The sequence below is a fragment of the Rana temporaria genome, chromosome 7, assembly GCF_905171775.1.
Source record: "Rana temporaria chromosome 7, aRanTem1.1, whole genome shotgun sequence".
NCBI lineage: Eukaryota > Metazoa > Chordata > Amphibia > Anura > Ranidae > Rana > Rana temporaria.
In genome coordinates this window covers 203,444,358-203,585,651 of record NC_053495.1, presented here as the reverse complement: position 1 = coordinate 203,585,651, position 141,294 = coordinate 203,444,358, and the positions used below count along the sequence as shown (strand labels likewise).

The window sequence follows — 141,294 nt, the reverse complement described above, 5'->3', positions numbered from 1 at the left end:
GACTTGCTGCTCTTACTGATATATCAGTTTGAGAAATGGGGGGCTGACTTGCTGCTCTTGCTGACACATCATTGTGAAGGGGGTGACTGTCTTGCTGGTCATGTCATTATGAGGAATGGCGGCTGACTTGCTGCTCTTTCTGAGATATTGATTGGAGAATTGGGGGCTGACTTGCTGCTCTTGGGGAAAAGGGGGGGGGCTGTCTTGCTGGTCTTATCACTATGGGAGGTGACTGACCTGCTGCTACTACTGATACATCATTATGACTTGCTGCTCTTTTTGATATATGAATTTGAGATATGGGGGGGCTGACTTGCTGACTCATCTTTATGGGGGGGGGGTGGCTAACTTGTTAGTCTTAATAATATGGGGGGATGGGGTTGACACATCAATATGGGGGGATGGGGTTGACACATCAATATGGGGGGTGACTGTCCTGCTGGTATTATCAATGTGGGGGGGGGGGGTACTGGCCTGTTGCTCTTACTGATACATCATTACGAGGGATGGGGACTGACTTGCTGATGCACCTGTCTAGAAGGGGGTTTGTTTTTGCTGACATGTTGCACTTTCTGATACGTCAGTACCTGGGGGTGACTGTCTTGCTGGTCTTATCATTTTGGAGGTTGGCTGTCTTGCAGACCCTATCAATATAAGGGAGGTGTATGACTTGCTGCTCTTACTTATCCATTATTATGACTGATGGGGGCTGACTTGCTGCTCTTACTGATGCACTTGTCAAGGAAGGGGCTGTTGTTGCTGAGTTGCTGATAGGTCAATATAGGCACTGACTGATTTTCTGGTCTTACCAATATGGGGGATGACTGTCTTGGTGGTCTTATCAATGAGGGGGTGATGGTCTTGCTGGTCTTATCAACAAAGGGGTGACTTACCTGCTGTTCTTACAGATACGTCATTATGAGGGATGGGGGCTGAGTTGCTTGCTGCTCTTAGTGATATATCAATTTGACAGATCATGGGTCTGACTTGCTGCTCTAGCTGACACACTTGAAGTCGTACTAATACGAATGGTTGTCATTGGAAATCATGGGGAATAACTTGTTATGCTACTTTGCAGTCCCAAATCGTGGGACAAGTCGTACAAGTGTGAAAGGGGCCTGAGGCTACACAACAAGTACCAAAGGGCCACATATGGTCTTCAGGCTGCAGGTTGGGCACAAGGGCATCAAGACTGTTGGCTGTACAATATATATTCAATGTAGCAATGGTCACCTACAGGAAAAGGGCTACCTATGAAAAAATGGTCACTTACAGAAAAAGGGCCTCCTAAGTAAAAATGGTCGCCTACAGGAAACGGGCCAGCTAAGTAAGAATGGTCACCTACATGAAAAGGGCCACCTAAGTAAGAATGGTCACCTAAAGAAATAAGGGCCTCTTAAGTAAAAATGGTCACCTACATAAAAAAGGGTCGCCAACATGAAAAGGGCCACCTAAGTAAAAATGGTCACCTACTTGAAAAAGGGCCACCAACATGAAAAGGGCCACCTAAGTAAAAATGGTCACCTACATGAAAAGGGCTATGTAAGTAAAAATGGTCACCTACAGAAATAGGGCCTCATAAGTAAAAATGGTCGCCTACAGGAAAAGGGCCACCTACAGAAATAGGGCCTCCTAAGTAAAAATGGTTGCCTACAGGAAAAGGGCCACCTAAGTAAAAATGGTCACCTACGTGAAAAGGGCCACCTAAGTAAAAATGGCCACCTACAGAAATAGGGCCTCCAAAGTAAAAGTGGTCACCTACAGGAAAAGGGCCACCTAAGTAAAAATGGTCACCTACAGGAAAAGGGCCACCTAAGTAAAAATGGTCACCTACAGGAAAAGGGCCACCTAAGTAAAAACGGTCACCTATAGGAAAAGGGCCTCCTAAGTAAAAGGGGTCACCTACAGGAAAAGGGCCACCTACATGAAAAGGGCCGCCTAAGTAAATATGGTCGCCTACAGGAAAAGGGCCACCAACATGAAAAGGGCCACCTAAGTAAAATGGTCACCTACATGAAAAGAGTTATTTAAGTAAAAATGGTCACCTACAGAAAAAGGGCCTCCTAAGTAAAAATGGTCACCTACAGGAAAAGGGCCACCTACATAAAAAGGGCCACCCAAGTAATAATGGTCTCCTACATGAAAAGGGCTATCTAAGTAAAAATGGTCACCTACAGGAAAAGGGCCTCCTAAGTAAAAGTGGTCACCTACAGGAAAAGGGCCACCTACATGAAAAGGGCCGCCTAAGTAAAAATGGTCGCCTACAGGAAAAGGGCCACCAACATGAAAAGGGCCACCTAAGTAAAATGGTCCCCTACAGAAAAGGGGCCACCTAAGTAAAAATGGTCACCTACAGGAAAAGGGCCTCCAAAGTAAAAGTGGTCACCTACAGGAAAAATGGTCACCTACAGGAAAATGGTCACCTACAGGAAAAGGACCACCTACATAAAAAGGGCCACCCAAGTAAAAATGGCCTCCTACACGAAATCTAAGTCAAAATGACCACCTAAGTAAAAATGGTCATCTACAGGAAAAGGACCACCTACATATGTGCCGAGAGCTAATCAGACACGACAAATATTGGTTAATCACAGGCGGGTCGGTGCGCCGTGAAATCCTGTACTCAGCATATAGTTTATATACGGAACAAAAGCTCCATTATAGATTTATAGAGAGACTTGATCTTCCAGGAGATCCTACAAGAACTTTCTGGGTGTGTAGTGTCCCCAGCTCTGTGTTATCAGAGGCGGCTTTTATTAGCTGTGTTCTCTGTAATCACTGAACTGTAATGGAATTTTCGCAATGGAATGCAGAATTAAAAAAAAAAGAGGCATTAGTGTGTTTTGTGTGGCAGGAGAAGGTTTTCCGCCCGCGTTCTCCACCAGATGATGGAGGAGTTTTCAAGGCCAAATCTAACTTCTTTGCCAAAGCAGAGCTTCTCGTTTTATTTATTATAAGGCTTATCGCTACAATGTATTGTGTGTTATAGATCTGTGAGATATCACATTCCGGTCATTCCGGTTTCCCCAGTCCGGTTGTTGATGATGAGATGGGACTCGGTGGAACCCGTCTGTGTGCGGTTTGGACAACATGTAGAATCAGAAGGCCCTGTTTTTTTTTTCTTTGTACACTCCACATTTCTCTCTCGTTTATTGAAGGACACGGGTGGCCTTCAAAACTGGCCTTCCCTTGAATCCCTTCAGTCTTCTGTACTAAAATGGCTTGCCCTGATTTCACGGCACACTGTGAGCTCCTCACAGTGTGAATTAGAGGCTTCAGCGAGTCAGGTAGAGCTGCCCTCATTTCCTGGCTGGGGGACGTCCATCATCATCATCATCTTGCCCACGGGTGCCCAACCTTTTGAAGAGCGAGGGCCTCTTAAGCCAGGGCTCGACAAATCCCGGGCGCCAGGTCACCATGGCGACTAGAAATAGGGTCCTGGCGACTTGGCTTGGAAGGGTATTACAAGTTATTACCACCAGATGTGTAAGCTGGCGCCATCTGGTGGTGGCCGTTGGTATTACAAGTTAAGTATTACAAGTTAAACAGCAATTCTAATGTAATTCTTCACTATTTTCACTGCCACCTTCTTCCCTCTAATTAGAACCCCCAAACATTATATATATTTTTTATCCTAACACCCTAGAGAATAAAATGGCGATCGTTGCAATACTTTCTGTCACGCCGTATTTGCGCAGCGGTCTTGCAAGTGCACTTTTTTTGGGAAAAATATTACACTTTTTTTAATTAAAAAATAAGACAACAGTAAAGTTATCCCCATTTTTTTTAATATTATGAAAGATAATGTTACGCCGAGTAAATTGATACCCAACATGTCACGCTTCAAAATTACGTCCGCTTGGGGGGCGTGGCTTGCGCGCGCACGTGAATGGACGCCTGAGCTGTGAGCTCCGCAAACCGGACCGGACAACCATCGAATAACGGGTGCACACGCCGCTCTTATCGACACCACGGACACCACCCCAGCTCCCCCGGGACCCGCAGACACGATGACCCGCAAGAGGCCGCAGGATCGCGGCCCAAAGAAGCTGGAGACCTTCTCCTTCCAGCCCCGCCGGAAAAACCAAGATGGCGCGGACGGAGGTACAGCGAGGCAGATGCTGGACTACACAGCTCTCCCCACAGCACAGCCACAGGATCTGAAATTACCTCAGCACGCCTTTCCGCTTGACACATCGCCTGCCACCCCAGGGACGCAGAGCCCAGCGAAATCCAAGATGAGGATGGACCACCCCGGGCAGGCCGCGGTCGCAGTGAGTACAGGCCTGCATAATGACTCTGCCATATCATCCTTACAGTCCTCCATTGCCCAATTCCCAACCACAGGACAACCAGTCCTAGACACTACAATGAAGGACATGTTAATGACCTTGCAGTCCTCCCTCATGACTAATCTGTCATCTCTGATCAACACATTCTCTTTAGAGATGAAACACATGGACAATAGAATGCAGTTCATAGAAAACAAAATGGTGGATTGTACTGACACAGTAAACGAATTAGTAGATGCTTATGCTGAGCAAAAGGAGGACACATCATGGATCAAAGCGAAACTCGCGGACCTCGAGGACAGATCCAGGCGCAATAATCTTAAGATCCGTGGGGTCCCAGAGTCAGTCCAACCGAAAGAGCTGCATGCCTATGCCACTGCCCTGTTCTCTAACATGCTTCCCGAGCTCACCCCTATTGAACTCACTGTTGACCGGATCCATAGAATCCCTAAACCCCGCCATCTTGAGGCCGATGTCCCACGAGACGTTCTGCTAAGGGTTCATTTCTACCAGGCGAAAGAGCAGATTCTACTGAAAGCAAGGGAAATGTCCCCGCTCCCAGAGCCTTATGCAAACATTCAGCTGTACGCAGACCTATCGCAGTACACACTCCAGATGAGGAGACAGCTCAAAACCATCACAAAGGCCTTCCACAATCACAAGATCATATACAAATGGCGACATCCGGCGACCATCTTGGTCACATATAACGGCATACCCCATGCTATCTCTACCATGGAAGGGGGCTTGAAGCTCCTGCACTCCTGGGGCATCCTGCCAGAAACCTCCCGCAACGCACCAGATCATAACGGGCTACCTAACCCATTCACCTTTGGAGCTGATAAAGGGAAACTCAAAACGCATCACCCAAGACAACCACGCTGAGCAACAGTACCGTCCGGTTCGGTCATGCGACCCACCACCTGCTCACCAGACTCTCCCCCATACTTAGTCAGCCGCTCTCACAGAGCAGTTTGTAGCTGACACCTGCTGGTCCCCTTAATAAGGGAACACCTCTCAGCTTGTTCTACACTGTTTGTACCTTCATTGGTACTTGTTTTCACGTTTAAATCTCTCTTGTTTGCTCTTTTTTTTTTGTTTCTGTTTCGAGATTACCCACCTGTGCTTGACTCTTCCACCAGTGGAACTGTGCTTCCCTCATTTGCACCAACGGCACGGACTGCTCCCATCGAACCACTGAGGGAACCCACATCTACCACTCTTTTCCACACTCCAGCACATAGAAAAGATCCGGATACCTGCCCGAATTGACGACTCACCTCTCCGGCACCCCCGCCCATCTTCCTACCTACCGCAAAGAACTGTAAGTAAGTTTTGTATTACCACATCACCACACACAAGGCCATGGGTATTAAAATACTCTCCCTTAATGCCAAGGGTCTAAACCACCCAGCAAAAAGAACATCTTTGTGGTCATCAGCTCTTGCCCACAAATGTGACGTGTTATGCGTCCAGGAGACCCACTTTGCCCAGAATGCTGCTCCTAAATGCTCCCACAAATAGTTCCCACATGTGTTCCAAGCCCAATACACCAAGAAACAGCGTGGAGTGATGATAGCCATCAGAGACTCTGTCACCTTTCTTCTGCACCAGTGTGTAACTGACCCGGAAGGTCGATACATCTTTCTAGACTGTGAAATCAACAAAGTGCACTACACTTTAGTGTCTATCTACGTGCCGAACCAAGGCCAAATGTCGTTTCTTAGGAAAAGGATAAAAGCAATCCAAAAATTCCAAACAGGACACCTGCTTATCTGCGGGGATTTCAATAAGGTACCCAATAACACAATGGACTCCACCGCTGCTCCACCACGCTGTACTTCCTCTTTGGACTCATTTATCTCTTCTCATAACATGTATGATGTGTGGAGGTGTTGTCACGCGAGCGAGAGGGACTTTACGTTCTTGTCGCCCCGTCACAACACCTACTCAAGGATCGACCTGTTTTTAGCTGATAGTTGGATATTGCAGAGGGTTGTAGATGCTGAAATACACACCACCACCTGGTGAGATCATGCCCCCATAAGTCTCACTCTCTCTGACGATTCCTCCCACTCCACTCCCTACATATGGAGGGTCAACAACTACCTCCTTAACACCCCCAGCTACTCAGACACCATTAAACAAAAATTAGAAGAGTACTTTGAACTCAACCAGGCCTCTGTCTCTGACCCGGTGGTGGTGTGGACTGCCCACAAGGCAGTGATCCGGGGGGTCTTCATCCAAATGGGAGCTAGGGCAAAGAAAAATAGAACCAAACGGATAGACGACCTCACACAGACCCTGACTGCAACGGAAGCCCTTAACAAATCCAATCCCTCCCCTGACTTACAGGCAAAGATCTTTACCTTACGACACGACCTACGGGCAATACTTCTCGAAAAACACCAAAAGGCATATAAACTATTCAAAGCACAATCCTACTCCACAGGGAATAAAGCAAGCAAAGCAATGTCCCTCAGAATCAAAGGGCATAGGACCAAGACGAAAATCCCCTACTTACTCCATCCCCTCTCAGGAGAAAAACTTCTTAAACCCCAACTGATTGCGAATGCATTTAGTACATACTATGAGGGCTTATATAACCTTAAAAATGACCCTTCCACCGTCCAACCCTCCCCCACCATGATCCGACAGTTCCTGGACAGTGTAAATCTACCATCAGTTACCCCTACACAGCTGACCACGCTAAACAGCCCCTTCACAACCGAAGAAATCTTTAGGGTGATCAACGAACTCCCATCCTCCAAATCCCCGGGCCCAGACGGGTTCACAGGGGAATACTATCAAAAATTCCAACACATCCTAGCCCCCACAATGCAGCACATGTTCAATAGAGCCGCTGGAGCGGCCTCGTTCCCAGCAGAAATGCTTGCAGCCACAGTAGTGACCTTACCCAAACCGGGCAAAGACCCCGTCTCCCCGAAAAACTTCCGCCCCATTTCCCTACTAAATGTGGACCTAATAATATTTGCTAAACTGATTGCCAAAAGACTGGAAAACATTCTCCCCTTACTCATTTCCCCTGACCAATCAGGATTCACCAAAGGGCGTCAAGCATCTGACGCCACTCGGCGAATGGTAAACATAATACACCATGTTGAGACCACTAGAACGCCTTCTCTGCTCCTTTCCCTGGATGCAGAGAAGGCGTTCGACAGGGTCCATTGGGGATACGTATCAGCAACGCTGACCAAATTTGGCCTGGTGGGTGGCATCCACGACGCCATTATGGCTCTTTACTCCAACCCCTCAGCTCGTGTGCTCTCGGCGGATGCCCTCTCCACACCTTTTCAGATCACCAATGGAACGAGACAGGGATGCCCCCTGTCACCCCTAATATTTAACCTTGTAATGGAACCCCTAGCAGAAACTATACGATCAAATAAACACATTTCAGGAGTGAAAATTGCAGGATTAGAACACAAAATCAGTCTATTTGCGGACGATGTGATCCTTTCGGTCACAGACCCTGAACGCTCCCTGCCCGAGATCCAGAGGATGCTAGCCTGGTTTAGCGACGTTTCCTTCTACAAAGCGAACAAAACCAAATCTTACATGCTTGACCTAGGAATAGAAAAATCTACTAAGAACCACATAACAAGTAATTTCCCGTACGTCTGGGCAAACGATAGCATTACATATCTAGGGATTCAGCTCACTCCCTCTACTAAGGCCTTATTCGCCACCAATTATCTACCGATTCGATCCAAATGGCAGGCGGATCTCGCCAGGCTGGCATCCTTTGAGCTCTCATGGTCGGGCCGCTTGGCGGCATTTAAAATGTTCTACCTTCCGCAAATACTATATCTGTTCAGGACACTTCCCATCCCCATACCCCGTAAATACTTTACATCATTGCAATCGATACTGTCAAAATATGTATGGAAAAACAAGAAAGCTAGGTGTAGTCACGCCCGAATGGTGAAACACCGCTCGGCAGGAGGCATGGGTTATGTCGACTTCAGAGACTATTATATAGCCTCTGTCTTAACGCAAACTAAAGAATGGTTAGCACCCGGCCCTCCCCCCACACTATGGGGTAAAATAGAAGAAGCCTCGGTCCCGCATCATAGCCTACCAGCCTGGCTATTTGCCACCGCACTGGGGGCGAAACCCCCCCCCCTTATGTCCCCTACCGTCTACGCGACCCTATCGACCTGGTACCAACTCACACGCTCACTTACGGCCCACGATATACGATCCACACTACCTGTCCCAGTAGAGACACTACAAATATTTATGGTGTCCACATCCTACTCTCGCTGGAAGGCACTGGGGATAACCCACATCTCCGATCTGATAACAGGTAACGACCTGAAGCCCTTCCCAGTCCTTCAAACACAATTCCACATCCCAGACTCTGACCTGTTCCTCTATCTCCGTACCCGACACTGTCTCCTCTCATTAGCTACGTGGACTTGTTCTCTCCCTCAAAAAGCGTGGATCTATTACAGATCCCCTACGGCCCACAATAAGGGGATCTCAACCTTTTACACTCTGCTTGGCTCCAAAACTACATTCACCAGCTGCAATGCATTGATTAAATGGGAAAAAGACCTAGGACAAGAATTCTCCTTGGCACAATGGGAAAAAGCAGGCCAATCTACGTACAAAGCCACGTGCTGCTCCACCCTGTGGGAACTGGCATTCAAACTGACCTATCGCTGGTATATTACGCCTGACAGACTCTCCAAATTTGACCCCACACTTGACAATACATGTTGGAGGAACTGCGGCTTGAAGGGTGATCTATTACATACGCTATGGGGCTGCCCGAAACTAGACCACTATTGGACCTTAGTCTTCAAACTTCTCAAGGACGTCACAAAGGTGTCTGTGGACAGACAACCGGCCGTGGCGCTTCTTTCACTGACTATAGACCGCGTCCCTGCCCCATCGAGGATGATCACAATGCATATCCTCTTGGCTGCACGCCTTAACATCACCAGAAAATGGAAAGATCCAGAACCTCCCACGCTCAGAGACGTGGTACACACCACGCATACCCACTTTATATATGAAACCACTCTAGCACTCCGCCACGGTAATAAAACACAAAACCTCAAGAAATGGCAGCTATGGACTGACTGGGTAGGATCATCGGGCTTAAATGACACACTCTCTTCCCCTCTTTGAATAACCAGACGTAGTGACTTGCCACACAGTGATGGGTAATGCTCTTAGTTCCCCCGGGAGGGGGGGGGGGGGGTCCTCACCGGGACACAGTATAGTTCCCGAAAGGGGTGCCCCGGGAGGGGACCCGCCCTACCCTTCGTCAAAACTCCTGCAATAATCTTTAAATGCCTTGTATGTTTGTTTAAGATGTTGAAAGTTCGACATAATGCAGGGCGAAAAACTTTGCCCTATCTAGTACGTTACTACATGTATGTTATCTCATGTACTTCTTGACAATGACCACAACGGACAGAGGTAATACGTGTTCTACTATTGAAAGCTCTTACTGTTCCTCCTCCGAAAGGAAAATATGTAAAAATTGTATTGCACATGCACTGTTGAAATGTATGACAATTCTATTACCAATAAAAAACTATTGAGATAAAAAAAAAAAAAAAATTACGTCCGCTTGTGGAATGGCGTCAAACTTTTACCCTTTAAACGTCGCCTATGGAGATTTTAAAAAACTCTACAGGTTGCATGTTTTGAGTTACAGAGGCGGTCTAGGGCTAGAATTATTGCTCTCGCTCTACCAATCGCGGCGATACCTTACATGTGTGGTTTGAACACCATTTACATATGCGGTCGCTGCTCACGTTTGTGTTCGCTTCTGCGCGCAAGCTCGTCGGGACGGGGCGCGTTTTTTGGCTCCTAACTTTTTTAGCTGGCTCCTAGATTCCAAGCAAATTTGTCAACCCCTGTCTTAAGCAACTTGGTAACCAGTGGCGGGCCACAATGAGCGGAGCAGGCGGATGACAGGTCATGGCTATTCTATAGGCCCTCCGATCCGATCCGCCCAGATGGAAGGGGACAAATTCTGCGGATTGGAGGTAGGCGGGCGTAAGCGGACAAAAGTCTGTTTACATCTGCCGCTCTATAGAGGCGAATTGAGGATGCGATTGGGTCAGGCCAATCATGTGAAAAGGCCCTAAGACTGCTTTCACACTGATGTGCTGTGGTCTGCCCACACCGCACCTGTGTCTGTCCTGCGGGTTAGCTGAACTTTGCCTGTGGCAAAAGCCAGCGCTGTATACAGGAAGCATTGGCTTATTGGGCTCTGCAGACGATTTCTTCCTCTACCACCAGCTTTATTCACAACACTAATGCTGTGGTATGGATTGTTGACAACCTGCGATCTGGGTTTGCCAACCCCCCATTCCATTGATGTGGCCCGGGCCACTGGTTGGTCACCCCTGATCTAGCCCTTTCCTGTCCCTTTGACTGTCCCTTGCCCCACCCCTTTGATTCATTGGATTTCAGTTCTCTCAGTCATGGAGGCGCAGCCTCAAATGTGGGTGTTACCCATGCAAATGCAGCCTGCCTAGGAACGCCCACTCCTCCAGATTGACATCCACCCCCCATCAAGGCATTTTAATATTTGCATAACTCCTCCCAAAAGCCCGCCCACTGCTTCTATCAGGACTGAGGGCTCTTGAGAGGAGTACTGAGGCTGGGTGATAATTTCAGAGGTCACACAATGTGACCTCTCTATGTCACCGATGTGTCCTGTAGTGATAGACGGGTCAGAGGGAGGAGCCACCAAGGGGAGCGTTTATTTAGAGTCTCCAAACACCCAACCAGATCCTCAGAGACGAGTGACATCACAGACAGGCTCAGAATTTGGTTTTTGCTTCGGGAAATAATGACAGGTTCTCTTTTCCGCCCCTCAGACGGGGAGCCAGGTGTTGGGTGTTCATTAGAGGTGACCCTCGTATGAACGGCGTGTAAATGGTTTCAGTTTTCTTATTCGGATCTTTCAGGGTTCACAGTCCACCGGCGACACTCAGCCCAATCCACCTGTGTGTTTTACAGTCCCGGGAATTATAAAAGGTTCCTTCAGGGCTCCGCTAATGAGGTTTGGAATGTCTCGAGGAATTGGCAGCCGCTGGGAGACCGACACCTCGCCGATCGTGTTATTTCATATTTACAAAACATTAGTGACACCACATTCCTGAACCGCTGCTCCGAATGGCAGCGCCGCCATTCATGGTACACCTAATGTAACCCGTCATGAGATAGAGAGGGAGAGAGATAGAGAGAGAGAGAGAGATAGAGATAGAGGGAGATATAGAGAGAGGGAGAGATAGAGAGAGGGAGAAATAGAGAGAGAGAGCGAGAGATGGAGAGAGCGAGAGATGGAGAGAGCGAGAGATGGAGAGAGCGAGAGATGGAGAGAGCGAGAGATGGAGAGAGCGAGAGATGGAGAGAGCGAGAGATGGAGAGAGCGAGATAGAGAGAGCGAGAGATGGAGAGAGAGCGAGAGATGGAGAGATAGAGAGAGCGAGAGATGGAGAGAGCGAGAGATGGGGAGAGAGCGAGAGATGGAGAGAGCGAGCGATGGAGAGAGAGAGAGGGAGAGAGATATAGAGAGAGGGAGATATATATATATATAGAGAGAGAGAGAGATGGAGAGAGAGAGATGGATAGAGCGAGAGATGGAGAGAGAGAGATGGAGAGAGAGAGAGAGGGAGATATATATGGAGAGAGAGAGAGAGAGAGAGATGGAGAGAGAGAGAGATGGAGAGAGAGAGATGGAGAGAAGGAGAGAGAGAAATGGAGAGAGCGAGAGATGGAGAGAGTGAGAGGTGGAGAGAGCGAGAGATGGAGAGAGAGAGATGGAGAGGAGAGAGATGGAGAGGAGAGAGATGGAGAGAGTGAGAGGTGGAGAGAGAGAAAGATGGAGAGACAGAGATGGAGAGACAGAGATGGAGAGAAAGAGATGGAGAGAAAGAGATAGAGCGAGAGAGAGAGAGATGGAGAGAGCGAGAGATGGAGAGAATTTTTTATATATATATATATATATATATATATATATATATATATAGAGAGAGAGATAGGTCAGGGGTCTCCAAGGGAAGGGACAGTTTTTTCAAACTTTAGGGAAATAGACTGTGGTCAGTAGAAGGAATAGTGCCGCATCATTGGTGTCAGTGGGAGGAATAGTGCACCCTCATTGGTGTCAGAGGGAGAAATAATGCCCCATCATTTGTGTCAGAGGGAGAAATAGTGCCCCATCATTAATAACAGTGGGGGAAATAGTGCCACATTCTTGGTGTCAAAGAAAGGAATAGTGCCCCATCCTTGGTGTCAGTGCGAGAAATAGTACCCCACCATTGGTGTCAGTAGGGGGAATTATGCCCCATCATTGGTGTCAGTGGGGTAAATAGTGCTTCATCATTGGTGTCAGTGGGAGGAATAGTGCCCCAATGATTGGTGTCAGTGGGAGGAATAGTGCCCCAATGATTGGTGTCAGTGGGAGGAATAGTTCCCCATCATTGGTATCAGTGGGAGGAATAGTGTGCCATAATTAGTGTCAATGGAGGGTAAAGTGCCCAAGGGCCAGATAAGTTCCAGTGAAGGGTCGCAGTATATAGATAGATGATAATTCGGTGAATAATACAGACATTTGGCGGCTCTAACAGTCTCTTTTCTCTCCTTCCAGTGGGGGAACATCAGCTGACCGGACATAAGGTGGCTGTGAAAATCTTAAACAGACAGAAGATTCGGAACTTGGACGTGGTCGGTAAAATTAAGCGAGAAATCCAGAACCTCAAGTTATTCCGTCACCCTCACATCATCAAACTGTACGTATCCCCCCGCACTTTTTTTTATGCAGTTTTTACTAAATGCATTTTGACTTTTTTTAGATTTTGTTGGGGGATAAGTCAGAGTTCTCCCTCTGATATGAGCTTATTTTGGTTTCAGCGTATACTCGCAATGACAGGTTCTCTTTAACGCCACCATTGCCTGTGTATGTCCGGGGCTGGAGAGTTCCCATGTGTCCTTGTAGACAGGATACAATCTATTCGAGGATATCCTATATTACATTTCACATCTCTTCTTACACCACCGGCTGCAGGAATAGATGTTTGTTCCTTAAAGAGACCCTGTCATGTGTGTCGGTAAATATTAGATGTTGCAGAGTACATGAAATAAAGCTGAAATTCCTTGTGCTTTGTTGCTGAGTAATCAGCAGTGGGAATCTGCAGTTTCTGCCACTTTCCATTCAAAGAGAAATTATAAGTGGGTTAGGCAACTGTGATTTAATTCTCTAAAGTTTTGTCTCTAAAAATGTATTTGTGTTAAAAAAAAAAAAACATTATATATATTTATATATAAATATATATATTTATATATATATATATATATATATATATATATATAAATATATATATATATATATATATATATATATATATATATATATAAATAAATATATATATATATATATATATATATATATATATATATATATATATATATATATATATATATATATATATATATATATATATATTATACAATTATTTTTATTTTATTATCATTATTTATTATTTATTGTAATGTGATATGTTCCAGTCTGAGGAAGGGCGCTATATAGCAAAACTGAAACTTTTGATACATTTTTTGTATGTTTTTAATTTCAATTTTGTGCAGCAATCCTCTGAACTTTCTTTTATTTATATATATATATATTATATATATATATATATATATATGTATATATATATATGTGTATATATATATATATATATATATATATATATATATATATATATATAGATGGATATATATCTATATATAGATATAAATCTATATATAATAATTTTTATTATTTTTCATTTATTATCATTATTTATTTATTATTTATTTTTTATTATCATTTTTTTATTTTTATTTTATTTAGTCATCAACAAATTCTAATGTGTAGGGGAGAGTCTATACGGTATTTTAATTTTCTAAAATGTTGTAGTTTTTTTAACCACTTAAGACCCAGACCAAAATGCAGCTAAAGGACCAGGCCAGGTTTTGCGATTCGGCACTGCGTCGCTTTAACAGACAATTGCGCAGTCGTGAGCTCCCAAACAAAATTGGCGTCCTTTTTTTTCCACAAATAGTGCTTTCTTTTGGTGGTATTTGATCACTTCTGCGGTTTTTATTTTTTGCGCTATAAACAAAAATAGAGCGACAATTTTGAAAAAAAATCAATATTTTTTACTTTTTGCTGTAATAAATATCCCCCGAAAATATATAAAAAAACATTTTTTTTCCTCAGTTTAGGCCGATACGTATTCTTCTACCTATTTTTGGTAAAAAAAATCTCAATAAGCGTTTATCGGTTGGTTTGCGCAACATTTATAGCGTTTACAAAATAGTGGATAGTTTTATTGCTGTTTTTTAAAATTTTTTTTTTTTTTTTTTACTACTTATGGCGGCGATCATCGATTTTTTTTCGTGACTGCGACATTATGGCGGACACTTCGGACAATTTTGACACATTTTTGGGACCATTGTCATTTTCACAGCAAAAAATGCATTGTGAAAATGACAGTTGCAGTTTGGGAGTTAACCACAAGGGGGCGCTGAAGGGGTTATGTGTGACCTGAAATGTGTTTACAACTGTAAGGGGGTGTGGCTGTAGGTGTGACGTCATTGATTGTGTATCCATATATCAGGGAACACACGATCGATGACGGTGCCACAGTGAAGAACGGGGAAGGTGTGTTTACACAGGGCTCTCCTCGTTCTTCAGCTCCGGGGACCGATCGCGGGACTCCAGCGGCGACCCAGCGGCGATCTATATCTATATATAGATATATTTCTCTCTCTCTATCTCTCTCTCTCTCTCTCTCTCTCTCTCTCTCTCTCTCTATATATATATATATATATATACAGTGAGGAAAATAAGTATTTGAACACCCTGCTATTTTGCAAGTTCTCCCACTTGGAAATCATGGAAGGGTCTGAAATTGTCATCGTAGGTGCATGTCCACTGTGAGAGACATAATCAAAAAGAAAATTCCAGAAATCACAATTTATGATTTTTTTAACTATTTATTTGTATGATACAGCTGCAAATAAGTATTTGAACACCTGTCTATCAGCTAGAATTCTGACCCTCAAAGACCTGTTAGTCTGCCTTTAAAATGTCCACCTCCACTCCATTTATTATCCTGAATTAGATGCACCTGTTTGAGGTCATTAGCTGCATAAAGACACCTGTCCACCCCATACAATCAGTAAGAATCCAACTACTAACATGGCCAAGACCAAAGAGCTGTCCAAAGACACTAGAGACAAAATTGTACACCTCCACAAGGCTGGAAAGGGCTACGGGGAAATTGCCAAGCAGCTTGGTGAAAAAAGGTCCACTGTTGGAGCAATCATTAGAAAATGGAAGAAGCTAAACATGACTGTCAATCTCCCTCGGACTGGGGCTCCATGCAAAATCTCACCTCGTGGGGTCTCAATGATCCTAAGAAAGGTGAGAAATCAGCCCAGGACTACACGGGAGGAGCTGGTCAATGACCTGAAAAGAGCTGGGACCACCGTTTCCAAGGTTACTGTTGGTAATACACTAAGACGTCATGGTTTGAAATCATGCATGGCACGGAAGGTTCCCCTGCTTAAACCAGCACATGTCAAGGCCCGTCTTAAGTTTGCCAATGACCATTTGGATGATCCAGAGGAGTCATGGGAGAAAGTCATGTGGTCAGATGAGAACTTTTTGGTCATAATTCCACTAACCATGTTTGGAGGAAGAAGAATGATGAGTACCATCCCAAGAACACCATCCCTACTGTGAAGCATGGGGGTGGTAGCATCATGCTTTGGTGGTGTTTTTCTGCACATGGGACAGGGTGACTGCACTGTATTAAGGAGAGGATGACCGGGGCCATGTATTGCGAGATTTTGGGCAACAACCTCCTTCCCTGAGTTAGAGCTTTGAAGATGGGTCGAGGCTGGGTCTTCCAACATGACAATGACCCGAAGCACACAGCCAGGATAACCAAGGAGTGGCTCTGTAAGGAGCATATCAAGGTTCTGGCGTGGCCTAGCCAGTCTCCAGACCTAAACCCAATAGAGAATCTTTGGAGGGAGCTCAAACTCCGTGTTTCTCAGCGACAGCCCAGAAACCTGACTGATCTAGAGAAGATCTGTGTGGAGGAGTGGGCCAAAATCCCTCCTCCAGTGTGTGCAAACCTGGTGAAAAACTACAAGAAACGTTTGACCTCTGTAATTGCAAACAAAGGCTACTGTACCAAATATTAACATTGATTTTCTCAGGTGTTCAAATACTTATTTGCAGCTGTATCATACAAATAAATAGTTAAAAAAATCATAAATTGTGATTTCTGGATTTTTTTTTTTTTATTATGTCTCTCACAGTGGACATGCACCTACGATAACAATTTCAGACCCCTCCATGATTTCCAAGTGAGAGAACTTGCAAAATAGCAGGGTGTTCAAATACTTATTTTCATCACTGTATGTAAAGAGAGAGAGAGAGAGATAAAAAAAATATAAAACAAATATTTTTATTTCATTAGCATTATTTATTTATTATTATTAACATTATTTATTTATTTTTGTTAACATTTTTTGATTCTTTATTTTGTCATCAATAATGTCACATGCACAGGGGAGTGTCTATACTGTGTTTTTAATTTTCTAAAAATTGATGTGTTTGTATATATAATTTTTATTATTATGAATTTATTGTTATTATTATTATTATTATTATTTATTTATTTATTCTTTATTTAGTCATCAACAAGGTCACTCGCGTTGGAGAGACAATATATATATATATATATATATATATATATATATATATAAATATTTATATATATTCTTTCAAAACGTGCTATCCTTCAAAGGGGGCTGGCAGAAAAGCGGACCTTCCATTTGCCATAGAAGGTCACATAAAAGCCATAGGAAAAAAAAATCACAACTTTACTAACAGTGAAGGTGTCCTTTAAAGAGTAACCCCACCTTCACCCTCCCCTCTGGGTAATCTCTGTACATTGCAGGGATCTTAATCTTTGTTGAAGATTCTTATCTTTTGTTCTTCTGAAGAAATATCTGATTGTTTCCCTGTGTCCATGAGTGAATGTGAATGAGAGCGGTTTTATAATCATCAATCAGCTGCTGCACCCGCAGGGCTTTAATGAGGAAAGTGGCAGGGTCTGCATCCCTTTTAGATGTGCTTTCCCTTTAGGCGTATCGCATCAAAAAAGATTTTTTTTGTTGCAGGGGATGCCCAAAATCTTACTTGTATCTTAGTGCAGACTTCTGGGAAAATCAGTGAGCCAATCCCACAAGGAGGAAATTACATTTCTGGGGGGGGGGGGGGGGGGGGCGCTCCGTACCCCAATCTATGTACAGAACGCCTCCAGGTAGTTGTATTGCATTTTACAGAAAATTACAGTGGCTGCAGTTTGAAAGGAAAGGTTCATTTTAAAATAACATTTAATTACTTATTATTTTTCTATTCTATTTTTATTACTTGTATAGCAATTGTATATGTTAGTTTTTTTTTTTTAATTGCCATATTTTTTTTTATTTTTTCAAGAAAGTGTAGTTACCCTTGATTTGTTTTAAAAAGGAAAAAAAAAAACGGAAAAAAAATAATTAAATGATTATTGAAAAAAATATAAATAATTATATCATAAATAAAATAATTATAATAAATAATAATATTAAAACATTTTTTTTTCTCACAAAGGTACCAGGTGATCAGCACTCCAACGGACTTCTTCATGGTGATGGAGTATGTCGCCGGAGGAGAGTTATTCGACTATATATGCAAAAATGGGCGGGTGAGTTGAAGTTATTATTATTATTATTATTTTTATATATATATATATATATATATATATATATATATATATATATATATATATAAATATATATATAATTATTTTTAAGTGTGTGTATATATATATATATATATTATAATATATATATATATATATATATATATATATATATATATATATATATATATATATATATATATATATATATATATATATATATATATATATATATATATGTATGTATAAATAAAGCATGACAGGACCTCTTTAATGGTAGATCTGGGGGTCAAAAAGACCTCACATCTCATATTTACACTTAAATGCAATAAAATAAAATTTCTTTAAAAATAAATAAATAAATGCTTTTAATAAATAAATATCTTTAAAAATAAGTAAAAAATGTCTTTAAGTTAAAAAAAAAGTCTATAAAAAAAGAGGGCCAGATCCACGAAGCGCGGCGCTTCTTTACGGCCGGCGTAGTGTATCTCAGATACACTACGCCGCCGTAACTTACAGCGTATTTCCAGTATTCTCAAAGAATTTGTGTCGTAAGTTACGGCGGCGTAGTGTTAACTGTGTCGGCGTAAGGGCGCGCAATTCAAATGGATGAGATGGGGGTGTGTTTTATGGCAATACGTCTTGACCCGACGTAAATTAAGTTTTTTCTGAACGGCGCATGCGCCGTCCGTGGGGGTATCCCAGTGCGCATGCTCGAAATTAACCCGCAACAAGCCAATGCTTACGACGTGAACGTCATTCTACGTAAAGCCCTATTCGCGAACGACTTACGCAAAAACGAAGTAAAATTTTCAAAATTCGACGCGGGAACGACGTCCATACTTAACATAGGATACGCCTCATATAGCAGGAGTAACTATACGCCGAAAAAAGCCTTACAGAAACGACGTAAAAAAATGCGCCGGCCGGACGTACGTTCGTGGATCGCCGTATCTACCTGATTTGCATACTCGCAGCGGAAATCGACGGAAACGCCACCTAGCGGCCAGCAAAAATATGCACCTTAGATCCGACGGCGTACTAAGACGTACGCCAGTCGGATCTAGCCCAGCTTCAGGCGTATCTTTGTTTTGTGGATACAAAACAAAGATACGCCGGAGCAAACTAGAAGTTACGCGGCGTAACTTCTTTGTGGATCTGGCCCAGAGTCTTTAAAAAAAAAAAAGTCTTTAACAAATAAATGTCTCTCTAAGTCCGTTGGGCGGAAGTGATGTTTCACGTCGCTTCCGTCTTCCAACGTCATTGAGACGAGTGGGGGGGGGGTTGTGGATATAATTTCCTCACATTGGGGAGGGGAAAGGATTGGATTGTCTCTGCCGCTACCGATGGCTCCTGCCGCCGATAGAAGTGATAAAAAAGTGTAAAAGTGATCTGGCGGCGAATGTGTCACGGAGACCACTTTTATATCCGAAAGCAGACCGCCCGCCGTTTAACCACTTCCGGACCGCCGCATGTACATTTACGTCGGCAGAATGGCACGGACAGGCACATTGGCGTACCTGTACGTCCCTGCCTAGACGTGGGTCTGATCGGGACCCCGCCCCCCCCGATACATGCGGCGGTCGGAAATCCTCGGGGAGCGATCCGGGACGAGGGCGCGGCTATTCGTTTCTAGCCGCCCCCTCGCGATCGCTTCCCGGAGCTGAAGAACGGGGAGAGCCGTATGTAAACACAGAGAGACCCATGACTAAGTCACGTGCCTAGTGACGGAACGCGTGGGGGAGGAGCCTATGTTGACGGGACTACGATCCTAGTGAGGAGACCATCACACTGAGCGGCAATCTATCTCAGAGCCTGTGTTAATCGGCGGTTTTGTGAGTTCATTACCGTCGGTGTAGTCTCTTGTCCATTGTCCTTTACTATACAGTATTGTACTATGAGGCTTGTCCTCTTTCTTTTTCTTTTTTCCTTTATATTGGAGTTTTTCTGCTTGGATCTTTTAATGGGAAAGGTCGTTGTCTGTCTAATGAGAAGCATTGAGGAGGAAACGCCAGCTGATTACCATAGGGCTGCATATGGGTTTTAACCCATAAGGAACTCATTTCAACATCTCATTGGACTTAGTAGTAATTTTCATAAGTGTTGCTATTTATACTCACTGTGTATGATTTATATTACTAACATTTACACTGTACTCACTCAGCACTAGTTAATACTAGCGCTATCACTTATTCATTTATTTCGTATGTAAACACGGCTTCCTCGTGCTTCACTGTGGCGGCGTATCGATCGAGTGATCCCTTTTATAGGGAGACTCGATCGATGACGTCAGACCTACAGCCACACCCCCCTACAGTTGTAAACACACACTAGGTGAACCCTAACTCCTACAGCGCCCCCTGTGGTTAACTTCCAAACTGCAACTGTCATTTTCACAGTAAACAATGCAATTTAAATGCATTTTTTGCTGTGAAAATGACAATGGTCCCAAAAATGTGTCAAAATTGTCCGAAGTGTCCGCAATAATGTCGCAGTCACGAAAAAAATCGCTGATCGCCGCCATTAGTAGTAAAAAAATAAAAATAATAAAACTATCCCCTATTTTGTAAACGCTATCAATTTTGCACAAACCAATCGATAAACGCTTATTGCGATTTTTTTTACCAAAAATAGGTAGAAGAATACGTATCGGCCTAAACTGAGGAAACAAAAACATTTTATATATATTTTTGGGGGATATTTATTATAACAAAAAGTAAAAAATATTGCATTTTTTTCAAAATTGTCGCTCTATTTTTGTTTATAGCGCAAAAAATAAAAACCGCAGAGGTGTTTAAATACCACCAAAAGAAAGCTCTATTTGTGGGGAAAAAAGGACGCCAATTTTGTTTGGGAGCCACGTCGCACGACCGCGCAATTGTCTGTTAAAGCGACGCAGTGCTGAATTGTAAAAACGCCTTTGGGCATTTAGCAGCATATTGGTCCGGGGCTTAACCGGTTAAGTAAAAAAAAAGTCTTTAAAAAAAAAAAAAAAAAATGTCTTTCAATAAAAAAAAAAGTCTTTAACAAATAAATGTCTCTTCAAGTCCGTTGGGCGGAAGTGATGTTTGACGTCGCTTTCGTCCTCCAACGTCATTGAGACGAGTGGGGGGGGGGCATAATTTCCTCACATTGGGGAGGGGAAAGGATTGGATTGTCTCTGCCGCTACCGATGGCTCCTGCCGCCGATAGAAGTGATAAAAAAGTGATAAAAGTGATCTGGCGGCGAATGTGTCGCGGAGACCACTTTTATATCCGAAAGCAGACGGCCCGCCGTTTAAGAATATACCGGGGTTATGGTCACCTATCTGCTGCTATAATTACGGTATTCATTGTCAAAGTACCGACGTATAACGACGGCGGGCGGTCCAGGAAGTGGAAGTGGTTAAATAAAATACAGCATGAGGAAAAACGTGCGTCAATGAACATGCGTTACCCCTGCGCAAAAGTGTGATCCTTGCCTGTGTGTTTTATTTTTTATTACTTAAGATTTTTGTTACCCCTGCCCAAAGCATGCCTTTGTGTGTTGCGCCTTTTATAAATAAGTCCCCGGTATATTTTTAGTCCTTCTCGGCCGTCCACAAAACAAACGTCTCCTCTCCCCCCCCCCGTCACAGGTGGAGGAACCCGAAGCGCGGCGCCTGTTCCAGCAGATCCTGTCGGCCGTGGATTACTGCCACCGACATATGGTGGTTCACCGGGACCTGAAGCCTGAGAACGTCCTGCTGGATGCACACATGAATGCCAAGATTGCTGACTTCGGTATGTGAGCGGGAATCCAGCCAAGCTCAAGGTCGTAGGCTGAAGGTTGTGCAGATCCTTCCCAGAATGCCGCATGCCTGAGCCAGCCGAGCGACCTTCACAAGGCTGCCGAGAACAGGCCGGATCCTGAGAAGGCTGCAGGGGGGAACACAACACACTGAGAAATGTAGAGACCCCCCCAGGAGCCAATCAGGAGTTATTATACATTAATCTGGCTGCAGGAGGGTTAAACCTGCTTATAGAGAGTTCTCACTATTGATTGGTTCACTGCGGAACTGAATGAGCCCAGATATGCAGGAGACAGAGGGCCAGATCCACGTACCCTGGCGCATCTTTCCGTCGGCCGTAGCGTATCTCTGTTACACTACGCCACCGTCACTTTAATTTTTGTTTTTGTATCCTCAAGGAATGCGCGCCGTAAGTTACGGCGGCGTAGTGTAACTTTGGCGGCGTAAGGGCGCGCAATTCAAATGGATGTGATGGGGGCGTGTTTTATGTTAATACGTCGTGACCCGACGTAAATTACGTTTTTTTTCAACTGCGCCGTCCGTGGGGTATCACAGTGCGCATGCTCGAAATTAAACCGGAACAAGCCAATGTTTATGACGATGACGTCATTCTACGCAAATCCCTATTCGCGAACGAATTACGCAAACGACGTAACATTTTCAAAATTCGACGCGGGAACGACGGCCATACTTAACATAGGATACGCCTCATATAGCAGGGGTAACTATACGCCGGAAAAAGCCGATAGCAAACGATGTAAAAAAATGCGCCGGCCGGACGTACGTTCGTGGATCGCCGTATCTAGCTAATTTGCATACTCAACGCGGAATTCGACGGAAACGCCACCTAGCGGCCAGCGTAAATATGCACCTACGATCCGACAGCGTACTAAGACGTACGCCTGTCGGATCGATCCCTCATTCAGTCGTATCTTGTTTTGTGGACACAAAACAAAGATACGACGCAGGAACTTTGAAATTACGCGGCATATCAATAGATACGCCGGCGTAATTCGTTTGTGGATCTGGCCCAGAATCTATAATCTGCTTTTGTATAGGAAGCAGTTCAAAAATTAGATTACATTTTTTTATATATAAATAAAAATTTTAAAAATATTTCTTTCCATCTATTTATCTAATTATCTATAGATCGATAGATATACCTTAGATATAGATATTCGTTTTTGATGCAATAGTAAATAAATATTTTTGTTGAGTTTATAAAAATGCAATTTTTTGAATTATTTGTATCTTTTATTATTTATAATGTATATAAAAAAATAATAAATAAAAAATAAAACTCATTAAAAAAAAATTACATATTAGTAAACAAATTTAATAAAAATATGTCTTGGATCTATTATACAGTATTATTTTTTACATGTTATGACATCATCAGTGGCGTCACTAGTGTTGGTGTCACTCGGTGCGGTAAAAAATGGTGTCGCCCCCCCCACCAACTATAGTCCCCTCTCACTACAGACCCCCTCCCTCAGTACAGACCACACCCTCCACTAAGTATTGACCCTCCCTCTGTCAGTACAGACCCCCCTCCACTAAGTATAGACCCCCCCTCTGTCAGAACAGACCCCACCCCCCTTCACCGACTATAGTCACCCCTCAGTATAGACCCCCCCCCCCCACGACAGTACAAACCCCTCTCTCCACTAAATATTGACCCCACTCTGTCAGTACAGACCCCCCTCCACCAAGCATAGCCCTCCCTTATTACAGACCCCCCCCCATCCCCCAGTGCAAACCCCCCTCTCCACTAAGTATAGACCCCCCTCTTGTCAGTACAGACTCCCCTCCACCAAGTATAGTCCCCCCTCAGTATAGACTGACCCCACTGCCTTAATACATACCCCCTCCTCCACTAAGTACAGACCCCCCTCCCTCAGTACAGACCCCCCTCCCTCAGTATAGACCCCCTCATACAGAACCCGTTTAATCAGTATAGACCAAAGTCCCTCAGTACAGATCTTCCTCCATACAGACACCCCTCTCCATACAGACCCCCCTCCATCAGTATAGACCCCCCTCCCTCAGTACAGACTCTCCTTCACCAAGCATAGCCCCCCTTTATTACAGACCCGCCCCTACCTCGGTACAGTCTCCACCCTGCTCTGTCAGTACAGACCCCCCTCACCAATTATAGCCCTCCCTCAGTACAGACCCCCCTCCACTAAGTATAGAATCCCCTTCATTATAAACGGACCCACCTCCCTCAATACAGAGCCTCCACTAAGTATAGACCCCCGCTCCGTCAGGGAGATGCTTGCTCAGATTGTCACCCTGCAGGCATTGGGTTTCTTGATTAAAAGTGACAGAAGTTAGAAGGAGGCAACAGCAGTGGGAGTCTCACTTAGGCCCCATACACACGAGAGGATTTGCGCGGATTTTGATGCGATGGAGTGTACTCACCATCGAATCGAAATCCGCGCCGAAATCCTCTGGCGATGACGTGTCGCGCCGTCGCCACGATGATGACGCGGCGACGTGCGCGACGCAGTCATATAAGGAATTCCACGCATGCGTCAAATCATTACGACGCATGCGGGGGATCCCTTCGGACGGATGGATCCGGTGAGTCTGTACAGACCAGCGGATCCATCCGTTGGGATGGATTCCAGCGGATAGATTTGATAGCATGTCATCAAATATTTATCCACTGGAAATCCATCCCCAGGGGATAAAAATCCGCGGAAACAGATCCGCTGGAGTGTACACACCATAGAATCTATCCGCTGAAACCCATTCGCTGGGATTTTTCAGCGGATGGATTCTATCGTGTGTATGGGGCCTTAGAGTTAGTGTGGCCCCAGCGTGTTCCAGCTGAAAAAAGCCTTGACTCCGGGACCCTCGGCCAGACCCCGCCCTCGGGGTGGTGTCATCCGCCCCGCACCCCCATAGCGACGCCACTGGATGTCATAGTTATTTTGACTTTTGTTTTTTATTTAGGTCTTTCTAATATGATGTCAGACGGAGAGTTTCTGCGGACCAGCTGCGGATCCCCAAATTATGCCGCTCCAGAAGTCATATCAGGAAGGTGAGAAATACAGGAGACAAGAACTATATACAGTAAATAAAGAGAGTTCAAACATGGAGGCAGCTATAGACATGGGGGTAGATTCACAAAGGAGATACGCCGTCGTATCTCTGAGTCTGGCCGGTCGTATCTATGCGCCTGATTCATAGAATCAGTTACGCATAGATTTCTATTAGATCCGACCGGCGTAAGTCTCTTACGTCGTCGGATCTTAACTGCATATTTACGCTGGCCTCTAGGGGCGTGTACGCTGATTTACGCCTAGAAATATGTAAATCAGCGAGATACGCGAATTCACGAACGTACGCCCGGCCGACGCAGTACAGTTACGCCGTTTACGTTAGGCTTTTCCCAGCGTAAAGTTACCCCTGCTATATGAGGCGTATATGCGGCATACCAATGTTAAGTATGGCCGTCGTTCCCGCGACGAAATTTGAAAAATTTACGTCGTTTGCGTAAGTCGTCTGTGAATGGGGCTGGACATCATTTACGTTCACATCGAAACCAATACGTCCTTGCGGCGTTCTTTGGAGCAATGCACACTGGGAAATTCCGCGGACGGCGCATTCGCCGTTCGTGAAAAACGTCAATCACGTCGGGTCATGGTTAATTTGCATAACACACGCCCACCTTTTCACAATTTAAATTAGGCGGGCTTACGCCGGCCTATTTACGCTACGCCGCCGCAACTTTCTTTTGAGAATTCGGCGATTGCCTGTAAAAGTTGCGGAGGCGTAACGTAAATAGGATACGTTACGCCCACACAAACATACGCCATTCTACGTGAATCTACCCCATGATGTCCTGTTGTTGGTAAGCCGCTCTTACTATTTAATAGGGTGCTGGAAACATGGCTGAGCCCTTCTTTGTTTATTGGAAAATGACAAACGCAGGAAATGACATCATAACCATGTAGTTTCACAAAAAAAAGAACACGGTGGCCCGGATTCAGCTACATTTGCGCATTTATTACGGAGGCGCAGGGCAACGATTTTGCCCTGCGCCCCCGCAATTTTTTTGCGCTGCCCTCGATTCACGGAGCAGAAGCTCCGCAAAATGCCCGGCGCAAGCTCGCGCAATTTAAATGATCCCGTAGGGGGCGGGAATCATTTAAATTAGGCGCGTTCCCGCGCCGATCTTAGAGCGCATGCTCCGTCGGGAAACTTTCCGATGTGCATTGCGGCAAATGACGTCGCAAGGACGTCATTTGCTTCAAAGTGAACGTGAATGGCGTCCAGCGCCATTCACGAATCACTTACGCAAAGTACGTAAAATTCAAATTTCGCGACGCGGGAACGACGGGTATACGTAACATTGGCTGCCCCTGCTAATAGCAGGGGCAGCCTTACGCAAAAACCGCCGTACGGAAACAACGTAAATTGCGTACGCAGGGCTCGCGCAACATTGTGAATCGGTGTTAGTATGCAATTTGCGGGAACGCCACCTAGTGGCCATCGCAAGAAAGCAGCCTAAGATATGCGGGCATAAGAGCCTTATGCCGCGCAGATCTTAGGCTGCAGTCGGCGTAACGAGGTACCTGAATCAGGAGCACTCGTTACGCCGGGGCAAGTAAGCAATTGTGCTGTGTAACCTATGGTTACACAGGCGCAATTGCTTCTTGAATCCACCCCAGTATTGTTATTCAAGCATTAAACATATGCTACCACCTAGTGGTGGAAGTACTAATTGCAGAAATCCCTATGAGAATGGCTGTTGCATCTACAGTGCCTTGAGAAAGTATTCATACCCCTTAAGACTTTCCACATTTTATCAGGTTACAACCAAAAACATAAATGTATTTTATTGGGATTTTATGTGATAGACCAACACGAAGTGTCACATAATTGTGAAGTGGAAGAAAAATGATAAATGGTTTTCAAATGTTTACAAATAAATATCTGAAAAGTGTGGGGGGTACTTTTGTATTCAGCCCCCTTTACTCTGATACCCCTAACTAAAATCTAGGGGAACCAATTGCCTTCAGAAGTCACCTATGTAAATAGAGCCCACCTGTGCTTAATTATAAATACAGCTGTTCTGTGAAGCCCTCCGAGGTTTGTTAGAGAATCTTAGTGAACAAACAATATCATGAAGGCCTAGGAACACACCAGACAGGTCAGGGATAAAGTTGTGGAGAAATATAAAGCAGGGTTAGGTTATAAAAAAAATCTCCCAAGCTTTGATCATCTCACGGAGCTTCTGTTCAATCCATCATCGGAAAATGGAAAGAGTATGGCACAACTGCAAACCTACCAAGACATGGCCGTCCACCTAAACTGACCGGGCCGGGCAAGGAGAGCATTCATCAGAGAAGCAGCCAAGAGGTCCATGGTAACTCTGGAGGAGCTGCAGAGATCCACAGCTCAGGGGGGAGAATCTGTCCACAGGACAACTATTAGTGGTCTCTCCACAAATCTGCCCTTTATGGAAGAGTGACAAGAAGAAAGACATTGGTGAGAGAAAGACATAAGAAGTCCTGTGTGCAGTTTGTGAGAAGCCATGTGGGGGAGGGGACACAGCAAACATGTGGAAGAAGGTGCTCTGGTCACATGACACCAACATTGAACTTTTTGGCCTAAAAAACCAAACACTATGGGCCAGATCCAGAGAAGAATTACGCCGGCGTATCTATTTATACGCCGCGTAATTTCAAAGTTCCCGCGTCGTATCTTTGTTTTGTATCTACAAAACAAGATGCGACTGCATCTGGGCTCGATCCAACAGGCGTACATCTTAGTACGCCGTCGGATCTTAGGTGCATTTTTCCGGCGCCCGCTAGGTGGCGTTTCCGTTGATTTCCCCGTCGAGAATGCAAATTAGCTAGATACGGCGATCCACGAACGTACGTCCGGCCGGCGAATTTTTTTACGTCGTTTGCGTTCGGCTTTTTCCGGCGTATAGTTACCCCTGCTATATGAAGGCGTACTCAATGTTAAGTATGGCCGTCGTTCCCGCGTCAAATTTTGATTTTTTTACGTCGTTTGCGTAAGTCGTTCGCGAATAGGGCTTTGCGTAGAATGACGTCACCGTCGTAAGCATTGGTTTGTTCCGGTTTAATTTCGAGCATGCGCACTGGGATACCCCCACGGACGGCGCATGCGCCGTTAAAAAAAAACATTATTTACGTCGGGTCACAACGTATTTACATAAAACACGCCCCCATCACAGAGATTTGAATTGCGCGCCCTTACGCCGCCAAAGATACACTACGCCGCCGTAACTTACGGCGCGCATTCTTTGAGGATTCGGAAAAAAAAGTAAGTTACGGCGGCGTAGTGTATCTTAGATACGCTACGCCCGACAGAAAATATGCGCCAGGGTACGTGGATCTGGGGAAAACTAACACTGCTCATCACCCTGAACACACCATGGTGGTGACAGCATCATGTGGTGGGGATGTTTTTCTGCAGCAGGGACAGGGAAGCTGATCAGAGTTGATGGGAAGATGGATGGAGCCAAATACAGGACAATCTTAGAAGAAAACCTGTTAAGAGTCTGCAAAAGACTTGAGACTGGGGGGGGGGGGGGGGGTTCACCTTCCAGCAGGACAACGACCCTAAACATACAGCCAGAGCTACAATGGAATGGTTTACATCAAAGCCTATTCATGTGTTAGAATGGCCCAGTCACAGTCCAGACCTAAATCCCATTGAGAATCTGTGGTAAGACTTGAAAATTGCTGATCACAGACGCTCTCCATCCAATCTGACAGAACTTGAGATATTTTACAAAGAAGAAGAATGGGCAGAAATGTTCCTCTCTAGATGTACAAAGCTGGTAGAGACATCCCCAAAAAGACTTGCAGCTGTAATTGTGGAGAAAGGCGGTTTTACAAAGTATTGACTCCGGGGGGCGCCATACAAATGTACCCCCCACACTTTTCACAGATTTATTTGTAAAAAAAATTGAAAACCATTTCTCATTTTCCTTCCACTTCTCAATTATGTGTCACTTTGTGTTGGTCCATCACATAAAATCCCAATAAAATACATTGGTGTTTTTGGTTGTAACATGAGAAAATGTGGAAAATTTCAAGGGGTATGAACTTTTTCAAGGCACTGTATATCGGTATAAACGTCATGCTAACACCTGTAAGGGCCCTTTCACACTGGTGCGTTTTTGCCGCATTTTTGCTGCGTTTTCGCGGTAAAAATAGAGCTATTAAAACGCTCCCCATGCCCCTCTCCATTGAAATGAATTAAAAACGCGGTAAAATCGCGGTGTTTTACCACGATTTTAACGCTCCGTTTTTACCGCGTTTTTTTACAGCGTTTTTTTACAGCGGTTTTTAATTCATTTCAATGGAGGTGGCATGGGGAGCGTTTTATGAGCGCTATTTTTACCGTGAAAACCAGTGTGAAAGGGCCCTTAAGGTAATCTTGGAGGTGCTGACCTTCTAAGCAGAAGGCTTTTTTTATATTATGGGTGTGGTCTCCAACTTTAGTCAGTTTCGCAGTACAGATAAACTCCACGCATTTTGTGGGAAGCGTCCACTAACTGTGTCTGATCTGTCTGTAGATTGTATGCTGGCCCCGAGGTGGATATCTGGAGCTGCGGGGTGATCCTGTACGCCCTCCTCTGCGGGACGCTGCCGTTCGACGACGAACACGTCCCCACCCTATTCAAAAAAATCAGAGGAGGAGTTTTCTACATGCCCGAGTACCTGAACCGGTCGGTCGCTACTTTATTAATGCACATGCTGCAGGTTGATCCGCTGAAACGCGCCACTATCAAAGACATGAGGTACGGCATGAAAAAAAAAATCAAGGGTTTGTACACAAAAAAACAAAAAGTTGTGGGTAAAAAACGTCTTTTATGTACAGAACTGAACTCTCTTCCACCATTGCAAACAGGCTGTCAGGGATATGCAGTAATGTTTGTCTGTCAGCTTACCTCCTCCATGTGCTCACCTTAGAGGCCAGTCACCTGGCTGCTTAACCACTTAACCCCCGGGCCATATTGCTGGTCAAAGACCAGAGCACTTTTTGCGATTCGGCACTGCGTCGCTTTAACTAACAATTGCGCGGTTGTGCGACGTGGCTCCCAAACAAAATTGGCGTCCTTTTTTCCCCACAAATAGAGATTTCTTTTGGTGGTATTTTATCACCTCTTCGGTTTTTAGTTTTTGCACTATAAACAAAAATAGAGCGACAATTTTGAAAAAAAAAAAAAATAAATTACTTTTTGCTATAATAAATATCCCCCAAAAAATATATAAAAAAACATTTTTTTTCCCCTCAGTTTAGGCCGATACGTATTCTTCTACATATTTTTCGTAAAAAAAAATCGCAATAAGCGTTTGGTTTGCGCAAAAGTTATAGGGCTAGATTCAGTAAGGAGATACGACGGCGTATCTCCAGATATCTCTGATTTGCGGCGTTGTATCTATGCGCCTGATTCTTAGAATCAGTTACGCATAGATTTGACTAAGATCCGACTGGCGTAAGTCTCTTACGCCATCGTATCTTAGTTGCAATTTTACGCTGGCCGCTATGTGGCGCTTCCGTCGATTTACGCAAGGAATATGCTAATTAGGTAGATACACAAAGGTACGTACGCCCGGCGCTATTTCGTTACGCCGTTTACGTTAGGCTTTTTCGGCGTAAGGTTGCTCCTGCTATTATGAGGCGTACGCAATGTTAAGTATGGACGTCGTTCCCGTGTCGAATTTTTAAATTTTTACGTTGTTTGCGTAAGGTGTTCGCCAATAGGGCTGGACATAATTTACGTTCACGTCGAAACCAATGCGTCCTTGCGGCGTACTTTGGAGCAATGCACACTGGCATATGTACACGGACGGCGCATGCGCCGTTCGTAAAAAAACGTCAATCACGTCGGGTCACCACCGATTTACATAAAACACCCCCCCCTCATCCTCATTTGAATTAGGCGCGCTTACGCCGGCCCCATTTGTGCTACGCCGCCGTAACTTAGGAGGCAAGTGCTTTGTGAATACAGCACTTGCCTCACTTACTTGCGGCGTCGTAGCGTAAATATGCTACGCCGCCGTAACAATGCGCAAATCTACCTGAATCTAGCCCATAGCATTTACAAAATGGGGGGTATTTTTATGGCATTTTTATTAATATTTTTTTTTACTAGTAATGGCGGCGATCAGCGATTTTTTTCCGGTACTGCGACATTATGGCGAACACTTCGGACACTTTTGACACATTTTTGGGGCCATTGGCATTTTTATAGTGATCAGTGCTATAAAAATGCATTGGATTACTATAAAAATGCCACGGGCGGTGAAAGGGTTAACACTAGGGAGCGAGGAAGGGGTTAAGTATGTTCCCTGGGTGTGTTCTAACTGTAGGGGGGGTGGACTGACATGGGGAAATGACTGATCTTCTGTTGATACATTGTATGAACAGAAGATCAGCATTTCTCCCCCTGACAGGACCGGGAGCGGTGTGTTTACACACACAGCTCCCGGTCCTCGCTCTGTAACGAGCGATCGCGTGTGCCCAGCGGCGATCACGCCCACCGGGAGTCACGCGAGAGCCGACGTATAGCTACGGGCTCTCGCGCAGGGGAGCCGACCTGCCGCCGTAAAACGACGGCGGCTGGTCGGCAACCAGTTAAGTAATCTCTCCTTTAGCATGGCTCCACCCCAGGCCCTATCAGGGAACTCTATATTAACCTGTGCATGGCAAGCAAGCCATGCTGATCAACAGTGTTTGTTAAGCTATTGTGTGTTTGGTTTCCTGTTTCCTGCTTGCTGTGTGCTCTACGTTTTGTCTCTGTTACCGATCTTGGCGTGTCCCCGACCATCCCCGCCTGCTTGTGACCCTGACCTTTGGCGCGTTCTCGATTATCCCTGCCTGCTTGTGACCCTTGACCTTTGGCTTGTTCTCCGTTTATCCTTGTCTGCTAGTTGCCCCGACCTTTAGCTTATCCTCCTATAGCCTACCGTGAGCGTGAGCTGGGAGACCCTGGGGTCTGCGACCTGGAGTCAGCTGCAGCGTAGTCCATCCTCACCACTAGAGGCTCTGGTGAACACCTGCTGGCTTTTAGACTCCGCGCCCTGGGGAATCTTATGTTCTAGCTCCCTGTGGGATCCGTGTTGGCGCCCCAGTAGACCTTCCCTCCTGCACCACCCAGGGTTCCATCAGCAGCAGTCAGCCGTAGGGTTGGGTCCACTATCATAGCGGTGCACTCCTGACCCCAACGGTGTGCATCTGTCTAGCCATGATTAAGCACTAATTGATAGTGTGAAACGCGTAGGCTGCCATCCCTATTTTTTGCTGTGTTTTGTAGTGCATTTTCTATTTGTTTTACAATAAAGACAACCTTCAAGTTTTTTTTTTGAGTGCGGCTGTCCATTCAAAAGTTTCTACCATTTGCCTCGTGCATTACCGGCACCCTTGATCTCCTGAGAAGACATTGGCCCGGATTCTCAGAGGACTTACGACGGCGTAGCGCCATGTACGCCGTCGTAAGTCCTAATCCGAGCTGTCGTATCTATGCGCCTGATTCTTAGAATCAGTTACGCATAGATTTCTATTCTCTCCAACCGGCGTAAGTGTCTTACGCCGTCGGAGCTTAAGTGCATTTTTACGCTGGCCGCTAGGGGCGTGTAAGCTGATTTACACATCAAAATATGTAAATCAGCTAGATACGCGAATTCCCGAACTTACGCCCGGCCGACGCAGTAAAGTTACGCCGTTTACGTTAGGCTTTTCCCGGCGTATAGTTACCCCTGCTATATGGTGGCATAAGTGCGGCGTAACAATGTTAAGTATGGTCGTCGTTCCCGCGTCGAAATTTGAAAAAGTTACGTCGTTTGCGTAAGTCGTCCGTGAATGGGGCTGGACGTCATTTACGTTCACGTCGAAACCAACGACGTCCTTGCGGCGTACTTTGGAGCAATGCACACTGGGAAATTCCACGGACGGCGCATGCGCCGTTCTGGAAAAACGTCAATCACGTCGGGTCACAGAAGATTTACATAAAACACTCCCCCCTGATCCAAATTTGAATTAGGCGGGCTTACGCCGGCCGATTTACGATACGCCGCCGCAACTTACGGAGCAAGTGCTTTGAGAATACAGCACTTGCCCGTCTAAGTTGCGGAGGCGCAACTTAAATCAGATACGTTACGCCCACACAAAGTTACGCGAGCGTACGAGAATCTGGCCCATTGATTGCTTAGCATACCCACCTGGAGCGGTAACTCCCTTCTCCCCGGTGTGCATCTGTCGCCTGGCCTCAGGTGACCTGACATAGGCTGAATATTTAAAAACACAGGCATTGTTTACACGTGTGATGGCTGTGATTGGTTCACAGCAATCACAAGGTACAGAGCCACCCTGATAGGCTCTGTACATTGTGACTGTTATCTGAATCGTCCAGTGACTGCCCGATCACAGCCATTCATGGTTGTACAGGACGCCCCTATGGGGTTTTTCTTCGGCTCCAATAATAAACAGCACTCTTCTCCGCTTTTCTACGGCAGTACTGAGGGGGTTAAATGTTTTCCGGCAAATATTTTGAACAATCCCGAAAGTTAAATACAACCTCACTTCTAAAATTACTTTTTCTTTTTTTTGAGAGAGAATTCGTTTGGAGTAGCGCGCCTGACCCTCCGGTGACCCCGACACTCCGGGGTTGAGGTTACCCTTTTGAAGGGGAGATGTGAAGGGTTTAATTCCATGTTGTGTTATGACAAGTACAATGTAACCATAGCAGAGTGTATTATAGCATGAAAAGAGGATTATGGGTAATTTCCCACATCCTGGCTCTAAGACCCAATACATTAAAGGACTCATTTCTTCTTTTATGACAACCAGTCAGCTGTGAACATTTCAATCTCCCTCCCCCCCCCCCCCCCCCCCAGGAAGGGATTTCAGAAAGTATTCGAAGACCAATTTTCTGCCAAGCCGTAATTTTTCTTTTCTTTTCTCTTTCGCATCGCAGCATCCCGCCGCTTGTTTTGATTGTAGAAAATGTAATTGGTTTTCGGATGACGGGGAGAAATGTGTTGCAGGTTCAGTTGGGCGGAAATGTCCCCCATCCTAAACTTTGCATCCCGGATGGCGGTGATGCCAATTATAAGATAGGTGACGCCATCTTGGATTATTAGAAAGCAGTTGTAGGAATTATAGAAGTTGAGCAGGAGATCAGTCGTCCAGAGGACAGGGGTCAGCAGTGTATTGTATAGGGGTCAGAGGTGCAGGGCATGGGGGTCAGCAGGGTACTGTACAGGGGTCAGCAGTGCAGGGGACAGGACTCAGTAGGGCATTGTACAGGGGTCATCAGTGCAGGGAACAGGGGTCAGCAGGGTACTGTACAGGGGTCAACAGTGCAGGGGACAGGAGTCAGTAGGGTATTGTACAGGGGTCATCAGTGCAGGGCACAGGGGTCAGCAGGGTACTGTACAGGGGTCAGCAGGTTACTTTACAGGGGTCAGCAGGGTACTGTACAGGGGTCAGCAGGGTACTGTACAGGGGTCAGCATTGCAGGGAACAGGGGTCAGCAGGGTACTGTACAGGGGTCAGCAGTGTATTATGCAGGGCACGGGGGTCAGCAGGGTATTGTACAGGGGTCAGAGGTGCAGGGAACAGGGGTCAGCGGGGTACTGTACAGGGGTCAGTAGGGTACTGTACAGGGGTCAACAGTGCAGGGGACAGGAGTCAGTAGGGTATTGTACAGGGGTCATCAGTGCAGGGCACAGGGGTCAGCAGGGTACTGTACAGGGGTCAGCAGTGCAGGGGACAGGAGTCAGTAGGGTATTGTACAGGGGTCAGCAGGGTATTGTACAGGGGTCATCAGTGTGGGGAACAGGGGTCAGCAGGGTACTGTACAGGGGTCAGTAGTGCAGGGGACAGGGGTCAGTAGGGTATTGTACAGGGGTCAGCAGGGTATTGTACAGGGGTCAGCAGGATAATGTACCGGGGTCAGCAGGATAATGTACCAGGGTCAGAAAGGTATTGAACAGGGGTCAGAAGTGCAGGGGACAGGGATCAGCAAAGGTACTGTACAGGGGTCAACAGTGCAGGGGACAGGGGTCAGCAGAGTATTGTACAAGGGTCAGCAGGGTAATGTACAGGGGTCAGCAGGCTAGTGTACAGGGGTCAGCAATGCAGGGGTCAGCAGGGTAGAGGATGGGAGGTCAGCCGGGGAGTGTACAGAAGTGAGTAGGGCAGTGTACAGGGGGTTTGTAGGAAAGAGGACACGGCTCAGCAAGGCAGTGGATGGGCTCAGCAGGGCAGAGGACAGGGGTCAGTAGGTTGGGCTCAGCAGGGCGGACAACAGGGGTTAGCAGGGCAGAGGAAAGGGGTCAGTGGGGCGGAGGACAGGTATCAGCAGGGTGGACAATAGGGGTTAGCAAGCAAGAGGACAGGGGGTTAGCAGGGAAGAGGACAGGGAGTTAGCAGAGCAGAGGACAGGGGGTCTGCAATGCAGGGGACAGGGGGTCTGCAATGCAGGGGACAGGGGGTCTGCAATGCAGGGGACAGGGGTCTGCAATGCAGGGGACAGGGGTCAGCAGGGCAGTGTACAGGGGTTACTGCTGGCAGGGCACTCAGCAGATCTACTCTTCCCTACACAGCTCAGTTGTGATTCTCTTGAAACAACCTTGACCTGCACAGTGTGTAGCTGGTTACTGCAGCTGTGCTGCCGTTCACATCTGGGGATTTCACAGGTCAGAACTGCATCATAGCAGCCAGCTACACACTGTGCAGATTGAGGTTGTATCAAGGGAATCTGAGGAGCTCAGTGGACTGGTCACAGCACCTATGTGTGTCTCTGTGTGTGTGTGTGTGTGTGTGTGTGTGTGTGTGTCCAGGGCGCAATTGTTATCTTAGGGGGAACAACTGGAATCTTGGGGCACACAGCCCATCCCAGCACCCCCCTAGGTCTGGCCATGATCTGTGCTTGATTAGCTGCAGTGGAGGGCAGGGAGACACTAAAGTCTCCATAAAGATAACCTGTCACCTGCCCAGTGCTATTACATAGAAGGCGTGTTAGGCATTTTAAGGCTTTCCATGTTTTCTATCAATTTACTCAACATCTTCTATATTTTATCAAACATTGGGTATTATATTGTGCGTGTTTGCTCTTAAATTTATTTTGGTGTATTTTTTTTTCTGAAAATATGCGTTTGATAAGCAGTTGTGGAAATAAAAAAATTGCAACCATCACCATTTTATTCTTCGCAGTCTCTGCTTTTCAGGAAAAAAAGTATACAGTAATGTTTGGGGGTTTAAAGTATTTTATTTATTTATTTTTTAGCAAAAGGCACATTTTTTTTTTTTTTAAATATGTGCAACAATTGTAAAAAAATCCCCCCCGGATGACCAGTGATGGTTCAGGTGTCTTCAAAGAGTCAGAGAATCTTTACAAAGGAGCAGAATGGATTTTGGAAAGTGCAGGAGTTGATCCTGCAGTTTTTAAATATCTAAAAAAAATATATATATATATTTTTTTAAATCTCAATTTTGAAAATTTTTCTTTTGTGTCGGCAGAGAACACGAATGGTTCAAGCAAGACCTGCCCAGCTACTTGTTCCCGGAAGACCCCAATTACGACGCCAACGTCATCGATGACGAGGCGGTGAAGGAGGTGTGTGAGAAGTTTGAATGTACGGAGTCGGAGGTGATGAACAGCCTGTACAGCGGTGATCCTCAGGACCAGCTCGCCGTGGCCTACCATCTGGTCATAGACAACCGGAGGATAATGAACCAAGCCAGTGAGTTCTACCTTGCCTCCAGCCCACCAACCGGCTCCTTCATGGACGACATGCATATCCCCCCCGGTGTCAAACCGCATCCAGAGCGGATGCCACCCCTGGTGGCGGACAGCCCCAAGGCCCGGTGCTCTCTGGATGCCCTGAACACTACTAAACCCAAACCCCTAGCTGTGAAAAAAGCTAAGTGGCACCTGGGAATCCGCAGCCAGAGCAGACCTCATGATATCATGGCGGAGGTCTACCGGGCGATGAAGCAGCTGGACTTCGAATGGAAGGTGAGCCTTTTTCAGGAATCCAAATCCAAAAATTGGTCCAAATCATTTGGTGGAGGGGGGGTTATGGTGTGGTGGAGGGGGGGGGGGGGGTTATGGTGTGGGGTTGTTTTTCAGGGGTTGGGCTTGGCCCCTTAGTTCCAGTGAAGGGAACTCTTAAGGTGTCAGCACACCAAGACATTTTAGACAATGCTCCCAACTTTGCGGGAACAGTTTGGGGACGGCCCGGACCCTAACCTGATAGAACACCATCAGGGTGAATTAGAGTGGAGACTGCGAGCCAGGCATTCTTGTCCACATCAGTGCCTACCGCCGTCATTGTAACACACAGCAAGGCCAGTTTGGGTGGAACTAAGTCAGATGACCTATCAGTATGTTTTTGTATAGTGGGAGGAAACAGGATCACCTTTCATTATCCCACTGGAATCCGAGAGGACCGTATGATACAACCCCCATGCAGATATCCAGTTGACGGTGATGAGGCTCTTGAGAAAGGACAAGCTTAGGCATGATCTCCAACACACAGACTTGTGTCTGGCTGAGCTTCAAAGCCTCTCCTGACGTCAGAGGTTGTTTTTCGTTCCTCTAACTTTCCTCATTTCTTTTCTTCTCAGGTGGCGAACCCTTATCACCTGCGAGTACGGAGGAAGAACCCTGTGACGGGGAATTATGTGAAGATGAGCCTCCAGCTCTACCAGGTGGACAATCGCAGTTATCTTCTGGACTTCAAAAGCATCGATGGTACGTGAGGAAAGGCACTTCACTCGTAGGTGTCCAACAAAGGCTTGAAACACACTGGATGAGTCCCCGGTTACTTAAATGAGTTATGGCTAGGGAGGAGCTTCGTATTCGAGTCAAACTCATGTTCGACTCGAACATCGTATGTTCGATCGTTCGTCGAATTACGAACGTTTTGGGCCGTTCGCGCCAAATTCGAGTTGCGTTTCACAGCCCATAATTCACTGCGGCATCACAGTTCATTGCTGGCTCATGATTGGCCAAGCATGCACTATGACCCGCATGCTTGGCCAAACACAGCTTGCAAAAAACGGAGAGCCATAATTGGCCAAAGCCCGGGTGGCTTTGGCCAGTTATGGCTCAGGGGGTTTAGTACACGCCCCACACTATAAAAGGCCGCCTGCAGGTCGGCCTTGTGTAGTGTGTTGCTGTGGTTAAAAGAGAGAAGACAGAGAGAGAGAGAGAGTGTCATTTTTAGTAGGTAGATAGAGCAGGCAGGCAGGCTAGTCAGTTAAAGTTAATGGGAAGATTCACGTAGAATGGCGTTTCTTTGTGCGGGCGTAACGTATCATATTTACGTTACGCCTCCGCAACTTTTACAGGCAAGTGCCGTATTCTGAAAAGAAAGTTGCGGCGTAGCGTAAATAGGCCGGCGTAAGCCCGCCTAATTCAAATTGTGAAGAGGTGGGCGTGTGTTATGTAAATCAACCCTGACCCGACGTGATTGACGTTTTTCACAAACGGCGCATGCGCCGTCCGTGGAATTTCCCAGTGTGCATTGCTCCAAAGTATGCCGCAAAGACGTGATTGGTTTCGACGTGAACGTAAATGACGTCCAGCCCCATTCACGGATGACTTACGCAAACGACGTAAATTTTTCAAATTTCGACGCGGGAACGACGGCCATACTTAACATTGGTGCGCCGCATATACGCCTCATATAGCAGGGGTAACTTTATGCCGGGAAAAGCCTAACGTAAACGGCGTAACTGTACTGCATCGGCCGGGCGTACGTTCGTGAATTTGTGTATCTAGCTGATTTACATATTCTAGGCGTAAATCAATGTACACGCCCCTAGCGGCCAGCGTAAATATGCAGTTAAGATCCGACGGCGTAAGAGACTTAAGCCGGTCGGATCTAACAGAAATCTATGCGTAACTGATTCTATCAATCAGGCGCATAGATACGACCGGCCTGACTCAGAGATACCACGGCGTATCTGGAGATATGCCGTCGTATCTCCTTTGTGAATCTACCCCACAGTGTGTAGAGGATATATATGCATCCAAGGTGTTGTATATATATTTATACACTGTATCGTTTAGCTAGATCCGCTCTTCCTAATTTACTGGTGGGCAGGTGATTGTGCTAGCTGCAGTATTCTCACGTGGTGTATTGTCTGTGTCCTCTGCAGTGTGCACCATAAAGCTACGTGGTGTGTACTGCCTGTGTCCTCTGCAGTTTGCACCTAAAGCTACGTGGTGTGTACTGTCTGTGTCTGTGTTATTTTTCCTCAATGATTTTCATCCATATTGCAGGGACCAGACATTACATAAAAGCCGCAAGCAGTTTTAAATGACTTTTTTCTTATAGTAATCTCATTTTGTGCAGGGACAGTTCTAAACATGTGCCACCTCACAGGCATACTATAGACACCCAGCAGGTACAATATTTAAAGGAATTTTTCATAATTTTTTTTCTCACTTTAAGCATCATTAAAATCGCTGCTCCAGAAAAAACGACCGTTTTTAAAACTTTTTTTTCCATTGATACACCATGTTCCCTGGGGCAAGACCCGGGTTCTCAAAGACGTTTTTACGACAATAACTTGCATATTAGGCTTTAAAATGAGCACTTTTGAATTCGAACGTTCGAGTCCCATAGACGTCAATGGGGTTCTAAATGTTCGCGCGAAAGGTTGGTCCGTTCGAAGGTTCTGGTGCGACCCGAACGGGGGGGGGGGGGGGTGTTCGGCTCATCCCTAGTTATGGCACACGGATAAAAAGAAGGAATGTGGACTGGAAAAAAACACAGCAGTTTATATCAAACAAAAGCTGTACCGAATGTAGTGCAAAAGTGGACATAACGGGCCAGATTCATGTAGAATTACGGCGGCATAACGTATCCCATTAACATTACACCGCCGCACGTTTTCAGCGTAAGTGCTTGATTCACAAAGCACTTACCTGTAAACTGTCCGGCGCAAGCCCGTCTAATTCAAATGGGGCGTTTACCATTTAAATTAGGCGCGTTCCCGCGCCGAACGTACTGCGCATGCTCCGTTTTGAAATTTCCCGCCGTGCTTTGCGCGAAATGACGTCGCCCCGACGCAATGTTTTGAATGGCGACGTGCGTAACGTACTTTCGTATTCCCGGATGACTTACGCAAAAAAAATTGAAATTCGACGCGGGAATGACGGCCATACTTTAACATGGGCTGTCTAATTTTACACCACCTAAATAGCAATCGCAACTTTACGACGGGAAAAGCCGACTAGCGACGATGTAGGAGAATGCGACGAACGCGCGTACCTTCGTGGATCGCCGTAAACAGCTAATTAGCGGAAAACGACACAAACTCCACCCAGCGGGCGCCGAAGTATTGCATCCATGATCCGAAGGCGTACGAAGCCGTACGCCTGTTGGATCTTAGCCAAATGCCGTCGTATTTTTGTTTGAGAATTCAAAATAAAGATACGACGCGGCAAATTTGAAAGTACGCCGGAGTATCAGCAGATACTCCGGTGTACTTTTTCTGTGAATCTGGCCCAACGTTTTTATTAAATTACATAGGTCATTCAAATTTCACAAGTTGGTAGAGTAACTCTTCCTCTAACCACTTCGCATCCGCGCTATAACCGAATGACGGCTACAGCACGGACTTACTTTGCCGGAAGACTGTCAATAGACGTCCTCCCGTGCTCGAGCAGCCTGCGCGCCCCCTGCAGGGTGCACGAGGCTCGCTCTGTGATCAGCGAGTCTATGAGAGTAGGTTGGTAGGTTTGCAGTTGTGCCATACTCTTTCCATTTTCGGATGATGGATTGAACAGAAGCTCCGTGAGATGTTCAAAGCTTGGGAGATTTTTTTATAACCTAACCCTGCTTTATACTTCTCCACAACTCTATCCCTGACCTGTCTGGTGTGTTCCTTGGCCTTCATGATGCAGTTTGTTTACTAAGGTTCTCTAACAAACCTCTGAGGGCTTCACAGAACAGCTGTATGTATAGTGAGATTAAATTAAGCACAGGTGGACTCTATTTACTAATTAAGTGACTTCTGAAGGAAATTAGTTCCACTAGATTTTATTTAGGGGTATCAGAGTAAAGGGGGCTGAATACAAATGTACCCCCCCCCCCCCCCCGCGCACTGTTCACATATTTATTTGGTAAAAAAAAGTTTGAAAGCCATTTATCATTTTCCTTCCACTTCACAATTATGTGCCACTTTGTGTTGTTCTATCACATACAATCCCAATAAAATACATTTGTGTCTTTTTGTTGCAACTATTAAATTACATCTTGAACTATTGATTTCTGCAAAAAAAGGAGGTGATCAAAAATTAAAAAACATAAAAATAAGCCAATTGCACCACCTGGTGGCTGAATAATTAACCACTTCCGGACTGCCGCACGACTATATACGTCGGCACTTTGAAGTGGGATATCTCTGTTATGGCAGCAGCTAGTTTCCATAACCCAGATATCCATCTCTTCAGCCAGCGGTCCGGTTTACGATAATGGTGGTCTTTGCGGCGGATTCACCACAAGATCACCATTATCAGCGGTGAGAGAGGGCCCCCCCCCCCTACCACTCCCCCGCGCCCTCCGCCGCTTACCGGAGCCGTCAGAAGCGGCGTAGGCGATCGGGTCCATCACGTTGCTGGGTATGGAGACGAGTGAGGGGAAAATGGCCTCCACCCTTCTCTATACCATAGCAGGGCGTAAAACGTCACTTCCGCCCATAGCTCTTAAAGGGCAATTTTTTTTTACATTTTTTTTCAAATGACAACTTTTTTTTGTTTTTTTATTGCATTTTAGTGTAAATAGAAGATCTGAGGTCTTTTTGACCCCCAAATCTCATATTTAAGAGGACCTGTCGTGCTTTTTTTATATTACAAGGGATGTTTACATTGCTTGTAATAGGAATAAATATGATCCAAATGTATTTATTTTTACAAAAACAGTGTAAAAAAAATAAAAATAAAGTAAAATAAATAATAATAATAAAAAAAAAAAAATTTAAAATCGCCCCGTCCCGACGAGCTTGTGTGCAGAAGCGAACGCATACGTGAGCAGCGCCCGCATATGAAAACGGTGTTCAAACCACACAGGTGAGGTATCGCCGCGATCGATAGAGCGAGAGCAATAATTCTAGCCCTAGACCTCCTCTGTAACTCAAAACACCCAACCTGTAGATTTTTTTTTAAACGCCTATGGAGATTTTTAAGGGTAAAAGTTTGTCGCCATTCCACGAGGGGGCGCAATTTTGAAGCGTGACATGTTGGGTATCAATTTACTCGGCGTAACATTATCTTTCACAGTATAAAAAAATTGGGCTAATTTTACTGTTGTCTTATTTTTTAATCCAAAAAAGTGTATTTTTTCCCAAAAAAGTGCACTTGTAAGACCGCTGCGCAAATACGGTGTGACAGAAAGTATTGCAACGACCGCCATTTTATTCTCTATGGTGTTAGAAAAAAATATATATAATGTTTGGGGGTCCTAAGTAATTTTCTAGCAAAAAAAAAATGTTTTTAACTTGTAAACAAATCTGAAAAAGAGGCTTGGCCCTTAAGTGGTTAAAGTAAAAAAAATAATATTCAATATTTTATATTTTCCTGACTTAAAGCTACATATTTAACCACTTAAGGACCGCCTCCTTCACATATACGTCGGCAGAATGGCAGGGCTGGGCACAAGCATGTACAAGTACGTCCTCTTTAATTACCCAGCTGTGGCAGTGTCCATAGCTCCGTGGCCGCGGACCCGATCACCGCTGGAGTCCCGTGATCAGTCCCCGGAGCTGAAGAACGAGGAGAGGTGTGTGTAAACACAGCTTCCCCGTTCTTCACTGTAGCGCCGTCATCGATCGTGTGTTCCCTGATATAGGGAACCACAATCAATGACGTCACACCTACAGCCACACCCCCCTACAGTTAGAAACACACATGAGGTCACACTACACCTCTTCAGCGCCCCCTTGTGCTTAACTCCAAAACTGCAATTGTCATTTTCACAATAAACAATGCATTTTTTGCTGTGAAAATGACAATGATCCCAAAAATGTGTCAAAATTGTCCAAAGTGTTCGCCATAATGTCGCAGTCACGAAAAAAAATCGCTGATCGCCGTCATTGGTAGTAAAAAAAAAAAAAAATTAATAAAAATGCAATAAAACTATCCCCTATTTTGTAAACGCTATAAATTTTGCGCAAACCAATCGATAAACGCTTATTGCGATTTTTTTTAACCAAAAATAGGTAGAAGAATACGTATCGGCCTAAACTGAGGAAAAAAAATACTTTTTTTTATATATTTTTGGGGGATATTTAATATAGCAAAAAGTAAAAAATATAGATTTTTTTTCAAAATTGTCGCTCTATTTTTGTTTATAGCGCAAAAAATAAAAACCGCAGAGGTGATCAAATACCACCAAAAGAAAGCTCTATTTGTGGGAAAAAAAGAACGCCAATTTTGTTTGGGAGCCACGTCGCACGACCGCGCAATTGTCAGTTAAAGCGACGCAGTGCCGAATCGCAAAAACTGGCCGGGTCCTTTAGCTGCCTAAACGGGCGGGGCTTAAGCGGTTAAATTGTAAACAAATCTGAAAAAGAGGCTCGGCCCTTAAGTGGTTAAAGTAAAAAAAAAAATATTCAATATTTTATATTTTCCTGACTTACATATTTAAAAAAAAAAGAAATCTCCCTCTGTAATATTTCATCAGGATAAAAGTCAGAGGTGATTAGTAACAAAGTATTAAAGAAAATATATTCGCAGCTCGTAAAGGTTTCGGTCAGACTGAGATTTATTTATTTTTTTTCTTGACAGATGAATTGATGGATCACAAGTCCGGCTCCTCCTCTCTCCATCGCTCCTGCTCGGGGGCGGGTCTGCACCGGCCAAGGCTGAGCATCGACTCCACCGCCTCCGACTCCCAGAGCGGATCTCTCTACGGCTCCATTTCTGGCTCCTTCTCATTGGCCAGCCCGAGGATCGGTAGCCACACCATGGATTTCTTTGAAATGTGTGCCAGCCTCATTACGGCATTGGCGCGCTAACAAGCCACGTGATTGGTCGCTGGATGATGTACGATGCGGCGGGTCTCTTTCACCTTCGGGACATTCCAGGCAAATCCTCCAGACCTTCTTCCTATCTCCGGCTCTCCTAATGAAGTGGCTTAAAGTTCTCATCATAACTGAAGGAGAGGGCAGGAGAAATGTCTGGAATGAGTAAAAGGAAACATAATGGAGTGGAGTAAAGTGCAATAGAGTAGAATGGAATAAAGTCAATTAAAATGGAGTGCAATAGAGTAGAATAGAATATACGGAAGTGCAATAGTAAGAGTAATATGAGGGAGGAACAGAGAAAATTGAAAAAGTTTGGAGTGAATTGAATCGAGCGGAGTGGCTTACAGTAGAGTGCAGCGCAATATAGTAAAAAATAATGCGGTGCAATAGTTTACAATGGAGTAGAATATAATATAATGAAGTGCAATAGTAATGAGAGTAATATGAGGGAGGAACAGAGAAAATTAGAAAAGTTTGGAGTGAATTGAATATAGCTTACAGTAGAGTGCAGTGCAATATAATAAAAAAATAATGCAGTGCAATAGTTTACAATGGAGTAGAATATAATATAATGAAGTGCAATAGTAATGAGAGTAATATGAGGGAGGAACAGAGAAAATTAGAAAAGTTTGGAGTGAATTGAATAGAGCGGAGTGGCTTACAGTAGAGTGGAGTGCAATATAGTAAAATATAATGCAGTGCAATAGTGTAGAAAAGAGTGCAGTGCAATAGAGGGGTGTGTAATCAAGTAGAATGGGATAGAGTAGAAAGAAGTGGAGTGCAATAGAGTAGAGAATGAAGTGGAACAGAGTGAAGTGCCATAGTAATGATGGCGTGGAATAAAACAGAATAAAGTGAAGTGCAATGGAGGAGAATGAAATAGAGTGATGTGAAGTGCAAGAGAGGAAAATGGAATAAAGTGGAGTATGAAAGAGAAGATTATAGTGCAATAGAGTTGTGAATGAGCACAACAGAGTACAATGTTGTGTAGTGCAATTATCTAGAAGGGGGTAGAGTGAAGCAGAATGGAATAGAGTGGGGTGAAGTGCATAGAGTAGAGTACAGTAAAATGGTGTGCAGTATGGTAGACTGGAGCGGAAGACAATTTCGTAGAAAAGAGTGCAGTGCAATAGGGTAGAATGGAATTTAGTGGAGTGAAGTGCAATGGAGTACAATGGAATGGAGTAGTGTGGAGTGCAATAGGGTACAATTCAGTGGAGTTGAATAGAATGAAGTGTACTAGAGAGGAGAGTAATATAGTGGAAATGAGTAGAATAGAATTGAGTTGAGTGTAATAGAGTGCGGTACAATAAAGTGGTGTGCAGTATTGTAGACTGGAGTGAAAGACAATTTTGTAGAATAGAGTGCAGTGCAATAAGGTAGAATGGAATATAGTTGAATGAAGTGCAATGGAGGAGAATGGAGTAGAGTGGAGTGCAATAGGGTAGAATTGAGTTGAGTGTAATAGAGTGGAGTACAATAAAGTGGTGTGCAGTATGGTTGACTGGAACAGAAGACAATATAGTAGAATAGAGTGCAGTGCAATAGGGTAGAATGGAATATAGTTGAGTGAGGCGCAATGGAGGAGAATTGAGTTGAGTGTAATAGAGTGGAGTACAATAAAGTGGTGTGCAGTATGTTAGACTGGAGTGGAAGACAATTTTGTAGAATAGAGTGCAGTGCAATAGGGTAGAATGGAATATAGTGGAGTGAAGTGCAACTTAGTAGAATGGAATGGAGTAGAGTGGAGTGCAATAGGGTAGAATTGAGTGGAATTGAATATAGTGAAGTATACTAGAAAGAGTAATATAGTGGGAAGGAGTAGAGTAGAATGGAGTGGAGTGCAATAGGGTAGAATTAAGCTGAGTGTAATAGAGTGGAGTACAATAAAGTGGTGTGCAGTATGGTAGACTGGAACAGAAGACAATATAGTAGAATATAGTGCAGTGCAATAGGGTAGAATGGAATATAGTTGAGTGAAGTGCAATTGGAGGAGAATGGAATGGAATGGAGTAGAGTGGTGCCCAATAGAGGAGAATAGAGTGGGTTGGAATAGAGTGAAGTGCCATAGAGAAGAGGGTATTCTAGGCGAATAGAACAGAGTAGAATGGAGTTGGGTAGCGCAGGATGAAATAGGAAATAGAATAGTGCACCAAAATAGAAGGAATAATGCCGTGGGGTGCAATAGAGTGGATTACAGTCGAGTAGATTGGTAAGTAGTGAGTGGAGAGAATGGTACAGAGTGCAGTGTAGAGCAATTCCTCGGAGGGGATAGTGGGGTGGAACCAAATAGACTGAAAAAGTTGGAGTGCAGTAGGGTAGAATGAAGTAGATTGAGTAAAGTGAAAAATAATACAGTGTAGTGCAATAGGATTAATAGGAATTTAGTAGAATAGATATGAGAGGTGTGCAGTATGGTAAAAGGAGTGGAGTGGAGTGGACTCAGGCATAGTAGAATGCGGTAGATCTGGGGTGGGTGTGTATTTAGCTGTGTGGAATAGATAAAGTGCAATAAAATAAAAGGGGGCGGAGCAGAGAGGAGTGAGATAGAGTAAGTTGGAACAGAGGAGGGAAATACAGGGGCTCTTTACAAGTCATGGGAGGAAATGAGAATTACAGAAAAAATATATATACCGTATGTATCGGGGTATTGCGCGCTCCCGCGTATAGCGCGCACCCCTAAAGTTGCCCCGAAATTCCTGTGGAAAAAAGATTTTAGTACTTACAGTTTTGGTGTCTTGCGCGTCGTCCATCGGTGGCCTGGTCGGGTCCGGCGTCCGTCTGCGGCTTCGGGAGTCCTCTTCGTCGGGTGCGGCATCCTACCCGCTCGTTTCCCGTTTTCCTTTGAACACTGCGCCGGCATATACCGAGCGCAGTACACTTGTGTATAGGCGGGCAGGCTCGGCTACTCTCGCGCTCACGTCCTGTACGTCCAGGACGTGAGCGCGAGAGGAGCCAAAACTGCCCGCCTATACACAAGTGTACTGCGCTCGGTATATGCCGGCGCAGTATTCAAACTCGGCGCGTGAAAGCGGGTATCGGCATATACCACGCACCCACGATTTTGCCCTGATTTTCAGGGCAAAAAAGTGCGCGGTATACGCCGATAAATACGGTATATATCTCTTTTTAGCTCCCCCCTTCCCCACTTTGGAGTATCCATCTCCATCTCCATGAAGAAAATTTGCTGTAAGATTTTAGACACAAATTTATCTTATCCACAAAAAAATGGAGGCGCAGCTTTTCTTTTCCACCACTACAGACTACACACCACAGGGCAAAGGTGCAATCAAGTGGAAATGATGACTTTAGAGTGTGCATAGCGAACAGCAGAGGGAGGTACATGTTATGCGCACTTGGTAGCTGGGTGATGGAATGTGTGTGTGTATGTATATATTTATATATATATATATATATATATATATATATATATATATATATATATATATATATATATATATATATATATATATATAATTTTTTTTTATTTATCTTATATCTTCATTAGTTTTAAATGCTCTTTATTTTATTTTTTTATTTTTTAATAACTTTATTTATATATATATATTAGAAAAAAAAACAATGGGATTGCTGCACAAATACTTATTTTTATTGAAAAATTTGTCAAAAAGACATAATAATGTTATGATGATTGCCTGATTGTACAGGCGACGTTTTTGGTATTTTTTTGACAAGTTTTTCAATAGAAATAAGTTTTTGTGCATTTTCTCTATATTGAAGCTGGTGGGAATATATATATATATATATATATATATATATATATATATATATATATATATATAAAGTTTTTTTTTTTAAAACAAAAATGTGAAAAAATAGCATTTAAGGCTAATTAAGATATAAAGGTAAACAAAATATTATAGATATAGATACATATCTATATAGATATCTACATAGATATATATATATATATATATATATATATATATATATATATATATATATATATATATATAGATATCTATGTAGATATCTATATAGATATGTATCTATATCTATAATATTTTGTTTACCTTTATATCTTAATTAGCTTTAAATGCTCTTTTTTCACATTTTTGTTTTAAAAAAACCTTATATATATATATATATATATATATATATATATATATATATATATGTGTGTGTGTGTGTGTGTGTGTGTGTTAATTTTTTTTGAATAAAGAGCATTTAAAGCTATTTGAGATATAAGATTAAAAAAAAAAAATTATATATATATATATATATATATATATATATATATATATATATATATATATATATATATATATATATATATATATATATAAATTGTATAATAGATATATAATAGATATTATATAAATTAAAAAAGGTATACAAAAGTGATAAAATAATTTATGAATAAATAGTATTTAAAGAGAATAAAGATATAAGAAAAATAAATATATGTATATAAATATAATATTTATTATATATACTACAGAAGCTAAATAAAAAATGAATTTAGAATAATGTGCATTTGAAGAAAATAAATATATACACATAAATAAATATAATAATTAATATATATATATATATACATGAAACTAGAATAAACTGAATTTGAAGAAATAAAGAGATACAACATTTTTTTCCATATATATATATATGATATTAAATACAAATATCATACATTTTAGAGGAAATCCTTATCGCCCCAAAGCAACCAATCAGTTCCAAGCTACTCTCCTGTCTCTCTGGTAAATATCTATAGCCATTGGTTACTGTAGTAAAGAGGAGGATCCTGAATTGGGAACGGTCCCGACTATGAAAGAGACCCGGCAGTACAGCACCGCGGCCGATCCACAGATTGGCGCAGTCATTGATCTCAGGCGATGTGTCCGGTGCTCCTTTGCGGCACCAGAACACCACAAACCCCGGACAGCTGCTGCTTTATTTAGCTGTAACTTATTGTGTGTCCCCCCCTCCCCTCCCCTCCCCTCCCCCATCCATGCCCCCTTCCTCTTAGGATTTGGGGGAAGGAGATTTCCTGCGCTGGTTACACTAAACTGCTAATTTATTCTTAGAACTGGAAATAGCGACGTATTTATTTTTGGAATATTTGATAATTGTTTTATAGTTTGGCAACTTTTTTATTTTTATATGTGCGATCTATACTACAGATTCCTTCGCCTTATTGTGTGCGTCCAACATTCAACTCCAGGCAAACCAATTACTGGACACCCCGTTTTTGAAGCTACCTTCCAGGCTGTGACCCCCACCACCTTCCAGGCTGCGACCCCCACCACCTTCCAGGCTGTGACCCCCACCACCCTCCAGACTGCGACCCCCCCCACCACCCACCAGGCTGCGACCCCCACCACCCTCCAGACTGCGACCCCCCCCACCACCCACCAGGCTGCGACCCCCACCACCTTCCAGGCTGCGACCCCCACCACCTTCCAGGCTGCGACCCCCCCCCCACCACCCACCAGGCTGTGACCCCTTCCAGGCTGCGACCCCCCCCACCTTCCAGGCTGCGACCCCCCCACCTTTTAGTCTGAGACCCCCACCACCTTCCAGGCTGCGACCCCCCCACCTTCTAGTCTGAGACCCCCACCACCTTTCAGGCTGCGACCCCCCACCACCTTTCAGGCTGCGACCCCCCACCACCTTTCAGGCTGCGACCCCCCACCACCTTCCAGGCTGCGACCCCCATCACCTTCTAGGCTGTTACCCCCCACCACCTTCGAGTCTGCGACCCCCACCACCTTCCAGGCTGCGACCCCCCCCCCACCTTCAAGTCTGCGAGCCCCCCCCCCCACCTTCCTTCACCTTTCACTGCCATAGAAAATAAAAAATCCCGGTTAACTAGTGTATCCCTCATACCTGTCCACCCCTTACAGACAAGAACAATACTTTACATTTCCACCATGAGCCTGTTCATTTGGCAATAACTTTGTCATCATTTAAGAGAACAAATTCATTCCGTACATTTTTTTGCATTTTTTTTTAACCACTTTAATACCGAGTGCTTCTACCACCCAGGCCCATTTTCAGCGCTGTCGCACTTTGAATGACAATTGCGCGGTCATACAGCACTGTACCCAAATTAAGTTGTTACTGTTTATTTGAGACAGACAGAGCTTTCGTTTGGTGGTATATACTGGTGAACACTGGTGATGCTGCAGTGATGGGCACTGGTGAGGCTGCAGCGATGGGCACTGATAGGTTGCCATGATGGGCATTGATAGGCACCGGTGAGGAGGAACTCACGAGGCTGCATTGATAATGTACTCACTGTGCCCTGTCGGATTACTCAAAGTATTTTACTGTAAATAAAAGGTGTACATTTTATTCTATATTTTATGTCCTGTTTGAAGTGACACAAAATTGTCACTAAATATGGCAAAGTTATTAAAAAATGAACAGGCTTTTTTTTTTTTTTTTGCACATGTGCTTGTTATGTGATACTAAAAGAAAGTGTCAAACAGAAGCAAAAGAAAAATATTGATGGTTAAAAAAAATTGAAATAAGAAAATCATCAGAAAAATAAAAGCTAAAGGGAGAAGGGGAAGGAGGGGTTAATTAGGACTATTGGAAGTAAACCCTCCTCTCATTTTCAGCCAAGGAAACGGCCATATTGGCAAATGTTTAATCTTCAACTGCCATGATGCTCTAGTCGTGATCTGGACAGGCTTCCTTCCGGTCATGTGACCACTGTGGCAGCCAACCCCGAGGTGGTCACGTGATCGGGAAGTCTATCCCGCCCCCTAGGTGTCAAGGCGCACTTAACGGGATGCTAGGGCTGGACGGGAAGAGGTTAAATTTGGTCACCACCCATTGCGGTCATTACACCAAAGGTATATCCGGTCTAAGCACGGTCAGGATTGTGCAGCTCTATATAGGACTCTTTTCCTATTGGTCCTTTTTTTTTTGCAATGGGTGGTGTCTTTTATCGAAGGGCGGTGTCAAACCTTGACTTTTACAGGAAAAGTCAACATTTGCATAAAAATTCAAACTTCCCATATCTCTGGATCTTCTAATAGTTTTGACATGCGCCGCCTTTTCTGTTATTTGTACCTTCGCAGTTTCATGTTTATTTTTTCCCTTTGCTTTGTAACATTTTTAAATTTTTCATAATGTGTTCCCGCCCCCGCCCCCATTCCCCCACCCCCGCGCAAAAAGTCATAGCTGGAGCTCTCCAATCAGCGTAGCTCATACTCCTTTGCTGATTGGATATCTTTGGCGCTGACTCAGCAGGGAAGAGAAACCTCTGCTTCCACGCAAAGGGCAAGGGTCGTTCCCTGGAGCCTGCTGGCAGGGGACAGGCTATTCTGCTCAGGCTGTGGCTGCTTTAAAAAAAAAAAAAAGGGGGTTGGACTTTGCACACCTCGCATCTCTAATGTATTTAACTGATTTAAACAGAAATTTCAATTAGACTTTAAAATCCATTTACCTCTGTGTAATGAAAACCTCGGGGGCGGTACCTTCGTGTGGAATGCTGCTTTAGTTCTAGGCTGATTTTTCTCCGCCCCTTGTAATAGGTGACGCCACTTTGAATTGTGACGCAACACCGGACAGGTGTCAAACGGCTTGCCTATACCACCCACCCCGCACACTCGCACAAGCTGCCTTAATAGTGTTTTTTGTAGACTTTAGAATCTTGTGTAACATTTCTATGTCTCCCTCCGAACCCAGAACGATCCAGAAGCGATGAACTGCGAGGCTCAGAGTTTTCAGGGGCCCATTCACACCTACGCGTTTTGTTGCTTTATAGCACGCGATAATGCACATTGCATTAACACAGCCTTTATATTATGGATAGGCCACCAACGTACCACTATAGATGACAAAGCCGACATAACTATTTTTTTGAAGATGCAGCGCACCACAGTGCATGTTTTCTGCTGGATTCACGTAGGGCGGCGTATGTATCGTATTTACGCTACGCCGCCGTAAGTCAGAGAGGCAAGTGCTGTATTCACAAAGCACTTGCTTCCTAGGTTACGGCAGTGTATCGTAAATGGGCCGGCCTAAACGCGCCTAATTACAAATTAGGAACAGGGGGGCGTGTTTTATGTTAATGATCCGTGACCCGACGTGATTGACGTTTTTAACGAACGGCACATGCGCCGTCCGTGGACATATCCCAGTGTGCATTGCTCCAAAGTACGCCGGAAGGACTTATTGGTTTCGACGTGAACATAAATTACGTCCAGCCCCATTCACGGACGACTTACGCAAACGACGTAAAATTTTCAAAATTCGACGCGGGAACGACGTCCATACTTAACATTGGCTAGGCCAGCTATTTGTTCAACTAACTTTACACCTGAAAACGCCTTACGTAAACGGCGTATTTTTACTGTGACGTGCAAGCGTACATTCATGAATAGGCGTATCTCACTGATTTACTTATTCTAGGCGTAAATCAGCGTTCACGCCGAACTAGACAGCTAAGGTACGACGGCGCAGGCGGTCGTATCTTAGCTACATTTAAGTGTATCTCAATTTGAGAATACACTTAAATGTACGACGGCGCAGATCCAGAGTTACGACGGCGTATCTACTGACACGCCGGCTTAACTCTTTGTGAATCTAGCTATATATGTGTGGTGGTACATTGAGCTCTAATGGGGGTTCCATTTTGCCAAGGAACAACATTTCCCATGATGCTCCACTACACTGCAGAGTGCAAGAGCATCATGGGAAATGTAGTTCCAAAACATCTAGGGTGCCAAGGTTTACCATCGCTGCATTAGGGTCTACTGTACAATGGGGGTTCCATTTAAAAATGAATGGCAATGCACTAGTGTGAATGGGCCCCAAAGGGCCACTCCACCCATAATTTGTATTTCAATTGTGATGGGTATTGTTGGCTAGACCACTCACTGGACATGTGCAATTCGTTTAGTTCCGATTTAGTTTTTTACCAAATTTTGACAATTTAGTTCATTCTCAAATTTCCAAAGAATTTTCAAATTCCGAACTCTTAGAATTTCCGAAATTCCAATATTTGAAAATGCGGAATTTGGAAATTCGTAAATCGAAAATTTTCAAAAAAAGTAAAAAAAACAAATAAAACGAAAAAAATAAAAAAATTCAGCAGTGCACATGTCTACAACACACCAATGGCTTTCTGTATTTCCGGGCGCATCAGCAGATCCATGTCTACGCCCCTGTCTCTGGCTCCGCCCACCTATATAGCAGTGTTAATTTTCGTAGACTAAGACATTTTAGCCTACTAAAATATGACAAACTATTTCAGAGGACTAAAATACGACTAAAACTAAAATGTCATTTTAGTCAAAAGACTAAAACTAAATAGAAATTTGACGTCAAAATTATCACTAGTGCATGTTCATATCTCAATAACATAAATAATAACACATGAGATTTTTCGATCCAGCGGTATATAATGAGTTTGGAAAGTGTAGAGAAATGCTTAAATAATTGCATTACTGTTGAACCACTTAAGCCCCGGACCATTATGCAGCTAAATGACCAGGCCACTTTTTGCGATTCGGCACCGCGTCGCTTTAACTGACAATTGCGCGGTCGTGCGACGTGGCTCCCAAACAAAATTGGCGTCCTTTTTTAGCCACAAATCGAGATTTCTTTTGGTGGTATTTGATCACCTCTGCGGTTTTTATTTTTTGCGCTATAAATAAAAATAGAGCGACAATTTTGAAAAAAATTCAATATTTTTTACTTTTTGCTATAATAAATATCCCCCAAAAATATATAAAAAACAAACAAATTTGTTTTCCTCAGTTTAGGCCGATACGTATTTTTCTACATATTTTTGGTAAAAAAAAAAAAAAAAAAAAATCGCAATAAGCGTTTATTGATTGGTTTTCGCGAAAGTTATAGCGTCTACAAAATAGGGGATTGTTTTATGGCATTTTTATTAATATTTTTTTACTAGTAATGGCGGCGATCAGTGATTTTTTTTCGTGACTGACATTATGGCGGACACATCGGACACTTTTGACACTATTTTGGGACCATTGTCATTTTTACAGCGACCAGTGCTATAAAAATGCACCGATTACTGTGAAAATGACATTGGCAGGGAAGGGGTTAACTTGTAGGGGGCGCTAAAGTGGTTAAGTGTTCCCCAATGCATGTTTCTTACTATAAGGGGGCGTGGCTGGGCGTGTGACGTCACTGATCGTCGTTCCCTATGACAGGGAACAGACGATCAGTGACAGGCTCACAGGGAAGCATGGGGAGAGGTTTGTTTACACTTACCTCTCCCCGTTACACTTACCTCTCTCTGTTATTCAGCTCTGTGACCCGATGGCAGTCGGGTCCGTGGGCGCGGTCACGGAGCTCAGGACCGGGTCGCGAGCGCGCCGTCGGCTGGGCTTCTTAAAGGGGACGTGCCTGTACGTCCATTTGCCCAGCCGTGCCCTTCTGCCGACGTATTTAGTCGCGCGCCGATCCTTAAAGTGGAGGTTCACCCAAAAAATAATTTTTTAACATTACATTCAGCCGAGTTGTCCTAATGACAATCGGCTGTTTTTTTTTTCCCGTACATACTGTATTTTCACCGCCGCTTCCGGGTATGTCTTCTGGGCGTTCCTATCTGATTGACAGGCTTCCGACCGTCGCATACTACGTGTCACGAGTTGCCGAAAGAAGCTGAACGTCGGTGCGCAGGCGCCGTATAGAGCCGCACCGACGTTCAGCTTCTTTCGGCGACGCGTAGTATGCGACGGTCGGAAGCCTGTCAATCAGATAGGAACGCCCAGTCCCGCAGAAGACATACCCGGAAGCGGCAGTAAAAATACGGTATGTACGGGGAAAAAAAACAGCCGATTGTCATTGGGACAACTCGGCTGAATGTAATGTTAAAAAAATGTTTTTGGGTGAACCCCCGCTTTAAGTGGTTAACTACACCCATCAGATTTTGGACAACTAAAATGAGTATTATTCAACTAAAATGATTTTAGTCTACTAAAATGTCCTGGAGATTTAGTCGACTAAAACAATTGCAGGAGGACTAAAATGGGACTAAAACTAAAATGCCAGTTTAGTCCTAAGACTTAATCGAAATTTGCTGCCAAAATGAACACTGCTATATAGCCCATTTATAAGGCAGGCTCCCGCTCTCTGATGGGCGGAGTGAGAACAAGGGGGAGAAAATTCTTGCCATTGAGGGTCACCAAGAATTTGGTGAATTATTCAGCTCGTCGGCATCTATCCAAAAAAAATTAATAAAACAGTGTAAGGGACGCACGTCACATGATCACAGTCACTGTGTAGACCAGGGAGAGGCAACCTGGGGGGTTTTCCAGCTGTTGCAGAACTACAAGTCCCATCATGCCTCTGGGAGTAATTGTAACTGCCAGCCTTGCATAGGTGTGCGCAGCCTATTGCATTAGGGTGTGCACCCCAAAGCTCAAACACACACTACCGATCACTCACGATGTTCATTCACAAAGGGAAGGGGATGGTCAATTACATATTTAACGGCCACTTCCTCCACTCATCCTAAAACATCCTTGCAGCAACAGCTGGCGGGAGAGGAGGGAAGCTGGTAGCACTGCAGGGGGAAGGAGGGAGCCAGGGAAGTAGGGGGAATCTGTGCTGTAAAGGGTGATTAGGGTGTGCCTGGGCACACCCTGTGCGCACGCCTATGCAGCCTTGCAATGCCTCATGGGAAATGTAGTTCCACAACAGTTGAAGGGCCCCCGGGTTGCCTCCCCTCCCCCCTGCTGTGTAGAGAGTGTCCATTAAATGTAAATTGTAACAAATCTGTGTCGCGTCAAAGTTTCATGTATAGATCGGCGTAACATCCTGCAGCACCAACCGCCTACAGGTTCCAGCATGGTGTGGGGTGCCTGGGAATGCTGGGACTTGTAGTCCCCCCCCCCCCCTGTGGGGGAAGGCCTGCGGCTGATCCTGATGTTATCATTAAAAAAAAAAAAAAGTTTTGTAGGTCAAGTCTGTAAAGTATGATGTGCAATATGAGAGATTCCTGATCTGTAGATTTTGTATACATTGTAGAATAAGAAATGATAGAGAAACAATTTTACCAAAAAGTATCTAAATTGTGTTTATCTAAATCACCTGATTAAACTTTACAAGTGTGAAGAGATCCTGTCTGCCCCGTGTCTCTTTGTTCTAAAATACAGAAGTGATCGGAAACTCATAAAAAAACAGAAGAACTTAAAGAAAATTAATCCTCGCTCTTTCATCTGCAACAACCTTTTAAGAACTTGACCTCCAGGAAGGTTTTACCCCCCTTCATATCCAGGCCATTTTTTGCTATTCAGCACTGCGCTACTTTTACCACGTCGCCTTTAGGAGCCCAGCCGTGGGTGTCGCACGCACAAGACCCGGTCCGACCGCGGGACCCAATCACCGCCGGTGTCCCGCAATCGGTCTCAGATGCTGAAGAACGGCGGGAGGTGTGTGAAAACACACCTTCCCCCTTTCTTCAGAGTGGCACTGTCATTGAGCGTCTGTTCCCTGATCTAGGGAAAGACTAGGGCCGAAACAACTAATCGATAATCGAAATTAAATTGATTACTCGAAACGATAAAATCGGCCAACTAATCGATTATGGAAATAATCGTTAGTTGCAGCCCTAGGAAAGACAATCAATGACGTCACATGTCCAGCCCTGCCCCCGTAAAGTTAGAAACACATATATGAGGACACAGTTAACCACTAGGGGGGCGCTGTAGGGGTTAACTCCTAAACTTCAATTGTCATTTTCACAGTAATCAATGCATTTTTATAGCACTTTTTGCTGTGAAAATTTGAAAAATATATATATATATATATATATATATATATATATATATATATATATATATATATATATATATATATATAATGTTTGGGGGTTGTGACTAATTTTCTACCAAAAAAATGATGATTTTTACATGAAGGAGAGAAGTGCCAGAATAGACCCGGTGCTGAAGTAGTTAAATAAAAACCAAAAATTCCTGCATGGCGCTCAGAGATAAAAGGACAGCGGAGGATTTTCAGGGTGACATTTTCTCTCTTTAATTTTATAATGAAAATATTCAGAGTTCAACAAATAAATGAAGACAGCTCAGATATAAAAGTCCAAGTGTGTGTGTGTGTATATATATATATATATATATATATATATATATATATATATATATATATATATATATATATATATATATATATATATATATATATATATATATATACACACACACATATACACACACCTATATAATGAATCTATATAAATATACGGCCTCCACCACAGCAAAGTCTGCAGCAATCGTATGAAGACAACATGTGACAGAAAATTGTGATTCTTTTTTTTTATTATTATTATTATTATATTATATATTTTTTTTTTTTTTTTTATATGAGACCCACCAGATTGCACCCAGAGCTATGGTCCCCCCCCCCCCCATAATGAAGTCTCACTCCTGCGGCTGCATTCTACATACTATAAAACTAAAACTAAAGCACACCTGTGCTGAAGGAAACCTGCAGGCTGCCCTTTGCTGACGTGCTCCCTCTAAAAATGTCATATACCTGGCTGTGGTTGCCGATTCCCCCCCAGGCTGCAATACATTCCGAGTAACTGACCTGAAAGCAGTACAGAGGCTCAGGGCCCTCGATTGCTCGTTTCAGTTCCTGACTCAGAAGGTACTAAAAGGCAAGGGATGGAGGTCAGCAATGGAAGCCTACATGTTTCTTTTAGTACAGGAGAATGGGGAGGGGGGGGGGGCTGAGACTATGCTGCTGGACCCATTGGACAATTCCATACAAAAACAACCCCCCCCCCCCCCCCCAAAAAAAAATCCCTTATTGGTTTAGACTAGAGCTGCACGATTCTGGAAAAAAAATGAGAATTACGATATTTTTGCTTAGAATAAAGATCACGATTCTCACGACGTTACAACTTTCACATTATACAAAAAATTGGGCTAACTTCACGGTTAATTTTTTTTATTTAATTAATTGCATTGGAAAGACCGCTGCGCAAATACCGTGTGACATAAAATATTGCAACAACAACCCCATTTTATTCTCTAGGGTCTTTGCAAAAAAATGTATGTATATATAGATAGATAGATAGATAGATAGATAGATATATTTATTTATTGTATGTGTATATATATATATATATAATGTTTGGGGGTTCCAAGTAATTTTCTAGCAAAACAATAATGATTTTAACTTAAATCTAACAAGTGTCAGGAAAAAAGGTTTAGTGTTTAAGTGGTTAAACTTCCCTCATTTACAGGGCAGTTCATTCCTTTGATCTAAAGAACAAAACGTTACAAATGTTTATAGTTGGCTCAGAACCTGAGGAACGTTGTGAAACTTTGCAGACTTTTTTTGGTTTTGTTTTCTTTACAGCAGTCGGCTTGAGCAGAGAACTCTGTGCATAGAATCAGGAAAATGCTTTGTTAAGATCGCGAGGGCGAAAGAATCGCAATCTCGATTCTTATGAGTAATCGTGCAGCTCTAGATTAGACTGACCATTTTTAAAGGCGGATTCAAGTCTAGATAAGGAATGAATGGGTGGAAAGGGGGGGGGGGTACAATGAAAACACATATGACCAAAATTTGAAAAAAACTTAAAGGATCACTCCACTACAATAAAACATTTTCAGTTATAAGTCGATCCTTGGGGGGGGAGGGGGGGGGGAAATCGCCCATCAGCCTCAGAGGTTTTGGACAGCAGAGAGCATAGATCTTTCTTCCCGACCTCCTGGCTTTGGCCCATTGCAGAAACCAAAAAGGAGCAGTCTCACTCATGCTGCGGCACTCTCTGGAGCGTGTCATTAAAATGAACAGTGAAGGATCCAGTCATTAGGGCAGCAACCATAAACTGCAAAAGGAGCCGGAAATCGGGGGGGGGGGGGGGGTGCAGATCTCAGCAAAGCAGTCCCCAAACGATAGCAGAAAAGCGTTTCAATCCACAAGGCTCCGCCCAAAACTGAGACGTCAGCTGACCCTCTGATGGTTTTCCAATGAGGAAATATTTTCTACAGTAAAAAAGTTTCAATAATTCGGCCTGAAAGACAAAAGAAAAAAAAACAAATTAAAAACATAAAAGTAATAATAACAACAACCTCTTAACGCCGACGCCTCCTGGTCCTTTAGGTGGCTTCTTATGTCGGGAGGTTGGGCGGGGTTTCCGATCATGCGATCGCCCGTCACATGATTGGAAAGCTCCTGATGGCAAGTATAGATCGAGAGGTTTCCGTTAGCCGCTGGTGACGGTCTTGGGGGGTGAGAGGGGCGCGCGCTCTCAGAACAGCTTTGTTAACATCCTGGTATATAGAAATGCGCCCGCTCGGTGTTAGGGCCCACCCCGCCGAGAGGCCGCATATATGAAGAGGTTAAAAGAAAAAAGTGTTTGTGTGTGCTGTAACATGAAGTGGAGATTGTGATCTCTTCACCATCCTCTTCACCTCGTCCAATCAGAGAAAGTTTTGCAAATATTGGGTGAATGCAACGTGTTCACCGTGAGCGCCCCCCTGTGTTCACAATGCAGTAGGGCAGCTGCTTGGCGCAGGGCTGTCTTTAACCACTTTAATATCGGGCATTTTACCCCCTTCCTGCCCAGTTAAATTTTCAGCGCTGTCACACTTTAAATGACAATTGCGCGGTTATGCTAAATTTTTATCATTTTCTTCCCACAAATAGAGATTTATTTTGGTGGTATTTGATCACCTCTGCGGTTTTTGTTTCTAAATAAAAATGAATAAAAAAAATACTGACAAATTTGAAAAAAATAAGTTTTTGTTTTTTGTTATAACATTTTGTATGTTTTCTCCTTCGTTGATGGGCGCCGATGAGGCTGCACTGATAAGACAGCACTAATGGGCACTGATGAGGTGGCACCAATGAGTTGGCACTAAGGTGGCACAGATGGGCACTAATATACAGCACTAGTTAACGGCACTATGGGCATGCAGCACTGATGGGTACCTATGGGTGGCACTGATGGGCATTACTAACAAGGAGGCACTGGCAGGCATTACTGATGGGCATTGATTGGCATCATATGGGTGCTGATTGGCATCCCTGGTGGTCATGGGTGGCATACCTGGTGGTCAGTGGTGGGCATCCTCGGGGGGGGGGGGGGGGCTGCACTGATAATCAGCGCAGACCCCCCCCCCCGTTAGAAGAGCCAATCGGCTCTCCTCTACTCGCGTCTGGAGTGAGGAAAAGCTGATAAACAGCTCTTTAGCTGTGATTGGACACAGTTGATCACGTGGTAAAGAGTCTCCATCAGAGACTCTTTACTGAGATTGATGTTGCGATGTGTCACATGCTGGCTGTTATCCTGAAAGAAGTCATAGGACCTCCAGTCAGGATAAACGGAACCAACACTGTATCCTGGCCTAGGCCAACAAGGCCCAGGCCTAGGGCAGCTCTTTGCAGGGGGGCAGCACGGAAAGAGTCCCCGCCGGCTTGCGCTACACTGTTAGTGTACCGCCAGTCTTATGGGGTGGACTGGGCTGAGAGGCAAGTTAGTTTAGCGCCCCCATAAAAAAAATTCACGGCAGGTCTTAAACAGAAATGGGTGTGGCCTTGACAGGAAGGGGTGGGTCATATTTAAATTAGGGGGTGCACAAGTTTAGTCGGGCCCAGGGCAGCGCAAAACCTAAATACACCACTGCCCGGCCCTCATTTTGCTGTAGGCCGGTCAGGAAGTGGTTAACGTTGATTATACCCTGGGCAAACGTTTTCTTGGGCCCTCCTGAATCCACTTATCCACCATTTGTGGGCAGTGCATGCTCAAGGGAACAAAGGAAAAAAAAATAAGAAAACCCAGTGAGGTCCCAGCCCCCCAGTCCAGATTTGAAAGGAAACACCCCAAAATCAATGCCAGACCCTTATTCGAGTATGCAGCCTGACAGGTTAGGAAAGGGGGAGCGAGCGAGAAGCGGGTCGTGTCCCGAGAAGCGTCCCAGAACCTATACTGTGCCTTCCTGACCCCCCCCCCTGTACTGTGCCCTTCTGCAGCAGCATTCCCCCTGTACTGTGCCCTTTGTGTTGACTACTCTTTGATTTATACAAGGTTTTCCTTTTGTAAAATCGATTTTATTGAAAGTACTAATGAATATATGTTTTATGCTTTATTTCTTGAAAGTAGATGTGTAAATTGGGGCAAGCTGGAAGGGGCCCCAGTTAGAGCTGGGTGATTTTGGCCCCCCAAAAAAATCAGCGATTAAAAAAAAAAAAAACACAACACCTCGATTCACGATTCGAATCAATTTTTTTTTTCTGACGGACACCGCGCCGGTCCTAAGGAGCTGCGGGCAGGAGTTTTTAGGCGAGGTCGGGGCTTCGGCCTAGTCCGCTGCGATCCAGGGAAAAGGCAGCGGACTAGGCCGAAGCCGCGGTCTCGCCTAAAAAATCCAGCTCACGCGATCCTGGGAAACGGCAGCGAGGCCCTGGCTTTGGCCTAGTCCGTTGCGGCCTTTTCCCAGGATCGCGGGGAGCTGCGGGCAGGATTTATTAGGCAAAGCCATGGCTTTGGCCTAGTCGGCAGAGCGCCGGTCCTTTGGAGAAAAAAATAAATACCGTATTTATCTGGGTATAGCGCGCACCGGCGTATCCCAAATCTAGAAGGGAAATTTCAGGGAAAAAAATGAATTACTTACAGTTTGAATGCCCCTCGTCGGTGTCTTGCCCGGCGTTCATCGGCGGCCTTGTCCGGTCCGGCGTCCGTCTGCGGCCTTGGAGATGTCCTCCCCTCTTCTCTCACGCTGTCTCTGAGCGCTGCCGCTGACATATACCGAGCGCAGTACACTCAGCTAGGCTCGGCCACGCTCGGCTCCTCTCACATAAAGGCTAGGATGTTGGAAAGGGAGTGACCGCGAGCGAAGCCGAGCCTAGCCGAGTGTACTGCGCTCGGTATATGGCGGCGGCGCTCAGAGACAGCGCGGATCGGCATATATCGCGCACCCACGATTTTCCCCTGATTTTAAGGGGAAAAAAGTGCGCGTTATACGCCGATAAATACGGTATCTAAAAAAATCGATTTGGTCCAAACCGCGCGCGGGGGGGGGGGGGGGTTATACACACACACACACGTAGCCACTGGGATTCTGTCTATATCCGACAAGTAGACTCCTGCCTGTCAGATGAAGCATTCAGACGGCTGCTCTGCCACCCATTCGCCTTCACAACCCGTCTGGTAAACAGTCGCCCCCCAACTGCGTGCCCCATTTATCCCAGGCTCCGCTTGCCCATCTGCAGGTCCGGGACCAAAAATAGCGGATGCCGGCAGGTAGAGGGGAGAAATCGGAGCGGCAAAACGCATGACAAGGGGCTTCGGTGTGAACGGAGTCTTAAGATTTTCATACAAGAAAAAAAAAATTCAACTTTTTAGAAGAGAGAATAGAACAACATTGTTACGCCTCCAACTAGAAAAGAGATACATGGAATCATTTGTCTACTTACTGAAAGTTTAGATGTTCAATCCGCACGTATCCAACTGAAAGAAGCACAACCGTTAGTCTCCATATTATATCATTTATAGATTACTATATTCAGAAAAGCATATTAATACTACAATGTCCTCTAGTACGATTACAAAGTTCAATAAATAACGAGGATTTGGAGTCCCCACCTTGCCAACTTGCCCAGCAATTCCCAGCTGCCAATTTTACAGCCGGGACTTGCTCTCTGACACATCAGTGGAGGGATCTGCTGCTATGTAGGCAGAGTTTAGACGCTCAGCAGGAAAAAACAATGTAACATTATTATTTCAAAACATTTGTGCGAGCAGAAATAAATTTCTCCATATGTTTTTTTAAATAGATTACCCACTTGCAGACCCAGGCCTTTTCTGGCACTTTCAGTTCACAAATTTAAATCAAATATTTTTTTTTGCTAGAAAATGACTCCTAACCCCCAAAACATACACCCAGTGTCTCCCAAAAGTAAGTACACTGAATAAATTACACTTTGCTATTAATTGAGAATAAAATAAAAAATAAATAATTATATAATGATAAATAAAAAAATAAAAAAAAAGGGGGGGTAGCCATCCGGGGATCTTTCTGGGCCCTCTAATAATAAAAATATATATATATATATATATATATATATATATATATATATTTATTTAAAAAAATAATAATAATAATAATAATAATAATAATAAATATATATATTTAATATTTATTTATATTAATTATATATATATATATATATATTTATTTTATAAAAAGGGGGGTTGCCATCTGGGGCCCTCTAATAGAATGCTTTTTTTAAATATATATATATATATATATATATATATATATATATATATATATATATATATATATATATATATATATATATATATATATATATATATATATATATATATATATATATATATATGTATGTATGTATGTATGTATGTATATATATATATATATATATATATATATATATATATATAAATAAAATTAAATAATAATATTATAATAATAATAATAATAGTATATAATATAATAAGTAAATATAAAATATATAAAATAAAAAAAATATATAAAATATAAAATAAAAAAAATATATAATATATAAAATAATAATAATATAATTATATATATATATATATATAATTAAATAAATAAAATGGGGGGTTGCCCTTTAATAAAAACAGAAAAACATTTAAAAAAAATAATATTATGGGGCCCTGTGGACCATCGGCCCCTTTTACAGGTGTACTGCCTGTACCCCCCTGATGGCGGCCCTGGCTACAATGTTGTGTAGTGAGTGTATAGCTTGTATAACGGTGTAAATTTTCTGTCCCCTCAGAAAAAAAGGGGGTTGTGTTCCCAGCCATCGGCATCCGCTGAAATTTTTTCAGATGGGGGTGCTTTGGCAGCGGCGATACACAGACGCATTTTACCCTTTCTTCGATCGCTAGCAGGGGTTAAAAGCGCCCCCCCACGTTAAAATGTAAAAAACACCCCACTGTGCCCCCTGCATCTTTCAATATCTCTTTGTCACTACTGTGTACCCCCCTCTCCACAACTGCACCTCTGGGCCCCTTTACATTACACAGCACCTCTTTCCCTTGACTGAAACACTACACTATATTGACAGTATATTTATTTCAGGTCTAAAAGAGGAACCTTTCGGAATGAGGGACAAATGGATTTGATTTCAGAAGAGGGACAGGCACTCTTAATAAAGGGACAACTAGAGGGGAGAGCTGCAGTCACCGCTTAAATCGTCCCCAGGGCCAATTCGGCCCTGCTCCTGGCTCTCCCTGGCAATTTCAGGGTGGGCAAACGACCCCCCTTGCCCTATGTCCCCAGCTCTGTTTTCCGCCCCACCGTCCAAAAATAAAAAGGTTTACAGACGAAACTCACATTTGCCCTCATAGTTGCGGCAGATGATCTGATCCTCGTTGGTGACATCGATGACTTCGATCGTCTCTCCTCGCTTTACTTGGAGCCCCAGTTTGTCTTTTGGGCTCAGAGGAGCCGAATCGGTGATGGTGGCAAGGCTTGAAACCTTGATGTCACCGATATACTAAACCAGAGAGAGAAAAAGAAGAAAGCCAATGAAATAGAATAACCTGTTCTTAACCACTTCCATACCGGGCACTTATACACCTTCCTGCCCAGACCAATTTTCAGCTTTCAGCACTGTCGCACTTTGAATGACAATTGCGCGGTCATGCTACACTGTACCCAAACTACATTTTTATCATTATGTTCCCACAAATAGAGCTTTCTTTTGGTGGTGTTTGATAACCTCTGGGATTTTTATTTTCTGCTAAAAAAATTAAAAAAGACCAACAATTTAGATTTTTTTTTGTTTCAGTTACAAAACTTTGTAAATAAGTACGTTTTCTCCTTCACTGATGGGCACTGATAAGGCGGCACTGATGGGCATGGATGAGGTGGCACCAATGAGGTGGCACTGATAAAGTGGCATTGATGGGCACTGATGATAGGCACTAATATGCAGCACTGATGAGGCACTGATGGGTGGCACCGATATGCACACGGATGGGCACTGATAGGCGACACGGATGGGCACTGATAGGCGACACGGATGGGCACTGATAGGCGACACGGATGGGCACTGATAGGCGACACGGATGGGCACTGATAGGCGACACGGATGGGTGGCACGGATGGGCACTGATAGGTGGCACGGATGTACTGTAATATATTGTACTGATGGATGCCAATCAGTGCCAAACAGTAATGCCCACTGTGGGCACTGATTGGCATCTATTGTGGGCACCGATTGGCATCCCTGGTGGTCTAGGGTGGCATACATGGTGGTGGGTATCCCTGGTGGTCTGGTGGCATCCCTGGTGGTCTATGTGGGCATCCTCGAGGGGCATGCGCAGTAGGGAATCTGGCAGTGAAGCCGCAAGGCTTCACTGCCCGATTCCCTCACCGAGGATGGCGGCGGAAGCAGCAGAGGACCGAGCGATTGCTCAGCCTCGGCTGCTGACATCGCGGGCGCGCTGGACAGGCAAGTGTCCATTTTTTAAAAGTCAGCATCTGCCGTATTTGTAGCTGCTGGCTTATAAAAAAAATAAAAAAATTCGGCCGAACCTCCGCTTTAAGGCGTCGGCATACCAAGACATTTTGGACAATTTCATGCTCCCAACTTTGTGGGAGGAGTTTGACACCATCCACTACTCTATTGACACTGTCCACTGCCCCATAATCCCCTCCCACCTCCTTTCCCAGAAGCGGTGATTTTTTTATTTTTTTTTATAAAAAAAAAATTAAATTAATAAAAATAAAGAACTACTGCACATTCTACCCATCACCACACACACCATGCTCCTCTCCTGCACATAATACTCACCTCCATACACTCCATACACCATTTAAGCCATGCCCAATATTTCATGCAGTTTAAGCCACGCCCATAATTTGCTTTTTAAATCAATGCCTAGGGCCCACTCATTTCATAATACGCCTGCCCCCCACCCTGCCCCCGCACCCCCATACCTTGAATTTCTCCCGGAAAATCTTCTCTTCTTTGGCGATCTTCTTCGCGGACACTTCTCCTCTCCTAGAAGCCAGAATGAAGACAGCAGTAAATACTAGTAGTGCATCCCCTCCCTCATCATCAACACATTGCCTTCCAACATATGGTGATGATGGAGTGTTGGTGTTTCACCATTCATGTACAACGTAGCGATAGGCAGGGCCGATCCTAGGCAGGGTGCACAGGGTGCATTGCACCCAGGCGCCTGCAGAGGTGGGGGCAACGAACATCTAACAGACTCTCTAACAGAAGCCCTCTCTGTGTCCATCACAGAGGCCCCCCTCCAGGTCCCAATAAAGTACTCTGCTTCTCTTCCTGTATTTTGTTAATTGTTGAGAGATCATGTAAGGATCCCGGGGTAATGAAGACTTCGTGGGGGGAGCATTTCTGTGGTTGAGTCATTGCCATAGAAACATTTGTAAAGGGGAGGAGTTAGTAAAATGACCACACCCATGTGAGGGCACCGGAAATATTTCTGGACCCAGGAGCCTGTGACCCTAGGATCGGCCCTGGCGATAGGCAAGAATTTTACCCTTCATTCTGCGAGCCGTCAGTCTTTCCTTTCTGCTCTTTGCCTTTCTGGAATAATGAGCGCCATGAAGATTTCTCCTGATTCTCTCTGGAAAAGGAAAAAACGGTCAGAAAGAAGAGTTTCAACTTCATTTTCGAAGGAGCTTCGCTTAGCGGGAGAGGAGAGGTCACATTCTGGAAATGGAACGGTCGGGACTCGTGTATCAGAATTTGAAGGGGTACAACGCGAATTGCAATACCGGGGCTAATTGCATCGCATCCAGGGCCGCCATCAGGAATTATGGGGCCCCTTACACAGCTGGGGGGGGGCTACCGCAAATTGAGAAGCTGTGGGGCGGCCTTTAGAAAAAAAATAATAATAATATATATAATAATTATATAATATAAATATAATTATATAATAAATTATAGAAAAAAAAAGGGGGGTAGCCATCCGGGGCCCTGGGGACCTCTGGGCCCTTTAATAAAAAGAAAAAAAGAAACCTCTGGGCCCTTTAATAAAAAAAAAAATAAAAAAAATATATAAAGAAAAAAATAAACTATTTATAAAAAAATACATAAAAAAAGGGGGGGTTGCCATCTGGGGCCCTGGGGACCTCTGGGCCTTTTAATAAAAAAAAATAAAAAATAAAAAACATTTAGTAAAAAAAAAGGGGGGGGGTTGCCACATGGGGCCCTGGGGACCTCTGAGCCCTTTAATAAAATAAAAAAAAATATATATATATATATATATATACAGGGAGTGCAGAATTATTAGGCAAATGAGTATTTTGACCACATCATCCTCTTTATGCATGTTGTCTAATGGCCGATGAAGAATCGTACGATTTTCGGATCGTGTGTACACTACTTTCGAGAGCCGATCATCCGATATTTTTCGATCGGACATGCACGAAAATTTTCCGATGTAAGATCGTACGATTTTCGTTTAGTCAGTACAGTTGTCGTCCGACAATACAATACAAATACATTACAACACATGACATCACTTCCGATTATTTTTTTCGGACGTACGAGAATTTTCGTGACTTTAATAACCCATTTCATTTTACTTGCGACTATTAAGGGAAAAAAGTCGTACGATCCGTCTTACGATATTCGGATCGTGTGTACGGGCCATTACTCCAAGCTGTATAGGCTCGAAAGCCTACTACCAATTAAGCATATTAGGTGATGTGCATCTCTGTAATGAGAAGGGGTGTGGTCTAATGACATCAACACCCTATATCAGGTGTGCATAATTATTAGGCAACTTCCTTTCCTTTGGCAAAATGGGTCAAAAGAAGGACTTGACAGGCTCAGAAAAGTCAAAAATAGTGAGATATCTTGCAGAGGGATGCAGCACTCTTAAAATTGCAAAGCTTCTGAAGCGTGATCATCGAACAATCAAGCGTTTCATTCAAAATAGTCAACAGGGTCGCAAGAAGCGTGTGGAAAAACCAAGGCGCAAAATAACTGCCCATGAACTGAGAAAAGTCAAGCGTGCAGCCAGGGCCAGATTAAGAACATCATGGGCCTGGTGCTGAGGATTTTGGTGGGGCCTTTTAGGCTGCATTCACACCTCCGCGACAAGTAACGCCGCGTACGCGGCGTATTTTGCCGCGAATAGTGTAACTTTTTTTTTACAAATCCTTCCTATTGCTTTGTATGGCCGAACGCCAATGCCGCCTGAAAAAAAGGGTCCGGGACTTTTTTTCATGCCGCAGGTGTACGGCGTCTATGAGATGTGAACCATCTCATAGACAGCAATGGGAATTCTCCCCTCCAGCGGCACGAGCGGCCGGCGTCGGGCGTTTTGTCGTGGAGGTGTGAATGGGGTGTAATAAATAATAAATAAATGCGTGGGAATGACATGAACGCAGCCCAGCCAAGGCGAGGGACCAAAGGCACAGAACCCAGAAGGAAGACCGGGTGAAGATGGAAGCGTCCAGGCCCCGCCTGATTCATCGCAGCACTGGAGGGCTCAGTCTGAAAATTGAAGTGTACACTAATGTGCTAATATGCTGTGCATACTTGTACGTTGTGGCGTAACCTACCCCAGGGCCTCTAAAAAGTAGTAATGTCAGGAAAGTTTACTACCGCTTTATTATCACAGGATCCCAGGAGCCTCTTATGGGGCCCCCTACTGACCCGGTGGACGGTGGCCCTTGGGCAGTGCCTAAGTGCACAGTTGCCAACATTTAAAAAATATTTTCAGGGCCACTTTTTTATATAAGTGCTATATTTAGAGTAGCTGAGATCCCCGATGTTCCTCTATACATCATAGTAGTAATCACAAAATTAAATGAGTACTAATAATGGGGCATAATGGGGCAAAACAAATATGAGAACTGATATTTCCTTTAGTTGAACTAACAAAAGTGTGTCCATTCTAGAGCTGGTAACATTGAGGATATTCAGTATAATTTTAAAGAACTGTTTTTGTGGGTAAGCGACATAGGGGAGGAGTATGGACGGTATATAAGTGGGAAGTATGTGCAGGTGAGGGAGAGGAATGTGGAGGGTCTAACAGTGTGCACTATGTACAGGAGAGGAGTACAAAGGGTACGGAAAAAAGCAATATGTACAGGAGAGTGTGAAGGGTATGACAATGGGCAGTATGTACAGGAAGAGTGAGGGGGTATGACAGAGGGTAGTACGTACCAGAGAGAAGTGTGGAGGGTATGATGGGGCAGTATGTACAGGAGAGGAGTGTGGAGGGTATGACAGTGGGCAGTATGTACAGGAGAGGAATGTAGACGGTATGATAGTGGGCTCTATGTATAGGAGAGGAGTGTGGAGGGTATGACAGTGAACACTATGTATAGGAGAGGAGTGTGGAGGGTATGACAGTGGGCACTATGTATAGGAGAGGAGTGTGGAGGGTATGACAGTGAGCAGTATGTACAGGAGAGGAGTGTGGAGGGTGCGACAGTGGGCACTAAGTACAGGAGAGAAGTGTATGACAGCAGGCACTATGTACAGGAGAGGGGTGTGAAGGGTATGACAGTGGGTGCTATGTATAGGAGAGGAGTGTGGAGGGTATGACAGTGGGCACTTTGTACAGGAGAGGAGTGTGTAGGGTATGACAGTGGGTACTATGTATAGGAGAGAAGTGTGGAGAGTATGACAGTGGGCACTATGTACAGGAGAGGAGTGTGGAGAGTATGACAGTGAGCACTATGTACAGGAGTGGAAGGATATTTAGGGACTGAGTAGTGGTTAAGCGGGTCATACATGGATTGAAATTACGCCAATTATGCAGAGACCAGCCATAGTCAATCTATGTATGGGCTAGCTGGTTTTACACAAGTCAATCTATTAATCAACTTGAGTACAACCAGCCTGTTTTTTTTTCTTAAAACAATCAGTGCTGCCAGCTAAAGTTAGCAACACTGATCATTGTACGCACTGGCAGAACACAATAACACTGCAGGAGTGATTCCCCCATCCACAGGTCAGCAGGTGAGAGGGTGTGTGGGGGACAGGCTGGGGAGAGATACTAGTCAGTGGCTGGGTAGGCACTGGTAGTATCAGAGCCAGATACACACAGGTTACATACGCCACAATCGTTAGAGCGAGAACAATAATTCTAGTACTAGACCTCCTCTGTAACTCTAAACATGTAACCTAAAAAAATGTAAAGCATCGCTTAGGATACCAAAATAAATTGTGCTAACTTAACTAACTAACTGTTTTTTTAATGAATGAAACATTTTTTTCCAAAAAAACATGTTTGAAAAATTGCTGCGCAAATACCGTGCTAGAGCTGCACAATTAATCGTTAAAAAAATCGTGATCTCGATTCAACCCCCCTGACGATCTTCAATGCAGAGTTTGACGATTCTTTCATATAACAAGTGGAGAGACTTTCAGCTGTCAAAAGAAAATATCTGGGCAGTCTGCCAAGTTTTTAACAGGAAACATTGTAACTGACACTTCCTTCTTAGATCAAAGGGATACACTTCTGTGTGTAAAGAAAACATCTGGGCAGTCTGCAAAGTTTGTAAACAAAATGAGACATTGTAACTAACTAACATTGTAACTAAATTTAACCACTTAAAGTCCAACACTTGTTTCTTAAGTTAGAAAGCAATATTATTTGCTAGAAAATTACTTGGAACCGCCAAACATTATATATATTTTAGCAGAGACTCTTGGGAATACAATGGCTATTGCTGCAATATGTTATGTCACACTGCATTTGCCCACTTCAATGAATAATAAAAACCATAAAAACAAAACAGTGAAGTTAGCTCATTTTTTTTTTGTTTTAATGTGAAAGATGATGTTACGCCGCAACAATCGTGAGAGAATCGTGATCTATCTTCTAAGCAAAAAAATTGCAATTCTCATTTTAGCCAGAATCGTGCAGCTCTGTACCCTGCAACATAAAAAGTGCAAAGACCACCATAGAGTAATTTTCTAGCAAAAAACAAATGATGATTTTTACATGTAGTAGAGAAGTGTCAGAATTGGCCTGGGTGGCAAGGGGTTAATTACCATGAGTAATATACAAATAATTATTATAAGCACTGTGATCCTATCAGTCTGCTGCAATGTGTCAGCTTGTATTTATATTGGCTGCTCTGAATGTAGCTTCTGACAGGCTGTGCAAGCAGGCCCGTATCTCCAGAACCATAAATGATAGCCGTCCCATATTTTAACCAGTTGTGGGGTAGCTCTTCCCATGCCTACCCCCAAATGTGGGGTTTCTGTGACCTCTGGTCATCGAGCTACAACCCCCCAAATTCGATCTTAGAAAAAAAAAATTCTTAAAAAAAAAAAAAAAAAAAATTTTTTTTTTTTTTTTTTTTTTGGGCAAATGGGCCTATCTTGAGAAAGGGGCCTGGAGCTGCAGCTCCATCAGCCCCATTGTTAATCCGGCCCTGCGTGCAGCTGCCAAGATGCCACTTGCCACCAGTTTGGCCATATTTCAGAGCTGCAACATCACTGGAGTGCCCAAAAGCACAAGGTGTGCAATACTCAGAGACATGGCCAAGGTAAGAAAGGCTGAAAGACGACCACCACTGAACAAGACACACAAGCTGAAACGTCAAGACTGGGCCAAGAAATATCTCAAGACTGATTTTTCTAAGGTTTTATGGACTGATGAAATGAGAGTGAGTCTTGATGGGCCAGATGGAAGAGCCCGTGGCTGGATTGGTAAAGGGCAGAGAGCTCCAGTCCGACTCAGACGCCAGCAAGGTGGAGGTGGAGTACTGGTTTGGGCTGGTATCATCAAAGATGAGCTTGTGGGGCCTTTTCGGGTTGAGGATGGAGTCAAGCTCAACTCCCAGTCCTACTGCCAGTTTCTGGAAGACACCTTCTTCAAGCAGTGGTACAGGAAGAAGTCTGCATCCTTCAAGAAAAACATGATTTTCATGCAGGACAATGCTCCATCACACGCGTCCAAGTACTCCACAGCGTGGCTGGCAAGAAAGGGTATAAAAGAAGAAAAACTAATGACATGGCCTCCTTGTTCACCTGATCTGAACCCCATTGAGAACCTGTGGTCCATCATCAAATGTGAGATTTACAAGGAGGGAAAACAGTACACCTCTCTGAACAGTGTCTGGGAGGCTGTGGTTGCTGCTGCACATTGCAATGTTGATGGTGAACAGATCAAAACACTGACAGAATCCATGGATGGCAGGCTTTTGAGTGTCCTTGCAAAGAAAGGTGGCTATATTGGTCACTGATTTGTTTTTGTTTTGTTTTTGAATGTCAGAAATGTATATTTGTGAATGTTGAGATGTTATATTGGTTTCACTGGTAAAAATAAATAATTGAAATGGGTATATATTTTTTTTTGTTAAGTTGCCTAATAATTATGCACAGTAATAGTCACCTGCACAGACAGATATCCCCCTAAAATAGCTAAAACTAAAAACAAACTAAAAACTACTTCCAAAAATATTCAGCTTTGATATTAATGAGTTTTTTGGGTTCATTGAGAACATGGTTGTTGTTCAATAATAAAATGAATCCTCAAAAATACAACTTGCCTAATAATTCTGCACTCCCTGTATATATATAAAAATATAAATTATATATATATATATATATATATATATATATATATATATATATATATATATTATATAAATATATATATTTTTTTATATCTAAATTATATCTATATCTATATCTATCTATCTATCTATCTATCTATCTATCTATCTATCTATCTATCTATCTATCTATCTATATATATATATATATATATATATATATATATATATATATATATATCTATATCTATATATATTATAATTTTTTTTATATATAATTATTATTATTATTAAAGGGCACAGGGCCCCCCTTTTTTAAAAAAAAAAATATGCCTGTACCCTCCCTGATGGCGGCCCTGATTGCACCACTGGTCGCATGGCAGCATCGGATCTTATTGCATTGCTGCGTTGGGTACTTACCACATGGCAGCATTGGGTCCTCCTTACTGCATTGGCTCGCTTTACAGCGCCTTGAAAAAGTATTCATACCCCTTGAAATTTTCCACATTTTGTCATGTTACAACCAAAAACATAAATGTATTTTATTGGGAAAAAACAAAAACCCCCCAAAAAAACGGACCTTCCATTGTTTTCATTTACATCGATGGTAGAATATTCACCCCCGGCATCCATTGATGAATCTGATAAAAAATAAAACAAAAAATAATTTGGACATTAGTAAGTACCGCAACAATGCTAAGAAAGAATATATATCCGTGATGGTCATGTAACCGCATGGCTGGGCATTGGTACAATCATACATTTTGATTAATATTCATTTATGCAAAGTGGCGGAATGCATAAGTGAAGGGACCATTTATACATCAAGCCACTAGACGGCGCTACACAACCAGCTATAGTAGATGAAAAACAGTAAAATGGATCAGTTTCCAGAAAGATGCGGCTAGCAGGACTGTTTTTTTACCATCCTGCTAGCGCACCGTTCCAGTTTGAAAGCCCTCGGGGCTGTTTAACCACTTCAGCCCGGACCATTTTGTCAATGACCGGGCCACTTTTTGCGATTCGGCACTGGGTCGCTTTAACTGACAATTGCGCGGTCGTGCGACGTGGCTCCCAAACAAAATTGGCGTCCTTTTTTCCCCCACAAGTAGAGCTTTCTTTTGGTGGTATTTGATCACCTCTGCGATTTTTATTTTATGCGCTATAAATAAAAATAGAGCGACAATTTTGAAAAAAAAATCTATATTTTTTTCCTTTTTGCTATAATAAATATCCCCCAAAATATTTAAAACAACTTTTTTTTTCTCAGTTTAGGCCGATACGTATTCTTCTACCTATTTTTGGTAAAAAAAAAAAAATCGCAATAAGTGTTATTCGATTGGTTTGCGCAAAATTTATAGCGTTTACAAAATAGGGGATAGTTTTATTGCATTTTTATTAATAATTTTTCTTTTTTTTTACTACTGATGGCGACGATCAGCGATTTTTTTCGCGACTGCGACATTATGGCGGACACTTCAGACAATTTTGACACATTTTTGGGACAATTGTGTTTTTCACAGAAAAAATGCTATAAAAATGCACTGTTTACTGTGAAAATGACAATTGCAGTTTGGGAGTTAAACACTAGGGGGCGCTGAAGGGGTTAAGTGTGACCTCATATATATATGTGTAGAGAGCAGAGGATATATATGTGTTTAAGTGTGACCTCATATGTGTTTCTAACTGTAGGGGGGGGTGGGGCTGGACGTGTGACATCATTAATCGTGTTTCCCTATATCAGGGAACACACGATCAATGACGGCGCCACAGTGAAGAACGGGGAAGGTTTGTTTACACACAGCTCTCCCCGTTCTTCAGCTCCGGGGACCGATCGCGGGACTCCAGCGTCAGCGTCACCAAGGCGGGAGAAGACATCGAGGGACGTGGAAGGAGTAAGGTAAATGCATTTTACAGGGCACAGTGGCGACAAAGGGCACAGTGGCGACAATTAAAGGGCACAGTGACATGCACAGTGGCAACAATGGGCCCAGTGGCGACAATTAAAGGGCACAGTGACATGCACAGTGGCAACAATGGGCCCAGTGGCGACAATTAAAGGGCACAGTGGCGACAATTGGCACAGTGGTGACAATTGATTGGCACAGTGGCTGCGTTTGATGGCATGGCACAGTGGCTGCGTTTGATGGCATGGCATAGTGACAAATTGATGGCATGGCACAGTGGTGATAATTGATGGCACAGTGGCTGCATTTGATGGGCACAGTGAGGCTGCAATTTTTTTATATTTTTTTTCTCGTTTGCGCCCCCCCAAAAATTTTGAGCACCAGCCGCCACTGTATTTACTAATGCTAGAAGCATGAGGATTAAAAATAACGAAGGTTGATTGGGAGAATGAAATTCCACTTTAATATCAAATAAACGGGTTCAAATTGTCATACAAAATATATATATTTAAGATCAAACTATTATTTTTTGGCAAGAACGTGGTGTGTGTGCAAATTTCTGCCAGTCACAGGCTCCGTCACGCCCCCCCCCCCCCCCGTCTGTGTCTTAGAATAAGAGGGAGGTGAAGCCTCCATCAAGCTACATGTAATATCCCACCCCCCCCCCCCTGTTGCGTTTAGCTGGTTAGTGGACATAGATGAGGGAGGGATGGATTAGGCTGTCATTTACCACTGTGTATACGCCCCATATGTGTCACTCTGTAGTCACATGGGATGCTCAGATGTGATAGGGAGGAAATGCTCAGAATAGAAACTCACTGGAAAAAAAACTGAGCATGTGCAGAGCTGCCCCCACTGCTCTGCAAAATCCCTGGCTGCATTGGGGACATGAACAGAAGGGGGAGATAGAGAGCAATGGGATCAACCAGGTGTTTTGCAGAATACAGAACTTACTTGAAGTCATAGATGCCGATGGAGACCTAGAAACAGGAAAAACACACATTACATAAAGAGAAGGGAAGAGATTGAAAAACACAATTTTTTTTTTTGAGATTTGGGTTTTATGGATGGCAGACGGCCAGAAACACGAGAACTACCAACGATCACTTGTCTCTGTGCCAATCCCAGAGACGTTCCTTTATTATAACAGATGGAAGTATTGATGGAGCCCCGTCTACTCTGCGCTTCAACTACACTGCAGCCAGCCTGACCCACAGCAGTCCCCGGGGGCGGGACTTGCATCTCAGGAGCCTATAGGAACAGAATTCTGAAAGCCCCCCCCCCCCAAACAAAAAACACAGCGCTAATCAACCCGCTCACCCCTAAGCATAAATTCCTTCTGCAAGTTAAAATTCTTCCCCTCAAACTCACAGTCCAAATCCCCCCCCCAGCACATGTCTTTGCCCCCCAATCCCACCTTCCACCTCAAATCCCCCCCCCCCCCCAATTCCACACAAATCTCCTCTCCTAGCACACATCCTTTCCTTTCAATCCCCACTGCTAGCATAGCAACCCCCCCCCCCCCCAAATCCCCAACTCCTAGCATATATCCCCCAAAGTCCCCCCTCCAAGCATAAATTCGCCCCCCCAAACCCCCCCCCCCCCCCATCGAGCACAAATCCTCTCCCACTTCTCCCCCAAATTCCCCCCTCCTAGGACAAATCCTCTCCCCTTAAATTCCCCCTCCTAGCATAAATTCCCCCCTTCTGGCTTAAACACCCCCCCCCCTACCAATCTCCCCCCCTAGTGTAAGTTCTCCCCCAAAACTCCCCCTCTAAGTACAAATCCTCTACCTCAAACCCCCCCCCCTCATAGCAAAGATTCGCTCCTACAGATCCCCAGTCCCCACGCCTAGCTCAAACCCCCCAATTCCCCCTCCTAACATAATTCCCCCCAGCAATAATCCCCCCTCCCATCTAGCATAAAGTATCCCACTCAAATCCCCCTTCCTAGCACAAATCCTCTCCCACAAATCCCTACTCCTAGTGTAAATCCTCCCTTCTAGTGCAAGTTCTCCCTTCAAATTCCCCCTTCTAGCACAAATCCTCCCCGACAAATCCCCACTTCTGGGATCGCACAGTAGGGAACCAGGAAGTGAAGCCACAAGGCTTCACTTCCTGATTTCCTTACCGAAGATGGCTGCGCCTCCACCGGAGAGCCGAGGGACAGATCGGCTTCGGGTGCCAACATCGCGGGTGCCCAGGACAGGTAAGTGTCCATATTGTAAAAGTCAGCAGCTGCAGTATTTGTAACGGCTGACTTATATATATATATATATATATATATATATATATATATATATATATATATATATATATAAAAAAAATTTGGAGGAACTCCCCTTTTAGGCTTGTCTAGAAGCTCAGGACTTGAAATTGTGAGCCCCGCTCCGATATTTCCACTATTCTGGCTTCTTCTACAAAGCTTTGTGAAATCTGCCCAGAATGTAGACCCAATCCAGTTGGAAACATTGTTGCCTATTCTGTTGCTTTGGATACTTTATTACCATTATACAAAGTTCTCATCCAAGTTCCCATTGTCACTTACCACACTTCATTCCCTTTGTCCTTCCTGAAAAAATTCCCCAAACCTCTCTTTTTTCCACCAGAGCTAAAAATAAAAAATAAATCAGCATATGAAAAATGATCATTGTGATAATTAAATAGTTTAAGTCCAATAATTTCACATATGTACTTGCTTAGTGTTGAGCTTCGGTTATCAACGTCGTCATAGGCGTCCTCGGATTTAACAGAATCTAAGCGAAGATGGAGGGAGAGGCGAAATATATTAATATGGGAAAAAAAGAACAACAAAAAAATAACTAACCAAAAGTTGACTGAAAGGACAAGGTGAAGAATGAATTGTTAGGTTTATCTACCAAAAAATATGTTTTTTGTTCATAGTTTCTATCAGGGGTCTACAAACTTTCTAAACAAAGGGCCATTTTACTGTCCTTCAGACTTTAGGGGGGGGGGGGGGGGGTCGGACTCTGGCCAGCAGAAGTAGAAAATTAATAGTGCCCCCTTCCATGGGAGGAATAGCGCCCCATCATTACTATTAGTGGGAAGAATAGTGCCCCGTCATTACTGTCAGTGGGTGGAATCACAGTGCCCCGTCGGTGGGTAAAATCACAGTGCCCCGTCGGTGGGTAAAATCACAGTGCCCCGTCGGTGGGTAAAATCACAGTGCCCCGTCGGTGGGTAAAATCACTGTGCCCCGTCGGTGGGTAAAATCACTGTGCCCCGTCGGTGGGTAAAATCACAGTGCCCCGTCGGTGGGTAAAATCACAGTGCCCCGTCAGTGGGTAAAATCACAGTGCCCCGTCAGTGGGTAAAATCACAGTGCCCCGTCAGTGGGTAAAATCACAGTGCCCCGTCAGTGGGTAAAATCACAGTGCCCCGTCAGTGGGTAAAATCACAGTGCCCCGTCAGTGGGTAAAATCACAGTGCCCCGTCACTGGGTGGAATCACAGTGCCCCGTCACTAGGGTGGAATCACAGTGCCCCGTCACTAGGGTGGAATCACAGTGCCCCGTCACTAGGGTGGAATCACAGTGCCCCGTCACTAGGGTGGAATCACAGTGCCCCGTCACTAGGGTGGAATCACAGTGCCCCGTCACTAGGGTGGAATCACAGTGCCCCGTCACTAGGGTGGAATCACAGTGCCCCGTCACTAGGGTGGAATCACAGTGCCCCGTCACTAGGGTGGAATCACAGTGCCCCGTCACTAGGGTGGAATCACAGTGCCCCGTCACTGGTGTCAGTGGGAGGAATTGCAGTGCCCCACAGTTGATGACAGTGGTGGAAATATTGCTCCAAGGGCCAGATAAAGGCAAGGAAAAGGCCGCATTTTGGAGATTTGATTTTGATTTGTAGAAAGCAGGTCAGAATTTCCAGTCTAAAAGGTCCATTGAAAATGCAAAAAAAATAAAAATAAAATGATAAGTGGGTCACAATCAGTAAACACTGGCATCAAAAACAGGCACTTGGGGCGCATTTGCCACTCTCCTAATGCCTAGCAAAGCAGCTTGCACTCACCCCTCGCGGCTTCCATAAAAGACATGGGTGAACGAGTTTGGGGTGGCGGAACATGACTGGCCTGCACAGAGTCCTGACCTCAACCCGATAGAACACCTTTGGAAAGAATTTGATCGGAGACTAAGAGCCAGGTCTTCTCGTCCAACATCAGTGCTGCTGACCTCACAAATGCACTTCTGGAAGAATAGTCAAACATCCCCATAGACACACTCCTAAACCTTGTGGACGGCCTTCCCAGAAGAGTTAAAGCTGTTATAAAAGGGCAGGGCCAACTCAATACTGAACCCTACGGACTAAGACTGGGGATGCCATTAAAGTTCATGTGCGTGTGTAAAGGCAAGTGTCCCAATACTTTTGGCAATATAGTGTACACATCCTGCAGGCAATGTACATTGGAGATTTTTCAACCAAAGTGACGTTGTGCAACTGAACTTACTGCTATCGGAGGCGACGGAAAGATCGGTTCCCAATCCACTAGAAGAGACAAAACAGAACGGCAGATTATTAAAGCTTCATTGCCAGTATTGCACAGATTGGCATTTAAAGGGACACTAAATTCTTCAAAAATAATCCATACCCATCCGCTACTTCATGGCTCCAATCTATTTTTCACCAAATCGATTATTTTTGTGTTTTTCTGCTTCTCTATCCTCCATGAGCTCCTGAACTTCTCCCCCCCCCCCTCCTCCTCCTCAATTCCTTCTGAACACCTCCTTTTTCCTCTCACTTCTGGATGTTTAAAATGAGCAGTGCACGTTCTCTGTGATCATTTACACTGCCAGGGCCGGACTGGCCTACCGGGATACCGGGAAATTTCCCGGTAAGCCGCCTGCCCTGGGGCCGCTTCTGCTCTATGCACACTACACATGCCATAGTCCATTTCAGGAGCAATCAAGAGGATGGTCATGTTCCTACATACAGAGGGACCATGGAATAGGAAAATCTGGAGGGGAAGCTGAGAGCAATAGAAATTTACTTTGCGTAGAAGACATAACGGAATATTGTTTTTTCGGGTGGGTTGGAGTGTTCACAGGGTTGGATTGGGTCGGGGCGGTGCAGATGAACAGGATAACCAAAGCAGCCCTCAAGGGGGCAGTGTTACACCTACTGTATATTGTGCCATGCTGGAACAATGTAAGGAAACAATACAGACCACACACAGAGTTCAGCTTTCATTTACTATTTGGAATATTAGATTACTGTATATACTCGAGTATAAGCCGACCCGAATAAAAGCCGAGGCACCTAATTTTACCAAAAAAATAAAAAAAAAATGGGGAAAACTTATTGGACTCGAGTATAAGCCTAGGGTGTCCATCTGCATGCCTCACTTTTCCTCACTGTGTCCATGTCCATGCCTCACTGTGCCCAGACTGACGTTTAACATGGGAGTCTATGGAAGGGGTGCCCAGGTTTGAAAAAAAAAAAAAAAAAAAAATTTCGGTGCTCCCCAGCCGTAGGTCCCCCAGACAAAAAACTTTTCACACTTGGAGAGAAGAAATGGGGCTACATGTGTGCCCAGGTCCAGGGGACCTATGACCGGCCAGAACCGGGTCCCCAAATTCACCAGAGAAATGGACGTTTAACATGGGAGTCTATGGAAGGGGTGCCCGGGTTTGAAAAATCGGTGCTCACCGGCCGTAGGTCCCCCGGACAACAAACTTAACATGCTTATAGAGGAAGAGTGGGGGCTACATGGGTGCCATAGTTAGGGGTTCATGGGACCTACGGCCAAGCCAGTACCGGGTGCCCAAATTCTGGGAGATCAGGCACAAAAAGGTGACTCGAGTATAAGCCGGGGGGGCATTTTCAGCACAAAAAAAAGTGCTGAAAAACTCGGCTTATACTCGAGTATATACAGTAATTTACTTAAATATTTTCTCAAATATTCACCTATCATAAGGCCGTTCTACATCAGCGTAGAGATCGGATATGGGAGATGAGGGGGTGGTTAGTAGATGTTGATTGCTAAAGGTCAATATATCTTTGCTGATATCGACACAAGACACCGGGACAAGGCCATCTGTGGAAGGAGGAGATGAAGACACCAAGCGTTAGAACATCGGCATTGTAAAGCCCCATACACACTATCAGTTTTCCTGACAGTTTTCTCTTCAGGTTTACCAAAACCATCTAATATGAGGTAAAACCTCAAGAGTTTCAATTTGTATGCAATCAGGCAGGCCCTTGCACTACATGGTTTTGGTAAACCTGAAGAGAAAACTGACAGGAAAACTGATAGTGTGTATGGGGCTTTAGACTTACTACTCATTATATTGCAATTTACAACATATATAAAAACCTAATGCAAGGTAACAGTCGCCAATAATATCTATAAAAAGCTGTATGTAAAGTTTTTTTGGACAATGGAGCATCAGTCCTACTTATATGGTCTAAAGTATGTGAAGACCTCTACAAACGATGGAGTTCAGGTTTTTCCAAGCAGTGGCGTAGCGTGGGCTGTCAGCGCCCGGGGCAGGGCAAGAGATTTGCACCCCCATAACCCGCGGATTTTTATCACTCTCCGAGTCCCTTCCACTAGTACAGTAGTACTGACCAACCTGATTCCTACACCGACCTACCTGATTCCTACACTGACCACTAAACTGACCTATCCGATTGCTATTATGACCACTACACTGACCTACCCGATTCCTATACTGACCTTCCCTCCTCCTTCCCCCCAGTCTCTGCACAGTAACAATCCCTGGGATCATCATGGATGGTCTTCAGTGTACATTTACTCACTGGAGCCCAAGCTGGGACTGCACCGCAACTTCTTTCTCATAGCGATGTGGAAGAGCTCACAGCACAGGAGAACCTGTCGCTGCGCTCCTCTAAATTTTGCACCCGAGGCAACCGCCCCCTGGCCCCCCACGCTACGCCACTGTTTCTAAGTGAAGGGTGCGGTTATTATAATATTTTCAATGTTATGTGGAGACTAGACATGTGCACGGCTGAAAAATTAGTTACCGTATTTATCGGCGTATACCGCGCACTTTTTCCCCCCTTAAAATCAGGGGGAAATCGTGGGTGCGCAATATACGCCAATACCCGCACTGTGTTTGAACCGGCCGCCAACATATACAGAGCGCAGTACACTCGGCCAGGCTCGGCTCGTGGTCACGCCCTGTGCCGCCTCCTAGCCTCTATGCGAGAGGAGCAGAGCGTGCCCGAGTGTACTGCGCTCTGTATATGTCGGCGGTGGCGTTCAAACAGCGCGGGAAGCGGGGATCGGCTTAACAACAGCGCGGGAGAACACCACCAGGGTCGCAGACGGACGACGGACCAGAGAAGGCCGCAATGGACAAAACTAAGTAATTAAAAAAAAAAATTCCAGGAATTTCCCTTCTAAATTAGGGGTGCGCGTTATACGCCGGTGCACGCTATAGGCAGATAAATACGGTAATTTTCATTTTAATTGTCTAGCTTTTTTCCAAAAATTTGAAATTATATATATATATATATATATATATATATATATATATATATATATATATATATATATATATATATATACACACACACATACATACATACATACATTATATATATATATATATATATATATATATATATATATATATATATATATATATATATATATATATATATATACACACACATACACACACATATACATATACATATATACACACACTGAAATTACGAATTTCCAATTTTCGAATTCTGAATTTTCAAAATTTCAAATTTCTAAATTTTCCAATTTTGGAGTTTCCGAAATGTTGGAAATCTTAAAATACAAAGATTCTGAAAATGAAAAAAAATTCTGAAATTTCAGAATTACCGAACTTGTCAAAATGTGTTAAAAAACGAATTTGGAACTAAAACTAATTGCACATGTCTAGTGGAGACCCCTCCAAACGATGGTGGTCAGGTGTCTTCAATGAAGTGAAATTTTAATGCTACGTCATGCAAAAGACATTTTAGACAATTGTGCTCTTCCAGGCTCGTGGTAACAGTTTTGGTGGAGGCCTCTTTTCTGTTCCAGCATGACTGTGCCGCAGTCTACAAAGCCAACTCCATAAAAGACATGGCATGAGGAGTCTGGTAAGGAGGAACTCAGGTGTCCTGCACAGAGCCCTGACCTTAAACCTACTGAACACCTTAGGGATGAATTGGCACACAGATGGAGCCACGTCTTCTCATCCAAGATTAAAACCTCCAAGTTTCTCCGTCTTTGTGGTAGGAGTTTGGCGAGTGCCTTTTTCTGGTTCACCATAACTGTCCCCCGGTGTATAAAGTCAGAGCTATCAGGATTTGGTGTGACCAGTATGATGTGGAGGAACTCAAACGTCCTACACAGAGTCCTGACCTCAATTCTATTGAACATCTTTGGGTTGAGTTGGCATGCAGATGGTGAATTTCACAAATTTTTATAATTTTTATTTCATTTAGCATTTTTTTTTTATGTAGGGGGGGGGGGTTATACCTGGTAGGTAAACAGACCCCTTGCATCTCACATTTGAGATTCAAAAAGGGACTGAGGGCAGAGATTCACCAGTCCCTTTCTCTGCAGCCTCAGCAGCACAGATGAACAACTAGGAAGTGCTCTGAGGCTTCCTGTTCATTCACAAACTGAAGCATAGAAAACGCAGTTTACTATACTTCAGCGTTGAAAGTGCTAAAGGATGAGAAGTCCTCCAGCCAGGAAATGAGGCAGTCTTCATCTGACTTGCTGAAGCTCACAGAATTAGCACTTACAGTATAGGATAGATAAAGTTGGAGTTCGGCTTTGATCCGGTCAGGGGCGGACTGACAACTCATGGGGCCCCCGGGCAATAGGAGATTATGGGGCCTCCAGGAAATAGGAGATTATGGGGCCTCCAGGCAATAGGAGAGTATGGGGCCTCCAGGCAATAGGAGAGTATGGGGCCTCCAGGCAATAGGAGAGTATGGGGCCTCCAGGCAATAGGAGAGTATGGGGCCTCCAGGCAATAGGAGAGTATGGGGCCTCCAGGCAATAGGAGAGTGTGGGGCCTCCAGGCAATAGGAGAGTGTGGGGCCTCCAGGCAATAGGAGAGTGTGGGGCCTCCAGGCAATAGGAGAGTGTGGGGCCTCCAGGCAATAGGAGAGTATGGGGCCTCCAGGCAATAGGAGAGTGTGGGGCCTCCAGGCAATAGGAGAGTGTGGGGCCTCCAGGCAATAGGAGAGTATGGGGCCTCCAGGCAATAGGAGATTATGGGGCCTCCAGGCAATAGGAGATTATGGGGCCTCCAGGCAATAGGAGATTATGGGGCCTCCAGGCAATAGGAGATTATGGGGCCTCCAGGCAATAGGAGATTATGGGGCCTCCAGGCAATAGGAGATTATGGGGCCTCCAGGCAATAGGAGATTATGGGGCCTCCAGGCAATAGGAGATTATGGGGCCTCCAGGCAATAGGAGATTATGGGGCCTCCAGGCAATAGGAGATTATGGGGCCTCCAGGCAATAGGAGATTATGGGGCCTCCAGGCAATAGGAGATTATGGGGCCTCCAGGCAATAGGAGATTATGGGGCCTCCAGGCAATAGGAGATTATGGGGCCTCCAGGCAATAGGAGATTATGGGGCCTCCAGGCAATAGGAGATTATGGGGCCTCCAGGCAATAGGAGATTATGGGGCCACACAGTATACACACACACACACACACACACACACACACACACAAACAGTATGCATACACAGTATACATTACACACAGAATACAAACACTGAGAAGGTACTGGAGAGGCGGGGCAGCTATAATCTTGGGATTTTTAGACCAAAAGGATGTTGATAATGGACATTTTAGGGATTGATGTAAAAAAAAAAAAAAAAAACACACACACACACAACACAGATTTTTACATACGGTCCCTGGTCTTACTGAGGCTGGCAACCTTGATGGGGCCCCCTAGTGGCATGGGGCCCTCGGGCAGTGCCCGAATGGTCAGTCCGCCCCTGGATCTGGTTAATATATACCGTTTCACACAACTAAAGAAATAACATTTATTTTTAGTTGGACGCACGATTTCCTTGGTTGTCTTTCACCAGCCATTTGCCTGGAGGACAGTCGGTGATCCGAAGAACATCAACCACATCTCCTCTCTTCAAGGGCAGCATGTTCTTCTCAGGCTTATAGTCCAAGACGATGGTGGTGGTGTACATGGCATCTTCCAGCCCCGTAATCTGCATATACCAAAAAAAATAAAAAATAAAAGTTAGCCACAGCAGTCCCATAGACCATATCTAGAGCCCATTGACACCTATGCATTACAGAAATGTGCGTTAAAATGGGTCTGATGTGCATTATGGTGCAACACATTGTGAACGCCACCCCAACTCATGGCAATAATGCAACCCATGCTAATGCACTTGCTTTAAGGCAGCACCAATGAACCATGGAAATGTGAAGGGCCACTCACGATGTGCCCTTTGGCACGTCTGAATGGCCACTCATGATGTACCCGCCGGCACGTGTGAATGGCCACTCACGATGTGAACGCGCACACTTCCAAAACGGGCAGATGCTGAGTGCCCATTCCCTTGAGGTGTCACAATGACGTCCCCACCCATGCTAAAATCAATTGGAGAGTTGTGTCAAAACTTGGACAGTTTCTCCAAAATCTTTTGAATTCCCCTTTTTAAATATCAAAAAAGATCTGAAATAACTCCTTAGCCACTTGGTGTATCATGGTGTGCGGTGGAAGCAGCAGGTGGTAGTGGGAAGGCTCCAAACTTTTGCATCAGGGCCCACACACTTCAAGCTATACCTCTGGATTCGCCCTTAGGATCTTTTACGGTTAATCCATTCCAGAATAACCAACAGTAATGCGCCAATCACACTTGACGTTTCGGAAAATGGAGTTGGGGAGCAAAGGCTCATTGGTGGAGGTGGGGAGCAAAGGCTCATTGATGGAGGTGGGGCGCAAACGCTCATTGGTGGAGGTGGGGAGCAAAGGCTCATTGGTGGAGGTGGGGAGCAAAGGCTCATTGGTGGAGGTGGGGAGCAAAGGCTCATTGGTAGAGGTGGGGAGCAAAGGCTCATTGGTGGAGGTGGGGAGCAAAGGCTCATTGGTGGAGGTGGGGAGCAAAGGCTCATTGGTGGAGGTGGGGAGCAAAGGCTCATTGGTGGAGGTGGGGAGCAAAGGCTCATTGGTGGAGGTGGGGAGCAAAGGCTCATTGGTGGAGGTGGGGAGCAAAGGCTCATTGGTGGAGGTGGGGAGCAAAGGCTCATTGGTGGAGGTGGGGAGCAAAGGCTCATTGATGGAGGGGGGGAGCAAAGGCTCATTGATGGAGGGGGGGAGCAAAGGCTCATTGATGGAGGGGGGGAGCAAAGGCTCATTGATGGAGGGGGGGAGCAAAGGCGCATTGATGGAGGGGGGGAGCAAAGGCTCATTGATGGAGGGGGGGAGCAAAGGCTCATTGATGGAGGGGGGGAGCAAAGGCTCATTGATGGAGGGGGGGAGCAAAGGCTCATTGATGGAGGTGGGGAGCAAAGGCTCATTGATGGAGGTGGGGAGCAAAGGCTCATTGATGGAGGTGGGGAGCAAAGGCTCATTGATGGAGGTGGGGAGCAAAGGCTCATTGATGGAGGTGGGGAGCAAAGGCTCATTGATGGAGGTGGGGAGCAAAGGCTCATTGATGGAGGGGGGGGCAAAGGCTCATTGATGGAGGGGGGAGAGCAAAGGCTCATTGATGGAGGGGGGAGAGCAAAGGCTCTTTGATGGAGGGGAGGAGCGAAAGGCTCATTGATAGAGGTGGGGAGCGAAAGGCTCATTGATGGAGGGGAGGAGCGAAAGGCTCATTGATGGAGGGGAGGAGCGAAAGGCTCATTGATGGAGGGGAGGAGCGAAAGGCTCATTGATGGAGGGGAGGAGCGAAAGGCTCATTGATGGAGGGGAGGAGCGAAAGGCTCATTGATGGAGGGGAGGAGCGAAAGGCTCATTGATGGAGGTCTGTCTCCCAATTGTTCTCTTGTGTTGTCACCCTGTCACATGGGATGGAGACTACAAGTGTCTGTTTGAGCACACGATATACAGTCATGGTCCCCTGTTGTCATCATCAGGATACCCCCCCCCCCCCCATGAGGTGTGTATGTATGTATGTATGTATGTATATGTATATGTTCAGAGGATTTCTGCTGAAATAGGATTTTAAAAAACATTACCTTGTACTTTTTTCGAAATGCCTGTTCATTTTTGGACATTTTTCCTTCTGTGGAGTCGCACCGTGGAAGGGTACCCCTATTTCCGTCCAGAGTCCCAGTGCTTTTAGAGTTGGAAAAGAAAAGAAAAGAAAAAAAAAAGTAAAAAGGAAGGACATTAATAATGAAAAACTAAAGAGATTCTCCGCCCATCAGAATCAGAACCATAGTGAGAATGAGTTGTGGGAAACAATTATTATACAGGATTTATATTGTGCCAACAGTTTGCAACTGTGTGCCGGTCGGTCCGGCACTTGCCCCATCTGGGTGGTGGGCAGCGGCTCCTGTGTCCTCTCTTCCCATCATGGTGGCTTCCGCCATGCGCCTCCTTCCTCCTAGGCATCCAATAGGATTACCTCTCCTTTCAGCCAATCGGGTGACGGGCTTCCTGATTCCCCGGTGAGGGGGATCAGTGCTACAATAGCGAATATTTATCTGCTATTTTAACACACCTGGGTGGGCTCGGTTCGCATTCTGCGCCCTGAGCCCACCCTATATTTAAACCTATTTGAGCCTGGCATGGATTGGGGGGGGAGCCGCCCCTGCCAAAAAGAAGAATCCCACCCCACGGAGGGATTTAGCGCCCATGTGCACAAGCTACATTAATATTGAAGTCTCGTGGGGCACATCTCCTAAACAATTGCAACGTTTGTGTTTTTTTCTAGAGTTCCCCTTTAAATATTAACCTTCACCTACTTGTAGAATTCCGTTTTATTCCTCCCACCTTCACCCAATCACCTACTCAGAATTACAAAGACAGCTGCAGTGAGGGGTGATCCACTTACCTGTAATGGTCTTCGGATACAGATGATCTAAAGCCGGGGTAGGTGCCATTCAGATTTCTGGATCTCCTAAAGAAAAGTCAAGTCTAGGTGATTGTGTAAAAAAAATTAAAAATAAAAATACCCAATCCCCAGACCATACAGTAGGTTATATTCATTCTGTCCATCACTAAATGGAATTTTTACAGCAACATAAGTACCTAAACGTATCTTTATATTAGCTCCCTATATTCCCCTGTACAATAGCACTGGGAGGAGGAGGGGGGGGAGGAGAAGCTCTCGGATCCTAGTTGCTTTGCACAGTGTGGTCTGTGAGCCAACATACAGGAAAGGAGAGCAGGAAGTTGACTAATGTGCTGCTGCTCTTTCACCGTCCAATCACAAGCTAAGTTGGGTCCCACTATTGCTTAACCAATCATTCTGGGAAGACGTACGCGTGCATCCCTTTTCGGAGGCGCGCTTCCCCAGGGACAGGCAGCGGCACGATCTCAAACATAATGGTCACCGATCAGTGTACTAGGATGCTGTGACTGGCCCTGGTACCATGTGATCACTGTGACCAATCACAGCAATCACTTGTTCAGTAGGAAACAATGGCTTTCGTTCATAGGTCATTGCTTACTATTGTAATCTCTGAATGGTCAATGTGATCACATGGTACAGGGCCAATCACAGCAACCACTACACTTTCACCCCCTTCCTGCCCAGGCCAATTTTCGGCTTTCAGCGCTGTCACACTGTGGCAATTGAAGGGTCATGCAACGCTTTCCCCATATGAATTTTTCATAATTTCCTTCAAATAGAGCTTTCTTTTGGTGGTATTTTATCACCGCTGGGTTTTTAATTTTTTTGCAAAAAAAGACCAAACATTCTGAAAACAGAAAATTTTGCAAAGAGGTAATTTTTCTCCTTCACTGATGTGAACTGATGAGGAGGCACCGATATGCAGCAGTGATGGGCATGGATGGGCACTGATAGGCTGTACTGATGAGGAGGCACCAGTGATGGGCACCGATAGGCAGCACTGATGGGCACCAATAGGTGGCATGGATGGGCAGCACTAATGGACACAGAGTGGCATCACTGATGGGCACTGTTAGGCTTGCATTGTAATCAGAGCACTGATGAGCAGTCCCCCCGATTACCTATACACGTCTCTCCTGTGAGGAAATGCTGCCAGTTGGCTCTCCTCTCCTCACCCTGTCAGAGTGGGGTGAGGAGAGCCGATAAACGGTATCTCCTTTACATGAGACCGGCTGGGATTGGACACAGCCGATCACATTGGTAATGAGCCGCAGGCGCGGCTCTTTGCCGTGATCAGAGTCACACCGTGTCCCTTGGAGTGGGCGCGGCTCTTTGCCGAGATCGGAGTCATGCCGTGTCCCTTGGAGCGGGCACGGGATCACGGCTAAACTGGGCGCCGTCATAAGATGTCCTCCCAGAACAAGAGCCGACCCGGGCAGGAGGAGGTTAATGGATGCCAAACACAGAAAAGCCTGAAGGGAGTTGGCCGGGTACACCCATAGCATACACACGGCAGGACTTTTCTGCAAACTTTACCAAAACGTTCCCAACATCACATGGTTTTTCTGCTCTTTACCGCCACCCTTTGGTCAACTTCTGCTATTGTTGGTTGATTTTAACATTGGTTCTGAGCATGCATGTTTGTACTTCGGACAAAGGTCCGATGGATTTCTGTACACACGATTTGTTGCCGAAAAGTTTGTCTGTTTGCAGAGCGAACTTTTGTCCGATGAAAAAACCCGAAAAAGTTTTCCGATGGAGCGTACACACGGTCGGATTTTTTTGAAAACCTGGAAATTTTTAAGTTTGTTGTCAAAAAGTCCGACCGTATGTATGGGGCTTTAGACATGATTGCTTAACTACTTAAGGACCACCTCCAGCAGATATACGTTGGCAGAATGGCACGGCTGGGCACAAGCACGTACCTGTACGTCCTCTTTAAGTGCCCAGCCGTGGGTCGCGGGCGCACGACTCGGTCCAAAGCTCCGTGGCCGCGGGACCCGATCGCAGCTGGAGTCCCGCGATCCGTCCCCGGAGCTGAAGAACGGGGAGAGCTGAAACACAGCTTCCCCGTTCTTCACAGTGGCAGCTTCATTGATCGTGTGTTCCCTAATATAGGGAAACACGATCAATGACAACGCACATCCAGCCCCGCCCTGCCCCCCTACAGTTAGAAAAACATATGAGGTCACACATAACCCCTACAGCGTCCCCTAGTGGTTAGCTCCTAAACTGCAATTGTCATTTTCACAGTAAACAATGCATTTGTATAGCATTCTTTGCTGTGAAAATGACAATTGTCCCAAAAATTACTCAAAATTGTCCGATGTGTCTGCCATAAGGTCGCAGTCATGGAAAAAAATAAAAAATAAATAAAAAATAAAAATCGCTGATCGCCGCCATTCCTGGTAAAAATATTTTTTTTTAATAAAAATGCAATAAAATTATCTCCTATTTTGTAAACACTATAAATTTTGCACAAACCAATCGATAAACGCTTATTGCGATTTGTTTTACCAAAAATATGTAGAAGAATACGTATCGGCTTAAACTGAGGAAAAAAAATATTTTTTTATATATATTTTTGGGGGATATTTATTATAGCAAAAAGGTAAAAAATATTGATTTTTTTCAAAATTGTCGCTCTATTTTTGTTTATAGCGCGAAAAATAAAAACCGCAGAGGTGATCAAATACCACCAAAAGAAAGCTCTATTTGTGGGGAAAAAAGGACGCCAATTTTGTTTGGGAGCCACGTCGCACGACCGCGCAATTGTCAGTTAAAGCGACGCAGTGCAGAATCGCAAAAACTGGCCAGGTCCTTTACCTGCATAAAGGTCCGGGTCTTAAGTGGTTAAACAATGATCATCACTATAATAAGCAAAGTGTAGAAAAAAAAATGTAATTTTTTTTTTATTTCATTTTTTTTACATACTATCCCCAGAACTAGCTCAGTGTCGCTCTGGTGGTAACATTGTAGTTTGTGAACAGAAGTTTGTAACAAAAACCACAGAGCCAAATCCAATGATTACTGTACAAAGTGGAAGAATCTTACCGAACATCTTTATTTTCATCTGCAACCTGACAAAAGAAAACATTTGTATAATGTCGTGTAACAAAAAGTGAATGTTTCAACAATTTGCAAAGAGTTTTCATTTTGGAGAATTCACAGAATGCAGAAAGACCAGACTGACCGGCCGGCCGGGGGGCAGAAATTGGAGCTCAATAGGTTTGCAACGAAGTATGAACTTTACATTCCGGATCCGTACAGTCTGTCGGCTCCCTCTGCAGATTAAAGTGGTTGTAAACCTCAGACATGAAATATGAACAAAGCATATCCCTCTATAGTAGGGGTCTCCAAATTTTCCAAAACAAAGGGTCAGTTTATGGTCCTTCAGACATAAGGTGGGCCGGACTTTGGTCATTGGGTGTAGAAAAGGTGTTGAAGTCAGTGGAAAAAAATGACCCATCTTTGGTGCAAGTGGAAAATAATAATTGTGCCCCATCGTTGGTGTTGTTGGGGAAAAATTGTGCCCCATCGTTGGAAGAGATTGTGCCCCTTTATTGGTGTCAGCGAAGGGAATTATGCCCCACTGTTAAATATCAGTGGATGAATGAAATAGTGCCCGAAGGGCCAGATAAAAGCAAGCAAAGGGCCACATCTAAACCCCGGGCCACAGTTTGGAGACCACTGCTCTATACCGTGTACTTGTCTCAGTCTAGAGCAAACTAAGGTCCCTTTCACACTAGGGCGGGTGGCGGTATAGCGCCGCTAAAAGTAGCGGCGCTATACCGTCGGATTTGCCACGGGATTCGGCCGCTAGCGGTGCGGTATTAACCCCCCGCTAGCGGCCGATAAAGGGTTAATACCGCAATGCGCCTCTGCAGAGGCGCATTGCGGGCAGTATTGCCGCGGTTTCCTATTGTTTTAAATGGGAAGGAGCGGTATACATGCCGCTCCTCTCACCGCTCCAAAGATGCTGCTGGCAGGAGATTTTTTTCTCTCCCGCCAGCGCATCGCCTCAGTGTGAAAGCCCTCGGGCTTTCACACTGAGTATGCAGTGCAGGAGTTTTTCAGATGGTATTTAGGCGCTATTTTTAGCGCTGTACCGCCTGAAAAACTCCTCAGTGTGAAAGGGGTCTAAGTGTAATTTCTGTCTGCTGCCTCCTTCCTCTGCTGTCAGCATGAGTCACTTCTGACAAGTTTTCCCGACACCAAGAGAAAAATGGTGACCAGGGGAGGGCTTCAGCACGCAGCCTGTGATTGACAGCCCCAGCTCTTTTGCTGTGTGAAGGGGGTGGGGGTGTCTCTTCCCTCCAGTCAGCTCTCAGAGTTCTCCTTAACGAGCTCTGCGGAGTGTAACTTTAGCTCTCTTGCACCCTTTTTTCTGACGGCTCAGACAAGCTTTACAATTCAGCACTTTGAACGGAAGTAGGGCTGAAGATAAACAAGTACAAGTAACTTATGCAAGAAGATTTGTTTCATCTTTGCGTGTCACCTGAGGATAGTCACTTCACTGGTTTACAAACCACTTTAAGGGGGAGCGGTTGAGGGACAGCATAACTATGGCTTCACCCCACACAACCGTTTAAATGAACCTTTATATGATTTCACATCAGCAGGCAGAGATAGAGAGGCAGAGATAGATGCACATTTTGTAAAAGGGAGGAAAGGTCGGCTTTACCTATGCCAATCATAACCCCAAACTGCCAGAGAAGGACCTACCTCATACGCCGTCTCTCCAGGAGGCTCTCGGGACTGTACAGAGCCTGAAACAGAATAAAGTGAGAAGATTGTATACCCAAATGGAAATTCTAGCAGTTAAAAAAATAAAAATAAATCACATTAATGTTAACTTGTAGTGAATGTGACTTCACCAGACATTGACCGGTGGAGAATCAATTGTGGTACTTTAAAAAGCATGCAGCTGGGGGATTCACCTACAGTGAATGTTTGGTGAAGGTCGGATAGAATACTTTATTTTCTGGCCATTATCATCATTTGTTTCATTTCCTTAATACTGAAAATAATTTTGTTATATAGAGCAGCCCTGGGTGTCAAAACATCACTTCATCTTTTACCCTCCTGTTCATGCTGAAACTCTGCACCCTGGGCAGAGCCCACCCCTGAGCCCTGGGCAGAGCCCACCCCTGGGCAGTGCCCACCCCTGAGCCCTGCACGTGGCCCAGTCCTGAACCCTGCACGTAGCGCAGGCCCTTAATCTACATGCAGGGCGCTAGACGCATGGATTTCAATGTGTTTTTTCTTTTTTTGAAGTACAAGATTAGAGCCTGAAGTTCTAATTGGCTTAAAAAAAAAAGGGTGGGCTTGGGGCGCAGAGCATTGCATCGGGCGCCCTGAGCCCACCCAGTTGTGTGACCATGGCAAATGAATATTTGCCGTTGCGTTCTCCATTTTCCTTAGGACTCCCTGGCCAATCAGGTCTCAGGACATACTTCCCGTTTGGCCCGGCTCTTTCTCCCCCCTGCCTCCTAAGGTAAGGCCTCTGATCTCTGCCTTCCCCTGCGCCTCCTAGGGCGTGGGGGTAATCGTTGCCTTCTTGTTTGTCTACCACAGGGGGTGGGGGTGGTTGTGGGGGTTAATTGCTACATTCCCGTCTATCTCCTGTGCGGGGGGGGGAATCGTCACCTTCCCGCCTGTCTCCCAAGGGGATGGAAAGTAGCAAAGGACGGATGGACGGCTGCACACCAAAGAACTCTTATTGAAGGAACATAAGCAAACACCGCAAATACACAGCAGAAATCAAAAACAGCCGACGCGTTTCACACTTGGTTAGTGCTTATTCTTGAATAAGCACTAACCAAGTGTGAAACGCGTCGGCTGTTTTTGATTTCTGCTGTGTATTTGCGATGTTTGCTTATGTTCCTTCAATAAAGACAACTCAAGAGTTCTTTGGTGTGCGGCCGTCCATCCTTCTTTTGCTACTTTCCATTGCCTAGTGCATTGCCAGCACCCACATCCACCTGGACTTATCCACAATTGCACTTGGGATTTCCCTGGAGCGGTGAACCCCACCTCGCTCTTGTCTCCCAAGGGGGGGGGGGGTCAGTAATTTGCTGCCCCCCCTCAAAATATTGAGCACCGACCACCACTGGAATGCACCTTCTCCCTTTACAACCACTTTAAGGAGTGCTACATATGCCCAAAAAGAGTGCTACATACGCGACAAAATATATCACCGCAGTACACCAGGCATACATGCCACATGAATTCGAAGCTACACATTTCAGGTGCGATATAATGAAAATGGAAACGTTTTATTTAAAAACTATCATATTAGTGATGGTTGGGAGGGAGGGTGTAGGAGCCAGCAAAGGCAAAATATAAGCCAATCAATTTCAGATTTAGGTTAGCCAATAACAAGATCACTGAAGCGCCAAACATTCGGCATAAATTGGTGGCGAGCGCGGTACAGAACCCGACTGCTCATTTCTTGAACAATGCAGAACACAGTGACTTGCAAAGTACAGTAATAACTTAGTAGCAAAGGTTACTATGGGAACATAATTATACATTCAACAACAACTGATAATGAAGAACTGATATTTACCGGGTTCGTCTACTTCATACACATTATTGGTATCCGCTGGAGGTTCCCGAGACGTCTCAACGTCGTCATAACACTCGCGCCCTCCCTCTGGGCTTGGGCTGGAACAGAGATAAATCAGCAGTCATGTCTTCCCCCCCAGAGCTGATCACACTCCCCTGTCTGGTCCATATGTGACATTTCATAGGTTCTTAACCACTTCAATACCGGGGGGCACTAACGCACCTTTCTGCCCAGGCCAATTTTCAGCTTTCAGAGCCGTCGCAATTTGAATGACAATTGCGCGGTCATGCAACACTGTACCCAAACAATTTTTTTTATCATTTTGTTCCCACAAATAGATCTTTTTGTGGTATTTGATCACCTCTGCGATTTTTTTTTTGTGCGCAACCAATCAAAAAAGACTGATTAAAAAATAAATAAATACGTTTTCTTCAATGACGGGCACTGATATGGCTGCACTGATAAGGTGGCACCAATGAGGTGGCACCAATGAGGCGGCACCAATGAGGCGGCACCAATGAGGCGGCACCAATGAGGCGGCGGCACTGTGATGGAAGTTACTAAAATGAATATTTTGTGGTATGTTACTTTTCTCCTGAACTACTCAAATGTTGCCTTTCATTATATTGTTTTATTTCTTTTATTTCTTGATAAATATATACCTATGTGTGCGGGTATTGCAACAAATGTTATTATCCTTAAATGAAGTAACAGATTATAGAGTTACAGTAACATCTCAGCCTGAAGAAAAACTGAAGACAGATGGTATAACTTAAGTGAAGACAGCTGTTACCTCTCACTCTAAAACCCCCTCCACGGAAGAAAGCCCCTGTGAGCTTGAGTGGTGGACCCTGTGTGTCCAAGTGTTCCACGAGGACTCCATGCCAAGAACATATGTCACAGGGGCGTGTAATAAAAGGACAAATTATATATATATATATATATATATATATATATATATATATATATATGTATATGGACCAAGCCAATCAAATGTGTTCATGTGAATGATGTCATTTTGTCTATAAAGCTATGAGGAATAAAGGGGTTTGGTCTCTCTACGGCTGGACACAGAAAGAAGCAGATCTCCCTCTCAGTTTTCTGCAGGCTTTTATAATTTGGATCGACGGCAGAATGGGTTATGCCCTGAGGTTGTGTCAGGGGTCAATCCTTATCAGCACCAATGAGGTGGCTCTGATGATGGGCACTGATAGGCGGCACTGGTATGCGTCACTGATGGGCACTCATAGGAGGCACTGATAGGTGGCACAGATGGGCACTGATGGGTGGCACTGAGGGACACTGATGAGTGGCAGATTACTTTGTGGGCACTGATTGGCATATGTTGGGCATGTTTTGGAACATGTGGATGGCCATAGGGGATGTACCTGGCCAGCCACATGTTGAAGGCTTCTCTGGTGGTCCAGTGTGGACATCTGAGGGGGCTGCTGGTGAGCAATCAGTGCGAACCCCCGCCCCCTGTCAGGAGAGGCGCCGATTGGCTCTCCTCTACTCGCATCTGTCAGATGCAAGTGAAGAAGAGCTGATCAACGGCTCTTCCGGTTTACAGCCTGATCAGCCGTGATTGGACACAGCCGATCACGTGGTAAAGAGCCCTTCTGTCGGAAGGCTCTTTGCCAACATCGGTGTAGCGGTATGTCAAACTGACACACCGCACCACCGATCGCCACGGCTGTTATCCTGCAGGACGTCAATAGAAGTCCAGTCAGGATAACAAAACCACTTCCCGGACGTCAATTTGCTATTGACCGGGCGGGAAGTGGTTAAATTAAATCTAAATGAAATCCAAAATATAAATTTATTTTGATACAATGATTCACTCCTTTTTTACTTAAATCTGAACTCCGATCAAGTAGAGATTCTTCCTGATCTTTTGGCATTTCTTCCAGATCTGTGCAGTAATCCAGTGTGAGACTTCCTGTAATAAAGACCGCCCACTGCGGCTCGCTCTCTCCTTGTGCAGGGGGACTGGTCTCGTCTCCGCCCCTTTTGATAGTTTTCTGCAGGCAGCCTGAAGTGGGTGGAGCCTACTGGGTCTCTCCCACAGCTCTGCATTTTGCACAGGCCATGTTCAGTAGACATGCGCACTGCCACCAAACGTGTTTGTTTTCATTTGCGTTTTTTTCCTTCGTTAAGATCACAATTCGTTATTTCAGAATAAAAAAAAAAAATTTGAATTTATCATGTTCCATTTGTTTAGATGCGGTATTCGTAAATTAGAAACATGAGTAAATTCGGAAATCTGAAAATTCAAAAAGCGGAAATAACTAATTAATAATAAACTATTAAATTATAGGTATTGGAATTTCCTTTTAAATTTGGCCATCTATGATTGCATATTTATCCGAAGTTTAGAGTTATCCAAAATAACCACATCTAAACAAATGGAACATAACGAATCCAACATTTTTCCAAACTTTTAAACCTTGCAATGTCTATAACTTCACCTAAAGTGTTTTCATTTTAATTTAACAGAAACATAACAGTTCAGTCAAACAGAAGAATAAATACAAATTGCACAAATTTATTTGATTCATCAGCCATATAAACCAGCCTTTCTACTGCATTTTATAGTCTTGGTATACGGTTTTCTGTACCTTGGGAAAGATGGTTTGGAGGTCTTCACTTTTGGTGTTCCTGCATGAAAAAAAAATGTTTAAAAAAAAAAAAAAAAAAAAAAAAAACACACCACCTCATATTATGATAAACATAACATATGATAAACATGTCCAAGCTATATATGTAAATAACCTGTCACTCAATGCAAGGAGAGAGGAAAGGACTTTTTATTTAGTCAGGTTTTTATCTGGAAGTCTGTTAATTTTCACTGAAAAATAAAAGAGGATTGCTCAGCGCTGGATTAACGCTGTGTGGCAAGACTGGGCACAGATGATAGGAAATCTTATTCTCTACATTGTGATATCCACTTTAAATGCACCAAAGGCATGCTAAAAAGTAGCCCTAGGCACACCTTAAAGAGGAAGTAAACCCCCCCAAAAAAATTCCTGATAAAAAAAAAACCTACAAGAAAAAGGCATAATGAGCTAGTATGCATAGCATACTAGCTCAATATGTGGCACTTACCTGAAATTGAAGCCCCCGAAGAGCTCCTCGTTCCCCTCCGCCATGTCCCCTCTGAGCATCTTCCTTGTATCGCCGGTTCTGCGTTGTGACTGGCAGGTTTCCGGCATTATCCCATTGATAAAACCGGCACGCTCAGTGCGCCTGCGCCGTTGTCTACGCGGTGCAGTGTTTTCTGCAAATATCTCCTTAACCGTGAAGGTTAAAGGAGTTCTCTGACCTAAAACTTTTAACCCCCGCTGTGCCCGGGCTGTAAAACTATACAAAATAAACTGTCACTTACCTGCCTACGATCCCCCGTTGTTCCGATATCGCCGTCCCGTTCTCCGGTCCCGGTCTCTTCCGCTTCCTGTGTGTCGGTGACTCATAGTGCGCTCAGCCTATCAGCGGCCGCGACGGGACATTGCTGCGGCCGCTGATAGGCTGAGCGCACTATGAGTCACCGACACACAGGAAGCGGAAGGGGCCCGGGACCGGAGAACAGGACGGCGATATCGGAACAACGGGGGATCGTAGGCAGGTAAGTGACAGTTTATTTTGTATATTTTTACAGCCCGGGCACAGCGGGGGTTAAAAGTTTTAGGTCAGAGAACTCCTTTAAGGAGATATTTCTTGCACCTACGGGTAAGCCTTAATCTAGGCTCAAGCTCTGTACACATCGCCCGGATTTTTGTCAGGAAAAAAAAAAAGTTTTTCCCCCGACGAGATTCCTGGCAAGATTCTCTTGCCGGCCGAGTGTACAGACACACCATTCAAAAGAACCGCCGTTCTTTTGAATGGCACGAACGCGGTGACGTCATCTACTACGACGTGCACATTCAATGCCGTCGCCGCCATCTTGCTCCACCCTACCTATGCCTTGGAAGCTGCCGCGCATGCGTCAGTCATTTCGAGCATGCGCAGGTTTCCATGGAGACAGGTAAGTATACACACGCTCGGGTTTCTCGGCAGGAAAACACTGCCGAGAATCACAACGACAAAATAGAAAGCAGGTTCTCCATTTTTCTCGTCTAAATTCTGGGCAGTTTTCTTGACGGGAAACCTCAAAGCCTCGTACACATGCACAGGTTACTCAACCAGGCACCTACAGGTAAAGCCTCGTACACATGCACGGTTTTCTTGTGCGTGTGTACGAGGCTTTACCTGTAGGTGCAAGTTGTCTGGTTGAGTTTACATGTACTGTACATGTGTTGCTGTAGATCAGGGGTCTCCAAACTTTTCAAACAAAGGGCCACTTTATTGTCCTTCAGACTTTAGCAGGGCCGGATTGTGGCCAGCAGGGGCAGAAAATGTCACGGCCCAGCATCAGTGACAATAAATATGGCCTCAGGGTTGGTGGTCAATAGGAGGAGTATTCCCCCTATTAATAAGGGGAATAGTATTCCCATCATTGGAAGATATAGTGCCCCATTGTTGGTGTCAGTGGGAGGAATAGTGCCTCGTATCAGTGGAAGGAATTGTGCCCCAAGGCCGGATAAAGGCTAGAAAAGGGCCACATCTGGCCCTCGGGCCGCAGTTTGGAGACCCCCTGCTGTAGATGTATGAATCAAGATCAATGTATGCTCACAGGAGTTGCACTGTGTGCCCCATTCACAGCAAATGTTACACAGCCACTTACCAGCCTGAGGCCCCTCCACTTCATAGACATTTGATTCGCTCTCCATCGAGGCGCGGAGGTTGGAGGCATCATCATAGCATTCTTCTCCATGGGAGGGTGAGCTAGAGCAGAACACAAAGGAAAAAGCTCACCCAAAGATGCGGAAATGGCAAATGCATTCAAGACATTAAGACAAAATTAAGGAGGTCTTAAGCCCAGGTCTAGGCTCTGTCCCCGAGGTCCCCTGCAGCATTTATGTTTTGTACTCACCTTTTACAGGAGGACTTCAGGTCAAATATGTGACACACAGGGTCCTCTTATCTCTAAAGCCTCGTACCCACGATCAGTCCATCCGATGAGAATGGTTTGAAGGACCGTTGTCATCGGTTAACCGATGGAGCTGACTGATGGTCCGTCGCGCCTACACACCATAGGTTAAATAATCGATCGTGTCAGAACGCGGTGACGTAAAACACGACGACGTGCTGAAAAAAAATGAAGTTCAATGCTTCCAAGCATGCGTCGGCTTAATTCTGAGCATGCGTGGATTTTTAACCGATGGTTGTGCCTACTAACGATCGGTTTTGACCTATCGGTTAGGAATCCGTTGGTTAAATTTAAAGCAAGTTGGCTTTTTTTTAAATCGATGGTTAACTAACCTATGGGGCCCACACACGATTGGTTTTGACTGATGAAAAGGTCCATCAGACCGTTGTCCTCTGTTTAACCTATCGTGTCTACGAGGCCTAAGGCTTCTCTCTGGCGATGGACAGTCCTCAACGTTGTAGAGTGTGGCTGTGATGACGTCATTGTTCTGTGCATGCGAGTACAGGATGCCCCTCGGGGGCGGAGCCATGACACCATGCATTTACTCACAGGATGTCCTCAGTCTTCTGGGAAGCACAATTCTGGCAACCCAAAAGAAACCTCTAGGAGGTGGAAAGAAATGATTGTGGGGGGACAGTACCAGAGAGAAGGCGAGCATTGCATGCAGAGCTCCTTTTTTTGTTAGTTTTATTTACCTCCTGAGGCCCCAACTGAAGCTAAACTCCGGCCTTCTCTTCAATCTTGCACAGTTACTCCTGAACTGAAATTGCTTTCTCTGATTTAACCGCTCACTGTGAGCTTCTCACACTGTGCATTAGAAGCTGCAGCAAGTCAGATAAAGTCTGCCTCATTTCCCCTCCCGATGCTCGAGATAACAGCTGAATGGTTTCTTAACCACTAGACGACCAGCTGCCGCAGTTCGATGGCGGCAGGTCGGCTTGGCTGGAGCGAGATCACGTAGCTATACGTCATCTCGCATTTCAGCCAATAGGGGTGCTCGCCCCTGGTGCCGTTGCGCGTGCCCGGCGGGCGCGATCACTGCCGGGCAGCCGCGATCGCTCGTTACAGAGCGAGAACCGGGAGCTGTGTGTGTAAACACACAGCTCCCGGTCCTGTCAGGGAGAGAAATGCTGATTGTCTGTTCATACAATGTATTAACAGCGATCTGTCATTTCCCCTAGTCAGTTCCCTGGAACACACCCAGGGAACATAATTAACCCCTTCCTCTCCCCCTAGTGTTAACCCCTTCCCTGCCAGTCGCATTTTTATAGTAATCAATGCATTTTTATAGCACTGATCGCTAAAAAAATGACAGTGGTATCAAAAATGTGTCAAAAGTGTCCGCCATAATGTCGCAGTACCAATAAAAAAAATCGCTGGTCGCCGCCATTACTAGTAAAAAAAAAAAAAATATTAATAAAAATGCCATCAACCTATCCCCTATTTTGTAGACGCTATAACTTTTGCACAAACCAATCAATAAACGCTTTTTGCGATTTTGTTTTACAAAAAAATATGTAGAAGAATACGTCTCGGCCTAAACTGAGGACATTTTTTTTATATATATTTTTGGGGATATTTATTATAACAAAAAGTAAAAAATATTATTTTTTTTCAAAATTGTCGCTCTATTTTTGTTTATAGCGCAAAAACAAACAAACGCAGAGGTGATCAAATACCACCAAAAGAAAGCTCTATTTGTGGGGGGGGGGGGGGGAAGGAAGCCAATTTTGTTTGGGAGCAATGTCGCACGACCGCGCAATTGTTGTCAGTTAAAGCAACGCAGTGGCGAATCGCAAAAAGGGGCCTGGTCATTGACCAGCAATATGGTCCGGGGCTGAAGTGGTAAACCCAGAGCTTTTTTTCTCAGAAAATAGGTGCAGGAACCCAACCACGACCCCGTTCAGATTTCACAAACAGTAAAAGGGTCTTAAAGGGGCAATTAAATACCAGGATTGCATTACATACAGAGTGCAGAGTTCAGAGGGTTTCACACAGAGTGCAGAGCTGTCACTTGTAAACACAGAAACCAGATTTCTGTGTTTACAAGTGATTGTGGTGAGCAGACACCAAAGGGTCTGAGCCAAAGGTGGTGGAACTGAGTTCCCCCAAGTTCCCCCTGAAAAAAAGCCCTGGGTAAACCGCATTAGTTGTTATCCCAAGAAAGCCCACCGCTGGCTCTAAAAAAATGGCATCGGGGTGATGCCTGCAGCTTCAGGCTGAGGCCGCATATTTGCGGACGGTCTGTGTGAAGGGGTTAAAATGTCCACAGGCTGGGTGCACGTGAATTCATCATGTATACCGATGGGCCGGACATTTAGCAGCGGCGCTGCGGGCCGTAGGTTGCCGACCCCTGATGTATGGGGACATAACAGAAGTAGGCGTGTTTTATCATATACCAGATATTCCACATACCATACCTGGGGGTAGGGAGCTCATATTCTGTCTCAGTCACTGTTGAAAGAAAAAAAAGACATATATCCAAGTCATAAAGGCAAACCAAAATCTCTAAACATTTGGAGGTGATCTACAGGAAGAAATTAAATGTTCCACAAAAGGGACCCATATAATAATAATAATAATAATAATTATAAATTGTGTATATATATATATATATATATATATATATATATATATATATACACACACACACACATATATACATACACACACATAAAATATATTAGAGTATATATATATATATATATACACATACATACATATACACACATACATTTGTATATATATATATATATATATATATATATATATATATACACACATACACACACACACACACACACACATACATACATATATATATATATATATGTATTATATATATATAGATCACACAGTAGATCTGGTGTCTGCATTAGGCGTTGTGATGGATCACCTGGCACCCAGCCTGGGTGCCTCCGTCAAGATACAGCTTCCTACACTCTGGAATGAGGAACCAGTTACTATAGCTGAGCATTGCACCCAAGAACTAGACACTAACTTAGGTGCAAACTGGAACTGACTTTATTCTAAATTCACACAACATTTATAACCACACAAAATCATAAAATCAGGTAGGAGCTTGATCACATTATCCTAAACAATGCAAACTGTAAACAGTAATGTCAGTACATCTAATGGACAGCTAACAAACAGTAAGCTTAAAAACAGCAAGCCAACAGAACATCCCACAATAGTTTAACGAGGTGAAGTGGACACAATACTAGCAGGCAGACAGAAACAATAGGTGACTCAATTAGCAATGGGAATACACACCTAGGAGGCACACAAGGAGGAATTATAGACACATTAAAGCGGAGTTCCACCCGAAAATGGAACTTCTGCTTAATCCACTCCTCGCCCCCTTACATGCCACATTTGGCATGCAATTTTTTTTGGGGGGGGAGTGGGACTTCCTGTCCCACTTCCTCCTTCCGCCGAGGGGCTGCAAAGGCGAAAAATCTAATCGCCTTTTGGCAGCCCCTCCCTGTATGCGATCGCCTGGGACACGTGACAGGACCCAGGCGATCGCCTGTCCAATCGGATGGCACAGCGCCACTCGCTCATGCGCAGTAGGTGCCTGGCCGTGAAGCCGAAAGCTGTCACGGCCGGGTGCCCACTGGAACGTAGAGCAGGTGAGTGCATGTTTATTAAAAGCCATCAGCTACACTTTTTGTAGCTGCTGACTTTTAATAAACATTAAAAATGAGTGGAACACCCCTTTAATAAACAGATCATAGCAGGAGACTCAGTATCTAGAAAAGGTAAAGGTAGAGAACCCACAGTACCAAGCACCTACCTACCCTCCCCCCCCCCCCCACCCCCGGTGTTCTTATTAGATCACTATGGATTTGGGGCTCCACTGAGAATAAGCACTTGGCCACAAAACCACTTGCTTTTTTTTCTGCACCACGTCTCATGGTCTAGGTCACCAAGAAACCACAATTCTCCATAGGATGACGCTTTAAAAGCCTTTTATTCTCATGTATTCTATCTCTGGGACAGGAAACAAGGAAATTGTTTAAATAAATAAAGTGGAACTTCAGTAATTTTTTCAACTTCCCATCTATTAAATCTTCTGCCCTTGTTGTTGTCTTAACTTTGGATGGTAAAAACATTTATATTTCTGTCAGTAAATCCCTTATACAGCCCACTTTCTGTTTCTTGTCTGGTCATTAGCCTAGGGGCTTATGACATCATGCACAGCTCTATGAGAGTTTGCCAGGAAGGGGGGGGGGGTCGAGTCATAAGAGGGCCAATGAGAGCTGCAGGAAGTGAACAGGCAGCAGCTTCAGCTGCCCACAATTAAAATAAATGCAGCCAGACTCAGTGGAGGGAGATTTATGCAGCATATTTGGCAAGTACAGAATCACAGTATATATATATATATATATATATATATATATATATATATATATATATATATATATATATATATATATATATATATATATATAATAATAATATGCAAACTGGTTTTAGGGAAGCTTCAGAATGGCAAAGATGTTTTTATTTACAAATTGTGTGAGCAGACTGCAGTTCCTCTTTAAAAAGTAATTTTGCCCTGTGGTGAAGTGCTGGGTGTTTAGTGTGTCAGGTATGTCACATTTCTTGCCCAGCTTGTAAGAGAAGGTGGATATTTTCTAAAGAAAAAAAAAAACTTTCGCTGTATATTGTCACAGGTCAGGAATTTATTTGAGTAGACAAAATTCTTGTACGGCCCACTTTAACTGAGGCGGGTCGGGGGAGCGCTGCATTGTATTTTGCACTCCGCTCACAATGGAAGTCATATGGGGATGGGGGTGGAGTACGAGTCTCGTGTTCTACTTTAATAAAAAACGTGTCCTCTCTTTTTCCTCGGGGCACTTGGGATGTTTCACATAACAATCTTCAAAACTTCAAAGCGATAAAGAAAAAAAAAGAAAAAAACAATGACATATGCTGTGTATTGACGTCTACATGGGCACTCTATTGGGGATGGGTACTGCCGGCACTCCAAAAGTGCAGCTTGCTCCCTATATTCCCTGACCAAATTGTATTTTTCACCATAACAATAGCTCAAGGAAAAAATAACATTTCCAGCTAGCTTCACACCCTACAGGTGCGACGACAGATGTGCGTTTTTTCTGCGTGTCACATGAAGGGCAGAAAATAAGTTCCTGACCCCCTTTTCCAAAATTGTGTTGCACCAAACTGCATGGTGCTGCACAGTTAGACATGCAGACAAGAAATGCCCAGGTTAGCAGATGCATGGGGTGTGCCATGATTTATTGTCACCCCTGTGTGTCCGCTAAAGGGAATAATATACACTGCTCAAAAAATATTAAAAGGAACACTTTGAAAACATACCAGATCTCAACGGGCAAAAATAAATCTAATGTTGGATATCTATTCTGGTATAGACTGGGTAATGTGTTGGGATCTATACTGGTATGGACTGGGTAATGTCTTGGGATCTAAACTGGCATGGACTGGGTAATGTGTTGGAATCTATACTGGTATGGACTGGGTAATGTGTTGGGTAATGTGTTGGGATCTATACTGGCATGGACTGGGTAATGTGTTGGGATCTATACTGGTATGGACTGGGTAATGTGTTGGGATCTATACTGGTATGGACTGGGTAATGTGTTGGGATCTATACTGGTATGGACTGGGTAATGTGTTGGGATCTATACTGGTATGGACTGGGTAATGTGTTGGGATCTATACTGGTATGGACTGGGTAATGTGTTGGGATCTATACTGGTATGGACTGGGTAATGTGTTGGGATCTATACTGGTATGGACTGGGTAATGTGTTGGGATCTATACTGGTATGGACTGGGTAATGTGTTGGGATCTATACTGGTATGGACTGGGTAATGTGTTGGGATCTATACTGGTATGGACTGGGTAATGTGTTGGGATCTATACTGGTATGGACTGGGTAATGTGTTGGGATCTATACTGGTATGGACTGGGTAATGTGTTGGGATCTATACTGGTATGGACTGGGTAATGTGTTGGGATCTATACTGGTATGGACTGGGTAATGTCTTGGGATCTAAACTGGCATGGACTGGGTAATGTGTTGGAATCTATACTGGTATGGACTGGGTAATGTGTTGGGTAATGTGTTGGGATCTATACTGGCATGGACTGGGTAATGTGTTGGGATCTATACTGGTATGGACTGGGTAATGTGTTGGGATCTATACTGGTATGGACTGGGTAATGTGTTGGGATCTATACTGGTATGGACTGGGTAATGTGTTGGGATCTATACTGGTATGGACTGGGTAATGTGTTGGGATCTATACTGGTATGGACTGGGTAATGTGTTGGGATCTATACTGGTATGGACTGGGTAATGTGTTGGGATCTATACTGGTATGGACTGGGTAATGTGTTGGGATCTATACTGGTATGGACTGGGTAATGTGTTGGGATCTATACTGGTATGGACTGGGTAATGTGTTGGGATCTATACTGGTATGGACTGGGTAATGTGTTGGGATCTATACTGGTATGGACTGGGTAATGTGTTGGGATCTATACTGGTATGGACTGGGTAATGTGTTGGGATCTATACTGGTATGGACTGGGTAATGTGTTGGGATCTATACTGGTATGGACTGGGTAATGTGTTGGGATCTATACTGGTATGGACTGGGTAATGTGTTGGGATCTATACTGGTATGGACTGGGTAATGTGTTGGGATCTATACTGGTATGGACTGGGTAATGTGTTGGGATCTATACTGGTATGGACTGGGTAATGTGTTGGGATCTATACTGGTATGGGACTGGGTAATGTGTTGGGATCTATACTGGTATGGACTGGGTAATGTGTTGGGATCTATACTGGTATGGACTGGGTAATGTGTTGGGATCTATACTGATAGGGGGTGCACAGGCCGTAGGTGGAGAATTTTCATTTCCATCAAATGATGTGCCATCCTTTCATTCCTAACACATTACCCAGTCCATATCAATAAAGATCACAATGGAAGGACCTCCCTCAAAGGTCAGAAGGCGGGGTTCCCAGAGGTCAAAGGTCACAGGGCGTGACTGACCCACCCGCACCAAAGTGTACCGCCTACCCCAACTAAGTCGGGGAATGAACAAGTCGGGGAAAGCGTTCCTCCCAGATCTGGACCAGAGCATCACTGAGCTCCTGAACAGACTGAGGTGCAACTTGGTGGCACCAGATGGACCGAAACATAATGTCCCAGAGGTGTTCTTTTGGATTTAGGTCAGGTAAACGTGGGGGCCATTCAATGGTATAAATTTCTTCATCCTCCAGGAACTGGCTGCATGCTCTCGCCACATGAGGCCGGGCATTGTCGTGTACGAGGAGGAACCCAGGACCCACTGCACCAACGTAGGGTCTGACAATGGGTCCAAGGATTTAATCCCGATACCTAATGGCAGTCAGGGTGCCATTGTGTAGCCTGTAGAGGTCTGTGCGTCCCTCCATGGATATGCCTCCCCAGACCATCACTGACCCACCACCAAACCGCTCATGCTGAACGATGTTACAGGCAGCATAAAGTTCTCTGCGGCTTCTCCAGACCCTTTCACGTCTGTCACATATGCTCAGGGTGAACCTGCTCTCATCTGTGAAAAACATGGGGCACCAGTGGCAGACTTGCCAATTCTGCTGTTCAATGGAAAATGCCAATCGAGCTCCAAAGTGTCCGGCAGTGAGCACACTAGAGGACGTCAGGCCCTCAGGCCACCCCCATGTAGTCTGTTTCTGATTGTTTGGTCAGAGACATTCACACCAGTGGCCTGCTGGAGGTCATTTTGTAGGGCTCTGGCAGGGCTTATCCTGTTCCTCCTTGCACAAAGGAGCAGATACCGGTCCTGCTGATGGGTTAAGGACCTTCTACGGTTCTGTCCAGCTCTCCTAGAGTAACTGCCTGTCTCCTGGAATCTCCTCCATGCTCTTGAGGCTGTGCCGGGAGACACAGCAAACCTTCTGGCCATGACACGTATTAATGTGCCCAGAGGTGGCTCTAGGCTTTGTGAGGCCTTAGGCAAAACTTAGACATGAGGCCCCACTCACGCCCATAATGGGAAAAAGTATTTAATTTTTAGTGCAGAGTCCTTGCATGAGGAGATTGATCCCACACATCCGCAGGCAATGCCATCATTCTTCCCGATGCTGGGCTCTCCCCTTCCTCCGTCAGGCAAATTAAGCAGCCGCGAGGCCCCTGTAAGCACGAGTCCTTAGGCGACCGCCTATTTTGCCTAATTAAAGAGCCGCCTCTGGATGTGCCATCCTGGAGGAGTTGGACGGCCTGTGCAACCTTTATAAGGTCCAAGTATCGCCTCGTGCTACCAGTAGTGACACTGACCCTAGCCAAATGCAAAACGAGTGAAAAACAGTCAGAAAAGATGAGTAGGGGGGAAAAAAAATGTCAGACACTTCCAGCTGAAAAACCCTTCCTGTTTTGGGGGTCGTCTCATTGTTGCCCATCTAGTGCACCTGCCACCTCTGTATACACCCCTCCCCCTCTGCTACTTAAAGCGGTAGTTCACCCTCCTTTCCATCATTAGACCATTAAATTCGGCATCGTAGCGCGAGCTACGGTATGCCGGTCTTAAATTTTTAATCCCCGTACTCACTGTGGTATCGATGATTGAAGAATCCGACTCCCGCGGGGAATGGGCGTGCCTATGGAGAGGGAGGATGATTGACGGCCGGCTCTGGCACGTCACGCTCCCCGAAGACAGCCGGAGTAGGTCTCGGCTATTCACGACGCCTGCGCACAGGCTATGCGCAGGCGCCGTGAATAGCCAAGCCTATTTCGGCTATTTCCGGAGAAGCGTGACGTGCCAGGGCCGGCCGTCAATCACCTTCTCTCACCATAGGAACGCCCATTCCCCGGATTCTTCAATCATCGATAGCACAGTGAGTACGGGCATAAAAAATGTAAGACCGGCATACCGTAGCTCGCGCTACGATGCCGAATTTAATGGTCTAATAAAAAAAAACTTTTTTTTTTTTTTTTTAACAGGGTGAACCCCCGCTTTAACTGGCCTGATCATTATCCCAGGAGTTCTGATTCAAAAGAGTTCATTTAATTTTAATTCAGAAAGACTTACGACGGGTGTATCAGTAGATACGCCGTCGTAAGTCCGAATCCGCGCCGTCGCAACTTTAAGCGTATGCTCAAACTGAGATACGCTTAAATGTTGCCAAGATACGACTGGCGTAAGTCTCCTACGCCGTCGTATCTTAACTGCATATTTACGCTGGCCGCTAGGGGCGTGTACGCTGATTTACGCCTAGAATATCTAAATCAGCTAGATACGCCTATTCACGAACGTATGCCCGGCCGTCGCAGTACAGATACGCCGTTTACGTAAGGCTTTTTCCGGCGTAAAGTTACCCCTGCTATATGAGGCGCAACCAATGTTAAGTATGGACGTCGGGACCGCGTCGAATTTTCAGTCGATTACGTCTTTTGCGCAAGTCGTTCGCGAATAGGGCTGTGCGTAATTTACGTTCATGTCGAAAGCATTAAATTTTTGCGGGTTCATTTGGAGCATGCGCACTGGGATACGTTCACGGACAGCGCATGCACCGTTCGTAAAAAGCGTCATTTACGTGGGGTCACGATGATTTTACATAAAACACGCCCACATCTTACACATTTGAATTAGTCGCGCTTATGCCGGCCAATTTACGCTACGCCGTCGCAACATACGGAGCAAGTGCTTTGTGAATACTGCACTTGCCTGTGAAAGTTGCGGAGGCATAGCGTAAATAGGATACGCTACGCCCGCACACAAATATTTGTATATTGATGAATTTTGATTATTATTCATTTGAATGTGCCTCACTAGGTTGTCGTTTTCCCCATTTACATTCATTGATTTATGGTTTTCATTTGGATGGATTATATTTGATTACCTTTTTGTACACTTGTGATGAATTTTAGTGGTATTTATACATTTTCATATTTGGGCGCTGCATTCATCCTATATTACATGAAAGCATAATAATAACACCTGATGTGGGAAAAGGGAATCAAACTGTCCCAAATGATCCAACACGTCCCCCGCAGGATGGGGAGCACATGGCAGCCAATCCCAGATGAAACGTCTTCATGGATGAATACAGGGAGTGACAATCCCGGCTTTGTGTGGATATCGCGGCGCTGATGTTTACAGTCACAACAAACGCCGTCCGAATGGTGGACAGGACACAAAGCTGTGTTTGTCTTTTATTTACTGGTCGGGATATTGAGATAAATCAGATTCCAGGTCCATAAATGGGGGGGGGCGTGATCTGCCAAATACACTTCACAGAACAATTTAATTTCTTTCTGGTACAAGTGACAGTGACGTCTTGTTCCAGCGTGATTCTGAATGAGCTCAGAATTGTCTCAAATTGATGTTGTACCGGCTCCTCCAGGGCTGTCTTAATGAGTGGGCACTGCCCAGGGGCCCCAACTGCATGGGGGGCCACTACACTTTCCCAAAAGCAGCTGGTTCTTGAGCCCACGCTGGCCAGAAATTTGGGGACCCAATGGTGATCAGGTCTGACCTAGCAGGGGGTGTGTTGGATCTCTGCAAAGAGACCTCTGCTTTCACACAGAGACCCACTTGGCAGCATGCTGGCAGGAAACAGGCTTTTTACTTGGGTCTCTCTGCAGAGGTCCGACATACCCCTTGTCGAGTCAGAGCTCTCCAATCAGCATGGATCATGTACTTTGCTAACTGGAGAGCTAAAGGTCTGACCTAGCAGGGGGCATGCTGGATCTCTGCAAAGAGGCCACTGCTTTCACACACAGTCCCACTCTGCAGAATGCTGGCAGGGAATAGTCTTTTTACTTGGATTGTGGCTTCTTTAGAAAGAAAAACTAAGACTTTGCACAACGTGCGTTTGATGGACCTGGAATGTATTTAGTGGATGTAAAGTGATGATTATATGGCGTTTTAAATTTAACTAAAACATCCCTTTTATTTGGTAACATAAAACCCCAAATCATCCCCTTACCCACCTGTAGGGGTCTCCCTCACTGCATTACATGGTGGAGCTGCAGACTGATAGTGAGTGAGGACCACCTGTGGGGGTCTGGGCTCCTTGGGTGGAGGCAGTCCAAGGGATTCGATGGAAGGTAAAGGTTTCTTCCTCGGCGTCTTATCTCCAGGAATATTCAACTTTGGTTTGCTTTTCGCATCTACAAGAAAGCCAACAGTTCAGCGTTGCATCCCGACAACGAGCAAATATTAGACTTCCATCTGAATTAGATATACATGTATAGCAAAGCTGAACAACTTTAGTGCCAATCCTTACCAGAGATTCAAGTCTTATCCGGGACTGCTAAGGGGAAGGACCCGCCATCTATACCACACTGCAATGCAATATGGGCAGATATAAAGTGCAGACATGAGGCCTCCTACCCATAGAGGCCATATTAAGAGCAACTTTTTTGCAGAGCGGATATCATGCTTGCCATTCATTTATAGGACTAAAACTAGGGGTCTCCAAACAACGGCTGCAAGAATTTACCCAGCCAACTGATGCAAAGTAGGATGACCACATTTTCAAACTGCCATTCAGGGACACCCCCCCCCCCCCCTCTTCCTAAAAAAAGATAACTTTTTATAAAAAAAAAAATTGGGACCCCCCCCATGGTTTTCACCGGTTCATCCTGGGACCTGTCGTATCTTCAGCTCTGAGGGGTTCATGGTGGGACCTGTAGTCCTTCACTTTTGGGGGTCACATTCCCCCAAAAGTGAAGGACTATAAGTTCCAGTCCTTCACTATTTGGGGGGCAGGGGTCTCACATCTTCAGCTCTGGGGGGGGGGGGTTCATGCTGGGACCTGTAGTCCTTAACTTTGGGGAGGTCACACCCCCCTAAAGTAAAGGACTACAAATCCCAGCATGAACTCCCAAATCCCAGCTTTTCAACATCTATCTGCGCCCTCTCTTTGATATTATCAGTAGCCAAGAACTACTTTATCACTCTTATGCAGACGATACGCAACTGTATTTTCGCATCTGCAACAAAAAGAATCATCATCCAAGTTTAGAGAAATGTCTCTCTTTGATTGACAACTGGATGACCAATAGCCATCTTAAACTCAACAGTTCTAAAACAGAACTCCTTGTGTTTCAGGCCAGCCGAAAGAGTCAAGTGGTAACAACTTGGACTCCACCGCCCATTCTGGGGCAAATCATCAACCCTAGCTCCAAAGTCAAAAGTCTCGGGGTCATCTTTGACACCTTCATGACAATGGACGCACAAATAGGGTCAGTAGTCAGCGGAGCGCACTATCTGTTGCGCCTACTACGCAGACTTATTCCATTTATCCCTAAAGAAGACGTAGCAGTCGTGGTGGGAACAATCATAAACTCCAGACTGGACTATGCCAACGCACTGTACCTCGGACTCCCAAAGTACCAAATCTCCCGCCTGCAAGTCGTACAGAATACGGCCGCCAGACTGGTGACTGGGAAAAAAAAATGGGAATCAATCTCACCTTCGCTGAGAACCCTTCACTGGCTGCCAGTAAAAGACAGAATTGCATTTAAAGCACTCTGCCTGACACATAAGTGCATCCATGGGAAGGCTCCGCAATATCTTTGCGACAAGATAGAACCTCACAATTCGAATCGCGTTTTGCGATCCACCGACCAAAATCTGGTCAGGGTACCAAAAACCAAATACAAGTCCAAAGGAGAAAGAAGGTTTGCTTTTCAGGGTCCTAGACTATGGAACGCTTTACCAACCAGCATTCGGTTGGAGGAAAACCACCTGATTTTCAGAAGACAAATCAAAACTCTGCTCTTTTGAGGTCATGAGTCACAGACAACTAGCGCCCAGAAGCGATTCAGTTCGCATGTGTTGCGCTCTATAAATTTTTCATTCATTCATTCATTCATCTAAAGATGTGACCCCCATCCCCCCCAATTTTGAAACTCCCAGCATGAACCCATGAGGTCTAAGGGTGTGACCCCATAGATTTCACAGATCTATGCTGGGACCTGTAGATCTTCACTAGTTTGGGGGGGGTGTCACATCTTAAAGCGGTTGTAAACCCTCTGGAAACATCCAAACTCTTTACATATTCTCAAAGACCTTGTATTTCTACATCGATTGATCCCTATATAATATATCACATTACTAGGCTTACTGTATTAATCACCGATTTTGTGACATGTCATTTCTGTAGTAAGCCTGCGCCATCTCTAATGTGGTCTTCCGCGTCTTTCACATGCAGAATTTCCGCCCACAGTTCCTTCCTGATTCATAAATCCCGCGCGTGTGCACTGCGATCACAATATGCAAGCCTAGGTCACGTGATGACCATCATGCTCTAGGTGACAATCAGGCCGAAACATCGCGGGATGTCGGGGCTGACGTCTGCATGAGGAAATGACGCAGCCCCGACATAAGCAAAGAATTTATCCGGCCTGAGACTCAGCTTGCCGGATCCGGCGCATGCGCGGTACACGTCCCCACTCGAGAATGCAGCAATAAGTCAAGAAGTATACAGGTAAAAAAAAAAAGGCTACTTGCCAACTTTTTAAAAAAATGACATGGACTTATAAATAGAAAGTGACATTTTTGAGTATACAACCACTTTAAGCTCTGAGGGGTTCATGCTGGGACCTGTGTCAGTTTCATTCCGGGACACTGTATTGTCCCAGAGTGAAGGTGCCCGGGACAGACCTGCAGAATGCGGGACTGTCCCGGGCAATCCGGGACACGTGGTCACCCTAATGCAAAGGGCGAGTCCAATGTAAGGGGGGGGGGGGCCATAGTAAGGGTAGTTTTAAGGCCATGTAAGAGGGTTCTGATATGGACACTGATGGGCTCAAGTTTATTTGGGATTTCTTTGCTGTGTTTTACTGAAGCTTTTTTTGTTGTTCTAAAATCAGGGGTCATCAAACTTTTCACTTTGTATATTTAACAAAAAATAATGGGCTGAAAAATAAATAAATAAATAAAACAGTTTTACATTGTGGCGTACCAAAAAGAGTCCCCTTTTATATCCATGCTTTCCCAGCAAAATGACCTTCTAAATCCATGTATGCCCAGCAGAGCCACCCCCCTTGGACATCCATGGGAGCCAGCAGAGCCACCCCCCTTGGACATGCATGGGAGCCAGCAGAGCCACCCCCCTTGGACCTCCATGGGAGCCAGCAGAGCCACCCCCCTTGGACCTCCATGGGAGCCAGCAGAGCCACCCCCCTTGGACATCCATGGGAGCCAGCAAAGCCACCCCCCTTGGACATCCATGGGAGCCAGCAAAGCCACCCCCCTTGGACATCCATGGGAGCCAGCAAAGCCACCCCCCTTGGACATCCATGGGAGCCAGCAGAGCCACCCCCCTTGGACATCCATGGGAGCCAGCAGAGCCACCCCCCTTGGACCTCCATGGGAGCCAGCAGAGCCACCCCCCTTGGACCTCCATGGGAGCCAGCAGAGCCACCCTCCTTGGACATCCATGGGAGCCAGCAGAGCCACCCCATTTGGACATCCATGGGAGCAAGCAGAGCCACCCCCCTTGGACATCCATGGGTTCCAGCAGAGTCCACCCCCCCCCCCCCCGGACATCCATGGGTTCCAGCAGAGCCCCCCCCCCCTGGACATCTATACCGCTACCTCCCATCTCCTCTTTAAAAAAAAAAAAAAAAAAACAAGGAGGAATACCTACCAGGTGGTTTGGGTGACCTGTTCTCCTGGGGCGACTTGTCCTCTTTGTTTGAACTTTGATCAGATGAAGAGATTTTACGTTTGGGTTCAACGGATCTTAAAGGTTTAGGAATGGTGGTCATGGATGGAGAGTCATTTTGAGATTTTGGAGCATCATTGAAGGGTGGTGGAGGTGCTATAAGTATGTCAAGGCTGCTGTTGATGTCTTCATAAGGGTCTTGCTCAACAATCTCATACATTTCTAGACTATGGGGAGGCACTGGGCATGGAAAAGAGTCTTGAAGTTGAGGATTTCCACCGATGGGGGGCAGACGTTCTGCCTGGGAATGAAAATTGTGATCCACTTCTTCATAGAACTCTTGGCCTTCAGGCTGGCTCATCTCCGGCCCAGGAAAAGAAGACATGGAAGTAAAGGAAGTTGAAGGTGTTCTCATGGTGTCGTTAACAACTTCGTAGCAATCTTGTGCATCCAATTGGGGGATCTCCTTCACTGGAGCAGATGTTTTCTTTGAAATGGGTAAAGCTTGAGATAACCGAGCCAAGAATGGACGCGATTGTGTTGGTTTTGCCTTCATGGACTCATCAACAACTTCGTAGCAATCTTGGCTGTCGGAATGATTGGTCTCCAGTGCTTGGGAAGACTTTTTGTTTGAAACATTTGAGATCTGGGGTTTTAGGGGAACTTGAGGTCTCCCGGAGGTTAGAGTTTTAAAAGAGTCATCAATAACCTCATAGAATTCCTGGTTGTTAGATTGGTTGGCGTCCAGACTTGAATTTGTCTTCGACGATGCCGACCAGGACTGTCTATACGATTGTGGACTTCGTGAACACACCCCTTCCCCGCTCGACTGTGGGCGGTCTGTAATATTGAGGGTCTGTTTAAATCCAATACTTAGCCTCATATTTTGAGGCGACTTGTTCCCAGAGGATGGTTTCTGAAGCACTCCCGGACTTGGCTTTGCTGCCACGTCGGGTTTTTTGGCGATCTGTGGCGGTACAGGCTTAGGTTTGTTCTCTAAAGCGCAGATGACCCCTAAAAGGGCTGGGTTAGAGCGCACATTGGATACGCTCCTTGGCCGAGAAGGGTTGGCCGGCAGGGTGTTTGAGCAGTCGGGGTCTTTAAATCTGTCACGGATCGATTTGAAGTCTAAAGGTTGTTCCTTAAGGGAAAACAGACAAATATGATTAAACACTTGGAGTAAATGGAGAAATATTTCATCATCGTTAATGCAGAGCACCATTAACCCCTTGCCGCTGAGCGTACACATATATGCATCCTCGGCTTTTGGGGGTTATACCGGGATGATGCCCGCAGCTGCAGGCATCATCACGGTACCGTTGTTTAGAGCGGGCAATTGGCTATCCAGGCATAACAACCGAAAAAACGCTCAGTTGTTATACCAGAGGAGCGGTAGGGGACATCCCCCTTCCTGCCGTCCTGATCGGGCCTCCCATCCCACCAGGAGACTCGATCCATGATGTATCACTTCCGGCACCTAGAGAGAGACTGGCACAAAGCCGTAAAATGGCTTCATGCCAAACTCCTGAATGTAAACACAGAAGCGACGTCACAACGTCACTTCTGGTTTACTCGGCTGCCAATGTCGCCGTATTTAAAGAAAACTATATACAGTATTCATCCCCCTCCCGCCACCCTGATTGGGCCTCCCGTAACACCAGGAGACCCGATCCATGATGTATCACTTCCGGCGTCTAAAGAGACTGGCACGAAGCCTTAAATGGCTTCATTCCAGTCTCCTGAATGTAAACACAGAAGCGCCGTCACAACATCACTTCCGGTTTACTCGGCTGCCAATGTCGCCGTATTTAAAATATACAGTATTCATCCCCCCTCCCGCCACCCTGATTGGGCCTCCCGTCCCACCGGGAGACCCGATCCACGACGTATCACTTCTGGTGCCTAGAGAGAGACTGGCACGAAGCCGTAAATGGTGTGAATGAACAGGAAGCACTCTGTACAAAAGCTCCCTGTTCATTCACAAACTGAAGTATTGTAAACACAGGGAGGGCCACAGGGGGATTGGTTCCATTAATTGCGCCCACTCCTGCTGGTCAGGCCCCCCCCCCCCCCTGTTGAATTTATGGGGCCTGGGCCCTGTAGAGCCAGGCCGACAGGAACAATGAACCAAACCAAACAGGCAGCTCCAGGCATATGAATAAACCACTCATTCATGCAACCAGAACACCTGTGAGAATGAGCCCTTAATTATGTTTTATTTTTTAAGTTTTAAAATATTTACCAGGTCTGTGTCCTCAATCCTTCTCTGCAGTCTCAGCTACAGGGTGAATGAACAGGAAGTGCTCTGTACAGAGGCTCCCTGTTCAATCACAAACTGAAGCATTGTAAACACAGGGTGGGCCACAGGGGGATAGGTTTCGGTAAGTTATACAATTGGTAAGCAGCGAAAGGAAAATTTATACAAAAAAAAAAAAAATTATAAAAATAATATGGATTAGTTAAACCCACAAGGGCTGTGCCCAATAAAATCACCAAAAACCCAGCGTTGGCAGAATCAATCCCAATCACTGCTAGCACAATACATTTTGGCCTAAATTTATAAAGAAATTTGATTTTCAGCCATAGGTTTTATAGTAGAAAAAAAAAAGAGTTTGTTTTTACCCCACCCCCCCCCCCCCCCAAATTTTAGATCATTTTTTTTGTTTAAATAAAAATGAATAAAAAAAAGCCTAGTGGTGATTAAATATCACCAAAAGCAAGCTCTATTTGTGTGAAAAAAATATACTAATTTCATGAATAAATATAAAATAAACATAATAATAATAATAATAATATTATTAATGCCCAATGGTGGTTAAAGATCACCAAAAGCAAGCCATTTGTGTGAAAAAAAAATGGTACAAATTTCATGAATAAAATAATTAATAATAAATTATTATATTTAATTTTATTCATTAAATTCGTATAATTTTTTCACACAAATAGAGCTCTTTTTGGCGATTTTTAATCAACACTGGGCAATATTATTATTATTATTATATTTATTTTATTCATAAAATTTGTATAATTTTTTCACACTATAGCTTGCTTTAGGTCAGCGGTCTCCAAACTTTCTAAACAAAGGGCCGGTTTACTGTGCTTCGGGCTTCAGGAGGGCCGGACTGTGGCCCTTTGGAGTAGAAAAGGTCCCGTCAGTGGGAAATAACAATGCCTCATCTTTGGTGTCAGTGGGAGGAATTGTGCCCCATGGTAAGGGTCATTGGGAAGAATTGTGTCCCATCATTGGTGTCAGTGGGAGGAATGGTTGCCCCATTATTGGTGTAGTCGGGGGAAATTGTGTCACGAGATTGGTGTCATTGAGAGAAATTGTGCCCCATCATTGGTGCCATTGGTACCATTGAGAGAAATTGTGTCACATTATTGGTGGCAGTGGGAGGAATTGTACCCCATTATTGGTGGCAGTGGGAGGAATTGTACCCCATTATTGGTGGCAGTGGGAGGAATTGTACCCCATTATTGGTGGCAGTGGGAGGAATTGTACCCCATTATTGGTGGCAGTGGGAGGAATTGTACCCCATTATTGGTGGCAGTGGGAGGAATTGTACCCCATTATTGGTGGCAGTGGGAGGAATTGTACCCCATTATTGGTGGCAGTGGGAGGAATTGTACCCCATTATTGGTGGCAGTGGGAGGAATTGTACCCCATTATTGGTGGCAGTGGGAGGAATTGTACTCCATTATTGGTGGCAGTGGGAGGAATTGTACCCCATTGATTTTTTCAGTGGGTGGAAATATGCCCCTTCATTGCTGTCAGTGGGGTGGAATTATGCCCCGTTGTTGGTATTAGTGGATGAAATAATGCTCCAAGGGCCAGATAAAAGCAAGCAAAGGGCCACACCTGGCCCCCGGGCCGCAGTTTGAAGACCACTGCTTTTGGTGATCTTTAATGGCCACTGGGCATTATTATAATATTTTATATTTATTTTATTCCTGAAATTCGTATAAGTTTTTTTTCACAGAAATAGAGCTTTCTTTTAGTGATATTAAATCCCCACTATGCATTAATAATAATAATAATTTGTATTACTTTTAATGCCCAGTGGGGATTAAATATCACCAAAAGAAAGCTCTATTTCTGTAGGAAAAAAAACGTATACAAATTTCAGGAATAAAATATATTATTAATTCTTTTTTTTTTTTATTCCTAAAATTCATATAATTTTTTTCACAGAAATAGAGCTTTCTTTTAGTGATATTAAATCCCCCACTGGGCATTAATAATAATAAGTATTACTATTAATGCACAGTGGGGATTAAATATCACCAAAAGAAAGCTCTATTTCTGTGGGGAAAAAAACGGTTTACAAATTTCAGGAATAAAGTATAAAATATTATTAATTTTTTTTTTTTTAATTCCTGAAATTCATATCATTTTTTTCACAGAAATAGCGCTTTCTTTTGGTGATATTTAATCCCCACTGGGCATTAATAATAATAATACTAATTATTATTTGTATTACTTTTAATGCCCAGTGGGGATTAAATATCACCAAAAGAAAGCGCTATTTCTGTGGGAAAAAAAAAAGTATACAAATTTCAGGAATAAAATAAATAAATATAAAATATTATTAATCTTATTATTTTATATTTATTTTATTCCTGAAATTCATATAATTTTTTTCACAGAAATAGAGCTTTCTTTTAGTGATATTACATCCCCACTGGGCATTAATAATAATTATTATTTGTATTACTTTTAATGCCCAGTGGGGATTAAATATCACATAAAGAAAGCGCTATTTCTGTGGGAAAAAAAAAAGTATACAAATTTCAGGAATAAAATAAATAAATATAAAATATTATTAATCTTATTATTTTATATTTATTTTATTCCTGAAATTCATATAATTTTTTTCACAGAAATAGAGCTTTCTTTTAGTGATATTACATCCCCACTGGCCATTAATAATAATAATTATTTGTATTACTTTTAATGCCCAGTGGGGATTAAATATCACCAAAAGAAAGCTCTGTGTCTGTGGGAAAAAATATATATACAAATTTCAGGAATACAATAAATATAAAATATTATTATTATTATTATTATTATTATTATTATTATTATTATTATTATTATTATTATTTTATTCCTGAAATTCATATAATTTTTTTCACAGAAATACAGCTTTCTTTTAGTGATATTAAATCCCCACTGGGCATTAATAATAATAATAATTATTTATATTACTTTTAATGCCCAGTGGGGATTAAATATCACCAAAAGAAAGCTGTGTCTGTGGGAAAAAATATATATACACAAATTTCAGGAATACAATAAATATAAAATATTATTATTATTATTATTATTATTATTATTATTATTATATATTTATTTTATTCCTGAAATTCATATAATTTTTTTCACAGAAATAGAGCTTTCTTTTAGTGATATTAAATCCCCACTGGGCATTAATAATAATAATTATTATTATTAATGCCCAGTGGGGATTAAATATCACCAAAAGAAAGCTCTATTTCTGTAGAAAACACACGTATACGAATTTCAGGAATAAAATAAAATCTAAAATATAATATTATTATTATTATTATTATTAATAATAATAATAATAATAATAATAATGTCCAGTGGTGATTAAAGATCACCTAAAAGCAAGCTATTTGTGTGAAAAAATGATACAAATTTTATGAATAAATATAATAATAATAATAATAATAATAATAATAATAATGCCCAGTGGTGATTAAAGATCACCTAAAAGCAAGCTATTTGTGTGAAAAAATGATACAAATTTTATGAATAAATATAATAATAATAATAATAATAATAATAATAATAATAATGCCCAGTGGTGATTAAAGATCACCTAAAGCAAGCCATTTGTGTGAAAAATGATACAAATTTCATTTGGGTACAGCGTTGCATGACGCGCGCAATTATCAGTTAAAGTAGCGCAGTGCTAAATAGCAAAAAACGTCCTGGTCATGAAGCGGGTAAAACCTTCCGGAGGTCAAGTGGTTAATCTTTCAGTAATAAAATCCTGACCGAGGTTCTAACACTTCTCTGCTGTAATAATAAAGAGCTTTACAAGTAGTGTAAAGTTACAGAACACATAAAAGATAAAATCTAGATTGGAGAGACGTCCAAACCTGTGAGATCCTCTCCCCCTCGGAAGGATAATCGCAGTGAATCGCCTCCTCGCCGGCGGCTGGTTTGTCACCGGCAGGCTGAACGTCTCCTCTATATAGGGGCCCCTCGGTGGCCGCAGCCTTGTTGGATAAACACAACGGCTTTGTGACATTGTTATGAATAAAACAAGTGTGAGGTTTTGTAGAACAGAGTGGATTATTGTCTGCTGTTATTATGGGATACAAGGGTTTTAGAGTCTTTGGTGGAGGTGAAGATGTCCCATAAAACTGACCGGACGGCACATAATGATTATCTATCATTTAAAGGGCTGGTCCATGCAGAGTGGATATTGTATGTACGGGTTGTGGCTGGACCTCCCAGTTTGGTACCCAGATACTGGTGGTTTCCGAGGGGGGGGGGGATGCCCTTGTTATTGTTCTTACTTTGGAAAGTAAAATAAAAAAAGTAAAAATTCTGCCAGTAAATCCCTTATACAGCCCACTTCCTGTTTCCTTATACAGCCCACTTCCTGTTTCTTGTCTGGTCATTAGCCTAGGCTTATGACATCATACATAGCTCTCTCTCTCACTCTGGTGAGTTTGCCAGAAAGGGAGGGGGGATGAGTCATAAGTGGGCCAATGAGAGCTGCAGAGCTGGAGGTGTGCCTCTGTTAGGGTTGCCACCTCATCCCTTTAAAACAGAACACATATGAATTACACAGGTTCTGTGGCTAATTTAATGCAGGTAAGGCACCAAATGAGTCTAATTACCACCTTAATTAGCCACAGAACCTGTGTAATTCATATGTGTTCTGTTTTAAAGGGATGAGGTGGCAACCCTAGCCTCTGTGTAAATCCAGGAAGTGAACAGGCAGCAGCTTCAGCTACCCACAGTTAAAATACATGTCTGCAGCTTATCTCTCCCCTCATCGCCGGGGTCTCACTGGGGCATTGGGACCCATTGGCTCCCAGTGCTGTCAATCAAAGCCAGTAACGAGGGAGTGGTGGGGCAGGGCCGAGTGCCGCTGTCTGGGTCAATGGATACGGTAGCAGGGCTCGGGAGCGAGAACACACGAGTGCCCCCATGGGAAGTGGGTTACTGGACAAAGATGAGGGGCCAGGAGCGTCGGCAGATGGAAGGGGCACATAAACCAATCCCCCTGCAGTGCAGCCGGAAGGGAGGGAGAGGAGGAGACGCTGGCAGCGCTGCAGGGGGAGGTAGAAGAGGATCGGTGTCTGCAGCAAGACCGTAACAGCCAGACCTCCTGGCCCAGTACAGAAGGGCTGGCTGCACCATCAGTGGCCCTGATGCCTTGATCTCAGACACAGGGCTGCTGCTAAGGCAGTACAGCCAGCCCTCCTGTACTGCGCCCGGGCCCCATCAGTTCAAAAGTGGGGCCCAGGCACCTGCTGAGTAGGAGATCCATGCCGTCTTATTGCAGACACCGATTTTCTTCTGCCCCCCCCCGCAGCACTGCCAGCTTCTCCTCCCCTTTCTCCGTCCGGCTGCACTCCAGGGTGGCGGGGGTTGGAAATATCCACATTAACAAAAATGCGTTTAACACATTTTTCCGAATATTTGTAAATTCGAAAATCTGAAATAACAACTAATAACTTATTAAATGATAGGTATTGGAATTTCCTTTCAAATTTGTCTGTCAGAGAACATAACAAAATACGAATTTATCCGAAGTTACGAATTATCCAAAATAACAAATGCTGCATCTAAACAAATGGCACATAACAAACCAATAATAAATAATAATAATAATAATAATAATAATAATAATAAACAACAACCTTTTATTATTTAAAAACTTTTTATTATTATTAATTCCGGTCCATTCATTTAGATATGGCATTCGTTATTTCGGATAATTCATAACTTTTGGATAAATTTGTATTCGTTACGCTCATAAACAGCCAAATGTGGGTGTCGCCAAATTGCTCTTGCCGACATCACCCTGCCCACCAGTGATGCCGAAACCTGCCGCCAGACAGCAACAGATCTGTGTGGGACTATCTTGGTTGCTGGGGGAGCCACAGCCCGGTCTGAATAATGTGTCCGGGTTTCAGTCAGCCTGAGGCACCACCCAACGCGTTTCGTCCAGACATCGTCAGGGATCTTGGTTGGAAACCTCTTGAGCTTTATATAGGACATGCTTGGTTTTCACTGGGGTTGTCCTGCTACCGATACTAGTATCGGTATCGGGACAGATACCGAGCATTTGCCCGAGTACTTGTACTCGGGCAAATGCTCCGATGCTTCACCCAAAACTTGGACAGTCAGGGTGATCAGTGCTTTGGGGGAGTTACAAGCACTGATCACCGCTGACTGTCCTCCACCAGCCCCCCGCCGTGTCCCTCCATGCTGCCGTCTTTTTCCTTGCTGCCGCTGTGTCCTGCCGCCGTGTCCCCCATCCTTGCTGCCGCTGTGTCCTGTGGCCGGGTCCCCCCTCCTTGCTGCCGCCGTGTTCCCCCTCCGGGCTGCTGCCATGTCCTGCTGCCGTGTTCCCCCTCCGTGCTGCTGCCGCCGTGTCCCCCCTCCGTGCTGCTGCCGTGTCCTGCCGCCGTGTCCCCCCTCCCTGCTGCCGCCATGTCCTGCCGCCGTGTCCCCCCCTCCGTTCTCCTCCTCCACCCCCTCGATCTGTCAGGATGGAGAGCGGCGGTAGGAGCCAGTAAATCCGGCTCCTACCTTTTCCGAATGTACAGAGTCAGTGATGACTCTGTACATTCACATAACTGAAACATCGTAAACTGTGTTAACAATGTTTCAGTTTATGAATGAAAAGAAGTCGCTGTCTTCTCTGCATCAATTTTCAGTGCAGCGGAGGCTGCTGAGAAAGGGACTGGGGAAACAGTGTCCCTAGTCCCTTTCCCTGTCTCAAAGGGGAGATGTCAGAGGTATGTTAAGACCCCTGATATCTCACCAAAGCCCCCCAACAGGGCTGATAAAAAATAGATAAAGGAATTGCAATAAATAATAATAAAAAAAAAAATTGTAAAAAAAAAAAAAAAGAAGAACACTGACACTGTCCATTACTCCCCACCCCCTTAAAAAAAAAAGAAAGCATTGTAAAAAAAATAAACAAATTGTAAAAAATTAATAAAAAGAATTGTAAAAAAAAAAAATACTGGACACATGTGCCACTTTTAAAAAAGTATCAGTATTCGGCATCGGCGAGTACTTGATAAAAAGTATCGGGACTCGGTCCTAAAAAAGTGGTATTGGGACAACCCTAATTTTCACCATTACTGTGCGAGTATTCTGGATTTGTTTTGATACATTGCTGAGTATTACTTACCTACTACACTACAAGGAGGTGTCCAGGGGAGGGCTGGGCCGGGGGGCAGGGTGGCAATTGCCTCCCAGGCCACCCTGACTTATGGCCGGCACCCGCAGCCCGATACCATTTTCTTATTTATTCTGGTCTAGGAAGTTGGGCCGGAGGCATGGCCATGGCGGCCGACCACTAGCTGTTGCATTCTGGAAGTTGTAGTCCATGCTCAAGCTCCCGGTGGGTGGAAAACAGAGCAGCGCAGAGAAAACTACAACTCCCGGAGACCGGATTCTTGGAAGCAGGGTGTGCCAGGGAGTCTCGGACGCAGGGCTGGGTGCTGGCTGCAACTTGACCCCAGGACCAGGAGCATTACCCCCCCCCCCCCAGGAGGCCGTGGTGTGCAAGGACCTGCTGAGATCACTGTAGTGAGAGACCCTGACACCCATAGCTGCCCCTCCCACCCCCCCCCCCATACACCCCATGTAACCTGCCCCAGTGATCAGGCTGCATTGTTGGCTGCACTGGTGAGGTTGAAAAAACAGATGGGCCATGGATGGTGAGCTGATTCGGTGGTTCAATGGGCCAATTGACTGAACTTGCCCCCCAGGCCTAAGGCTGCCAGCCCTCTGCTGGAGGTGTCTGTTCTTACTTTTGGCACATCTAACCTGCAGCACTGTCGGTAAGGAGTTAATGCCAATTACCAACCAGGAGTAAACCCGACGGGGCGGTATTCACTCACGGGGTTATTTTTCCTCTGTGTGAATTAATAAAACCCTGCAATGTGTCGTTATGTTATCTGAGGTTTGCCTGGCAGCTTCAGCTTTGTAAATGTTTGCTGTTCCATATTTTCATGATTGCGTTTCTGGACCAGATTTGTAGAATATATAGTTACATCTTGCTGACCCTTTGCACATTAAAAGGGGTTGTAAACCACACTGTGCAACGTGCAAACTATACATAGAAATGATTTTTCACCACTTAGAATATCTTTTCATTACCAGGCCAATTTACAGTGTTAGTTTGACTACTTCATCGCGCAACACAGTACAGTACCCAAATACGTTTTATAGCATTTATTGCGACAGATAGGAGCTTTCATTTGTTGGTATCTAATAAGCACTGTTTTTTTTTTCTATTTTTAACCACTTCCCTACCGGCCCATAGTAAAATGACGTCCACAAAGAACCTCTGCCGTTCAGAGTGGACGTCATGTGACGTCCTGGGCTTTGTGGGGGGATATCTGAATGATGCCTGCAGCTAGAGGCATCATTCAGATATTCTTCTCTTGTGCCGGTGATTCTGCACAACGTAAGAACAATCATAGCGGCGGTTACGCCGCTAGATCGTTCTTACAGGCGGCGGGAGGGGACATCCCCCCCCTCCCGCCGCCATCCGGTGCTTCTCCGGGCTCTCCCGTGCCCGGAGAACGAATCGTCCGGCGCTTGCAGGAAGCATAGAGATGACTGGTGACCAGATGGTCACCAGTCATCTCTATGACCGTCGGAGGACCCGGGCGCGATGTGATGACGTCACGCCCGGGTCCCCGTAAGTAAACAAAGCCGCGATTGCGGCTGCTAAGCAACGGTAAACATGAGATCTGTGAATTTTTTTTCACCGATTTCATGCTTTCAGGCCTGGAGGAGAGATGTGGGGTCTTATTGACCCTGCATCTCTCCATAAAGAGTACCTGTCACACACATTCCTATTACAAGGGATGTTTACATTCCTTGTAATAGGAATAAAAGTGATAATAAAAAAAAAAAAAAAAAGTGTAAAAAAAGAAATAAATATGTAAAAAAAAAAAAAAGAAATACATTTTTTTTTTTAACGCCCCTGTCCCCAGTAGCTTGCGCGCAGAAGCGAACGCACACGCAAGTGCCGCCGACATATGTAAACGCCGTTTAAACCACATATGTGAGGTATCGCCGCGTGCGCTAGAGTGCCAGCAACAATTCTAGCACTAGATCTCCTCTGTGAATCTAAACTGGTAACCTGTAAAATTTTTCAAAGCTTTGCCTATGGAGATTTTTAAGTAACGAAGTTTGGCGCCATTCCACGAGTGTGCGCAATTTTAAAGCGTGACATGTTAGGTATCTATTTACTCGGTGTAACATAATCTTTCATATTTTACAAAAAAATTGGGCTAACTTTACTGTTTTGTTATTTTTTGAATTCATGAAACAATTTTTTTCCAAAAAAAAAGGCGTTTGAAAAATTATTGCGCAAATACCGTGCAGAATAAAAAGGTTTCAATGACCGTCGTTTTATTCCCTAGGGTGTCTGCTAAAAAAAACATATATAATGTTTGGGGGTTCTGCGTAATTTTCTAGCAAAAAAATGATGATTTGTACATGTAGGAGAGAAGTGCCAGAATAGGCCCGGTATGGAGGTGGGTATAAAAGCCCGGTATGGAAGAGGTTAATAAAAATTAAAAAGAAAAAAATATATATAATGTTGGTATCTTATATAATTACTAAAATATATAAAAAAATTAAATAAATCACACACACACTTAAAAGAAAAATGCCAGGACAGTACTGCTGCAGTACCCCTACGACGCACATAAGCACAGATCTGAGATTGCTGTGTCCTTGTCCAATCACCTGGTAAACAGTATTTGCCGGTTATTGGCAGTCCTCTCCTCACGCTGATAACCAGCAAATCCACACAGGGGACATTTACACTGATAATAAGGCCACTAATGATCAGTTTCCTGGATTATTAGTGCAGCCCCAACAGAGCTGCCAATCTGTGCCCACCAGTGCTGTGCCTCATCAATGAAGGAGAAAAAAGACCGAAAATGTAAAAGAAAAGTTTTTGTTAGTTTCTGTTAAAAAAAAAAAAAATTCTAAATAAGTAATTTTTTTTTTCTCCATTTACTGATGAGGGGCAGCACTGGTGGCCACTCAGGGGCACAGATTGGCAGCACTGTTGGGGGCAGCACTAATAATCAGGAAACTAAATAAATAAAACCCAGTGGAACATTTACACTGACAATAAGGGCACTAATGATCAGTTTGCCGATTATCAGTGCAGCCCCAACAGCGCTGCCAATCTGTGCCCATCAGTGTTGCCAATCTGTGCCCATCAGTGTTGCCAATCTGTGCCCATCAGTGTTGCCAATCTGTGCCCATCAGTGTTGCCAATCATCAGTGAAGGAGAATTTTTTTTTACCTGGTTTCTGTTATAAAATGTTCTAAATAAGTATTTTTTTTTCTCTTTCACTGATGATTGGCAGCACTGATGGGCACAGATTGGCGGCACAGATTGGCAGCACTGAAGGGAAGCACTCATTAGTGCCCTTATTACCAGTGTAAATGTCCCACTGGGTTTTATTTATTTTTTAGTTTCCTGATTATTAGTGCAGCCCCCAACAGTGCTGACAAGCTGTGCCCCTCAGTGGTCACCAGTGCTGCCAATCTGTGCCCTACAGTGCTTCCCCTCAGTGCTGCCAATCTGTGCCCTACAGTGATTCCCCTCAGTGCTGCCAATCTGTGCCCTACAGTGATTCCCCTCAGTGCTGCCAATCTGTGCCCATCAGTGCTGCCAATCATCAGTGAAGGAGGGGAAAAAAAATACTTATTTAGAACATTTTAAAAACAGAAACGAACAAAAACGTTTTTTTTTAATTTTCGGTCTTTTTTCATTTAGCAAAAAAAAAAAAAAAACCTCAGTGGCAATTAGAAAGCTCCATTTGTGTAAAAAAAAAATGATAAAAAAAAGTCATATGGGTACAGTGCTGCATGACCGCGCAATTGTCATTCAAAGTGACAGCGCTGAAAGCTGAAAAAACGGGGTTACTTACCGGTAACATCCCTTTTCCTGGAGTCTTTCAGGACAGGTACTGTAGAGAGACACAGGCTCCTCCCCTCACAGGAAACACCGCCTTCCAATTAAGAATTTAAGCCTCATCCTCCCTCAGCTCCTCAGTTTTTTCCAGAGTACCTCCGGCCAGCTGGGGAGACACAAGAACACGTCATAAAAGTATAAAATTACATCTTACCTGACGGCCTCGTCTGATGAGTTTCCATAATATCCCCTACAACAAAGAGGGTGGGTACCAGTGCTGTCCTGAAAGACTCCAGGAAAAGGGATGTTACCGGTAAGTAACCCCGTTTTTCCCTGTTCGTCTTTCAGGACAGGTACTGTAGAGAGGATAAGCGAGCACCTTACCCTAGGGTGGGACAACTGCTTGCAGTACTTTGCGTCCAAAAGCCTGGTCTTTGGTTGAAAGTAGGTCCAGTCTGTAATGTTTTACAAACGTTGAGAAACTAGACCATGTTGCAGCCTTGCAGATCTGCTCCGGGGAGGCACCAGCACACTCTGCTTGGGAAGTTGCTACTGCCCTGGTGGAATGAGCCTTGATACCTTGTGGAGGCTCTACTCCCCTAGAAGAATAGGCTAGAACGATGGCTGCCCTTAACCACCTGGCTATCGTGCGTCTAGAAGCCCTGGACCCTTTCCTGGACCCAGAAAACAAAACAAATAGTGAATCAGCTTTCCTGAACTGACTTGTGTAATCCAAGTATTGTAGGACACACCTCCTAACGTCTAGGTTGTGAAACTTGTGTTCCTGTTCCCTCACAGGATTTGAACAAAAAGAAGGCAATGTTATTTCTTGACTTCTGTGAAACTTAGAAGCTACCTTTGGTAGAAAAGCCGGATCTGTCTTAAAAATGATGCGATCCGGAAAAACTTGAAAAAAGGGGACCCTAATAGATAGGGCCTCGAGTTCGCTCACTCTCCTGGCAGTAGTGATCGCTACTAAAAATACTGTTTTGAGAGTGATCACTTTTAAACTACATTTGTCTAAAGGCTCAAATGGTTCTACTGTAAAGGCCTGAAGAACCAATGAGAGATCCCAAACTGGAAAGTTGGAGGTTTTTACAGGTCTCCGTCTACTCAAAGCCTTAAAAAATCTAGAGACCCAGGGGTCGAATGCTAGTTGTTTTTCAAAAAATACACTTAGTGCTGACACTTGACCCTTCAGCGTGCTAGTTGCCAGCCCTTTATCAGCCCCCGCTTGTAGAAATTCTAAAACAGCCACAGAGCTGTTGACACTGAAGGAGCTTTCTGCACACCAGATGTTAAACCGTTTCCACACTTTTTGGTAAATGGCTTGCGTCTCCTTCTTTCTACAGCTTAGGAGTGTTTCAACCAGGCGTTCTGAAAACCCTTTGCCCCTCAGCAGCTCTTCCTCAGAAGCCAGGCTGCCAGGTTCCATCTCTCTACCTGCGGGCAGCAGATTGGACCCTGCAAAAGGAGATCCTCCCGAATTGGTAGAATCCAAGGAGGTTCTATCGATAGATTTTTTAGGATAGAGAACCATGGTCTCCTGGGCCAATGAGGTGCGATGAGAATGAGTGTTGTGTTCTCCCCCTGCAGTTTCCTCAGGACTGCTGGTATTAGAACCGGAGGGGGGAAAGCATAACACCTGGAGAACTTCCAGGTTTGGGCCAGAGCGTCCACCGCCAGAGCTCCATCCCACCTGTTTAGGGAAAAAAAGAGCCGAGTTTTGGCATTTTCTCTTGAGGCGAATAAATCCACCTCCGGAAGACCCCATCTTTGAGTGATCGCTCTGAAAACTTCTTGATTCAGAACCCAATCGCCCTCCCTCAGTTTCTTCCTGCTGAGGAAGTCTGCGACCTGATTTAATTCTCCCTTCAGATGTATGGCTGAGAGGGATAAGACATTGGCCTCCGCCCATATGAGAATAGATTTTGTCAGCTCCCATAAGGACTTGCTCCTGGTGCCCCCCTGCTTGTTGACATAAGCTACTGCCGAGGAGTTGTCTGTCCTGATTCGAACATGCTGTCCCTGCAGCTCCTTCTGAAAGGCTTTGAGGGCTAACTCTATCGCTTTTAGTTCTCTCCAATTCGAGGATTTTTGCGAGTCCTCTTTTGCCCAGCGACCCTGTGTCAGAAGGGAGTCCAGGTGTGCTCCCCAACCGGAGCCACTGGCATCTGTTGTCACTGTTCTGGAGATCGGGGAGATCCAATCCAGGCCCTGTAAAAGGTTCGCCCCCTTCCTCCACCACCAAAGGGACCTTTTGATGTGAACCGGTATGGATATCAGGGAATCCAAGGATTCCGGTTTGTGGTCCCAAATGTTCAGTATGAACAGTTGTAGAGGTCGGAAATGCAGACCTGCCCACTGTACTGCAGGAAGACAAGATGTTAATAACCCCAGAGCTGACATGACTTTCCTTATCGGAAGCTGGCCACTGCTCTGAAGAAGTGATATTACATTGTCCACCTTCTGAACTTTTTCTACTGGGAGAAAAGTCATCTGTCTGGTTGAGTCCAGTACATATCCCAGAAAAGTGACTCTTTGGGAGGGTGTCAGGCTGGATTTTTCCAGATTGAGTAACCAACCTAGGTTTTCCAGAATCCCCTTTGCAACCTGGAGGTCCTGAGACAACCGTGTCGGGGAGTCTGCAAAAAATAGCAGATCGTCCAGGTAAGCTACCACCAGGATGCCTTTGAGACGTAGAAAGGCTAGTACCTCCACCATCACTTTGGTGAATATGCGGGGGGAAGAGGAGAGCCCGAAGGGGAGTGCTTTGAATTGCAGGTGAAACGTCCCCTCTCTGGACCTCACGGCCAGTCTGAGAAATCTCTGATGGCATTCCGCTATTGGGATGTGTAGGTAGGCATCCTTTAGATCTATGGATGCCATGAAGCAGTTCGGAAGGAGGAGTGTCCTCACGGAATAGATGGAATCCATCCGAAACCGTTTGTACGTGACCGAGGTGTTTAGAGGTTTTAAATTCAGTATAAGCCTGAATTTCCCTGAAGGCTTGCGGACCACAAATATGTGGGAGTAGAAGCCCTTTCCTATCTCCTCCGATGGAACCCGAACTACCACCTCCTGATCCTCCAACTCCTGAAGAGAGGAGATCAGAGCCACAGATTTCTCTTTGCACTGGGGCAAATTGGTGACTAAGAGTCTGGATGGGGGGGGACTTGAGAACTCTAGTCTGTACCCTCTCCTTATGATCCCCAGCACAAATTGGTTGCTGGTGATCGTCTCCCATTGTGGGAGAAAGGCCCCCAACCTTCCTCCCACCTTGACTCCGTCATTGAGGTTTTTGGGGCTGTTCAGGAGCACGAAAAAGCGCCCCGGCACGGCCTTTCCCTTTTGGTCCCCAAAACTTTTTCTTTCCCTCAGGTTTGGGGACTTCCACCTTCTTTTGGGTCCAGAATTTTTTCTTTGCCTGTCCCCCAAATTTTTTCTTTAAGGGGAAAGCCTTCTTCTTGTCGGCTGTACGATCTAAGACAGCCTCCAAGCCTGGCCCAAATAACAAGTCTCCTGTAAGGGGGATCCCGCACAATTTAACCTTTGAGGCGCTATCCCCCTGCCATGTCTTGAGCCAGAGAGCTCTTCTTGCAGAATTAGATAGAGCTGCAGATCTGGCAGACATGCGGATTGACTCTGCTGAGGCGTCCGCTACATACCGCACGCCACTCAGTAAAGTTGGAAAAGAGGAAAGTATAGTCTCTTTTGGCGTTCCGGCCTCAATATGTGCCTTAATTTGTAAGAGCCAATGCTCTAAATTACGGGCCACCACTGTTGCTGCCATAGCTGGCTTAAGGTTCCCCTGGGAAGCATCCCAGGACTTTTTTAATAGCGAATCCATCCGCCTGTCCATGGGGTCTGAAAGGACCCCCATGTCCTCAAACGCCAAGTCCGTATGTCGGGATACCTGCGAAAAGGCGGCATCTAGTTTGGGGGATTTGTTCCACACTGAAGCCTCCTCTTCAGAAAAAGGAAACCTCCTCTTCAAAGAGTTTGAGAAGAAAGGTTTCCTCTCTGGGTCCTGCCATTCTTTTTTGATGGCATTGACCAGTACTTCATGGACTGGAAAAACCCTTTTCTTTTGTTCTCCCAAACCACTGTACATCTGGTCATGGAGTGACAGTGTCTTTTTCTCCTCAACTATCCCTAAAGTAGCGTGGATAGTTTCCAATAACTCTTCCACCTCTTCAAGGGAAAGCTTGTAGCGAGAGACCTTTGAGGACCCTGCCTCTGTTTTCTCACTATCTGACTCCTCTTGGGAGCTAGAAGCGGCACTGTCTTGCTCCTCCTCAGCATCCTCTCTGATATCCGCAGGTTTCTCTCTACTCCCAGAGGGAAGAACCTCAGGATTCGGTGGAATTACCTGTTGCGCTACAGAAGGGCTGCTTTGGGGCAATTGAAAATTAGCAAAAATATCTTTAAACGATTGAAAGGTGCCAGAAAGCTCTTTCATAGAAGCTGCTAATTCAGATGCCTGCTCTGCCTCCCTTTCTTTAACCAGCCCCTCAATACATCTCCTGCAAAGAGCTTTGTTCCAACTCTCACTAAGTGAAGATCTGCAGGAAGGGCATTTCTTCCTGCTGTGGGCTGATTTTTCTGTGGATTTCTTAAAAACACAGAAGAAAGTGGAGGCTAGATTAAAAGAGAGACCAGCGCATAACACAGGTAACCACCAGGAGTGTTCTAGGACCAACCACCACCAGGGTTCCAGACACACTACACTAACAAACTCCCCGACCACCAGGAGAAGAAAACAAAAAAATCACCAGTGAAGCTGTACAACATGATAAGGGAACACCACCCCAGGGTTCTCCTTACCTTAGAGTGGCTGGTGCTGTCGTCATCCGGAGGTGCACGGGAAGCCTCTGCTTCCGACATCTCGCTGAGGAATGTGGTCGCGACATCTCGCTGAGGAAGTGGTCCGACACTACGGCTGAGAAGAGAGAGGCCGCACCAGCCCAGCGTCAGGCCTTTTCACACTGCAGCGTCCGGGACCAGTGACGCGTATCCGGCGGAAGTGCCCGCCCCCCCCGGAACTGACGTCACTCGTCATCCGGTCCGGCCCAGCTCCTGGCCGACTGTGAATTCTCACAGGGAGCGTGCACCCCGCCTGCAGCGCCACCCCTGTGCGTTTAGTAAATAGGCCTCCGCGGCTGAATCCACCCCAGGAATGTCCGCGGGACGCTACACGGCGATGTCCTGGGTAAGTGACTTCCCCAGTCAACCAGGACGCCATGCATTTAAAAAATAGCCCTGATCCCAGGGAGAACAGGTCCCCCCTCTCAGGAAAACTGGCCTCAGCTTCCCCAGCTGTCTGGCCCTTGGCCCCCAGCGGTGTCTCCCCTCCGGAGGAAACACCATAAACTGAGGAGCTGAGGGAGGATGAGGCTTAAATTCTTAATTGGAAGGCGGTGTTTCCTGTGAGGGGAGGAGCCTGTGTCTCTCTACAGTACCTGTCCTGAAAGACGAACAGGGAAATTGGCCTACGCAGGAAGGGGGTGAAGTGCCCGGTAGGCAAGCGGTTAAACCTGCAATTGGCGCGATTTTTTGTGGTAGATTACTATCGCTTTAACCACTTAAGGACCCCTTCACCCCGATATACGTCGGCAGAATGGCACGGCTGGGCACAACCACGTACATGTACGTGTCTCTTTAAGCCCAGCCATGGGGTCGTGAGCGTGCCGCTGGTGGCGCGCTTGCGACCCGGTCCGAAGCTCCGTGACGGGCCCGTGGGACCCGATCGCCGCCGGTGTCCCGCGATTGGTCACCGGAGCTGAAGAACAGGGAGAGCTGTGTGTAAACACACCTTCCCCGTTCTTCTCTGTAGTAATGTCAGTGATCGTCTGTTCCCTGATATATGGAAAGACGATGACTGACGTCACACGTCCAGCCCCGCCCCCCTACAGTTAGAAACACATATGAGGTCACACTTAACCCCCTACAGCGTCCCCTAGTGGTTAACACCTTCACTGCAATTGTCATTTTCACAGTAATCAGTGCATTTTTATAGCACTTTTTGCTGTGAAATGACAATGGTCACCAAAAATGTGTCTAAATTGTCCGATGTGTCCGCCATAATGTCGCAGTCCCGGAAAAAAAAAAAACACGCTGATCGCCGCCATTAGTAGTAAAAAAAAAAAAATTATTAATAAAAATGCAATAAAACTGTCCCCTATTTTGTAAACGCTATAAATTTTGCGCAAACCAATCGATAAACGCTTATTGCGATTTTTTTTTTACCAAAAATATGTAGAAGAATACGTATCGGCCTAAACTGAGGGAAAAAAACGTTTTTTTCTATGTTTTTGGGGGATATTTATTATAGCAAAAAGTAAAAAATGATTGAATTTTTTCAAAATTGTCGCTCTATTTTTGTTTATAGCGCAAAAAATAAAAACCGCAGAGGTGATCCAAATACCACCAAAAGAAAGCTCTATTTGTGGGAAAAAAATGACGCCAATTTTGTTTGGGAGCCACGTCGCACGACCGCGCAATTGTCAGTTAAAGCGACGCAGTGCCGAATCGCAAAAAGGGGCCAGGTCCTCAACCTGCATAATGGTCCGGGTCTTAAGTGGTTAAAGAGTGTGATGTCTGATGAGACTGGAAAAGACACGTGGCTGACAACGAAGATCCTCATGGGTGGAGTTGTGAGAACGGAGCCCATTGTGAGGAACATTCATGGTGTGTTGATTCTCAGGCTGGAGTCGCCTCCTTGGTACCTTTTGTGGCTTCCAGGAAATGGAGATCATGTTTGCGGAGAGTGTGAAGGATTATTATTGTTACAATGTAATCATTAGAGGATATACTTTGTTACACAATTGCTACATCACAGAATTCATTATACAAAACATTGAATCTGTGATCCCCGCTCTGTATGAATGCTGAGTGCAAAGTAGCCTTGTTATCAGGCCCGGATTTCCCACTGAGGCCAGGCCTTGGGGCGGCAGGGCTCCAAGGGGCGGCAGTGGCATGGAGTCCCCCGACGCCCGGAACATACATTTAAGGGCGGTAAGTTATGGGGGAATCCACCTCGCTCGTTAACAAGTGATTGCGGCGATGTCGTCTAAATCACTTGTAAAATATGTGCTCCCGTCCGTCCTCCCGTCTCCCCCCCCCCCCCCACCCCACATACCTCTCTCTGCTGGCTCTGTCTTCGGGACTCCGTCCTCCCCCCGGCCACCGAGTCTGTCTCCTGTCCCTGCTGCCGATGTACACAGTGAGAGGGGAGAGCTGTGCTCTTCCCATCTCAGCTGTGACAGGAGTTCTAGCACAGTGCTAGGACTCCTGTTTTGGAGGTGACAGGGTCAATAAAGAATGCCAATCTGGCGGCATTTTATGGGCACAGTGGCTGTGTTTGGCATGGCACAGTGGCGTTAGGGGCAATCTGGCGGCAATTGATGGGCACAGTGGCGACAATGGCATGGCACAGTGGCGACAATTGATGGGCACAGTGAGACTGCAATTGATTTTTGTTTCGCCCCCCCCCCCCCCAAAAAAAAATGTTGAGCACCAGCCACCACTGACTCCAACACTTCATATTCCTGATATGTACCATGTACTTGTATGAGAATGTCTACTCTTGTCTTTGTAGTGCCTTAAAAAAGTATTCATACCCCTAGAAAATGCACCGAAAAGCATGGTAAAAATAAAGAAAAGGGGGGGCGAGCTTCATTGGAACATTTGTCACGCATAGGACAACCCATTCAAGTGAATGGGCTTTCTTATGGTAGCATGTGAAAAAGTGCAAATAAAGCAAGTAAAAACGCATTTTCCCGCTATGTGCGGAAGTGAATTGGGCCTAGGTTCACATCTATGCAGGTTGCGGTTGAGGAGTCTCTGACGCATTGTTACATTTTTTTAAGCGTTTTTTTTTTTTTTTTGGCGAATAGGAAAGTATGACCGTTGTGTTCACAGAGTGCAACTTTGATGCAACTTTACACTCTGTGGCACTCAAGTTGCATCAAAGTCACACTCCTTGGAACAGAACTGTCATAGATTCCTATTAGCCTAAAGAAAAAAAAACGAACCCACCAAAAAAACACTTGCGTTTTTGGAGTTAGTCCATTGAAGTCTACTACACGCAAAATAAAAAAATAAATAAAAAGTACCTGATCCTTGCCAAAAAATGCACCGGCTCAAAACACATGTAAACTAGATTTATAGGAAACAATGGTAAATGGAGTATGATGCATTACTAAAAAAATTTTTTAAATGTAATAAAAATAATAAATAGGTGTGAACCAATTAGGGTCTAAGAGGGATACAAAATTATATATATATATATATATATATATATATATATATATATATATATATATATATATATATACACACACACATACACACACATATACATATACACACAATTTCTACAGGTGGACACAAAGCTGTTCCATAATTAAGAATAAAAAAAAAAATATATATATATAATTTTTATTATTAATTATGGAACAGCTTTGTGTCCACCTGTAGAAATTGTGTGTGTGTAAAACATATATATATACACATATATATATATATATATATATATATATATATATATATATATATATATATATATATATATATATATACACACACACACACACACACACACACACACACACACACACACACACATACATACATACATACACACACAAATATATAATTATAATATATATATGTATATATATATATATATATATATATATATATATATATATATATATATATATATATATATATATATATAAAAATAATTATTTATAATGTTTTATTATTATTAATTATGGAACAGCTTTGTGTCCACCTGTAGAATTTTTTGTTGTTAATTTTTCGTTAAATATTAGATTACACAGATACAATTTCTAAGGACAAATCCTTCCGGGGGGGGGGTCAGCCAGGAAATTAAAATTTCACTATATGATATGTGACGCCATTTTTTTTTATTAAATCACCCACAATTTAGGGTGCAGAGCCCTCCGCCCCGGGTCATGAAGGGTTTTGGTACCCCAGATTGAACCTTCCATTGTTATCCTCCCCATTATTTTACAAAGTCTTACCATGTCCATGGTGTCCGCAGTGTCCTGCGCCCAGCGTCCCTTTTCCTTCTCTTGTCTTTCTGTCACTAAAGGAATTTGTCAAAACATTTTCTTATTTTCTTTTTTTACTTCCTGGTAACAGAGAGAAAATCACTCATCTGAGCCAGGACCCGGCTGCTTTGGCTTCAGGTCCATTCTGGTTCCTCCCCCAGGTGCCTCAATTGCTTTCTAATGAGCTTCCTTCAAATCCAGAAAAAACTTCAGCAACAAAAAGTCAACCTGATGGGAGCCGCCATTGGCTTTAACCACTTCAGCCCCGGAAGAATTTACCCCCTTCTTGACCAGAGCACTTTTTGCGATTCGGCACTGCGTCGCTTTAACTGACAATTGCGCGGTCGTGCGACGTGGCACCCAAAAAAAATTGACGTTATTTTTTTCCAACAAATAGAGTTTTCTTTTGGTGGTATTTGATCACCTCTGTGGTTTTTATTTTTTGCGCTATAAACAAAAATAGAGCGACAATTTATATAAAAAAACCCACAATATGTTGTACTTTTTGCTATAATAAATATCCCCATTTTTTTATTTTTTTACAATTTTAACATTTTTTCCCTTAGTTTAGGCCGATACGTATTCTTCTACATATTTTTGTAAAAAAAAAAAAATCGCAATAAGTGTTTATTGATTGGTTTGCGCAAAAGTTATAGCGTCTACAAAATAGGGGATAGTTTTATGGCATTTTTATTAATATTTTTTTTTTTTACTACTAATGGCGGCGATCAGTGATTCGCAGATTGCCGCCATTACTAGTAAAAAAAAAAAAATGGCATAAAGTTATCCCCTATGTTGTACACGCTATAACTTTTTTTTTTTTACAAAAATATGTAGAAGAATACATATCGGACTAAACTGAGGAAATTTTTTTTTTTTATATATATATATGTTTTTGGGGGATATTTATTATAGCAAAAAGTACAAAATATTGTGTTTTTTTTCAAAATTGACGATCTATTTTTGTTTATAGCGCAAAAAATAAAAAACGCAGAGGTGATCAAATACCACCAAAAGAAAGCTCTATTTGTGGGGAAAAAAAGGACATCAATTTTGTTTGGGAGCCACGTCGCACAACCGCGCAATTGTCAGTTATAGCGACGCAGTGCCGAATCGCAAAAAGTTGCCCGGTCATTGGGCAGCCAAATCCTCCGGGGCTGAAGTGGTTAATAAAAAAAAAAATCGGGATCTCCCAGGTGATGTCCCTGACCATATATAGACATGACCAGGGTTGTCGGGAAGAGGTCCCCCCCCCCCCCCCCCCCGCCATGTTGAGGACATGTGATGCGGAGAGAAGCTGTAAACGTTTGACATTTGGATGAACATCCGTACAACAAGATTTCAGTCGGAACCTGCATTTCCTCATCAGAGTCAGCGACACTCGAAGCCCCTGCAGCCTCTTTGCAGCCACTTCCCGTCTCCATCCACTCCACCTGTGGCTGCATGGCATTTCTCAGGGCGGGATTTCCTGTTGGGGCCAGTGGACCATGCCTGCATAATCCTTCCTGGCAGGATTACCACATATTATTATAATGAAAGCTGCTGGCTTAAAAAGATTGAAATTTACTTTTTAAATGCCATTAAATGTTAAATAGTTTTTTTTTATAACATTTTATAGATTGGTATTATATAGAAATAAATGATGATGATGATGATAATTATTCTATAAATTAAATTATAGATTGTATTATTTTAGATTATAGATTATTATTTTTATGATTATTATTATTATTGTTGAAAATACATTATAATTATTATTATTATAGAAATAAATGTAAATAAAATGTAATTGCAATGTACCAGGAAGTTTATAGATTATAACTAGATTATTAATATGATTATTATTTTTGAAAATACATTATTATTATTATTATTATTATTATTATTATTATTATTATTATTATTATTATAGAAAAAATGTAAATAAAATGTTATTGTAATATACAAGGGAAATTATAATTAGATTATTATTATGATTATTATATTTAAAAATACATTATTATTATTATTATTATTATTATTATAGAAAAAATGTAAATAAAATGTAATTGTAATATACAAGGGAAATTATAATTAGATTATTATTATGATTATTATATTTAAAAATACATTATTATTATTATTATTATTATTATTATTATTATTATAGAAAAAATGTAAATAAAATGTAATTGCAATGTACCAGGAAGAGTTGTGTGTTAGTTATGTATTACTAATTGTGTTTTTTTTTTTATTTTTTTTATTGCCAGAATTGTCTTTTGGATTCAGATGGTCAGATATCACCCTCTGCTGGCTGCTGGGCAGAATACATTTGCTTATTACCAGGGGAGGGGGGTACCTTGCCAGAGGGGACCCCCTGGCAAAGCACCTTGTCTCCATGTTGATGAGGACATAAGGACCCCTTTGCCACAATCCTGGCCTAGTGGTTGTGGGGGCTTGCGGGTGGGGGGGGGGGGGGTGGCTTATCACAATCTGAAGGCCCCTTTTAACAGTAAGGGGGGCACCCAGATACCAGCCCTCCCCACATGTGAACGAGCCACTATGTACCTCCACTCATTCACAAAAACACAGGTATTTTTATTATTATTATTATTATTATTATTAATAAAAATACATTATTATTATTATTATAGAAATAAATGTAAATAAAATGTAATTGTACCAGGAAAAGTTGTGTGTTAGTTGTGTATTACTGATAGATTGTGTTCGTTTTAATTGCCTGAATTGTCTTTTGGACTCAGAAGGTCAGATATCGCCCTCTGCTGGCTGCTGGGCAGAATGCATTTGCTTATTACCAGTCTTCAAACTTTTCAGTGATTACAGCCTAAAGTCCTCTCCATACTGTAACACTTTATACTTTTTTTTTCTTTTATTCCCCTATGGACCAGAGCGATTTCTGCTAAGGCCCTATTGATTTGGTAAGCAATACATAGATTTTTTATTATCTTGCAAAAATAATTTTTATTTTATCTGCACTCCACAGACAACCCCCCTCCCCCCCCCCAAAAAAAAAAAAAACTGAAAGAAGGAACATACATTTTTATTGTATTTTGATCAGTGTTAACATTGTGATGGCAGATAGGAAGAGTTAACTTGGGCTGATCAGGGAAAACTAAGAGTTAAAAATCTCTCTATGCTTGTATCTCTATCTCCCACCTCAACAATGTTTATAAACAGTCCTTCTAAGGCTGCATTCACACCTGAACGCGGCGCATTGTACCGCGATTTGCTGCGACAAATTGCGGTGTTTTGTCGTTTTTTAGCCTAAAATATGCCGGAGGGGTGATACCACATTGTCGGCTATCCCGAACGCTGAAACCGCCTGAAAAAAAAGGGTCCGGGACTTGTTTTGAGCTTCAGGTGTACGGCGTTTCGGCGTTCGGCGTGGAGATGTGAACCATCTCCATAGACATCAATGTTAAAGCGGAGTTCCAACCACAATTAGCATTTTTTAAATGTATGTCCTTTCATCCTGCGTTTTTATAATATAAATCCGGTCACTTACTATTTTACAATCCGCCGCCGATCCGCATAGATATTCAAAAAAGATAGTTTATAAAACTATATCTACACCGTTGCCATTTTGCTTGTGGGCATTGTGAAGCCTACAGGCACTTAGGGCCAGATTCACCAAAGAGATACGACGGCGTTTCTCCTTATACGCCGTCGTATCCCTGTTTCTATCTATGCGGCTGATTCATAGAATCAGTTACGCATAGGTAGCCCTAAGATCCGACAGGTGTAATTGTTTTACACTGTCGGATCTTAGGATGCAATACCACGGCCGCCGCTGGGTGGAGTTTGCGTCGTAAACCAGCGTCGGGTATGCAAATTAGCAGTTACGGCGGATCCCCGACGGATTTTCGCATTCGCTACGTCGTCCGTAGTCAAGTTTCCCGTCGCAATTTTAGTCGTTATTTGACCTGCCCTAACTTTAGTCAGCAATCGTATTGCTTTCTAAAGTATGGCCGTCGTTCCTGCGTCGAAATTTAAAATTTAACGTCGTTTGCGCAACACGTCCGGGAATACGGAAGTACGCTACGCGCGTCGCCGTTCGAAAAAATGACGTCACGGCGTGCAAAGCACGGCGGGAGTTAGGAAACGGAGCATGCGCAGTAGGTCTGGTGCGGGAGAGCGCCTAATTTAAATGGCACACGCCCATTTGAATTGGCCCGCCTTGCGCCGGAGGCCGCCGGCGTAGTTTTCATCGCAAGTGCTTTGTGAATCAGGCACTTGCGATGAAAACTTGCGGCGGTGTAACGTATCTACGATACGTTACGCCGCCGCAGTTCGATGTGAATCTGGCCCTTACTTCCTGGAAGTCTTGGATGGGGAGTGATAATTGGGTAGCGCACTGCATCCTGGAAAATGATGACACACATTTCCCAGGAGCATTAGAGGGAGATGATGTCAGAATCCTAGGTGGTTTCAAAGGCAGATTTCGTGGGATCGCATAGCAACAGGCATTTCCAGATGAGTAAAAAAAAAAAATGTTTTTCTTTTTTAGTCGTAAGCTAGAGTTTAAGGCAAAATTGTTTTTTTGATGGAACCTCCACTTTAAATCACCCCTCCAGCGTATTTCAGGCTGCAATAGCGTCAGGCGTCGGGCGTAAAAACGCCTAGGTGTGAATGCAGCCTAATACTTACCTGAGCCCCCCCCCCCTCTATCCAGTGATGTGCACGAGAGCCTCGGCACTCATGGGTTTCTCCCTCCTCCTCGAGACAGTAAAAATTGTCCGGATGCGCTGTACAGATCAGGAAAAGATGAAGGAAAGTCTTTCTTTGCGTATCTGTGAAGCAATGAAGGAAAACGGCTCAACATGACAGCCAGGCAATAAGCATTTAAAAAAGTTAATAAGTATTTTCAAAATCCAATACGTCATCTGGACACCTATAAATTACTTGACCCATTCCAGTCCGGTTTCCGTCCGGGTCACGGGACAGAAACAGCACTGCGCAAAATATGGGAGGACGCCCTCGAGGCCGCAGACAAAGGAGAATCTTGTCTTCTGGTTCTGTTGGACCTAAGCGCAGCTTTTGACACGGTAGACCTTAAATTATTACTGACACGGCTTGGTGAAGTAGACGGAGTCACGGAATGTGATTTATCCTGGTTCTCCTCCTTCTTGGAAAACCGATCACAAACAGTCAAACTTGATCCTTTCACTTCTGAAAAACGCACGGTGTCATGCGGAGTCCCCCAGGGATCCCCTCTGTCGCCTGTTCTGTTCAATATCTATCTCCGCCCCCTTTTTGAAATCATCAGCAACCAGAAGTTACTCTACCACTCTTATGCAGATGACACACAACTTTATTTTTCGCATCTGCAACAAAAAGGATCATCATCTCGGACTAGAGAAATGTCTCTCTTTGATAGAAAAGTGGATGACAAAGAGTTACCTTAACCACTTGCTTACTGGGCACATAAAC

General features: G+C 44.4%; 2 protein-coding genes across 3 annotated transcripts in view; one reads left to right on the top strand and one right to left on the bottom strand.

Moving 5' to 3' along the window:
* PRKAA2 (protein kinase AMP-activated catalytic subunit alpha 2) overlaps positions 1-44,516 on the top strand; it is a 47,622-nt gene extending 3,106 nt beyond the window's left edge. Inside the window, exons 2-9 of the mRNA XM_040360855.1 lie at positions 12,934-13,075; positions 18,001-18,094; positions 21,709-21,853; positions 24,823-24,910; positions 29,429-29,653; positions 36,382-36,880; positions 37,492-37,618; positions 43,664-44,516. Coding sequence (XP_040216789.1) covers positions 12,934-13,075; positions 18,001-18,094; positions 21,709-21,853; positions 24,823-24,910; positions 29,429-29,653; positions 36,382-36,880; positions 37,492-37,618; positions 43,664-43,893 — 1,550 coding nt within the window. The 3' untranslated portion in view covers positions 43,894-44,516. The remainder of the gene's footprint in view (positions 1-12,933; positions 13,076-18,000; positions 18,095-21,708; positions 21,854-24,822; positions 24,911-29,428; positions 29,654-36,381; positions 36,881-37,491; positions 37,619-43,663) is intronic.
* A 13,972-nt stretch (positions 44,517-58,488) lies between these two features.
* FYB2 (FYN binding protein 2) lies at positions 58,489-136,032 on the bottom strand. Of its 2 annotated transcripts, none has more exons than XM_040360853.1 (23): positions 135,835-136,032; positions 113,586-114,744; positions 109,918-110,097; positions 101,338-101,371; positions 98,612-98,712; positions 96,510-96,549; positions 93,892-93,989; positions 92,046-92,089; positions 90,375-90,400; positions 87,300-87,365; positions 86,479-86,578; positions 84,338-84,497; positions 80,220-80,349; positions 78,763-78,800; positions 76,985-77,045; positions 76,838-76,903; positions 75,245-75,270; positions 72,964-73,024; positions 66,392-66,478; positions 65,820-65,883; positions 64,209-64,371; positions 62,299-62,332; positions 58,489-58,894 (listed from the first exon to the last, which is right to left on the bottom strand). In XM_040360853.1, exons 1-23 carry the CDS (start codon positions 135,841-135,843, stop codon positions 58,882-58,884), a joined length of 2,760 nt encoding a protein of 919 aa, XP_040216787.1. In that variant the 5' UTR covers positions 135,844-136,032; the 3' UTR covers positions 58,489-58,881. The 2 variants fall into 2 exon arrangements, with proteins under 2 accessions (XP_040216787.1, XP_040216788.1); XM_040360854.1 differs by having other exon boundaries at positions 58,490-58,894; positions 76,838-76,900; positions 135,835-136,031.
* Between the last annotated feature and the right edge of the window lie 5,262 nt (positions 136,033-141,294).

Coding starts and splice junctions, on each gene's coding strand:
- FYB2 (XM_040360853.1), bottom strand. Junction 96,550..98,611: donor AGTGGAGGGGCCTCAGGCTG/GTAAGTGGCTGT, acceptor TTTTTCATGCAG/GAACACCAAAAGTGAAGACC. Junction 76,904..76,984: donor CGAAGCTCAACACTAAGCAA/GTACATATGTGA, acceptor ATTTTTTATTTT/TAGCTCTGGTGGAAAAAAGA.